We start from the raw sequence: 125,822 nt of genomic DNA, 5'->3' as shown, positions 1-125,822 counted from the left end.
GCAGCAAAATAAAAAATGATAATATTGAATTATAACCCACTGAATAAAATAAATATCCATGAGTCTGTACTGATAAAAGCAAATGATTGAGTAAATAAGTAAATACAGCAGGAAAGACTGCTTTTCCTTACAGTAAAATTCCAGTGAGTAAATGTAGAAGGAATGGCGGAAATATAAAACCAGTGTTTGGCAAATGCCACAGTAATAATTGTCTTAGGAAAAGACTCAATGGATGCTAAAATCAGTGGGCAAAATATAATTAGAAACAAGACACCTGCATAATCTCAGACTCTCTCTCGACAATATACTAATTACAAAGAGAAAGTAGTATCTTCACAATGGAGAATCTTGGCAGACACTAACTTAAGGGGCCAAAGTTACATTACCAGTAATGTGTTATGCTGACATCATGGATTTCCTGATAGGATGCACTCACTGAGAAGGGCACATCATTTCTTGGTCTTCTTCCACAAATACATAACTTTCATTTAATTATGAGAAAACATCAGACAAACCCCAAATGAAGAATTTTCACCCAAATTGAAGACCAGTCTACAAAATGCTCTGTACTGAACAGTACTCTTCAAAAGTGTCAAGGTCATGAAAGACAAATTAAAAGTAAGACTGAGGAACCATCTCAGATTGGAGGAGACGGAGAGACATGAGGAATAAATGCAATGTGGGATCCTGGATTAGATCCTATCTTGAGGACAGGGACATTCTCTGGAGAGCCAGGCAGAACTTTCTGCTACTACAATAGGTGATTACTTGAGTAATTAAAGAGATGGGGTCAAATGAATAATTGAGCAGGTGGTGCTCATCATAGAAATTGAATACTCTTGTAGCACCCTGTAATTCTTCAGGGCAGCATTTAACAAATGTCTGTTCTCTCCTACTAGAATGTAAGCTCTGTGAATACAAATAAATGCCACATTTATCTCATTCACCACTCTGCCCCAGTGCTTAACACATTGCCTTATACATAGTTAGTGCTCAATAAATGTACTGCAAAACACAACCTTCATCTTCTTTTGCCAGTCAAGTCCATGCAAGCACATTTATTTCTTTCACTTTACTCTGAGCAGCTGCACTGGTTGGAATGCTCTGTCCACTGGTGACTGAGGGCTTCATTCCTTTGTTTAATGCCTCCTCTTCCTTCAGGCTCAATGTAAGTCCCAGCTCTTAGTGAAAAGCATCTTGAGCTTTAGAGACTGGATATAAGGACTCAGGTCCCAATTTTCTCACCCTCCAGCCTGCAGCCCACCTCAGTCTTTCCTCCTCTTCAGGCGCTGTTTCTTCAAGAGTAAAGAAAAGCCTTTGGAGTGTGTGTGTGTGTGTGTGTGTGTGTGTGTGTGTGTGTGTGTGTGTGTGTGATAAAATACACATCACATAAAATTGACCATTGTAATCATTTTCTTAATTTTAGCTTTTTATTATAAAAAAGTTCAAACATACATATAAGAATGACAAGATAATGAATCCTTTCATAGTTGTTCACATTTTGCCATGTTTAATTTATCAATCTTCTTTGCTGCTGAAATAGTCTGAAGTAAATTCCAAATGTTGTAATCTTACCCTCAAATACTTCAATATGCATCTCTATACAAATAAGACATTTTCTTATATAATCAATCATTAAGACTTTAATAGGCCTTTGGATTTTTAAGCAATGATTTTCAAACTGTTTTTAAAATTTGTTTTGTTGCTGTTGTGATTATTGGTGAGGGGACTGTTTACTTGTTTATTTTCAAAGGCCCCTTTTCTTTAAAGGAAATCTGTATACAGTACCCAGAGGTGTACAGGTAAAAACAGAATTGCTCCATTGGGAAACGTGAGGCGAGAGGAGTGTGTATGTAGGAGAGTGATGGAGAGCCTGCCAAATAACCATCCCTTCCCCAGCTGCCACCCAACTCTGGGAGCCTTTGAGGTACCAGTGACACTTCTAGTCCATAGTTTGAAAACTCTAGCAGATTGTTGCAATTTCTCTAACAACTTCAGAAGCACTGGTTTGTCTCCTGTGAACTATGGTGTTTATCGTTGCTCCCTCTGTTTTCATTAACCATGCTACTACCTGGACTAGGAGGAATGGGCCGTATCTTTTTAGATCCAAGACCTGGTACAAAACCTTCACCGAATAGTTATTTCTTGATGATGATCACTGGGGGCTGGGATCTCCAGAAACTTCCTGGAGGAAGTGGCCCCTGAGTGGAGCCTGGAGAAAGAGAGAGGATTTGAATTAGCGGGGCAGGAGGTCATTATCCCTTATCAGTGGGGGCTGTGAAGGATGACAGGCAGAGAGGGGCAAGCGATGGGAAGCTATGAGGAGTTTCGAAGGACAGAGAGAGACAGTAGGTGCAGGGTGGGCTGAGGTGGGAGACCCGAGACGTCACAGCATGCGAGTATAACAGCCCAGCTGTGACCTGAGAGTGTCTAAAATCAGAAACAGAAATTATCATGCCACATTTTAAATTAATTCCCTAGTGTTCACTCTTCAGCAAGATAGTCCAGGAAGATAATTGGAACTGGCTGGTTTCCAGGTATCTTAAAGATCAAGTCCCAAACAAAATGTGGGCAGTCTCTAAAGCAAAACTTTTCCTGACATTTCCCAGGCGAAGTCCCACAGCCACTATTCTCAGCTCAAGCCTACATCCTTTTTCAAATCCATGTGAGAAAATGATGATTGCTCTAATGTCAGGACACTCTACCAAGTTGTTGCCCTGGTTTGGCTGGTAGCACCAGGCAGCTGGCTGTTGGTGGGAGCATTCTGCCCTCTGCTGGATTTGGCAGGAAAAACAAATTTGCATTGCCTGCTAAAGAATTAATGAAGGTTGAAAGTTTTTGGTTTTATCTGAAAATAGGTATTTGCCTGAATGTAGATGAGGTCTAATTAATCAAGGTATGCATCCCCTAAATGACATGTATCTTCTTAGAGGTTTTCCATGTATCCAGGAAAAAAATATTGTGTATTGTGTGTATACTTCTTGCTCAGTAAACAGGGGTGCAAAATATGCAATGTTGGTATTTTTAAAGAAATGTAAAAAAAAAAACAACAAAGCTGCATCTATAATAATTTTTAAAGCATTCATATGGTACAAGACAGAAGGAATCTCCAGAGTACCATCAGATAGTCTAGGTTTATATATTAATTTTGCAAGTTACTAACTCTATCTGAAACTCAGCCTCTTCATCTGTAAGGTGCATACTCACCTTAAAAATTTGCTGTGAGGATGAGCTAACAATGAATGAGAAAGCATGATACTGTGCCCACTGAAAGTATGAGGTCTTAAATATATGTGCTATGCACAGGTTCACACAAGAATATACACATACACAAAGTATAGGCATACCTCAGTGATATTGCAGTCTTGGTTCTAGACCACTGCAAGAAAGTAAATACTGAAATAAATCAAGTCACACAAACTTTTTGTTTTCCCAGTGCATGTATAAGTCACGTTTACACTATACTGTAGTCTATTAAGTGTGCAATAGCATTATGTCTAAAAAACCCAATGTACATGCTTTAATTTAAGAACATTATATTGAAAAAAAAAAAAAGCTAACCATCGTCTGAGCCTTCAGAGATTTGCAATATTTTCGCTGGTGGAGCGTCAGTGTTGGTGGCTGCTGATTGATCAAAATGGTGGCTGCTGAAGGTTGGGGTGACCGTGGCAATTTCTTAAAATAGGACAACAATGAACTTTGCTTCATCGATTGACTCTTCCTGTCATGAACAATTTCTCTGTAGCCTATGATGATGTTTAATAGCATTTTACTCATAGTAGAACTTCTTTGAAAATTAGAGTCAATCCTCTCAAACCCTTTTGCTGCTTTATCAACTAAGTTTATGTAAAATGGTACACACAAGAGTTCACACAATCAGACAAAGCAATGTTGTTCAATTATTGACTTCTTGAAATTTATGTAGGTAAAACTAAAAACTAGATTGTTAATATTTCAAATCTAGTGGATGAAAGGAAGGCAGGACACATTTCAAACAACTTTTGTAAGAGGCTCTAGAGACAGAACAATTTTTTTACTAAGTAGAATTTATCTTCAACTGCCTATCATTGTGTTCTGTCCAACCTATAAGAACATCTATTTTTCTCTTTCATAAAGAGAAAATGGCCAAAATGAATTTGAAGGATAATCTTTTACAGCAATCCAATCCCTCCCTTTTCTCCTCTCCTCTTTGTTCTGGGTCCTTCCTTATTACCATCTTCTAGTCTCCTGTTTGACTTGAAACCAGAGATAAGTAGTTTCAGCTAGCATTGTCATTGCTGTCAATGGTTAGCTACTTCTCGTCCCCTGTAGCAATTCCACCAATATACCGTTTTCTTTTCAGTGTTATTGTTGTAACTGGAGTAGAATATGACCCTGGCTCATTGAAGGGTAACAAGCTGAATGACAATGGTGTCGATATTACTAATATTACTATAATAGCTGTTTAATTGGAAAATAATAGATTTTTAACTTAATAATGTATTCAATTGATTTTATTCTCCTTATCAGCAGCTCTGCTTAATAAAGGGTTTTTAAACATCCCATTGGTGCTTTCACCTGAAGAGTAAACCCAAGTATAACGGATCACTTTCTCAGCTCCAGTAAGTACTATATTGATGTTTTGTAGGAAATTCAACTTCAACAAAGATTTAGTGCCCCAGCTGGGCAAACAAGAGAGCCTGGACTACTTGCGAAGGATACAAAGGAGTATCTCTATACATGAGACAAGCAGGCTTTAGTTACGTACCTATATAAATAAATATGGGATGAGCTAGTGGTGTGGGAACTGGGGAAGAAACAACTAGAAGATGTCGTCTGATCTTAAGATGTGAACAATTTCCCAGGTGGGCAGAGTGCCGGTGTGCATGCATCGGAGTGGGTGAGGAGCTCTTTCAAAACAGAAGGTTTCAGATAAGCATGATGTAGTGAAGATCAGGAAAATCTGTGCTGGAGATGGAATAATAGGGAAGAGAGGCTGAAGCGAGACAGGTAGTTTGCGGCCCGATGCGAAAATTCTTTAATAAAATGGAGCTTGAATTTCACTAGTTGCGTGTGTTAACTAATACCCTGGAGTGACAAATCAACATTATACGTCTGTTATACTCTGTTTAGTCAGGGAGGTGTTACTAGGGAGGGAAGTTGAGTTTTAAGTGGTGTCATAGTTTCCTCTGACTTTCAAAATATGTGTACATTGCTGAGTGAGAACTGCAACAGCCTCTATGTTCTGTCCAACCCGGGTTGGGTTAGTGACTCCCAGAACAGACTAGAATCCTTTCTTGCATCTTTAAAACATAACAACTTAAATCTCTTTTGATTCATCAGAAAGACACATTTTTAAAAAGCAGCCTCTTTTTCCAGGTAGTCTTAGATCACCACGTCCCCTAAAATACCTGGAGTCCATTGCCTAAGAAGAAGCATTTAGAAATGCCATAAGTCACTTTCTATATCTGACCTGCCATTTTTGTCACATAAAATAAAAAAGAGGTCAGAAAAGAAGCTCTCTGCTTCACCAAATATGCTTACACATCTGAATAATCATTTTCAAAAAGCCAGATTATTTACACAAAGTGGTTGGAATGATATCTTAACCCTCCTTGTCTGTCTATAGTAAGTAATTCCACAAACATTGCAAGAAACAGGATGGCTCACAATGAAGCTTTGTTTATGGCATCTTAAAAGAAAGCACTTAGAACTGATATTCCCCTATTCCTATCATCGTAATGAGATTTCTGCGTAAGTTAAGAAATTTTTCTTTTGCGTGTTTGCTCAGCACTTAGCACATTATAGGCATTCTAAAGGATGGAGCACATTCCATTAAACAATTTGGGCAAAAATAAATTGTAAACAAGTGTAATAAGTAGTGTAGTCAGGTGCTTAGTGCCCCAGTTGGGCAAACAAGAGGGCCTGGACTAGTACAAGAGCCTGGACGGGCTGTCTTGGTTTTCTGCCACCAGTGCCCAGCACATAGCAGGTGCCCAGTAAATATCTGGGGTATAATGAAACAATAAATAGACTCTTTTTCCTCATGATTTTGCTTGCAGTGGTTATCTTAAGGGCATAATAAAGTAATAATTGTTCCATGACTTCTTGGGTTCATGAGTTAATATTTGCAAAGAGCTTTGAACTTCTTGGGGAAAAGGAATGGTGTTTTTCTTGGCAACATATCATGTTTGCAGTGGCACACAAATTACTCCTCCTCTTCCTCCAGCTGCCCACACTGTGCCCTCCCCTAGCTCTTTGCGGGGCCTGGATTTCCCAGAAGGCAGCCACTCTGCTCTCACTGCCTTCCTCCAGCCACCTCCAGTTCGACAGGAAAGGTAGGGACGGGGCAAACGCCGAAAAGATTTCTTTACGAATATATGTATGCATATGCATGACTGGGACATTGTGCTGTGCACCAGAGATTGACGTATTGTAACTGATGGTATTTCAATTAAAGAAAAACAAAAGAAAAGATTTCTTTAAGACCTGTCAAGAGACTCTGAAGAAATGGAATATGGATTGATCCTAATAACGCCTAGAGGAATTGGTGTGTAGAGGGATGCAGGTTCTTGGTCAGCCATGGAAGAAGCTACTGGGACAGGCAGGTTGATCCATGAGGACATATCAGACTAGACCCTGAAGGGGAGATAGAGGGTGTCATATAGGCAATTGGGAGCATGTGCCAAGGCAGCTGGATTCTAAAGTGTCTATGGTTTTATTCACACAATACAAAACCTTGACTAGTAACCGGCAGAAAATACTATAGTTTTGTTAGAAGGAACTCATAAGACAAGATGGGTTTCTTTTATATGGGTAAAAATTTCAACTGTTAGGATTTCTTTCCCTACAATTTTTAAAAATATTTAATGATAGATAAAAAGACATTCTATCTCACAATAGATAATCATAGGCTGCAATGTTTTCCAATTTTTTTGCTGTAAAAATTGCCTTGACTTTTAGAAACTCAATAATTAAACAGTTCAAATGTGTTTTGGGGAACAAAAGCTATTTTCTATTAAGAATGGCTGTCCTTTATGAACAAATTCAAGAAAAAAGAATTTTTTTCTTTTTGAGGTTACAATATATTAACTTTCAACTGGTGATCAGAATACACATAATAAATATCTCAAGGTAATTCAGGAAAGCCAGTTACAGGTACAGAATAACTAGAATGACTATCAGTGGCAGTTCTTGCCTTAAAGGTAGGAACAAGTCCTATTTTCCACAATTTACAAATGATTTTTCCAAACACAATAGTGACGTTTTCTCTGTGTGTGGAATATTTTCCGTGATATATATTTATATGCTAGTTGCTGAATGTGTGGCAAATTTTCTCTCTCTAGAAATTGTTTCTAGGGACTGGAAATAAATGTTATGTGAATAAAAATTAACATGGTTTTTTATTGAAAAGATAGACCTATGTAATGTCTGCTTTGCTTTAAAGGGAAAGTTCAGGTAAGCCTGGCTTTAGTTGAACGGCATGAAGTTAACCAAAAGTCTTAGCTTTTGTTTAGAAAAAATTATGGAAGTTCTTTCCAATTAAATTGCATTCATTATTAATCTGAAAACAAAAGCAAGGAGTAAAATTTGTAGATAGATTAAAATAAGTAGCATTTGAAACCCTGAAAGCTCAGCGCCCCCATAAAAGCCACATGTAAAACATTTAGATGGGAGTGACTCCAGATAAGAAATAGTTTCTTTCTCTACCTAATTCATTTTAGAATGAAGAACCCAGATTTTCCATTCGTACAGGGCTTGAGAATTACACAGGCATTACTGAAATTTTGCTGTTTCTCTCTCTTTGTGAGGTATTTGATACTAGACAGTCTGTCTTGTCCTGAAATAGATGGGAACCCCCTTCAGGAAAGACGAGGAGGGCAGCATGAGTTCAGCTGAGATTGAATTTCCTTTTCAGAATCTCAGTGTCCTGTTGCATTGCAGTGGGCTGTAAATTCATTCAGAGCCGACTAGACGATACCTCAGTCCTCTGGCGTGGAGGCCAGGAGGGATCTGTGACTAAGATTTGCCAACTAAACTTCTATGGTAAGTTTGAGTTTGAAATATGGGGTTGATTCTCATTATGTTACTTTCTTTGATGTGGGGGAGGGGAGGAAGTGAGCTAGTTTTAATGAAGTGTTATATAATAAGATAAAATACTGAGGGAATTATTGCTAGGAATTCTATTTTTAATTTCATTTTTTTACTGAAGTGTAGTTGACTTGGGAATTCTTTATTCGTGTATTTAATGAGTAAGCTGATTGGCTTTTTAGGGTTTCTTTCCTAAATATTTTGGACTTCTACTTGTCACTAGCTCCCTCTTTTTTTGTTGTTGTTTTTGTTACTGTGTCTCTTCTACTTTTTCTGCCATCATAGGGTCAGTAGATTTGAGGGTAAGGATGTCTTCTATCAAGGCAAATGCTGAGTTTGTAACATCCAGACAATTTTTGGTAATAGAAAGTTCCAATAAACACAGGAGTGGGACATGGTTGCAACAAGGGAAAAATAGAAGAGGCTGATCTAGAAAGTGGAAGATTCTGACTAAGAGAAAAGAAAAGAGAGAGCTGGTGAGAAGCCAAGTTTAAACTGACTGAGCAGTGGAGCTCAAACGTGATATTCTAATGATGAAGACTGGGTAAGTCAGCTAATGGAAATTTACCACGTGTGGGTGTGTGTGCGTGAGAGAGAGAAAGAGAGAATAGCTTATTTTCTTACCTATATCCACACTAGCATTTCTGAGGACAGGGACCCTGTTCTTAGCTCTGTATCATTTACAAAGAGCAGATAATTGATAAACATTTATTTGTCAAAAAAAATTTCTTTTTGTAGCTGCTACAAAAAAAAAAAAAGTCAACAAGCTAGTTCTTTTTCTGTGTTTTCTGTGAGATAGGCCTGAATAAGGTAATCAGAACTCAGGCAGAGGCAGCTGGAGCTTAATCAAATAAGTTGCAGCCAAAAGGTGAGCTGGGAGCTGGTCACAGAGCATTCCCTCAAATCCCCATCATGCCAGTCACACTTTTGGGTTAGAGCACCGGGATCAGGACATTGTCTCCAGGAAAAGCTCTGTTAAAGGACACTTTTGGTTTCAAAGGATAAAGACACAGGACAGTGGATCTTGAACTTTAAAGGATAAAAAGCATTCAAGGACTGGTTTCTGGGTGTCACTTGTGGTGACTCTGACTCAGGAAGTCAGCCGTTGGGGTGTGACGGATCTCCCTGGGAATCTTTACTTTGTAAAAGATGCAGATTTTGGAGGACCTCACTTCTGAGAAAAATGTGTAGGTTTCCTAGCTGTTGACCTCATTAGAGGGCTGTTGGTTCATAATCCACCAGACGCCTGGCTCTGAGAGGGACTGAGCAGCTTAGAAGAAAAGACAGTGCCTGTGCCACACAGACCTGGGTTTAAATCCCCTGTGGCTTTGCCCAAAGTGCTTTTCTTCTCTGAAATTTAGGTTCCTCCTTTTAAAGGGGAGAACTCTATTGTCTATGTCATGGGATTTAAAAAAAAAAAAACGCACACAAGGCACTTTGCAGAATGACTGGCACATAATAAAGCAATTGGTAGCGTCTTGTGGTGGGGAGAGAAGGAAATGTCAGTGATAAGCCCTCAGAGGCTAGGAAAACGGTTTGCAGCAGACAGAGCAAGGCAGGACCAACTGGGAGGCTAGTTCTAGGATCCTGCGAGTCCAGGGGCAGCATCTGAAGATTGATCCTAGATGAATAAACATGACCTTAGGAAACATACTTTCTCACCATTATAAATACTTCCCAAAAGTGGTAATGAGCAACCCAGATGGCACAGTTTGTTGGAATTATAATTGATTCCTGATTAGTATTTAAGCCAATAGTTTAGTTGATTTTCCTCAGGAAAACCATTATAAGAATGTCTAAAAGGGAACAAAATGAAATGCATCACATTCAGTGATTTGTTCATATCTGTCACCCACCCTACATGGAAGGAGTAATGAATGAAGAGAAAAATGGTGAAAGGGAGGGAGAGAACTAGGACTACAACTTAAATAGACTGTCATTAAATGGAATCCTTTTCTGGTAAATCTGTGGGGCAGTAGGCTGTACTGAACCAGCTGGCCAGTTTGCATGTGGCTGCTGCCAGCTACTCTCCCAGGAAGAAGCATGAAGAATAGAGGAAATGGGGCTGATACCTTGGTTAGGTGACTTTCTTAAAAGACAAAGATGAAATTTATTGGCACTTGAATGTATGCTATGGCTGAACCAGCCAAGTTAATAGATGAGAGATATGAAGGTTGGGTGGGGGTGAAGTGGGATCAGACTGTCCATGGGCAAATAATTTAGCCTCTTTGGGCTTTACTTTCCTCTCTAAATGTCCTTCTAGTCCTGATACATTGTGATAAGGCATAGATGGTGGGCCAAATCCCAACGCTTTATTTTATATTTTTCTCACCTAGAAAGCAGTCCCTAACCAAGGTCCCTAAGTTATTGCCAAATGCTAGCTATTTTGAGGAATTTTGGTTACGCTCAACTATGAACTTTTTAGATTTTTTTCCCATAAGTCCAAATTTCAACTTAAATATGTTTTTAGCAACGATGTTAATTTTCTGGATAAATAACTATGGTAATAGACGGTAATGAAAAATAGTGAAGAATAAAATACTGATAAGAGTAGCAACTGTTTTTTGAGTAATTGTCATCTGCTAGGTATTATACTTGTCACATTGCATCTTTCTTCCTTACACTAACCCTGTTAGGAGGCGTTACTGTGGCCATTTTCTATGAGGATTCTGAGAGGTCGAAGAGACAGCAAATAGCAGGGTCAGGATTTGAAGCAGGTCTTTCTAATTCCCAAACCCATATTTCCACTCCTTTAATATACCGTCAATTTGCCATACTGAGTGCATTCATGATAATCCTGTATAGTTTGTTCTTCGATTCAGTCTTCTAATTTTTATCCAGAAACACAATGCAAAGTGCTTTGGTGTCCTACTCCTTCACCTTCCACTTGTGATCACTTAAGTGGAGCACCTCTGTTCCTAACAGCAGTATCATAGTATTTGTTTACTTTCAGTAAAGAATTTACTGACTAGTCTGAACTTGCCTGGGGTGTATACATGAAAGTAACAATTTTTTCTTCTCCTATTACTGAAGTGTTGTCAAATTTCCCTTTTGTTTGAGCAGATACCATGTTCCTCTGGTCAGTTTTTTCTATAAAATAAAAACAAAAACACAACCAGTTCTGTGTTATAGAAACTCAATCTCAATCCAATTAAAAACTGTCCCTTCAACATCATAGGCTAGATGTAAGGTTTTGAGATCAGAAGGATAGGGCTGTGATATGTCTCTGGAATACCATTTCTCTCTCCTACTTCTAGGCTACCCCAGTTTTGGGAGATTTGGGGCCGGGAGGAAGGTGAAGAAAAGAGGATAAGTCTGTTACATTTCTGTACTCTTGGGGGCAAAAATTAATTTATACAAAATTTAAAGTTTCTTATCTGTGGAGGACACTGTAGAATGAAAAGGCAAGCCACAGAATGGGAGAAAATACTCATAAAAGACTTACCCAAAATATGCAAAGAACACTTAAAATTCAACAATAAAACAAACAACCTGATTAATAAGTGTGCTAAAGATCCAAAACAGATACCTCTTCAAAGAAGATATAAGGATTATAAGTAAGTATTTGTAAAGATGCCCAACATCATGTCATTAGGGAACAAATTAAACAATAGTGAGATTCCACTGTACACCTATTAGAATGATGATAATACAAAACACTGACAACACCAAATGTTGGACAGGATGTGGAGCAACAGGAACTCTTATTCATTGCTAAGGGGAATGCAATATGGTACAACCACTCTGGAAGATAGTTTCTTTTAAAATTAAACATACTCTTACCATATAATCCAGTAATCACACTCTTTGGTATTTACCAAAATTGGCTGAAAAATTATATCCACTTTATAACCTGCACATGGATGTTTAAGCAGCTTTATTTATAATTGTCAAAACATGAAAGCAACCAAGATGTCCTTCAGTCATTGAATAGATAAATAAACCGTGATATGTCCAGACAATGGAATATTATTCAATATTAAAAAATGAGCTAGCTATCAAGCCATGAAAAGACATGGAAGAATCTTAAATACACATTACTAAGTGAAAGAAGGCAATCTGAAAAGGCTGCATACTGTATGATTCCAAATTCCAACTATATGACATTCTGGAAAAGGAAAAACTATGGGGACAGTAAAAAGATCAGTGATTTCCAGAGGCTGCAGGGAGTGAGAGATGAACCAGTGGAGAACAAAGGATTTTAGGGCAATAAAAGTTGTCTGTATGATACCACAATGGTGAATACATGTCATTATATACTTACCAAACCCCACAGAATGTACAACATACAAAGTAAACCTAACGTGAACTCTGGACTTTGGGTGATAATGATGTTAGCGTAGGTTCATCAACGGTAACAAATCCCCTGGTGTGGAATGTTGGTGGTGGTGGAGGCTGTGCATGTATGAGGACAAGGAGCATATGAAGACTCTCTGTACTTTCTGTTCCATTTTGCTGTGAACCTAAAACTACTCTAAAAGATAAAGTCTACTTTAAAAATTAATCTGTATTGAAATATTATAAAGAGTCATAGGGAGCCAAAACAGAGAAGTTTGCTTTCTAAATGGATAGCAGATTTTCCATTTTTGTATGTTTTGTAATAAGACTCCTCCCCTTGGACAGTGAACATCTAGCAAATGATAGAGGCATTCAGTCTTCTACCGCCTCTGTATTTTACCCTCGTTAATGCTGATCCTGAGATGACTAGGCAGCAGCTCAGGTGGGTAAATAGGGACACCTCTTCTTGGAAGCCTTCTCCTTGATAGTGCAGCTACCTCCAAACCCACAGAAAACTGCGCCACAGTTACTGTTCTGAATGATGTAACCCTACAGTGACTCACTGTTACCTAAAAAAAACAGCAGTCCCGAAAAGTTGGGATTCTGTTTTCTTAGAACATTCTTTCCTTTATTCAATACTTTAGTTGGTCTTTGAGCCAGGTTAAAAGAAACAGGGAAAGACAAAACTGAAGCTGGCAAATTATACATGAAATAGCTCTGAGAAATTTAGTCCCTTGGCCGATTGTCCTTTGCCTATTATGTTACTCTTTCACATTTAGCTACGGACACCCACTCTGTGCCTTGGTCTCTCAGACTATTTCCTATCAAAAGAAGAGGTTTTGCACAACTAATGAAAAGTTAATATTTGGAGATTTCCTAACTAGATGTTAAGAACATGTATCTCTGGGTGATATAATGATAGGTGATTTTAAATTATATTTATGCATTTTCTGAAAAACATTCTTATAATGGACATACATTTTTTACTATCAGAAAAATTAAAGATATCTGTTTTAATTTGAAAATAAAGCTTACCTGAAAGAATAACAGATAAAGTAGGTATGAAAATTTTGAAAGATGAGAGTTGCAAGAAGGACTTGCCCTGCTAGCATAGAATAATGACAATAATAATAGCCAATACTCCCGTGGCACTTTGTGCCAAGCACTGTTCTAAGTTCTTTATTTTATTAATCAATTTAATCTTCATGACAATCTCATGATGGAAGTAAAATTGGTATACCCTTTTTACAGATGAGGAAAATTGAGTCACAGAGAGGCCATAAACTAGTTTACTGAAAGCTAGCTAGTAAGGAGTAGAGTTGAAATATAAGAACAAGCACCAGTACTAGCTAAAGATCAGAGCTATTAATATAATAAAAATAAATAGGCTAGAATATAGAAAATCTTTATGGGATAAATGAAGCACCATAAATCAGTGAGACAGGGGATTGGTAATTTAAAATGCTAGTTGGGGAAATTGATTATTTAGATTAAAAAATTCAGTTTAGTCCATCCCCTATAAAAATTATTACCCATTTTATTCCAAATAGATTAAAGAGGTAAGTCTAAATATTTAAACCAAAATAACTTGGAAGATATATAGATGGATATTTATCTGATCTCTAGATGAAAAAGGATTTTCTAAACTTAAAAGCAGTGAAGGAAATCACAGAGGAAATAAAAAATTTCTGTATACCGTAAACAAAATGAAAAGATGAACAACTAACACATTTAAGAAATTGTGATTTTTCATACATATTTGTAAGAAAATCACAAAAGAGGTTAACAAAATATGAAAAATACTCACCCTCTTTTGTAATTTAAGAAAGGCAAATTAACAAATTCAAATTAAAACAAAAATTAGGTAGCAGTTTTCACAGAGCACATTTTAACAAAGATTTTTAACCGATAATCAAAGTTGTCAGGAATTCTGCAGGATGGACGGATAATTTCATGTGCAAGCTTTCTGCCAATAATTTAGCAATATCCATTGAGAACCTTAAAAACAGCCATATTTTTAAAACCAATATTTTTTCATATAAGGATTTATCCTAAGAAAATGGTTATGTGGACAAAGATTTATGTTCACATTTTAAAAACATCACTTCTAATAGTGAACTATTAGAAATAATAGTGAAAATATTAATAAAATTGGATTAGTTGGTGGTAACTGGAAAATACGGTACAGCGATAGGACGGATCGTCACATTACTATTAAAATCATGTTATGAGTAGTTCTTAGTGAAAAAGGAAAATGGTTATTAGTGTTCTAAGTGTAACAGGAGAAGATACACAATTATTTATGGATAATTGTCTCATCTAGTTAAAACTAATAACAATAAAAAAGGATTAGAAAAGTCATGACAAATGTTTGTAATGATTATTGGTGGCGGAATGGATTTCTATATTTTATCAATTGCCTAAAACAGAGACAATCATGAGGAAAATTGTTTTAAACAAGAAAAAAGAAAGACAGGGTGTAGTACAAAGACAAAGGAAAAAGGGAAGATGATTGAAAATGGTGAGAGGCACATGGATATAATTGAAAATCTGAGATCATGATAGAGCTGGAATGGAGCAAAGAGCAAATACAAAAGCTGTAACAATGAATGCTTTTGGCTCAAACTGGAGTCAACAGAACAAGTGCAAGGACAGACCTGTGCTTTTCACTCAGCCCCTGGGGACAGCAGCCAATCCATCCCCAGGGACATGCTGATAAAGGCAATGTTTCCCTAAAATAAACCAGTTCTTTGCCCAAACTCATATTTTTACAGACGTCATGTAGATTTTCAACATTACCTCTAGAATGTCTGGTTAAGGTATTTTCAAATAAATGAGTCTTGGAATATAGTCACTAGCATTTTCCATATTTTGTTTAAGACCATAAACATGCTTTCCAATGCATGCCATATTATAAATTTAGGGGCTGCGGGAAGCAGGAGCAAAAGTAGATGTAATTTGTTAACTGTTGTTTTTATTTCTTTATAGTCTAAATATACAGAAGTTTCCAGCATCTCCTACCCTCATGTCAGTCGGAATCCTCTGTCTTAGAGGAGTTTGAAAGTCTAATTATTTTCTTTAAAGGCTTTCTTCCCCTAAAGTTAGATATATTTGTCTCTTGCTTGTAGTCTCTGTTCCATGGCCGGGAGAATTTATTTCCCTGCATTTTTAGTTCTCAACTGGCCCTCTTGGTTCTAATCAAACCCTTTCAGAGTCAGGCTCTTACATGCTTGCTCTTAGCGTAGTGTATCCCTGATTCACACACTCAAGTTTATATGTTCAGCTTCTGTCTCCTGAGATTACTCTGGCATCTCTTCCTGTCCTCCCTTGCACTATCCTGCCTACCACCTCCTAATCCCATTTTCCAAGAGTGAGTGACCACCTAGGTAGACATGATAGAAAAGATTGCTGTTTTTCTTAATTCCTTTTTAGGAAGTATTGATGTTTTTTGGTTAAAACATGAATTGAATTATTTATGTCTAATAAACTTGAATAGAAACAAAGTATATTTAAAGCTGTATTTTCCACTGAGTCATCCTTGAACGACAATATACAGAGAGTAGCATTTTCTTTCCCTTCAGTCTCAGTAAGATTCCATGGAGTTCTCCATCAGCCCGGGATGTGACATTCTGGTTGTTGGATCTCCAAATAGTGATGTCACCGAATCCCAAGGCATTAATCATCATGGCATATGTATTATTTTGCTGCTTTGCTCTGCTGAGCCAAGGAGATAATGCTTATGAATTCATATTCCTCCACTCTCACTTTCTTTCATTTCCCATTCCACTTTCTCTCTGAAGGCAGTTTTGGCTGCCACCAAATACTGTACCCCAGTGCCAAACTTTTAAATGCAAATGGTGTTGTGCCTTTTTACAGGAAAATGTCATCACTTGAGCCAGTTCATCTTTCAGTGGGCACATACCTACTGGTAGGACAGCTATGATTTGGGCTGCTGCTTTGTAAATGTAAAAGTTGCAGCCAGAATTGTAAAATGCTAATTTAACATTGGAATGTCTATAGGTAGGCTTCAAAACCTCTGAGTCACTAAGTCTCTTTAGAAGTGTGGAGTTATATCAACCTGTGATATAACTGTGTATTATATAAGCCCTCTGTTCCCTCTTGGAATTCCTGTTGCTACTAACCGCTGCTATAAACCCTTCTACCATTGCTTCTGCTTCTAGCATTCAGTCACTCATTTAGCAAATATAGAGCAAGCACCAGCCACTGCCCAGCACTCTGCTAGGTGCTCAAGGTACAAGTGAAGAAGAAGAAAGAGGTCCTGCCCTGAAGGAGCTCACAATCTCTTGGAAATTATAGAAAAGAGAGAGTCAATTACAACATGATGTGGTAAGAAAATTCCAACATGCTGTGGCAGAACATAGTACACAAGAAGGACACTCAGACTGGCGTTTGGAGAGAGCAATCAGGGAAAGTTTCCTGGAGAAGCAATCTAGAACCTGAAGGGGAGAAGCTGAAAGCTGTGGGGTTTGATGCTTCCAGGTCCCTCCTTTATGAGAGACACGTGCATGAAGCATGTGACACAAGCATACTCTGAGACTCCAGAAGCACCAGGATGACAGAGAATAAATCATCCAGACCGAGCTTGGCTGGGATCTGGAAAGCAATGGGGAAGTGAAAAATCATGGTTTTGGTGGTGTTTTGGTTTGTTAAAATTCTGGGATGCTTTCTCAGTGTTACTTAATACATGTTAAAAAGGAAAAAAAAAAATCCTGAATGTGCCCTGCTGGATCCAGGAGTTCATCTGGTGTCTAACTGCAGATCCTGGAGGTTGGTTTGAGGCCCATCAAGTGACCTCTTAGAATGGACTCATTTTGTGAACAGCTTCATCAGAGAGGATCTGTGTGGCCAAAGCTGAAGTGATGCTGCCATTTCTCCAGGATGCCTTTTGTAGATTCTTCCTTGCTTGGCTCAGAAGTGGACTTCACTGACTCAAATTTCTTGAACCTTACTGTCCTAAAGCTTGGCATGCTGGCCCATTAACACGATCAGCCTGTACTGTCCCAGGTCTCAACTTATGTCTCCCTTCTCATCATCTTCTAATAGCATTCCAGATGTCTTCATTAATGTTACCATGACTACCACCACCACAACTACTTCTGCTCCTACTCTTACTTCTGTTAGTACTGCCACCACCACCGGTACCACTACTACCGTTACTTGTACTGGTACTGCTGCTGCTCCTGCTGTGACTAATAATACTACCTCTACAGCTGCTGCTGCTTCTGCTCCCTCTAGGACTATTACTACTTCTACTACTACTACTACTATTACTGCTATTACTTTTGCTGCTACTACTACTGGTACTATTTACCACTATTACGACAACTACTGTGACTATTTCTACTATGACCACTTCTTCTCTTTCTCCTCCTACTCCTCTTATCACTAAGGCTTTTTTGGAGTGACTATATTCTAGGCACTGTCCTAGGCATTTTTTCATATCTTCCGAACAACCCTGCAAAAACAAATATATTATCTTCATCCTGTAGGTGAGGTTACTGAGGTTGAGAAAGTTTAAGAAACTTTGGTTTACTGAATATTATTCTCAGCTTGTAGAACACATTAAAATTTTAATATGCACAATCTTTAACACCAAATCGCGCTTGAGCTCTATTTACAATTCCCTTGATTCCGAATGCCAGGCGTGTCCCAGCAGTGCTGACTGGTATGGGGCTCGCTGGCAGTAACATGACTGGAACGGCCTGGTGGGCCTTGTGGGGTTCACAGTTATCATAGGCTTCAAGTGTCTTAGTCTCAGGCTGCTATAAAACATACCACAGACTGGGCAGTGTAAACAACAAATATTTATTTCTGAAGACTGGGAAGTCTAAGATCATGGGCCTTGCATGGTCAGATTCTGCTGAGAGTCAGTTTTGTTCTTGCTGTGTCCTTACATGGTGGAGAGAACAGAGAGAGGCAAGCTCCCTTGTCTTTTTCTTGTAAAGGCACTAAGCCTATCATTAGAGCGCGGCCCTTATGACCTAATTGTCTCCCAAAGGGCTCATCTCCAAATACGGTCACACTGGGTTTTAGGGTATCAGTATATAAATTGGGGAGGGGAAACATGCAGTCTACTACACAAGGCAAGCAAAGGGTCTTCTCGAGGGCAGGCGGGCTCCACCGGAGGAGAAACACCGTCAGACTCCAGAGTCAGCAAGCGGTAGGGAGGCGTGGGGGCAGAAGTGTCATTAGGTTTTAGTTTTCTCTTTTGTTTTGTTTTGTTTTTTGTTTTTGTTTGTACTATCTGCTGAGTGTTGGTTGCTACTGGCTTAGAGCTGTTAATTCTTGGCCAGAAAAAAAAATGAATTATAGTTGAAACCACTCCCCTTGAAGACAGGGAGAGAAGTGCTTGGATTATCAGATCAACACTGATAACAGCAGCAATTCTGATGTAACCCTGCAAATATACTGCGGTTTTGGCATGCTATAAAAGTTTTATTAGTGAAAAAAAAAAACCCCACTTTTTTATGAAAATAAACTTTTTTTACTTTTAAAAAGAATACATAAAATAAGAAAGAACAATAACAAATTAAAATTTTTACTCTCTATGCTAGGTAAAGGGCTGTGTGCAAGTGTGTGCTTTGGCAGATGGATTAAAAAAAAAGTGTAGAAATTTCTTACATCGAAGGGCTGAAGTTAGAGGAGGTGTCAAATTGGCTCTAATCAGATCATTGAAGAGGCACTTTCAATGACGGAGTAAGAGGTAGCCCTGGGAGGCTAAGAATAGAAGATATGTTTAGCTGCAGGCCATGCATCAGTGGAGCTCTGTTTTTCGCTTTGAAGTAATGTCAACCTCAATAGACTTCTTTTTCTCCCCCTCCAGCTTTATTGAGGAATAATTGACAAAACTGTATGATATTTAAAGTGTACAACATGATGATTTGATATATGTATACATCCTGAAAGGATTCTTCACATTGAGTTAATTAACATATCCATCACCTCACAGGTTTACCCTTTTTTTCTTTTTTCTTCTTGTTTTTTTTTTTTTTTTTTTTGGTGAGAACATTTCAGTTCTATTCTCTCGGCAAATTTCATTCATACAATACAGTGCTATCAGTTATAGTCTCATTATACTTTAGATCCTCAGACCTTATTCATCTTATACTGAGTAGTCTTCTTGTGAAGCAACCCTATTGCTAAAGGCCTGTGATAAAAGGGTGCTTAGAAGATATCAAAGGGAATCCCTGGCTCATTGTTATCTGAAGATGGCCTTCCAGTTCCTTTTTTCAGAATGTTGCCATAGGCAGAGACATGAAGTGGAGGGGGAAATGGTCTGGAAAACAGCTGGGGCTGACTGTTGGTTGTGTCACATAAATCCTGTGTCCTTTTTTTTTTTTTTTTGCTAGTGGCTTGGACCAACTTTCAGAAGTCCTAGCTAAGGGTTGTCACAAAATCTTTGTAGGTAAATTGCTCCCCTTCAGGAACTTCACATAGAGCTAATTGAGGGGGAGCTTCATGCCCCTATACAATTACACCAGTATATCAGCAAGAATTTTGAGTATACAATTTGTTCCGTCCATTCTCCACATTCATCACAATTCACATCCACATTTGTTCATACTTGCTACACAGTGACGGAATCAGCCAGATTTTGTTTGTTATTTAGTCAGTCTCTTGGTTTATTTAGTCTCACCCCTGTTTATACTAAAAGGGATTTAAAGTGGCTAAATTTTAGTTAAATGCAACCAGTTGGCTCTTGACAACATTTAGCATGGTTTCTCTTTTCTTTGGAAAGCTTGCTTGCTTGCTTGCTTGCTTTCTCTCTCTCTCTCTCTTCCTTTCTTTCTTTCTTCCTTCCTTTCTTTCTTTCTTTCTCTCTCTTTCTTTCTTTTTTCTTTCTTTCTTTCTTTTCTTTTCTTTTCTTTTCTTTTCTTTTCTTTCTTTCTTTCTTTCTTTCTTTCTTTCTTTCTTTCTTTCTTTCTTTCTTTCTTTCTTTCATTTAATTCATTGTGAGTACAGAGAAGTTTCTTACAGTTGAGAAGCTGGAATCATCTCTAAGTTAAAGAAGGGAAAATGGAGATATAAAAATTCTCCTAAAATGCCAGAAATTTGAATGAGGTAAAACACCTGGTTCATAAGAAAAAACATTAAGTCTTGCCACCTTTAAGGAGCTGAAGTAATATTTTATCTGTTTCTATGATACTTGGGTAAGTTAAACCAAACAGGAAATGACAGAAATTCCTGAGTCAGAGAGGAACTACTCATTAGTCATTTGAATTTGCAAGCAGAGTGATGATGCCATTACCCTGAAATATACAAAACTTAAGGTCACTCTTTGTCAGTTATGAAATACTATGGTTATAGTCTCATGTCATCTCACAGACAACTGCACCTTCTCCACTTCCAACCTTTTAGAACTAGATCGTGTTTTCACAAACATTTTAGAATATGAGACACTTTGGAGAAGAAGAAAGTAACACCCTCCATCTTTTGGGTATCCCACCCCATCCTATATAACTTGAGTGAGAAAACTACACAGAAGCACAAATGGAAAGGTAGTGAGCTATTCCTTTGACATAGTTGAGATAGTGCCTGGTTTCTTAAAATACAGGGAGAAGCTAAATGTTAGATGAAAAGTTATTGTAAACCTCTAAACACTTTGGCCTCCGATGGATGGCAGTCATCTGTAATACACAGACAACTCGTCACACCCAATGAAAACCGTGAAGGGGAAGCAGAATGGGGAAGTGCAATGGAAAGTTTTAATTTAGTGGTCTTTTAACATTCTGGAAAATGCAAGTCAATGTGGCATTTGCAGAAGTTCTCACATTGCTATCAAAGCCGTCATATACTCTCTCTTGTAATTACACCTAAGAATGCAAGTTCCTTTTTCTCCTTTAATCTAAGCAGGAGAGAGAATGTCTTTCTTCCTAAAGCAATGGTCTGAGTCTACCATTTGTGACCCTGTGTCCACATATCATGCCAGTGCTCAGCCACTCAGAATTTCTTAGATATTTTTATTAATATTTACTGAGTACTTAGTATTGTGTCAGGTATTTCCACAGCACTTTAATTTTCACAAAAACTATATGTGGTTGGTACTATTTGTATATAGATGTACCTGAAGTACAGTCTTCATGTGAGATCAGCAGCACTTGTTTAGCTCTTTTCTTCTTCATTTTATCATTATTTTAGAAATTTAAACTGTTTTTAAAGCTACAGAAGTAGGTGAATGCATAAGGCAAGGACTAAAACATACAAAGATAGGCAAACAAAAAGACATCTTCCTTCCCTTGCACCCAAGGACTAGTCCACAGAGGTAACTAATATTAATTTTTAATGTGTTTTGAAATTGTCTATGCATAAATCAGGATATACACACATATGTGTGCATATCTTTTTAGTTTATGGATCTCTTAAGTTACTTGTGTCATACCTTCACATAGAGTTATTAGTGAACATGCTTCCCTGAACTGACTGTAAGCTCTCTGAGGTCATGCTATGTGTGCCTTCCTGGTTACCTTTTGTTATGTAACAAATAATCTCAAGACTTAGTGGCTTAAACTAAAGACAACATTTATTTTGCTCACAGATCTGCAATTGGGGTAGGGCTCAGTTGGGAAATCTCATCTTTGCTGCACTTAGCATCAGCTGGGGTGACTCAGAGGCTGGGGGCTGGAATCATCTGGAGTCTCAGTGGTTCACATGTGTGGCGTTTGATGCTTACTCTCAGCTAGGAACACCATCCAATTTGGTGGCTGGGACACCTACATGTAGCAGCTTGGCTTCCTCAGAGTGTGGTGACTGAGTTCCAAGCATCCCAAGAGAATCAAGAGAATAGTGCAGAGGCTGTAATTTTCTTTCATAACTTACCTTTGGATGTCACATAACATCATTTCTGTAGTAACCACAGTCCCACACAGACATTGTGTGGGATGAGCTATATGGATGAAGCCATCTTTGGAAAATACAACTTGAAACAAAGTATCTTTTATCTTAGGCATATCCCTCTATTGTCCAGACCTTTATTTCCTGAATTTGTTTATAGTAGGTGTTTAATTAACATCCAGGAAAGTGAATTGTTGATTCCAGGTTGGGAGGAGGCAGCTCTTGGCCTGAGATGGGCAACAGAGGGAGGGGAGATGGTGGCTCATGCTTGTGAAGATCCTGCCCATTATCTCAAAAGTAGCCTCCAGGGTACGAAATCTCACCAGGGACAATTGCTAGGGGTTACTAGAAAAAGTTCTTATGAAATGATTCCCCTGGGGTAACTAGCTGAAGCTTTGAGCTGTCTTCTTTGCCTGGGAGGTTTCTGAGAAGTGCCATTTTGATTGTGAAGGGGAAACGGGCCATGCCAGGCTGAGTTTCATGTGAGCAGGTGCACTGAAACTTTGCATCCTCTAGGAACCACAGTCAGTGTGTAAAGCCCTGCCCCTTTCTAGTGAAGCTCACCTGAATTGCTCAAAATCTTCGCACATTTGGCAGTGGTTAAATTAGTATGAAGGTGAAACTCTGGGTAGAAAAAGATGAGGACTAAGTGTGAAGGTTGTATCTTGTTTATTCTTAGATTTTAGAGGAATGAATATTATAGGTGTCTATCAGAGCAGGGCCTGAACCATTGACAGTATCTATGTTGGCCTTCTGGTCTTGAGACTAGTCTGTAATACCTACTGAGGTCTGGTTTTGAAGAACACATCTCTTGACTAAGCCAGGCAAAGTAAGCTGTGCAAAAGAGAGACGTGGAGACAGGATGGAAGGCCCTACTCACAGAATTTGTTTCAGAACCCATTCCTGTTCTGTCTTATTTTGGGTTTTTTGTTTGTTTGTTTCTCTGTCTTCTCCTCTGTGCTGTCCTTCATCATCTCACATGTGTTTTCCTCAGCCAGTTCTCCACACTCTGCTCACTGAAAATTGACATATTTGTTCTCTCTTGGTGTCATGTCATTTGAACTAATAACTCTGAATCAGACCCACCTGGTCCTTAGGAATAATCTCTGACCCCCCACCACATACATATGTACAACTTCAATTCACATACCTGTGGTCTTCCCTCAGAGGGGTCTTAATTGGGGCATTCAAGTTCCAAGTGCTCTGTTCTTCCTCTCATTTTGGCCTTGACAGAGTTAGTGCAAGCAGTCATTAAAGTTGAATGATAGCACATTTGCAAGGGCCTAGAACCAGAGATACAATGTAAAAAGAGCTTGTACTCATATTTAAGTGTGTTTGGAAAATTTCTATCAGAGAAACAATGTCAATGTCTTTGGATAAATATTTCTAGCTACCTGTATAAACTTTCTGTCATGTTGCCTACTGACTTCTCCACCCAAGTGGGTGTCCTTAATATTGCTTTACTCCATTCTCCCTTTAATTTAGTGCTAGCAAGAGAGGTGAAATGGTAGTTTATGCTTTATTATTATTTTTACCATTTAAATTACTTTAAACCATTATTTTTGAGTAGATCACTAAATGCCAGTCTCCTGCTGCCTGCTTGTCACTGTCCATGTTTTTCTCCTACTGACAAGATTCACTGGTAGTATATGACTTCATGGTAACCATTGCCTGATGTAGGAAGAGAAAGCAACTGAAATGTGAATTTCATGACAGCCTTTTGATACTCAGATCAGATTCTCTGATTGAACATTGATCTAAAGGGAGGGTCAGGCACTTCGTTATCTAGTTGAGATCAAGCTGTACATTTCGTGTGGATTTCAAAATTGTTGTTTTTGGAAAGCTAGAGAATCTTGACACTTGTTGCCCTACCATTGGAAATGGCTTCTGTAGTGTGGAATAGAGAATTAGATTTCCCAATGTGATTTTAATTTTTGGACCTCAGAGGGTGAGCACTGTTTGCTAGATCTTGACTGCAGTGGTGGCAATGAAATTAGGATCAAAAAATGGAGCATACTCATTAGGCAACTTGTCATCGCTGCCCATGATATCATCACCTTCCTGTTCCCCAGGATGGTTCAGAGACATCACCTCCTTCTCCCATTGCTACCTGCATCTAAGAGTCACAAAGTCCTGTTGCTTATTCTTTTCCTGTGCTTCTGCCTTTTGCATGTGAAATGTTGATTCTTCCCTGGCCACCATATCTAACTGTTGAAATTACACTGATTCTCTGAATTTGTCTGCCTCCTTCAAAGACAACTCCCATCCCATCTCAAAAAGAAATGAATTTCTCTTTTCTGTCTTCTTGAAGAGCTTTGTGCCATTTTTCTGTTTTGTACACTAAGGAAATGAGCATGTTGATTTCTTACCCGACTGTAGGCTCATGCAGGCAGAGATGAGGTTTTAATAATTCCAGCATTGCTTTCCTTTAGCTTAGAGCCAGATTTTTAGTAGACCTTTCCTAAAGATTGTTGTTTTGAATTGATTTTTCACAGATTCTCTCTGGAGAAAAGTTAAGTCTAATCCAGATTATTAACTCCAGTTTTTATGTATGTAAAGAGTGTAAAGCAAGTCGTGAAAATGTATGATTGGGTTTGGTGTCTAATTACTCAGATTATATTTTCTAAGCCAAAAATTTTAAATACGATTTATTAAAGGACCGAAGAGGTATAATTGTCAAAGGACAATAGGATTGTTTCCTCAAAAATTCAATGTACAGTGATTGTTCTTATGTGTCAAAGCTTATCAACTCTAACCAAAAACTCTTGTAGACACTAACTCCAAATAAAAGTAATGCCAATGATTGTTTACTCCATATGTTGACATGTGAATTCTTTAAATATTTTGGTATGTATACATCATGCTTTTTTTTCTTCAACTCTTTTTAGAGTGAACTTTATCCTGTGGGATGCTTGTAAGAAGTGAGAATCTCCAATGTGTCTTTTCATCTTCAACTATACTAACAAGTTCCAACTGATGTGTAAGCTAGTATGAGAATTAAGGTCACAGAAAACTGCATATTTAAGTCATAAAACTGCTATTTTTAAAGAAAAGCTCTTTCTCTTGATTTGTTGTTTCAAATCTTTCTTCTTTGATATTAAAGATTACAGTGTTCAGAATTGATTATCTTTGCACCTCTTAACAGTATTTACTTATCCTGTTTCCAGTTTTGAAGTGTGTCATTTTTCCATCACTGCCTTCAGGTAATACATACACATACATATTTTGGTGATGTTATTCATAATCGATCTGATTTTCAGTCCCTACCACACATTCAACTATTTCTTTCGGGTACAGAGCTTCCTTTGGGGCCAGCCAGAGCTTTGTTCATAAATGAAATGTGTAGCAGGAAGGAGGATGCTTCCCACCTTCCTCTCTCTCTGACTCTTTCATGTGTAACAATGTTTTCCATTCCTCAGCAGATAAGAATCTTTTTGTGACTTTTCTATATTTAACACCAACACTGAGAGCTGTTAAGCAACATCAGCCATTCTCACCACATCCACCCAGATTAAAAGTGAGTCAAAGACAATCAGGTTACCCTGGCAGGAACTGTGACCCCACAAACTGATCATTGTTGATAGTATCTTCCAGTCCTTGTAGATGCAAGCAATATGTTCTCTTCTGCAAATGCTAAGAGACAGATTAAGGCAATTTCCATTTTACTTCTTCTTTTTTTTTTTTTTTTTTTAAGATAATAGGATATATTATCTTGTTTCCACATTTTTGGTCTTTTGGGCTAGATGGATGCTTCATGATACTCAGTTCTTACATGTAGTCACTGGATTTCATCTAGCCTTCTTCCCTAGGTATCCTGCCTAATTTTGTAAAACTTCAGAAGCAGACACTCCACAAATTCTCTTGACAATACATGCTAATTCGAATGGTCTTCCTTTCTGGAAAGTGCCACTACAAGTAATCACTTGAAGAGTAATAACCAGGTTGTTCTTTTCTGGACATCTGAGGACGTCAGTCATGTCCTCTTTTAGGAAATCAAGACTGGTATCAGGTCACTTATCATGCTTTATCCAAACCCTGTCATTAGAGTCTTAGCTTCTTTCTGATTTCTTCTCCAAATCACTTTCTAGATACGCACAATCTATGGAAGCTAAAATTGGGGCTTTGTTGAAATTTATTTTCCATATTTAAGTTTCTTCTACATGAATAAACTCAGTGAAGGAAGGTTGCTTTTCACCAACCACTTCAGCTCCAACTCTTCTAGTTAAGAACCTCAAGGACCAGGAAGATAAACTCCTGTGACAACTTTTAATAAAATATCATTCTTAGTCTTTCAATTTGAGTGTCCTTATATGCATTGAATTGAACTCTTGAGGACAGACAATATATCCTTTCTAACTATTCAGTTATTAATTACTGGAAAACTGATCTAAAGGACCAACATACCACCCCCTGCCCAAAGTTATTTTGTTTTGGAATTAATTTATTTCTTCTAACTTATTTAAAATAATTTTCTATGCCTGCTTGGGAAAATTGAATACCTTGTTTCTACCTAAATTTCTTTGTCTGTGAAATGAAGCAGAGGAAGGGGAATTATCCCAAGGATGTGTTTTACTCCAATCATATCTTTTGTTTTTGAGATTCTAGATGGACTTCAGTGTCAATAGAAAGGTGATGTGAAGGGACAGTTGGGCAGAAAGACATGAATTATAAAGTTAAAAAAAAGTTTGAGAGTTAAATTGGATCATCTTTCTCCTGCTGAGAGAGTCTTCATATAACTCAGGGAGAGTCTTTAAACTTCTCCTCCTCCTGAGGAAATTATTCTTCACCTCTTTTCCCCTCATTTTCCTCCTCTTTCTGTTATGCTCCTCTTTCTTTTTCTCTTTCCATTTTATTCTTTTTTTTTTTTTTTTACTTTAAGATACAATTTAAGGCAAGGAAATCAAGGGTCAGAATTGCAAAATAAGTTACCCAAGCCCACAGAAAGTAAAGGTGAAAAAACAGAACACAGGTCTTCTCATTTTCAGGCAGTTGCTCTATCCAAAACTTTTCTGGATCAGTCCTCAATAAGCATTTGTTCAAAACGATTATAAATACGGTCCAGATAATCTCCTTCCCAGCCACAATACACATCAGGGCTCACGGAGGCTCTTGTCTCAAGCCCTCTCACCCCATTTCATTTTCCTAGAACACACTGCCTCTAGAGAGCCACACGACTCACTGCTTCTCCTCCTTTAGGTTTTGCTTAAATGTCACTTCTCACCGAGGCATACCTTCCACCGACCACCCATTACACTGCTATCTTCCCATCGCTAGCCCTCCCAATCCCTTTATTCTCCTTTACTTCTTTTTTTTTTAAATTTTTTATTGATTTATAATCATTTTACAATGTTGTGTCAAATTCCAGTGTTCAGCACAATTTTTCAGTTATTCATGGACATACACACACTCATTGTCACATTTTTTTCTCTGTGAGTTATCATAACATTTTGTGTATATTTCCCTGTGCTATACAGTGTAGTCTATTCTACAATTTTGAAATCCCAGTCTATCCCTTCCCACCCTCCACCCCCCTGGTAACCACAAGTCTGTATTCTCTGTCTGTGAGTCTATTTCTGTCCTTTATTTATGGTTTGTTTTTGTTTGTTTGTTTTTCTTTCTGTTTTTTAGATTCCACATATGAGCGATCTCATATGGTATTTTTCTTTCTCTTTCTGGCTTACTTCACTTAGAATGGCATTCTCCAGGAGCATCCATGTTGCTGCAAATGGCATTATGTTGTCGGTTTTTATGGCTGAGTAGTATTCCATTGTATAAATATACCACCTCTTCTTTATCCAGTCACCTGTTGATGGACATTTAGGCTGTTTCCATGTTTTGGCTATTGTAAATAGTGCTGCTATGAACATTGGGGTGCAGGTGTCATCCTGAAGTAGATTTCCTTCTGGATACAAGCCCAGGAGTGGGATTCCTGGGTCATATGGTAAGTCTATTCCTAGTCTTTCGAGGAATCTCCACACAGTTTGCCATAGTGGCTGCACCAAACTGCATTCCCACCAGCAGTGTAGGAGGGTTCCCCTTTCTCAACAGCCTCTCCAGCATTTGTCATTTGTGGATTTTTGAATGACGGCCATTCTGACTGGTGTGAGGTGATACCTCATTGTAGTTTTGATTTGCATTTCTCTGATAATTAGTGATATTGAGCATTTTTTCATGTGCTTTTTGATCATTTGTATGTCTTCCTTGGAGAATTGCTTGTTTAGGTCTTCTGCCCATTTTTGGATTGGGTTGTTTATTTTTTTCTTATTGAGTCGTATGAGCTGCTTATATATACTGGAGATCAAGCCTTTGTCAGTTTCACTTGCGAAAATTTTCTCCCATTCCGTAGGTTTTCTTCTTGTTTTACTTCTGGTTTCCTTTGCTGTGCAGAAGCTTGTAAGTTTCATTAGGTCCCATTTGTTTATTCTTGCTTTTATTTCTTCTAGGAGAAAATTTTTTAAATGTATGTCAGATAATGTTTTGCCTATGTTTTCCTCTAGGAGGTTTATTGTATCTTGTCTTATGTTTAAGTCTTTAATCCATTTTGAGTTGATTTTTGTATATGGTGTAAGGGAGTGTTCTAGCTTCATTGTTTTACATGCTGCTGTCCAGTTTTCCCAACACCATTTGCTGAAGAGACTGTCTTTATTCCATTGTATTTTCTTGCCTCCTTTGTCAAAGATGAGTTGACCAAAAGTTTGTAGGTTCATTTCTGGGCTCTCTGTTCTGTTCCATTGGTCTATATGTCTGTTTTGGTACCAATACCATGCTGTCTTGATGACTGTAGCTCTATAGTATTGTCTGAAGTCTGGGAGAGTTATTCCTCCAGCCTCTTTCTTTCTCTGCAGTAATGCTTTGGCAATTCTAGGTCTTTGATGGTTCCATATGAATTTTATTATGATTTTTTCTAGTTCTGTGAAATATGTCCTGGGTAATTGGATAGGGATTGCATTAAATCTGTAGATTGCCTTGGGCAGTGTGACCATTTTAACAGTATTGATTCTTCCAATCCAAGAGCATGGAATATCTTTCCATTTTTTAAAGTCTTCTTTAATTTCCTTCATCAATGGTTTATAGTTTTCTGTGTATAATTCTTTCACCTCCTTGGTTAGATTTATTCCCAGATATTTTATTACTTTGGGTGCTATTTTAAAGGGGATTGTTTCTTTACTTTCTTTTTCTGTTGATTTATCGTTAGTGTAAAGAAATGCAACTGATTTTTGAACGTTAATTTTGTAACCTGCTACCTTGCTGAATTCTTCAATCAGCTCTAGTAGCTTTTGTGTGGACCTTTTAGGGTTTTCTATATATAGTAACATGTCATCAGCATATAATGACACTTTTACCTCTTCTTTTCCAATTTGGATCCCTTTTATTTCTTTCTCTTGCCTGACTGCTGTGGCTAGGACTTCCAGGACTATGTTGAATAGGAGTGGTGATAGTGGGCATCCTTGTCTTGTCCCAGATTTTAGTGGGAAGCTTTTGAGTTTTTCACCGTTGAGTACTATGCTGGCTGTAGGTTTGTCATATATAGCTTTTGTTATGTTAAGATATGTTCCGTCTATACCCACTTTGGCGAGAGTTTTTATCATAAATGGGTGTTGAATTTTATCAAATGCTTTTTCTGCATCGATTGAGATGATCATGTGGTTTTTGTCCTTTCTCTTGTTGATGTGATGTATTTCACTGATTGATTTGCGTATGTTGAACCAGCCTTGTGTCCCTGGGATGAACCCCACTTGGTCATGATGTATAATCTTTTTTATGTGTTGTTGGATTCTATTTGCTAAAATTTTGGTGAGGATTTTGGCGTCTATGTTCATCAGTGATATTGGCCTATAATTCTCTTTTTTTTTTGTAGTGTCTTTGCCTGGTTTTGGTATTAGGGTGATGGTGGCTTCATAGAATGAGTTTGGGAGTAATCCCTCCTTTTCAATCGTCTGGAAGAGTTTGAGAAGGACTGGTATGAGTTCTTCTTTGTATGTTTGGTAGAATTCCCCGGTGAAGCTGTCCGGTCCTGGACTTTTATTTGTAGGGAGGTTTTTAATTGCTATTTCTATTTCCTTTCTAGTGATCGGATTGTTCAAGTGTTCAGATTCTTCTTGATTCAGTTTTGGTGGACAGTATGTTTCCAGAAACTTGTCCATCTCCTCTAGGTTATCCAGTTTGGTTCCATATAGTTTTTCATAATATTCTCGTATGATATTCTGTATTTCTATTTTGTTTGTTGTAATTTCTCCATTTTCCTTTCTTATTTTGCTAATTTGTGCTCTTTTTTCTTCTTTGTGAGTTTGGCAAGAGGTTTGTCGATTTTATTTACTTTTTCAAAAAACCAGCTTTTGGTTTGGTTGATTTTTTTCTATGGTCTTGTTAATCTCTATGGTATTTAATTCCTCTCTGATCTTTATTATTTCCTTCCTTCTGCTGCTTTTTGGGGCTTTTTGTTCTTCTTTTTCTAATTCATTCAGGTGGTGGGTTAAATTGTTTCTTTGAGATTGTTCTTCTTTTTTGAGGAAGGCCTGTATCGCTATAAACTTCCCTCTTAGCACTGCCTTTGCTGTGTCCCATAGGTTTTGAGTGGTTGTGCTTTCATTATCATTTGTCTCAAGGTATTTTTTAATTTCAGCTTTGATTTCCTCATTGATCCATTGTTTTTTCAATAACATATTGTTTAATCTCCATGCTTTCCTTTTTTTCTCCTTTGTTTCTCTGTTGTTGATTTCCAGTTTCATGGCATTGTGGTCAGTAAAGATGCTTGAGATAATTTCTATCTTCTTAAAATTGTTGAGGTTTCTTTTGTGCCCAAGTACATGATCGATCCTGGAAAATGTTCCATGTGCACCTGAAAAGAATGTATATCCTATTTTTTGGGGGTGTAATGCTCTGAAAATATCCACCAAATCTAGTTTTTCTATTGTAGTATTTAATTTCTCTGTTGCCTTGTTTATTTTCTGTCTGGAAGATCTGTCTAGTGATGTTAATGCAGTGTTAAAATCTCCAACTATGATTGTATTCCCATCAATATCCCCCTTTATCTCTGTTAGTAATTCTTGTATGTACTTAGGTGCTCCTATATTGGGTGCATATATATTAACGAGTGTAATATCCTCATCTTGTATCACTCCTTTAATCATTATAAAATGTCCTTCTTTATCTTTCTTTATGGCCTTTGTTTTAAAGTCTATTTTGTCTGAAATCAGTACTGCAACACGTGCTTTTTTGGCTTTTCCGTTTGCATGGAATATCCTTTTCCATCCTTTCACTCTCAATCTATATGTGTCCTTCTCCCTAAAGTGGGTCTCTTGTATGCAGCATATTGAAGGTTCTTGCTTTATTATCCAGTCTGCCACTCTGTGTCTTTTGACTGGAGCATTTAGTCCATTAACATTTACAGTAATTAATGATAGATGTGTGTTTATTGCCATTTTGAACTTATCTTTGCAGTTGAATTGGTATATCCTCTTTGTTCCTTTCTTCTTCCTTTTGTGGTTTGGTAATTTTCCTTTGTATTATCATGGATTTTATTTAATTTTTGTGACTCCTTTGTAAATTTTTAGCTTGTGGTTACCCTTTTTTGTAAATCTGTCAACCCATTACTATAACTGTTTTTATTAAACTGATAGTAACATGATCTCAAACCCATCCTACTGTTAAAAAAATTTAAAAAAGGAAGAAAAAAATATTCTATATTTCCCTGCCTCCCTCTCCCACTCTCAGTGATTTGTATGTCTTCTTTTATAATTTCATGTTTACTTTATTTGTAATTCATGAGTTATCACCTTTCCAGTTGTGTGTTTCTCATTTCTGTAGCATCCTGCTGCTTTTCTATTTAGACTAGCCCTTTCAATATTTCTTTTAGCATGGGTTTAGTGTTGCTAAACTCCTGCAGCTTTTTTTTGTCTGTGAAATTCTTTTATTTCTCCTTCTATCCTCAAGGATAGCCTTGCTGGATAAAGGATCCTAGGCTGCATCTTTTTTTATTCAGGGCTTTGAATATATCTTGCCACTCCCTTCTGGCCTGTAGTGTTTGTGTAGAGAAATCAGCTGAGAGCCTTATGGGGGTTCCCTTGTAACTTACTCTTTGCTTTTCTCTTGCTCCCTTTAGAATCATTTCTTTATCCTTGACTCTGGCCATCTTGATTATGATACGTCTTGGTGTGGGTCTATTTGGGTTCTTCCTGTTTGGGACCCTCTGAGCTTCCTGTACTTGGATATCTGATTCCTTCTTTAAGTTTGGGAAGTTTTCAGTCATGATTTCTTCAAAAACCTTTTCAATCCCCTTTGATCTTTCTTCTCCTTCTGGGACCCCTATTATGCGAAGATTGGGACGCTTTATATTATCCCATAGGTCCCTTATGCTATTTTCATTATTTTTTATTTGCTTCTCTTGTAGTTCTTCTGAATGGGTGCTTTCTATTGCCCTTCTAGATCACTGATTCGTTCCTCTGCATTATCTAGTCGGCTTTGCACAGCTATTAGATCATTCCTCATCTCTGTCAATGAGTTTACCCATTCTACTGGGCTCTTCTTTATAGCTTCAATTTCATTTTTGACATATTTTATATCTCTAAACACTATCTCTTTTAATTCCTTCAGCAATTCGATCACTCCTTTTTTGAAATCTTGATCTAGTAGGCTATCGATGTCTATTTCGTTGATCTTTCTTTCAGGGGATTTCTCTTGTTCTTTTAATTGGGAAAGGTTTTTCTGCTTCTTCATCTTGCTCATACCTCTTTGGCACTGTGGTTTATGGAGTATCAGTTGTTTATTTTGGTCCTTAAGGATTTTATCTATCTGATGCCTATTTAGGAATAGAACTTAGGAAAAAAAGAAAAAAAAATAAGAGAGAAAGAATTTTAAAAGAAGGGAGAAAGAGGGTTTGAAAACAGTGTATAATGAATAATAGAAGAGTGAGTTGAAGCAGAGTATTAATCGGGTTGAGACGTCCTTTTGAAACCTTTACAAAAAAGGGGGGGGGAGATGAATAGATGTATTTGAAACCTGTGTCTAATCAATAGCAGGACATCAAAACCCAAGAGAAATAGAAATGAATTAAGAAGTAAAGATTAAGAGAGTAATAGAAAATAGAACAGGTAAAAACAGATTTTAAAAAAAAAGGGGGGGTTGTCGGTGTTCTGGAGTCTGTGTGCTTTTAATGTGAAGTCTTTCTGTCTTCATCCTGTTTTGGAAGCTCAGCTTGCTGTTTTCAGAGGCCCTCTGTTGGCGCCCTCTTCTGTGCTGCTCCCAGCACCTGTCCGCAAGCAGATCGCGCCTCCTCCTAACACTGGGTCAGGTGCAGCTCTCTGCTGTGGGCGGGCGGGTCGCTGCCCCTCCGGATGCCGCAGTCAGATGTTGCAGACTGGCCAGATAGGAGGGTGGGTCGCGCCCCCTCCCAGCACCTAGGTCAGGGGCTGTGTTCCTGCCCGAAAGGCGGAGGGGCCGCTCTCCCTCTACCTGCGCCGCGGGTAGTTCCGCTCTCTGTGCGGCTGCGCGCTCCGCCCTGGTCGGCGCTCCTCAGGTGGGCTCGGGGAAGACTGAGGGACAGCCTTGTCCCTGCTCCAAGCCAGAACCCAGCTCCTTGTTTGTCTTTGTGGAGCAAGTTCTCTGAGGGACCTGGATGGAAGGATCCTATCTGCCCCGGGCTGCAGGCCAGTCTCAGTCTGGCCTTTGAGGCTGCTAAGCCCTTCAGTGCGGATGCAGGTTTTGCCCCCGCCCCCGCCTGAGTGCTAAGCGCGGAGGATATGGCGGCTGTGCCTGAGCCCCGCCTCTCTTCCCCCGAAAACTTTCCGCGGGTTTTCAGAGATGGGGGTGTGCACCCTTCCCCCGAGAGCACATCAACCTTGCTGTTTTATGGAGGGCCCAGGTTGTTCTGCCCTGTGCACCCACAGCCACGGCGCGCAGCCCCTTGCGTTCCCCCTGGGCTGCCTCCCTGCAGCCACTTCCGTCCTCCGACCGGCTTGTGCAGCCTGGCCCTGCCCGCGGCTGCCGGCCCGCGCCTCAGGCTGGGTGTCTGGGGGACGCTCTGTGCCCGTTTAACTTAGTTCTGTTAGTCAAGGGCTGCTCTGTACAGATCCGAGCCTCGGAGGCTCCCCCTCCGTCCCGCTGGCCTCTCAATTGGAGAGGGGAGACCCAGCGAGCGAGCGCCAGTCCTCCTTTGCCACTCCCTCCCGCAGGACCCAGTCCCGCGCTGCTTTGCCTTTTGTTCTTTCTTTATTCCTTTTCTCCTACCAGATTTTTGGCGTCTTTATCTTTTGAAGAGGGCGATGTTCTGTCGGAGTTCCACAGGTGCTCTGGTTGGCTGAGTGGGTCTGTAGATGTGAGTCTTGGTGTATTTGTGGGAGAGGGTGACCTGCGAGCGTCCTTCTACTCTGCCATCTTCTCCCGGAAGCCTCCATTTTATTCTTACAGAAGAAAAAAGACATACTTTTTCTAGGCAGCACACTTAGAATGTATTGTAATTACTAACCCAAATTCCCATTCTTATGTAGACTGATGGTGAACAGAAAGACTGTGGCAATGTCCATGTGTGTTTTTAAAATTTTACTATGTGCATATTAAACTAACTTTGCCTTTTCCACCTGAGACAATCAAAGGTTTGGTGGATAGAATCATTTATTAGAGTGTGAGATCCCTTATGTCCACAACATTTTTACTTTTCATGTAGAAAGGTCATGCTAATTCAGTGTGTATATTTTAGTACAATGGATTTTTTTATTGCTTTAATATATTAATTTTATTTTCTAATGAAATTCTAGTTACCATGATTGAACCTATATTCTATCTCCTTTCCTTTCTGCCTCAAATAATCAAGCATAAAAACTGTGGTAGATTTATTTAATTTAAAAGAACAAATAAAATAGAAAGAAAAGCAGTTTCATTTAGAGTTGTTTTATCTCGGACTTTTTCCAGGGTTTTTTTTTTTTTTTTTTTTTTTTTGCTTTCCTATAATTATGTTTTAGTATTGCAGGTTATTTTTTGTCAGAGTATATTTCTAGCAATTTGGTATAATGTTGTAAATCAGTCAGAGTCTTTAAAAAATTTGTCCTGCCAAGACTGTGAAATGCATTCCTACATATTCATTTTTGAATTGATGGACGGATGACAGGCAGTAGGCAGCAGAATTGAGCACTAAACGATTCTTGTGTCAGGCTTCAGAAATCTTAGCAATCTGATCTGTAGCACATGAAAAGGAGTAGGAAAGTAGCAAAAACAGAAATATGTATGAGAATTTGGTCTAAAGTCAGGAAATAGCAGCAAAGAATTATTTTTATTAGGAGGAAAAGAAAGATAGTAAGGTTAGAAAGCTGGAACTTTTGATACCATTATGAAAAAGGAACTGATTATCTTATATTTTCTTGAAAAGTTACTTGTTATCTTATGCCATGTTGAAATTTTAGGATTAGTTGAAAGACCATAAAAATGATTAAAAGTTTAGAAGGTTGCGTTTATGAAGAAAGATGAGAAAAAGGCAAAGTGGGTTCTAATGATGATCTTCCAGTAAAAGGTAGTGTGGTTTGGCAGGAAGAGCATTGGTCTGGAAAGGAGAAGACCGTTGCCTCCTTCTACAGCTGCTCGCAATGATCCATGTCTCCAGGCAAGTTGCTTTACCTCTTTGTGTCAGATTGTCTGTATCAGTAAAGTGAGGACTTTGTATTGGGTAATTTAAAAAGTCTCCCAGGTCAAACTTTATAGTGGCTTCTCATCTACCAGAAATATGGAACGAGAAGAAATGTGCAGAGTGTATGGAGTTAACCTTGATAAGAAAAGAAAAATATATAGCATTTTTAAAACTAAGGATGAAACACTCCTAGAACTGGGGGAAATGTTTTTGAACCTATGATGTTGGCAGTTGGGTTCAATGCTTATCTTCTTTCCTTTCCTTTGCGGAGCCCATTGTGCTTTGCTTATTCTTAGCAGTATTCAAATACCAGCTGTGAAAAAAGAGGGAAAAAATGTAAATAGAAAAATTAATGCCAAGTACAATTTCTTCTGGGGAGTCCACTGGTTTCCTCTCTGCCTGCCCTACTTTTTTTCAAACCTGGTTTGCATGCCAATTTTGTTTGTTTCTTTGCAAACTGTGTTAGAATTTCTGCAAAAAAAAAAAAAGATTAAAAAAAGGAAAGGAAAAGAAAGACAATTACAAACTAAATAAAACTAACAGATTTCCAGTACTTAAAAGCTAGATAACAGAACTGCATTCCTCTCTGCACCTAAATCCTTCAGGAACCCGTGGAATTGCATGAATAATTAACTACTACTCCCTTGGAGAATGACAAAGAGGGCTTCAGGGTTTGTTGAGCAAGAGCTAGTTGATCTTCAAAGACCCATGCAGTCCAGAGTTTCTAGGACATGATTCCTGACCTTGAAAATCACACTGCAAAAGTGGAGGAAAAGAGAATTTACACCAAGGCAAGGTGGTTCACTTGAAAATGACAAAGGCTGTTTTACTTCCTAGTTTGTCCCCAGCACTGCAGACAAGTACATTGTTTTTTCTGGAGAGTTCAGTAATTTAGGGGATTCTGTTTTTTTGTTGCTTGGTTGAGTGAACCATGTTCCAAAACCAAACCATTAAGCAAAGGGAAGCGAGCAAACAGTAAGCAAGGGATCCAGTGGGGAGTGACAAATGGATAATGGCAGGCACTTGTGAACTCCTTACTATTTGAGGGAATTTTTACCCTTTGAAAAAATAAAATCATTGGTTAGTAGTAATTAGAAAACAAACCAGTTAATTGTAGTGAGCACCATTGTTTATGTTATCCCTGCATTTTAGGAAGAATATTTCAAAAGCCTCTGCTCTCAAAGCCAGGGAAAAGTGGGAGTCTGTAGCGTGAAAAAAAAACACCTTGTAACCCTTGGTCCTGGCAGTAAAATCTTGGGTCTGTTTTCTGGAGTGAGGAGGAAAGGTAAATATTCCCTATTTGGTTTTCTATCGGCATGTAAAATGTATAGAATTTTTTGCCGTGTGTTAGGGAGACAAAATATGTAACACAAACACACTTGGCCCTTATGATAGCTATTATTTAGGGTGATGAAATACAGCAGCATAAGAAAGACTAGGGAATATTAACAATCTGCTTACCAGGGAGGGAAAGTGTCATCTTACACACCGATGATGGAGTTGAATATCATACCATAGAAAGGAGTGACAGATCGATACAATCTGGCATTTCCTTCATTCATTTTTTTAGCTTGTGGCTGGAAGCCAGGGATATATTTTCCTGTCTTTGTTCCTCCCTCCACACGTGCTCTGCAAAACAGTTGTTATACTTTCCTTCCATTTCTCAGCCATGTTCAGCGTGCTTCTTTGAGGTCCTAGAGAGAATTTTAATCAGCCCTGGCCAGTAATTACTGTCTCTTTCCAGATGCATCTCTTACACAGACTTCATTTTTATTCTTCTCCAGTCTTATGGAGAAGGGTGGTGCTGAAATTCTCTGTGTTACAAGAGTTTATCAGCTGAAGTCATACCACTAGCAGGAAAGACATAAAAATGCTTCTTTTTCTCTTCCTGCAAAATGGCATATTTTCCCTTCCTTCTCTCTTACCTGCAAAATGGTGATGACATTTTTTCCTGACACTGCTAACCTAAAGTACAGGTATTTTTGGATTACATACACCCTAGTTTTTCCCTTCCCTGAGTCTGAGAATATGTAACATTTTATCATTTGCACTTGTTCTATTTGGTCTAAAAAACCAAGTTGGCCAGAGACAATGGCTATTTTACCTTCTGGTGTGTTCTAAACATGCCCACTGTTCCTCTACCATGCTTCTGAGTGTCCCACTAAATAAGCATGTCAAATACATGGAAAATTATAAATTTCAGTAATTTTTATTTGCTCTGACTCCATCCATGTCACCTCAGAACCCTCCATGTGACGTCTAAACAGCTAAATTATCTGCTTCAAAAATCTTATTTATTTTATATATGTACAACCAAGTTTTACTAAGCCAAGATGCTGTTTAAGCCTATAAGGATCACACATATAGGTAAAGGGGTTTCTGTCCTAATAGGAGAACAGCCAAGCAAATAAATAACTGGGTTATATGGTGATGTGTCAAGGGCTGTGTGAATGGGGCAGATACTAAATTTTAGAGGAATTCAGTAGTGGTATGAGACATTCTGGCTGCTGTCAATGGTGAATGCTTCACAGAGGAGGTGGCATTTGAGCTCAGCTCTTAATAGCAGAGGGAATTTCAATAAATAGAAATGGGGAGAGGGTTTTAGGAAGAGATAATAGTTTAAATAAGGATGCAGAGGTATGACATTGTTAGGTATAGTCTCAGGAGGAAGGATATTATATCTTGGAGGCTCTAAATCAATTTATTTAGATTAAAAGTTAAGACTGGAAAATTGGTGAGAATTTATATTGTGGGTGCCTTTTTTTTTTTTTTTGGTTAAACTATTTTATTACACACAGATGTTTTGTTACCAATTTGGAAGTATTTCTTTTTTTTTTTTTTTTCTATATACGTATTTTCATTGAAGTATAGTCAGTTTACAATGTTGTGTCAATTTCTGGTATACAGCATAATGCTTCAGTCATACATGAACATATATATTCATTTTCATATTTTTTTCACTGTAAGTTACTACAAGATATTAAATATAGTTACCTGTGCAGTATGAACTTATTGTTTATCTATTTTATATATATTAGTTAATATCTGCAAATCTCAAACTTCCAATTTGTCCCTTCCCATCCCCTTCCCCCCTGGTAACTATAAGTTTGTTTTTTATGTCTGTAAGTCTGTTTCTGTTTTGTAAATAAATTCATTTGTCTTTTTTTTTAGATTCCATATGTAAGTGATATCATATAGTATTTTTCTTTCTCTTTCTGGTTTACTTCCCTTAGAATGATGACCTCCAGGTCCATCTATGTTGCTGCAAATGGCGTATTTTATTATTTTTTATGGCTGAGTAGTATTCAATTGTATAAATATTCCATAACTTCTTTACCCAGTCATCTGTCGATGGAGATTGTGGGTGACTTTTAATGCAAGGCTAAGAAGTCTAAACTTAATTCAGTAGGCATGGGGTATGACATGATTTGATAATAATAGATAGGTTGGGGAGACTGTATATTGGGAGACCAGTTGTCTGCTATTATGTTGCATTGAGGACTGAACCCAGGGCTTGAGCTTGGAGGAAGCAGGTGGTCATGGAAAGGGGGAGACAGATGTTAGAGATTTTAGAGGCAGAAGTCACAAAATGTGAGGTCCAATCAAATAGAAGAAAAGTCTGAGACAAATGAGGTGGGAGGCTGCATTCTGCCCTGCAGGACTGGCTGGGCAAGTCTAGTTAATGTGCGTACATCCTGGGGCATGGAGGGGGCGAGGCTGGGAGAAAAGAGCCCTAACTGCACTTCTTTAATCCTGACGCACAGCTTCTTCCCACTGTACATTTCTGAAAATAGGATGTTTCTTACCATCTTTGGGTACATTTAATGTGGAAGTTTTTCTTGAAATGTAGTTAGAAAATCAATGGTGAATATTACAATTGATGGCCCCTTATCATCATAGAAATAAAGTATAAGATGTATATTATTACTGTACTGGGTTTTCCTTTCAAACTACCAAATTATTTCAGACTCATTATCATTAAGCTGAACAACTCAGTAAACATAAATTACATTTAAGTATTAAACATACAGTAAATATTATTCATCAAATACCTACATTGCTCAAAGGAAAGAATCACTGGGAGAATAAATCAGCTGCCAGAGCTTTGGGCAGATTATGGATGTATTCGTCAAATGTGTACTGAGCGGCTTTTATGAGAAAGTCACTCTTCCAAGTGCTGGAGGGATACAAAGATGAATGAGAAAGGAACTTTGTCTTGGGGTGGGGCTGGAGGAGGTGAGCTCACAAGTTATTATGGAAGAAAAGACAGGTACACATAATTTTAACAAGGCAAAGTGTGATTTATCATAACAGAGACCCTTTAAACTTGCTTTGGATGCCCCGGGGAGGTGCTGCTCTGCTACAGGATATCAGGCAAGGCTTCATGAAGGATTTAGCATTTAAGGTGGGCCTGGGAGAATGGGTAGGATTTCTACGGAGAGAGGTGGAATAGGTAAATCCAAGTGAACAATATGTTGTGAACAAAGGTTAAGTTGGAAAGAACTATGTATTTTCAGGGAACACAGTAGCCTAGGTTAGCTGGAGGGCAAACTATGAGTAATAATAATAATGATTACAGGAAACATTTATTGAGCAATTACTATGTTCTGGGTACTGTTATGTTTTACTTGGTGATATGTATAATGCTCAGTTCCATTTTATAGCTAAGGACAGTGAAGCTCAGATGAGTTAATTAACTTGCCCAGGGGCTTAAGACTCAAGCTGAGTCAGTTGGCCTTTTTCCTGTCATAAGTAGTGTGTACCTAAGGGCGCACACACACAGGAACATACAGTTGTGAAGGATGCTGGACACAAGTTAGGGAAGGTGCCGCGAACTATGTGAAGGAGTCTGAAGTTTGCTCTGTAGCTGATGTGCTGGCATTCTTTGGATTTGGAACACTGTGCCCCCACCCTCAGGGTGTGTGTTAATAGATTTGGGCCAAAATGATCTTTAGAAATATGGTACTAGAGGAATGTAAGTTATGTGTCAAATTCTAGCAGCCTCCAGGAAACTTTAAACCCCTTAAATTTTTATTAGACTTTACATTCTCAAAGATATTTTCCATTTCCTGTGTCACTTATTTTGATCTACAGAATGATGTGGCATTTCTTCCTGCATTGGGTATATAGGGAAATGCACCCTACACTAGCACTAACTTTGGAAATCCTAAGTAGAAGACAATACCTTTGCCCAACAAGAGAGACAGATCACGTTCTGGCCGAGACTGGCAGGACCACGTGGTCAGGTGCTTGTGCAGAAGGCAGTAGCTTCTGTATTTTTCCACTGGTGAGGAGGGAAAAATAGCTGCTAGCTGCTGCCTTTGGAAACAGTGTCTGAACTACGTGGCGATTTTCCCAGACTTCTGTTTTGGGAACCAGGCCAGCTGTCCAACTATCTTAGGTTAAATCATTTGTTTCACAACCTTTTTGACCCCTACTCCCCAGCTTATTAGTGAAACAGAATGCTCACAGTGCTTGGCTAAAGACAGAGTGTCACTGTTTCTGAATTCATCTGAATTCTGCATTCAGATAATTCTTTGTCATATGTTTGGGCATGAAATTTCAACACTTGTTATTTCAAAGAATTTCGACTGTAATTTTGAATCAATATGCTGGCCAAGGAGGTGCTGAACAATCACCTGTTCTTGAGATTGAGAGCACATTCCACTTTTAATAGACATAATATCTCTAAATGTGAGGAAGAATGGATAGCATGTGAGTTTCCTAGGGTGCGGTGGCAAATTATCACAAATTTAGTGGCTTAAACCAGCAGAATTCTTTTCCATCGCAGTTTCAGAAGCTAGAAATTTGAAATTAAAATGTCACCAGGGCCTTGCTCCATCTGAGACTCTAGGCAGAATCCCTCCTTGCCCCTTCCCAGCTTCTGGTCGTGGCTGTTGATACTTGGTGTTCCTTAGCTTACAACTGCAAAGCTTGCAATCAAAAATCTGCCTCTGTCATCACATTGTGTTCTTCCTGTGTCTCCCTTCAACATGGCGTTTCCCTCTTCTTATGTGGACACCAGTCATATCAGATGAGGGCCATCCTAAGACCTCACCTTAACTTGTTTACATCTGCAAAGACCCTATTTCTAAAATGGGTCACAAGTACCAAGGGTTAGGACTTGAACATATCTTTTGGGGTGATACAGTTTAATCCATAAGATAGTTACCAATAATTGGCACTTTTCCTTTTATTATGATTAATTGTATATGGATGATACCATTTTATTTAGATTGTAAACTTCTTAGGGCTATGCGTTGAAGTAAAGGAAATACTTTATTTTGTCCTTCTTTGGTAAATCCATAGTTGTTGTTAGAATCACTAATTTTACTTACTATCATACTGAGACATTTTTTCTCTGTCTTTTCTTCTGGATTCTGATCTCCGTGAGGCAGGGGTCATATGTGGTTCATCTTTATAGCCAAAGAATGTTAGCACAGTTTGGGGGTGGGGGGCAGTATGGCACAATGGTTAACCCTGTTATCTTTGGAAATGAGTACTCTGGATTCTAATCCTGGCTGTCATAGGTATTAGCTGTGTAACATTAGGCAAGTGTGTTGGCCTCCATATCCTCAACTGGGAAATAATGTTAAATATAGTACTATACTCATTGTTTTATGAGGCTAAACGATTTAGCACATTGCTTAGCTGTTACTATGACTGTATTCTCAGTAAGTACTTACGGAATTGAATTGAAGGAGACCAAGCAGTCTAGTCATAGTTCTGCCATTAAATTACTCTGTCTCTTTGGCAAGACTTAAATTTTCTAGGCCTCATTTTTTTTTATCTGAAAATTAAGGGACTTAGATTAGTTGGTTCTGAGGTTCCTTCCAGTCTAACATTCTGTAAATTTGGTTAGCATCTTTTCAAGGAGATACATATATCTGTGTGTGTATATATATATATATATACTCTCTAACAAATACTATGGATTTATCAAAGAGGGATGTATTATTGTTGGTTTCTCTCCTGTGCTTACTACCTTCTGCTATATCTGTTTGGCTTTATTATTTTAATTCAATAAATTTAAGAAATATTTACTGATGTCCATTGTTAGGCTCTGTACTAGGTTAGGAACACACAGAAATGACTAATATACTATTCTTCCCTGAGTTACATTTGAATCTCAAATAAATTGAGATTTTTATATCTTTTTTTGAAATTTTAAGTAGAAAGGGATTGAAAGAAAACAGAAGATTCTGATATTCTAAGAAGTTACCTTTTTGCTCTTCTGTACTTCTTTCTTGCACGTGCACACACACACGCACAAACACACCTACCTTTCTAGACCCTGAAACAAAAATGGAGAAGGTGAGAAGCAATACATTAAGTTGCTTCCTGCTGGCCCTACTCTGCTGATTCTCTTGCTATTGTCAAAGGCAAGTCCTCTACAGGTGGCAGGGCCAGTCCAGGCAGCTCTGGGTGGTGAGCAGATTGGAGGGGTGCCTAACTAGGGAACCCCAAAGTGAAAGCTCTCCTTAGAGCTCTTCCATTTGGATGCAACTTGTTTAACACCTTTATCCATTCAATTGGGAATATTTGGGACCTCTCTAGTAGATAATATTTGAGCTGAGATTTGAAGAGAGAGAGAAACAGACAGACAGAGAGAACAAGACAAATGAAGATTGATGGCGGGGTTGGGGAGCAGTGTTTCAAGCAGAGGGAACAGTGAGTGCAAAGGCCCTGAGGAGAAACTGTTTTCTTTTGGAGGGTTAGGAAGAAGGCCAGTGTGACCAGAATGTGGTATGATATGACATCATAAGTTCTACTAGAATATAAGGAACTCAAACGACAGGCTAAAAAGTTTGGATTTTATTTAAAGGCCAGGGGAAATTACCTAGATCTCAAACATGTATTTTGTTGCTCCAAGCATTACACAAAATTCCGGTCCCACAACAGTTTTCTTGCTTTCTAAGAAGTTACTTTCTAAAGCCCTAAAGCCCTTCCCAATTCTGTGGGGTAACACTGTCCACGCCCATTGAGCAAGTTAAGTAAAAGCTGAGCCCTGATGGTGACACAGCATATTAATTAAGGGAAGAGGAAGGAACACTGTCACTTGTTTACCCTGAATTTTGATAAAAGATTTGGATTTTGAAATGGAGCTGTGTAAATGTGGTTGGGAGGGTGGAGGTAATAAATGACGAATGAGAACTGAATTAGGCAGTTGAGAACTGCCATTTGAGAAATGTGGGTTTCAGCAGGACAAACCAATGCCCTTTGCTTCCATGAAAACTAGTGGCCTGTGATTGTGTTACTCTCCTTTAGTATTTTGTGGAAACTCCAGTAGTCTTATTTGAAGAGAAAATTTACTTGGTTGAAAAAAATGATAAAGAAACATGGAAGAATTACCTAACAGGATGAAAAAAACCTCATTAAGCAAAATAAAGTTTTAACCTATAAACAAATGTCAAGTGTGCAGTGGATAGACTAATAATTCCTCATCAGTAAGCATAAACAGTATGAAGACCTAGAAAATCATGAAATATTATCAACAAAATGTGATAGGTTTTTTAAAATTTTCTGTGAATTATTGATATTTTTAAAGTTGACCAACTAATATATGAATGCATACTTACTATAAAAGCTTCAAACCACATACAGAATAAATTTTGAAAGTCTTCCTTTACAACCCTCCCCACTTTCTCCCTTAATTTCTTCTCCAGAGGTAACAGATTAGTATATACAAACCTTCTTCAACTTGTGATGGGTTACACCCCAATAGACCCACTGTAAATTAAAAATATTGTAAGTTGAAATGCATCTACCTTACTTAACATCATAGCTAAGCCCAGCCTACCTTAAATATGCTCAGAACATTTACATTAGCCTACAGTTGGGCAAAATCATCCAACACAAAGCCTATTTCATTTATAGAATCAAATACCTCATGTAATTTATTGAATAATGTACTAAAAGTGAGTGAGCACAGAATGATGAAGTGTACCGGTGGTTTTCCCTTGTGATTGTGTGGATGACTGGGAGCTGTGTCTCCCGCTGCCCTGCCCAGCATCACAAGAGAGTACACTCCTAGCCTGAAAAAAGGCTGAAAGTCACAATTCGAAGTTTACTGAATTGTTGAATGCTGCTGCTTTCATCATAAAGTCAAAAAATCCTGTCAGACCATCATAAGTAGGGCACTATCCTTATCTGTTGTAATCTTTTTTATGTCTATATATGTTAGTGTATGTATAGATTTGTGATCTTTAAGAAAAAGGAATAAATAGGATAATATGCACATTGTTTTTCTATCTTTTCTCCTACTTTGTCTTAAAGATCTTTGTGCATATAGATGTTTATTTTATACTTTCTAATGGGTGCAAAGTTTTCCATTGGAGTAAATTATCATAAAGTATTTAGCTACTTCTAAACTGACATACATTTAAAACTCCCACTTTTCACAATTACAAATAATGTCACAAGAAATAGTCTTGTTTTCTGCACTTGTAAGAATACTTCTGTAGGGTACATTCTTAAAAGTAGAATTCCTGGTGTGCATGTTTCATATTTCATACTGTCAAACTATCCTACTAATATAGTTTTATTGATTTATAGTTCTACAAAGTGCCAAGAGCCCATTTATTTGTAACTTCACCAATACTGGATATCACTAATTTTTGCTTTTCTATTCATTTTTTGGTGCGCAAAAATTAGTATCTAACTATTGTTTCAAGTTTTACTTTCTTGACTACTAAAAAGTTTGAACATCCTTTAATAAGTGTATTAATGATTTGTGCTGCTTCTGTACATTATCCGTTAATGGCCTTTGCTCATTAAAGAATACTTCTCTTCAAAGCACAATTTGAAGTTTTTTTTTTATGTACTATGGCCTTTAATAAAATGTGTATCACAGATAATTTCTTGCTGTCACTTAGCTTTAACCCACGTACATTATAGCTTTCACTGAACAGAAGTTTTTAATATTTATATTACTAATGCTCTCTAGACTTTTCTTTATTGTTAGGAAAACCATTCATAATCTAATCTTACTAAAATAGTCTGTTTTCTGCTACTATTTTAATTTTAAAGTTAATTTTACATTTAACTCCCTAAGTCATCTGGAATTTATTATTATAATTAATAAAAAACTATGACTTAATTGTTTCCACATGAGTATCCTCATTTATTGAAGGGATTATTCTTCTCTTAATGAATTAAAATGACTTCATGGTATAATACATTTCTGAATATGCATGGATTTGTTTTGGGATTCTCTATTCATTTGATAATATTTAATTTGTCAATATTCTTTTCATTGATTTATTCTATTTGACTCTATAGTTCTAGCTCTTGTAATTTTTCCTGATACCCAAGTAGGATAATTTTCCCAAGGACCATCCTTACCCCTATCCCCAACCATTATTATTTTCAACTTCTTCATAATTAGTCTTTGCACTTTCTCTTTCAGACGAATGTAAGAATGTGTGTCAAATTTTATAAACAAGCAAGCAAACAAAATCCTGCGTGGATTTTGACTTGCAGTACGTTGACTATTTTAGAAAATTGGGGGATAATAGAAATTTCACAAGAAGGATTCTTCTCATATGGAGACACGGTATTTTTCCCTTACTTTATAATGTTCTTCATAAAATCTTAGAAATGCTTACTAAAGTCCATTCTTTTTTTATGACTTTTTGGCTATTTTGAGAATGTTTCTCTCTTCCAGTATTACAAGTTCATGTCATCTACTGCTACTGTTTGAGAAATCTGTTTCTATTTTGTATGTTATCCCTCGAGTCCTACCTTTAGGAAAACTGTCCTACTAAGTCTGTTCTTCAGTAGATTGTCTTGGATATTCTAGTTATGCAACCATATCATCAAGAAACCTTAAAGTTTTGTCTCTTTCTTTACAAATTCTGTTCCTCCTATCTGAGATATGAAGTACAACAGTGATGAGTGGACTGCTGTCCTCAAATAACAGTATTGATTTAAGTCATGTGCCTTATAGCCTGGAGATGTTTTCAGAATCTCTCTCTCTCTCTCTATCACACATACATATTACATATACGTCTTTATAATTGACCCTATTCTTCAATTGCCAAAGTCTCTATCACTCCCTTTTGTTTTACGCATTTATATTATATTATTTTACCTGACTGAACCCCAAAGGCATATGTTTGTAATCCCTGATTTAGATCTTTACAGGTTTTTGGAGACATCATTTTGTTCATGTCACAATCCAGTTCCAGTGGTAATGAATCATAATTATAGTTTAAAAAATTTCTGAGGTGGCTGCATCTCTGGAGGCACTGTGAACTCAGAAGATTTTACTATTTACATTTGGCAGGTTCTGCATGAGCTTAATTCACCTTGACTTCCATTTTAGTTTAAAGACTTTCTGACTCTATGAAATTCTACTATTGACCTTCCAAAAGATTTCAAAAATGACAAGTTGACATTTTATACTATGCAAAACTTCTCATTTTGATTTTTGTTGTGAATCTTCCTTCTACTTCCATCCCCTGCTCCTCCTCTGAAACCAATTCTCTTAAAACCACATGTCCCAACCCCCGCCGATAAAAGCATCTGTGATCTTGGGTACTTCACAGTGGTGCCCTTGGCCCCCATGCACAGGCAGGGATCAGCTGCAGGCACATTCTTGTGCCACCTTGGTTTGTCTATTACTTTTATGGCCTCTCCATTCCTCTCCTGGGACGACTTGCTGATGCTGCAACAAAGTCCAGTCTAAGATACAGCCAAATTTGTGCTCTAAATGTGCTGGTCTTCCCCTCCCATTTTTCTTTGTAAAGATGATGGATAATTTTAGTGAGGACAAAGTAGTAGAAGGGCAAGCCAGGAATGCTGAATGGTCACAGCCCAAGTGGCAGATAAAATGTCTTTTTGATGAACATTAGTGAGCTAGGGTATACTCTGAGGAAAGTACATTACAAGGACTTCGTGAGAAAACATTATGACTGGACCCTGTAAGTCATGCTTATATTCACAAGGATTCAGTGGCCACATACCCTGACCTTTACATTGCACTGCCCATATTAAGTAGGAGAGTACCTGGCACACGAATGGCAGAACTTGAAGTTTTTTCTTTTTTCCTTTAAAAAAAAAAAGGCAGATGATATTTTGAACACAACTTGCTATAGAACATGAAAGTGTAAGAGTTCTGGCTGTTTGAAGGAGAAAAGAAAAATAAGTCAATTTATTTTAATGATAAAATTAGCTTTAGGTTCTCTCAGGGGCTTAAAGAAAAAAAAGCATTGAAAAATGGGAGTGAACTGCAAGATAGGGTTTGTGTAAGGAGGACCTCAAACCACAGAAGTCACATGGGCTCTTTCTGCTTTGCTGCTCTTGACTCCTTGTCAGAGGGTTATACTTTGAGCTTCCCCCATCCTGCAAGGCCACTCAACCATGTGCTAGCTGGAGTAATCTTTGTTCACAATGTCTCTACAAAGGCTCGTGCAGCAGAGCAGCAATGGCAGTTTTGTGGAGTACTGCGCTGGTCCGGCGTATGCCTCTTACTCCACGCTCACAGGCAGCTTTCCCATGGATGATAACAGAAGGCTGCAAATGCTGGCAGACACTGTGGCTACTCTGCCTCGGGGAAGAAAGCAGGTATGATTGCTACTTTGTACCTTTCAGAGTGTTCATGTTCTCTTGAGAGCAGAGTGATATGCTTGTCTGACTTCATATTAAAAATGCTATTTTAGAGGCTTTGGAATTAGTGGCTCAGCGTATAGAATAGGAAGGAGGCGAGGAGCCCAGAGAGCTCATGGACTAGACCTTATATCTTAATTTTAAGGTTTAAGACCATGAAAAAACAGTTTTTAAGGCAGAACTTGAAAGAAGATTGTTTTCCTCAGTTGAAGAGGTGTTCGGGTAAAATGATACTCATTAAGCACGTCAAACTTGAAGGTGGTGTATGTAGATACAACGGGTTTGAGAACTGTTGATCTGTTTTCCTGCATGTCTCCCATTGATTCCTTCTCTCCCAGCCTCTCTCCCAGCCCTTGATAGTCATTTCAGTTCATAATCCACTGAGAACACTTCTTTTTAGGACAAATTTTGTTGCTTAAATTATCTTCAGTTCCGGGGCACTGGCACATACCTCACGGTATTGGGAATTAAGACTTTTATTGAATAAATGAGCGCAAGATTGGCCACTTACTAGCTGTGGAATCTTGAGTAAGTCACCTGCTTCTCTAAGATTCAGTTTTCTTTTTTTTTCTAAAATGAAGATAATAATAGAACTACCCTATGGGGCTCTTCTGCGGCTTAAGGGAGGAAATGTACAGTGACTGACATGTAGTATGTGCTCAATAATTATGCTGTTATTTTAATTTTTATTGCAAAGTATTTCCATAGAGAGGAAAACTCTTTTGGAAAACTCCATGTCCAGCGGGATTTATTGTTAATTTTTTAATTTTTCAATTTCTAATTAGTAAAAGAAAAAAAATTAAACCAAAACACCTCTGCAGATTTTGGTTAAATAATTTGCTATAATGCCCCAAATACATATCTGAATTTAGATATAGCACTCCCACAGAAAATATTTAGGATTGCTTAAAAGCATGATTTTTTTTTTTTGCCTTTAAATCTTGCATGTACATCATGTGTTCCTCTTAAGCCTTCTAATTTCAGTATTAGAGAGTTATAGCTTAGTGGGAGAGTCAGGATCTTTTTTCAGTGAGGTACATAGCTGATTCCATGGTATTTTTCACAATGAAGATAAGGGCATAATTTACTGTGGTTTGAATGATTGATCTTTTTCAGTCCAAAAGTGCTTTTATGACATTAAGTTTAATATAATGATGAACATTCCTATCCATTTATACTGTCTGAAAATAAAGCAACTGTGAGGAATACCAAAATCTTTATTCATTTTTCAGATATAGAGCGGTGTATGGTGTACAAAGATGAGAAGGACTCATTTCCTGGCCTTAGAGGGTTTACAATTCAGTAGGCAGAACAAACATAAAGTAACATACGTGCCCTAATCCAAGTACATGTCTTTGACCCTTGAAGGATAGATATTCCAGACATTGAAGGGTACTCCAGAACAAGGGACTGGTTAAAATGCTGAGGCACAAATCTTGGGGCCTTAGGGCAGTTTAAGTAACAGCACACTAGTGTGTTAGGTAGACCTGATGAGTGTCTGTGTGGAGGGGAAGGGAGACCTCAGAGCTGGGCTGCTTTACACAACACCTGAACACTTCCCCTGCGGGAGCAGTAATTGACCAGCACAGGGAACCAACTGAGCATGTTTGACTGGAAGGTTTTAGGAACCTTACTCTAGAAACATGCCTGTCAGTAAGTGGGTTAAGTCTGTAAGTCACTAGTGGTGAGGGAGCAAATTTTGCAGTAGTTGGAGAAAGAGGAACCCAGGGAATGGGGAAGAGACACGAAGACTTGACTATGAAAGGCAATGAAGAAGGAGTCACATCACCTTCTAAGCCTGAGTGAAGACAGTGTGAACCAAAAAGAGGCAAACAGTAGGAGATTACTGGAGGAAGATAATCATCGGGATTTAGGCAAATGAGATGCACATGTGTGTGTATGTATAATATGTATAATATATGTACACATACAACATTCCCACGCCAGTTATTTTATTCATATGTTCTCATCTTTCTCAGGTTTTCTCTTCTCCCTTTTCTCACGTTCTTCCCCATGGTAACACTTTCCTATTCAAACAGCTTTTTCTTACTGCTGTGAGAATTACTTTAAGAAAAAAAAAAGGCAAAACAAAACCTGTTGTATGTGATACATATGATTCTGTACAGTTATCATCAATGAGATGATGCAAGTTTACCCCAACGGTTCAGAATTCGCCAAATGGATGTTCATTTCCTTTAACTGGTTTTTAGAGAGTAATCATCCATTTGCCACTGACTGAATTGCAGGCAACGAGATCCCTGTGAGCAATCCCACAAGCAGGTGTTTCTCTGCCCACTGTTATTTTCAACCCTTTCAGGGCTGACGTCAACAATTCATACTTCTTGTTATCGTTGGCTTTGGTTTCTGCAAAGCTGGTTAGCCTGTAGTTTCAGATTAATCTTCAGAATCATTTGGGTGTTTACACTTAAAATTGTTTAAAAATAGATTTTGGTATCTGAGGACCTGAATTTGTAGGAGGTGACACACCCACCAGTACCACTCCTACTTCTGAACATAGTTTTAGAAAAAAAAAAAAATCCCTACAATGGGAAAACGCTGTATGAAGGAGACAGGAGGAAGTAAGGGTTTCTTGATAAATGTTGTGATGCTAAGGAGTAGCCACTGGACTTTATTCCCATTCTCCCAAGGTAGTAGGTTGCCTTTGGGAAGTAGTTTTCTCTGAAAGCTATAGTGAGAACCTGACAAACAGACATTTGCATGTGCATTAGTGAGACCGCAAACGGAATCTCTTAGCCTGGGGGTGTTTGTTTATTTGTTTTCAAATTATTACTAAATAGACAACTTCTGGAAGGGTGGTTTCATTAATAAGTTCAGATACAAAATATTGTACAAAGCTCTGTAATGCATGTATTTCTGGCATGGGTTTTGCCCTTCAGGAGCTTTCACATTATTTCTGGCCACACATCCATCTGTTACCAAAACTCCCAAGTGTTCCTAATGGCAACAAGATATTTTGATTATTGAATGAATACGTTCAATAGAAAACTGCTAATTTCACTATAAAAAGAATTTGAAAAGTGTTCTCTAATGCATAATGTGGAATATTTGGAATCAATATTTAACAATTTTTCTTGAAAAAGAAGTTTGTGAGTCCACAAGGAGACTTTTCTGGGAAGGTGCAACATTCTATTTGGGATACTTAAGGGCACCTATAAATTAGGAAATTGAGAAATAATTTTGTGGAGCCCTGGTATGCTAAAACTCCTGGCTTAAAAGGGGGGTGGAAAGGCTGTATTCATCAGAGAGCCGGAGAGGATGAGGTAGGGGACTAGAAACGGAGCAGAGCACATAATTTGGGGACTTTTGAAACAAACAACAAAAACAAAGTATCTCACCTGCCAACTCCCCTCCCCCCACCCTCAACACTTTCAGGAAATGAGTAGACAGTGGGGACCAGGAAGTAACAGGCTGTTACTTAGCAGCAGAAGTGGCTACAGTATTGAGCTTTGAGCTCCTCTGAGGGGCAAGATGTCTAGCTCGGCTGTAGATTTTTCCTATGTTTTGCAAACTGACAGCTGAAGTATTTTGGTTTCCCACTAAGGGGGGACATTGTGAATCACTGCATAGCAACAAAAATTCCTTTTTTAATATTAACGTGTGAACTTTTAAGCCTTCTGACTAAAAACAAGAGGCAAGATTCTAAGCCCAACCCCAGGCATTTTTCTGTTAGAGCTAGCAAGGGGTTAAGGAGCTTTGTCTACTCAGCAGTCATAATTGAATGTGTAGTTTGCAGTCCTGCCAAATTGCTAAACCTAGATTTCTCATATTAGATAATGTGTAATAAAAGACAGCTGTTGCCAGCATATGCTGTTCGTTGCACACCAGCTCCTCATTCATGAGTTTTAGTACCATCCCTGCAGCCCTGAGATCTGGCTGGAAGGGCAGTCTAGGGAGCAGAGACTCCACTGGGCAGGTCCTAGAAGAATGCTGCTTACTCTAGGGGAAGGGCTGCAGGGAAAACTTTTTCTAAAGTCTAAGACCTTTGTTAAGACCTCAGATGTTCTTTTCAGTTAGGCAGATAGTTTGGTGTGCAAGCAAGGTCAAACCCTGAGAATGTTCCTTTCCACATCGCCTGAGTCTGACAGCCCAGATCAAAAACAAGTAGGCATTATGTCAAGATGTGGCACGTGTCAGAGAATTTGATGGCACCTAATTTATTTAAATTGTTTTTTATTTAAATGTTAGGTGCCTATGACAGGCTCATTGCTAATCCAGAGTGGAATCTAATTTATAATTTGACTTAGTCTGATTTGTGTGTATGTGTCACTGATGACCCGGATCAGTCAGGCCACAGGAATTGAGTATCTGCTCTGCATCTCACATGGTGCTAGGCAGGTATTTCCATTTTCATCTAGTTAATTAGCTAGATAGGAATGTTAGCAAGAGAGAGGTGGGGAAATTTCCTTCTCTATAGAGTTCTTGGATTTGTCTTGTGGACTTAAACGATTTTATATTTGATCTTTCTAGAAAGATTTTTGATTTGGAAGGCAGGTTAATGGTGGACAAGATGAAATCTTGAGGTTCCCATCAATGCTACAATTATTTACTAAGCAAAAGGGTATTTAAAATGGCCAAGGAAAGCCTCAAAATTTTGATGATTCAATAATTCTTGCTACCATTCATTCATTTAGCAGTTGTGTATTAAGGCATGACTAACTTACTTTGTTTTCTGTTAGTCCTTTTTTTAGGATTGAGTTTTAGGATTGAGTTTCTTGCTGTTTTAGGATTGAATTTTTTGTTGTTGTTTGTTTTCTTTCATTTTTAATTTTATTTTATATATTTAAATGGCTACCCTTGAGGGTTTTTTAATGAATATGTAATGACAGGCAGAGTTGAGGACTCTTTTACTTTGGATCTCCCACTACCACTTACTTGCTTGAACTGTTGTCTAGCAGTTTTCTTCTTTTTGCCTATTTAGTTGTTCTCAAGTTTCCGCTGTATTCCAGACCCTGTGCTGGGCACTGGGGTAGAAAATAAAAGATACATTCCCCAAGAGGCCCAAAATACAGATAATTGTGAACAGAAGTGAGGTATTTAATCCTATGTCCTTCATATAAATACATATATATGCCTCCATGTATATGAATATGTGCATAATCTGATGACTATTGATAGCAAGAGTAGATTTTAAAATATAAACCCAAATTATGACTTACAGATAGACCTACCTAAATACTTTATAATCTGCAATAAGGGTAAAAGTCAAGCAAATGCAAATATAGATTTAAAACTAGATTAAGAAAATGTGAGTACAATATAAGGAAGAGACTGAGAATGCTTGGGCAGATCAAGTTCACTGACCTCTTTCACAAGAAGGCAGTCCACTGCAGAGCTGAGTGGTCCCCGCCCTTGTTAACGGTTCTTAGTGGGACAAAATCAGGCTGAAACAACCCATGAAAACTGTTACAAGCCGTCTACAGTAAGTCCTTACAAACTGAGCATAGATACTTTTTAGTAAATATAGAGAAGGAGTTTTTTGGTTCTGAGCCTTCCTATGGCAGACTTCAAGATGATATAAATGATTTGAACTCCAGGACTGACAAGAGAGGGAAATGTAATCAATTTACATCAAATCATTAGGAAGAGATCAGCTCTTCATTACATTAGCATTACTGACCACTGGCCAAATTATCAACACTGAGCCATTCCAGAAACCGTGTGAGAATGCTGGCCTTTAGTATGCAGTACTTCACACTTCCCACTCGATGATGTAGTCTTCTCCCCTAATAAATGCCTTAACGAAGATCTCATTTGTGCATTAATTTCCTCTATGTGTTTTTCTCCTTGGGGCTCTCATCCCATATTTTATTTTTATTTGTTTGTACTGACTTTGCATTGATGTCCTGACATTTTCTGTCTTCACTGATATATGACAAGCATAATGAGTTGCCAGTTAAACACCATGGGTTAGCTAGTAGCATGAGCTTTGGAGCCCTGGACCAACACTTGAGAAAGAGCTAATTAACATTTGTTAATTCCTAAGCAAATAAACTAAACAAAACCCACACAAAAACTCACTTCAATTACCTTTAAAACAAGATGCCACCTTTGTTAACTTTTCCTTTGTTTATAATGGTAGAATGTGTCCAGGAAGCTTATGTTTATATGAGCTTTTCCCCAAAACATGGCAGAGGACTGAAGGTGATGTTATACAATTTACACCATTCTGAGGTTCCTTTCCTGTTTTGGCTGGAATCTCACTGCACTTTTTAAAAATTATTGCAAAAATAAATCATAAATAAATTGGGATTTTGAGTCCCTGGTTTCACCCGAATTGTGTTTCTGGATATTTGTTGGTTCTTCAGAGGTGATTTTATCCTGCTGAAAACAGTAACGTATTCAAGTATGACAATAAACACAGTCATTTCATTAGCATCTCCAAAAACTATCAAGTATTTGGGTTTTATATGCCATTCTATGGGTGTTATTTTTCTTTGGATTACATTGTGATTATAAATTGCTGTGGTTAACCTTTCAGAGGCTATTTTAAATACAGATTAGATATGAAGTTCTTTTGGAAGCTTTGGAGTTTTGCCACATTACATTAACTCTTTTGCCATAGGGTGTTATTATTGGACCCTCTTGTAATCTTTCAAATGGAATGCCTGAATGGTCCTTTCCTCAGCTCGCCTTTGCTATCGCTAACAAATAGAAATTACTGCCTTTTCGTAACAATTTCCCAGGAGCTGGCCAAAGAAGGTGATAAAGAACAAAGTCCTTTGTGATTCAGAACATTTTACAGATGTGTCTCAAGGACCTCTGGATAACTGTGTGCTTGTGTTTTTCAGCTTGCTCTGACGAGATCAAGTTCTTTAGGTGACTTTTCCTGGTCTCAAAGGTAAAGAGATTCATTTATTTTTAGGTCTCTCACCAAGATATTTAGGAATACAGCTTTCTAGGCTGTTTGTTGATAACACACACACACACACACATACACACACACACACACACACACACACAGTCATACATACAACAATTTACATAAATGTCAGCTATTTTTAATTGACAGTTATTTTTAATAATAGGTATGTGCCAAATGTGATACTTTGATTTTCATGCGTAGTTTTTTGTTTTTTGTTTTGTTTTTTGATTACAGAAAGCTTGTTACTGTGGAAAAGCAGGATAATGGAACATTTGGATTTGAAATTCAGGTGAGCAGTTTTCAAATTTTCAAACTTCTAATGAAGAAAGTGGCACTGGTAATGTCATGATATTTGCAGAGAAAGAATGAAGTCAGGATTAGAGAATGATGAAGGCCGTGACTTGTTTTCAATGTGTGGCTGTTTTTGGTGGTTTTTCAGTGTGTTGGGTACCATCAAGGAAAGAAAACATGCAAGCGGATAAAATCAACCCCTTAGACATAATCAGCTCCTTGCTCTCAATTACTTTAGCCTTCCTGTAGGTCTGAGACTGATCAGAAATGCTTGCTATCAGCCAGCTCATAAATAAGAGAGTGAAATACTCTTTATAATGTGCATTTTATATATTTGCATTACTGATGTGTTTTGCATAATCATTTTTATACTGTATATCAGATTCTAAACCTATACCTCTGTATTCAGAAATACTTGAAAACATATATACTTGTGTATGTGGACTGCATGTATTCATGTATAGTTCCTGATACATTTTGAAAATACTAAAGTTCTCATACTGGGTATAATGAGAAATTTGTACTTTTTTCCTTAATGACATTTTATAATTGTTATTTGAAACACTTAAGAACATTTGACTCTACTTGCTTATTGCCTCATGCTCTAGGAAAATTTTAACAGTCTTTATGGGTTTCTATTTAATAGCCTAAGAATTTCATTTCTTATTTGCTGTCTGGTTTTTTCATGGCCATATTTGTAAAGATGGTGAGTTAGGTCAAATGAAGTCTAGTCCAGTCAAGTGCAACAGAAGTAGCTTAAGTATTGCTGTGTTCTTTTTCCATTACACTTCTGCATTTCTTTTAGATGTGTTTTGCATAATCAGATTCTTATATTGCACATCAGGTTTTAATATCTTAACTTTGGTGCTGCCTTCAGAAAACTTCGGTAACTAGACAGCCCTGCAACTGGAAAGTCTGTGTTTTAAGATTAGGAACAGGAAGTTGCTTTGTAAAATGTGCTTTATGAATAAAGAAACAAAATGGAACTCTAGCTGCAATGAACAGGAAGAAGGCTCTAGGAGAAAAGAAGATACCTTCTACTTTACAAACCCTTCTACTTCTGAATTTGGTGAAAGCTATAATTCTTCCGTCAGGTTTTAGAAGCATAGTATGCTCTCTTATTCCTCATTCACATGAAACACTCCCTATTCTGTTGTAGAGACATTGTGCTTTTTGTGACCACTTCTTTTCAAATAAGAGTTATCCATAAGGATATGCAGCGGTTGCTACTGAAAACAGGAGTGGAGGCTACCCATTTATCCTTACTTAACGTGGTACATGAGGATTTTTTCCCTCACTTTTCTGTGATACATAGCACTGCTTCTGCATGTTTCTCCCTCATACCATAAACATTTACTCTACATGGAGCAAGAGTCAAAATTATCATTAGTAGACAGCAGGCTTCAGTGCCTTGAACCTTTGCGGATCCATGTGAACTAATGGCTTCACCTCTGAACTGCAGCATGTCTGTGTTATCTTACTAATGCAGGGGTCCTCTCTGCAAATTCCCTCTTGGTGTGTGCTTTCCATTACCAGCTCTATGCTATAGAATAGAATAATCTATTCCATAACCTATTCTTTAGTACTCATAAGATTTGCAGTAGTCATCAAATAGGATACATGCTCTAAGAACTTTTTGAAGATCAAATAGAACCTCATGTACCCTTATTGTGCCTCCATTGTTAACAAGTATTTGGGTCCTGGTCTACCAGGTGCAGGGCATGCTGGGAGAGGACAAGTCTGCCTCCTCTGGTCTCCATGGGTGCTATTTCCTGCTGCTATAGATAGTAATGCCGCATGACATGAATGCAGACCTTAGATTCACGTACACCCGAGTTCACGTTGTTTCAGTGCTACCTTATGGGGATCTTAGGCGCTCCAAGTGAAATAACACATATAAAGTACTTAGTAATGTGTCTGGTTCCAGTAGATCAGCAAATGACAAGTGCTAGAATGAAGGTCATTGGGCATGAGAAAGGCAATGTGACTTTTGTGTCTCTAGGAAATAACTGAGCTAGAAGACTGGGTAAAAGAAAGGGAGAAATATCTGACTATTTCTTTCCATACTTCTGGAAACTCTGCCTTTCCTTTTCTATGTCTAACCCACAAGTTGTACACCCGTTGCAAACATACATGCAGATGCTGTCTGCATCAGTTAACATGTTTTCCCTTAACTGCACTCACCTTGCTCCCTGGACACAGAGGGTAGGCTCTCACTGCTAAGAAGAATCGTCGTAATAGTAGTTTCCCAAAGGAATGTCTCTTATAGCTTTGGTTCTCACACTGCATAAACCAGACCACTCTTCCATGTCTGGAAGGGCCCCGGCAGTGGCAAGAAGACTCCCTGGCAGAAAAGCTATGAAAGGGATCTCTAACACAGATGGAAAGCAGACCACATGATCTCTGAAAATCCCCTCTACCTTTAAGATACAGGGAGTCCTCCCAGCGTGAATAGAAATTGCTTAGAGATTAACAAAGTCCAGTTTCTAGAAGTTGCTTGCACGTGACTGACTTCTGGCTCTGCTGGTTCTGGAGCCTGTAAGTCTGTAAAATAAGCAGGAATGAACATGGACATTAATTTCTCCACAAGTAAGCAGTGTTGAACATGGTTTACTTTTAGGAACCAGATGTTTAGAAGACTTACTCAACTCAGCATACTGATTTTTACTCTAAATGGAACTAGACTTCATAAAGAAAAATACAGGTCATTGGGCCACTATATCCAGCAAATATTTGTACAGTGTTCTTGATGCAAGTTAAAAAAAAAAAAAGAAGAAACAAAACAAAAACAAAGACAAGCTGCTTTTGCCAAATTGAGGCAACAGGCAAAGCATAACTTTTTCTAATTTAGTCAGGTGGCTAATGAACTAGTGAATATTCAGGGCAAATGTAGCAGCGAGAGCTCAGAAATGAAGGTAATTGACTCAATTATAGTACTTTTGAATTAATGCAGGACAGATTGTCATTATTTGCAGAACTCTGATTTAAAATAATTATTGTTGGCATAGCTGCCTTGCTGGATGTGTACTGTTTCATACGCTCCTGTAATGAATCCTTTAGCTTGGGAAAACCACATAGAGATTTTTCTCTCTGCTCTTGGCCATTATTATTTCATCCCATCGGGAAAAGAGAAACTGAATTTTTCTTGATAAATATGCAATAATGATAGCATCAAGTGGCCTCTAAGGCTTGAAAGTATAAAATCTTAAGCCAATGTTATCCTATTTTCTTTCTCAAGCCAGATGTGTTTTTATGAATGGGGTCAGCTACCAACTGTGTGGGAGAAGTGCAAGATTGCAACTTTGATTCAGTTTCTATTCAGGAAAGCCTTTCCTAATTATTCTTTGCACTTACCTATTATACCACTTAAGGTAATTGATACCATTTAATTTTCTGACAAACAGATTTTGAGTTTTTTGAATGATAATTATGTATCCCTTTAATTTTTACAGACTTACAGGCTCCAGAACCAGAACACCTGCTCCTCAGAGATGTGCACTCTGATCTGCAAAATCCAGGAGGATAGCCCAGCGCACTGTGCTGGCCTGCAAACTGGTAACTTACAGTTTTGTTCATGTTAAGAATTAAATAGCAAGGAAAAAAACTTTTCTGATAGTGAAGGTTGAGGGTGATTGTTGCTTTGAATTTCCTTAGCTCCCTTATGTGGCCAAGGTTTGGGGCTTGCTGGCTTTGTTTCATTTGCAGATCAGGAAAGATGATTTAGCCAACTGTTTTAACATCCATTTTTCTTGGCATCTCCCAGGTGATGTCCTTGCAAACATCAATGGTGTGAGCACAGAAGGCTTTACTCACAAACAAGTTGTTGACCTGATCAGATCGTCAGGAAACCTGTTAACGTAACTATCTGGCTGCTTCCTATGGGGCTTCAAAAATGTTATGGTCTCTCATGATGCTTGTTGAGTGAATGAATAGGCTTTTTGTTCAGGATCACAAGGGAGGCAGTGCACCGTAGCTTGGGGATTGGGTACAGACGTTTTTATCAGTTCCTTTTGTTTCTCAAGGTTTCCTCAAACTTGAACATATTGTCAACATCTGAAGTCAGAGGACATCAGTAGCCCAAACATCTGAGTGGGAGGGATAGCATTTAAAAAATTTATTTTTAAGTCAAGTTCAATTAAACTGGCACATATTCTGTTTGGACAGAGAGGAACGGGTCCAATTTCCATAGCTGATATAATCCTGTGGTTAGAACAAACAGAAGGTCAGAAGGGTTGAGTTTTTCCTCTTATACCACCAGCCAATTGTTTTTCTCTCCTAGCGTTCTGGTTGGAAGGTTAAAAAAAGTCTGTTCAACCTTCCTGCCCTGCAACACACACACTCACATCTTCTAATACTCCCAGACTACTAATGGAACATTTGTCTCCCCAAGTAGAGATTCAACTGCCATTTCCACCACGCCACCGTTAGAATCTAAGAAGGCCTTAGTAATTAGTTAAAAGATGGAATTCACCCATTCATTCAAGTGATACTTACTGAGCAAATACTATGTTTCCAGTTCTGTGGCAGGCTCAGGGGAGATAAATACAAAGATTCTTCTAGTGCTTTATTAATTGTGGAAGGAGATGGGTGAGAAAAGACTGCAAAAATAAGTAATTTGGTATTTCAATTGATAACTGCTATGAAGAAAGTAGAATATGGGATGGAATAGAACACTGAGTAAGAGGGCTGCAACCTTAGCTTAGGTTTTTAAAGTGTCCTCTTTGAGGAGGTGAACTTTGAGCTGTGAGTAGAATGAAGAGAGGGGATGGTTAGATTAACCCCTGGTGAGAACATTTCAGGGAAAGGGAGAGGTCTCTGAGTTCTCAAAATGGGCTTGGCATATTCAAGGGACAGAAAGAAAGCCAGTGTAATGGGTGGCTGGTGAATTAGGAAAAGTATAATAAAAAAAAAAAAAATGAAGACAGTTTTTCAGGAAGCAGAGTAGGGCTCTCATCAGCTAGGCTTAATAGTTTATTTACACTTTTTTCTGCTTCTCTCATTTATTCTTCACAGCTGCCTTATGAGGCTAGTTTTATTCCTGTTTATAGACGAAGTGACTCAGGCTGAAATGAGGGTTTTTTTTTTTTTTTTCTTTTAGTTAAGACCAACCAACTAGTAAGTGCCAGGGCTGGGATTTGACCATCTATTCTGGATGCCAGGATCTATTCTCCAGCTACACCACAGCTGCTCCTTGCAAGCTGCCAATAAAAAAATTTGCTGGACATTCTTCAGTGATTCTAGTCTAAAACTTCAAAGGACATTTTTTGGGGTGTGTGAGAGTAGTTTTGAGAGATGACTGGTAGTGGTGGAGGACTGAGTCCAACTCCGTCCTGGGAGTTCAGGGTAATGGGTGAGGGGTCCTCTAGCTCCAGAGAAACTTGAATGTATAAGGTAGGAACCATGTAGAGTCCGCGAGAACATGCTGGTGGTTAGAAGCAGAAACCTATGCTCCAAATAGGTGAAGTGGGCAGAACTCAAGTGGATAATTAAGGAGTATTGGGTGGAGACAATGTGAAATTTAAAGATCAGGAAAATGAGAGACACTGAAGAGAGCAGTCAGCCTGTGCCAGCAGTTCTGCCCGCAGACATCTACTGCTTGGGCAGGGCAGGTCAACACTAAAGTCCCAAACAGATTCATAGGGATCCTAACTGTGGCCCAGAGTCAAGACGCCCTACTGAGAAAGCAGACAACTTGCTATCATCCCATTATCTTGGGTATAATGCTATTGGAAATAGAGGGAAATTGGGCTCTGCAATTAATACTATTATTTTACCATGTGTTAAAAAATTTCTTGCATCTTTATAAACAGAGTTACAGCTTATTTATCAGAATGAATTTGAACCGATACTTTAAAAATACTTAGTTGTGTAACTCATACATGAAATTTATCTTATTCAGAATGACTGCTTAGTAGTCCAAATAAAGGCCTCTAAACTGAGCCCACAAAACAAATCAAAGCACTCAGGATAGAACAAGTCTTTTTATTTTTAGAAAGGCATTTGGTATAGAGAGAAAGAGCACCACTAAATTGATAATTCTAGGATTAAAGTTTGAATACTTAAAAAGTTTTGAGATCAGAGTCATGTGAAAGTTATTATCTCATAGCAGTTCTGGTTCTATTTGTTCTAGTTCCAAAATTAAGCAAACGTACAGAGGTAAAGTTTCCTAGAATCCTAGGGAAGAAAGAATTTTTCCCTGTTTCAAGAAATAGCGGTTGATTTCATTATTTAAAAGTCCCAAGTGCCTGTTGTTTTCACTGCTGTACCCCTCATGCTTAGCACAGTGTCTAGAGTCTGGCACGTAGTAGATGTCCAATGAATATTCACCAAATGAATGAAGTGATTCAGCTGAACCCCACAGGAACAGGTTCTAGCAGAGAACAACCGTCGTTGCCATATAGTGGCTTCTATAAAATGAGCTACAGTTTACAAATTAACCAGAGTATTTTCTTTAGTCACCCTTTCAAAGGGAGTATTTTTTCCATATTCTTTCTTTGAATGTTGTCAGAAGGTTTGGCTTAGGTCCAGATTCTTGAAGAGCCATGAGAATTGTAACATTAACGTTGCTTTTTGAGGATACTCTGTGCTCCAAGTGTGGTACTCCATGGGGTGATACTTACTTGAAAGAATCACTCATGTCATTTCCCTCCCCCCTCCTTTTTGTCTTAAAACAGGATAGAGACTCTTAATGGAACAATGATTCTCAAAAGAACAGAGCTTGAGGCAAAGCTGCAAGTTTTAAAGGTAATTTAATTTAATACAGTGAGGCACATTTTTCATCCTTGAATGTGTGAGTGGTAGAATAAAAACGTAGTTGAAAAATTGAGATAGCCCTTGAAGATGAAATGTCATGATGAGTCTAAACTGCTGAATTATCAAGAGCTGTACAATTACCTTTGCAGGAATATTAAATTCCACAAACCAGTGCAAATCACTTTCTTCCTTCCTCCTTCTGCGTGTCTATGAGGCTCAGAAAAGGAACAGGAAGGCACATCACCTGAAGAACTATTCATTAATGCACCTGCGATCTCTTCTGATTTACATTTTGTTTGGAAAAACAAAGGAGGAGGAGCTGGTCTTTTTGCCATTTTCCCAAGAGCTGCATATATGTGTGTACAGAAGGGCCTGGGAATTTTGCTTTTCTATTGTCCTCCTCTGTGTCCCTCCCTTCTGCTTCATTCTTAATACAAAAATCATCTCCCTCTACGCCTGTGTCAGTCCTTGAATCTACTTTCATCGGCAAATACACTACCAAGTTTGAAGAGGAAATTAAAGTTTCCAGGAGATAGTGCACAGTGCAGGATGTTCCATGAAAATTCTCTGGGCTCTTCGAGAGTCTTAAAAATCTCAGTTTGCTAGACTGGTGAGCTTCTGGCAGGCCATGAAGTCTAGGCCCTCACGCGCATCTGAACCATAGCCCTGGAGACCCCTCCTCAGTCCCACTTGACCTCTCTGCATCAGTGCTGCTCACTGTAGGACAATGGGGCGGCCAGTCCAGCAGCGATTGTACGGCTGACTACAGGCAGGTTGCTCAATTGGACTTAGTTTAGCAATAGCTGCCATTTATCAGTTTTCTTTCTGGAGTATGCACGTCTTAATTATTGAGCCTAAGAGCGTAGAGTTACTATGTTTCTATTTTAAGTTTTATGTTGTATTCTTCCCTTGCCCCACAACTAATTCGTCAACAAGCCCTGTTTTCTTCTCTGTCAACATTGGCTTTATATTCTTATCATTTTGCTTATCCTCGTGATTTTTTGAATCAATTTATAAAATTCCTTGACAAAAATCCTCTATTCAGATTGTGATAGGAACTGAATTGTATTTATAGAAAACATGAGATCAGTCCACATCTTTATGGTTTTTCACTTTCCTTACTTCAAACACAGGATTTTTGTCTTTCCATTTCAGGTCTTCTATGTACTTGAAAACCATTTTATAATTTTTTCATACATTTTTAGATAGCTTTTATTATATTTATTCCTATGTATCTTCTAATTTTTCTTTCTATAATACATGTAGTCTTTTAATTTTGCAAATGTTTATTGCTGTTGACTTTTACATAAATTTTTAAATACAGGAGTCTTGCTGATCTCCTTTTATTCTAGTAATATGTTTGTAGAGTCCCTTAGATTTTTTAATATAAACCTAATATCATCTTCAGATACTGAGAGTTTTGCCCCTTTACCCCCAATTATTCAACTAGTTTTTTTTTTTTTCTCTTATAACATTGGCTAGGACATTCAGGATATTGTAAATCGTCTTAGTCTTCACACTAAAAGGAATACCTCTAACATTTTATCATTAAACTTTTTTAAAGGGTAAACAGTCCCTCGTATTATATTTAGGTTTTTAAAACTGTTGAAAGTTAATTTGTTTTGCAAAAGAGAGAGAGAGCCTTAGTGAACATCTTTTTCAAAAAAGAAAAACTGGCTTTTTCAGCCTTTCTGTAAAAAAAGGAAAGAAATATAGAACATAAACTAGTGATGCTATTTAAAACTTAAGTGAAAAAAAAAAAGGTTTATGTTTCATGGAGTAAAGGACTCTTGCACAACACGTTTTCATACTTCGAAGCATCTTCTGTTCTTTGAATATTTTCTCTTCAAGTTTTAATACATACTTTATTGTTTCTTCTAACTTTGACATTTTTTCAACATCTCCAACTTCTGCCACATCATGAGGAGCTTAATGTGTTTAAATGTCCATTTAAGACTCTATCTTCTTTATGATTACTTACTTTAGAGAATTTTATCAATTTTTTATGAAAAAGATGCAGGCTGTTGTTTTAAATAGCTGGTGGTGAACAAGTCTACCCACCTGTGAACTGATGTACTTGCCCTTGTTTCTTGTATTCTGTGCCTTTCCACTGGGTTTACTTTCCTTCTTGCCACAGTACTTCTTTCAGTGAGGATAAGTGGGTCTTTATTGAAAAATATCTTTATTTCACTGCTATTATCAAAAGAGAGTTTTATAGGTAATTGAATTATTCTAAGGTGATGTTTTGTCTCCTTAGCATTTTGAATGTATTGTCCCTTTGGTATTTTTGTTTATGAGGGGGATCCTAATTGTTTATTCTTTGTAGGTAATCTGTATTTTCTATAATTCTTCTGAAAGTTTTAAAGATTTTTCTTTTTTACAGTTAAGTCTTTAATTCATTCAGAATTAATTTTTGTGTATAGTATGAGATAGGATTTTATTTTCTTCTGTATGAATACTCAGTTTTCCCAGTGCTATTTATTTTATACAGTCCTCCTTTTTCTTCAGTGGACCTCAATGAAACCTGTATTTTTAAGCAAATTCCACATCTGAGTGGATTGTCCTGCAGGCTTCCAATTCTGATCCATTGATCAATTTATCTCAAACTCAGCTATTACGCCTTTGTAATAAATATTGATATCTGATTGGGCAAGTATTCCAGGTTATTCTTGTCCCTGTAATTGCCTGTAAACATTTTAGAATAGACTGTCAAATTCTATCAATAAATGTTGGAGTTTCGATTAATAACACATTTTATATAAATAGATCAATTTGAGGAGACTTCACATTGTCTGGTATTGAGTTTTACTGAGACTATCTCACTAAATAACTTTAAATTATTTTCTTTGTCTTTCAATAAAGTTTTATAATTTTATGCAAATAGATCCTATGCATCTTTTATTAGATTTATTCCTTTGTAACATGATTTTTTTCTTATTATAGCTTCTTTTTAAAAATAGCTTTAATTGATGTTAATGTGTAGACATCTGAAGTAAATTTTTCTGTGCTTTTTCTATTCAAACATCTTGCTAAACTATATAATTTCTAATAAATTATCTATAGGTTATTTCGTTTCCCATGAAGGTAATAACTATCTGTTAAGAGTGTTACACAGTTAAAAAAAAAAAAAAAAGGGTAATATTCAGTTCTTTTTCTTACTTTGCTATACTGATTAGGGCCTACAATACAATGATGAATAGAAACTATAATAGTAGGCATCCTTGCTTTTTCTTGACCTTAAAGGGAATTCTTTTGACTCTTTTCTATCTCTGTGAATATGCTTTTAAGGTTAAGGTGGCTTCTATACTAAGTGTGCTGGTATTTTTTAGTGTATTAAATTCTATCAGATACTTTCTTCTGTAGTTGTTAAGATGATCTTCTCATTTATTTATTTTTTAAAAGTTGTCAATATGGTGAATAACATTTAAAGATTTTCTAATGTAAAATCACCCTCGCATTTCTAGAACAAACCCAACCTGGTCATAATTTATCATCATTTTTCTGTACTTGTAGATTTTATTTGCTAACATTTTCTTTAGGGTTTTCGAGAGTGGCTCCATCTTACAGGCAGAATGGCCTGTAATTTTCTTTTCTCAGACTATCTCTCTTTAGATTTGGTATCAAATTTACTGGACTCTTAGCATGAGCTGGGGAGTCTCTTCCCTTTTTTGTCCTCTGGTAGAATTCTTGTAATGCTATCTGAATCATCTGGGCTTGAGGTTCTTTTTGGTGGCGACACTTCTAAACTCTGTTTCAGTTTCTTTATTAGTTATAAGACTGCTCAGTCTTTCTGTTTGTTTTTTGTTTTTTTTTTTTTTTTGAGCCAGCTTTATTGAATGATGTTTTTGTTAATAAAGTTTTAAAGTTTTCAGATTTATTGCATGATGTTGATAATAAACATTCTTTTTCTTTACTATCACAACTGTGATTATGTCCCCGTTTCATTTGTACTACTTTTTATGCTTTCTTTTCTTTTTCTTGGTAATTTTCTCTAGAGGATTTTGGGGTCTTTTAAAAACCAACATTTCAGTTTTGGGCAATCTTTCATCTTTCGCTGGGTTCTTTTGTCTGCACTGATCTGCAGTTTCACCACTATATGATTAGGTCTGGATTCATTTCTGAATTTATTCTACTTAGAACTTGCAGTGTCCTTTAGTCTAAAGACTTGTGACTTTCTTCAGTTTTGGATAATTAGCAGCTCGACCTCTTTGAATATGCCTTCCTCACCATTCCCTGGATTATCTTCTGGAATTCCTTTTAGACATATTTCAGAGCCTTTTGACTTATCTTCCATGCTTCCTAACCACTCTTTCAGATTTTGTAGCACTTTGTCTTTTTTCATATGTTATTTTTGAATTCCTTAGTAATATCTTCAGTAATGTTGTCTGTGTTCTATATAGAATGTGCTCTTTCTATCGAGTTTGTTTGTTTGGGTTTTTTGTGGGGGAGAGAGGTAATTAGGTTCATTTTTTTTTTTAATGGAGGTACTGGGGATTGAACCCAGGACCTTATGCAAGCTAAACATGCACTTTACCACTAAGCTATACCCTCCACCCTTGAGTTTTAAAAATTAAATAATTTTTTAATATTCAAATAATTCTTTTTTGTGTCTATCTGTCCTTGTTTTATTTCTTTGTTTCAAATTTCTTGTTCTTACAAACATCACATTTCTCTCTCAGAGTATTGTAAATATTCTTATTTTAAAGTCTTTGAACATTTTTCTATTTAAACTTCCACAGAATTCTGGAGTTTGGACTGCCCACTTTCCCTGGCCTCTCTTTCCCACTCAATGTGAGAGGTGGGCAGTTGTCTCCAGTCTACACCTAAGACTTCTGGTCCAAAAAAAAAAAAAAGATTTTTGGTCCAGAGCCAGGTCTGGCATCTTGGAAGCTTTCCCTGGAGGGCCAGTGTGCTGCATGGCTCAGGCCATGAGGCTGCATATATGTACCCCCGGCTCTCTGGGTACATGCTCTCCATGAACTGTAGGCACCCTCAGCAGCTTTGCTCAGCCTGCTTTTCATGGAGGTGGAGCTTCAGCCAAGTTTCTTTTCTCAAGCAGGAATCTTGTCTTTGTCTCTGCCACACGGAAGTGCATTCAAACTATCTATCACGATAGGGCCCAATTTCCTTGTTACCTCCTTTTTCTCCACACCGAGCAGACCTTTGGGTTTAGTTCTGCTCACCTTCTTGCATTTCTGTTCCTTTTCTAATCTTGAAATTATGAGATTTCCAGCTCATCTCTTGAGTCAGAAATGTCTGGGTCAGACCTATAACCAGAGTTAGGTTGGCTTCCCCTTTACACGATGACATTTAGTTTGTGTGTCCTATGTAAATATGCATTGTGTCCCCCAAAGACTCTCTGTGGAGCCACAATCTCTTCTTTAGAAACAATGGTCCCTTCTGAGCTATGTTTCCAGGGATTTCCTTTCTCATGACCTATGATTCAAATAGTTAACATGAAAACAGCACATCCAGTGGGTTAGTTGAGGGAGCTACTGATATTTACTGTGTTTGTAGCCCTTGGGAAACATTTTGCTATATTTATTATATAACCTCTATTATATATTATATAACCTTTATTTTCTAATCTGGAACTGTTTAGGACTAAACAGCATGTTATCCATGAAATCACTACAAAAGTAGTAAAGTGTCATGGAAATGTTTAGCTATACGTCTCACATAGATGAAAACTTGGAAATATGTTCAACCAAGATATCCAGTCTGTGAAAGCTGAGCATTGTTTTAGGGAGCCATCCTTTCATACATTCGTTCAGCCAGTATTTGCTGAGCAGCTGCTATGTTCCAGGCACTGAGGTAGGCACAGTGAGGTGTGGTGGCCCAGTATGGTTGGATCTCACACATGCTTTAATTTTCTTCTAATAGTGAGAGGTTAGATTTGTTCGAATACACAACTGTAATGTCAATAACAGGCAGAAATAGACTCTGAAGAAAATAAGAAACCTTCAATACAGACTAAAACCTCTTAGTCGCTTTGCCACATCTGCTCTTTACCCTAGTATTTTCCTGGTTTAAGTGACGGCGTATTTAGATGACTGGGCTGAATCAACAGATTAGATATTTTAAAACCTTTATTTTCACAGAAATTACTTGGCAAGCCCTGACTTTGTATTTCTGGATAGTGAGTGCAGAAATACAACTTCCTCTTCTCTCTATATTTAGTTTTGACTGTCAGTCTATCCTTATCCTCCTCAACTGGACTCTATTCTCTTGAAGGAGGTAAACCTCTTTAAGAAAGAAAAAAAGGGTTTGGTATATATGCCAGATCCTTGCTAGTTCTGTACTTCCTAGTTTTCTAACTCTGACCTTCACTTGACCGCAGGTTTACCTGGATAACAAGAGCTGTGATCCAGTTAGCCCATCAGTCCTATAGCCAGATAGACAGTATTACAGTAGAGAAGGAACAAGAAATTAACCAAGCCAAGTGTTCTATGGCTTTGATTTATTGATTGCATATCATATTGACAACCATAAGGATTGCTGCTAAATATTACTGTCATCAAGGCTTGGAAAATCCTCTCCAGTGATTGTTCAACCCCTGAACTGAGGAACCAGCCATTTTTCTGTTAAGCATTTAATGACATTCTTGTAATATTTCCTTTTCCTTCAGTCTTCCCATTCCAAATGTACTTTTTTTCCTCTTCCTTTTTGGCCTTCATCTGCCCTTTCCAGATTGCTTTGTACAAAGGACCGCTTGTTTCCAGCTAGGCTGCCTTTCCTTAAGGATAAATGTCCACAGGCAAATCTGAGCTGTACCAGCGTATTGGGCTTGCTGTGTGGCCAAGGAAGGGGTGGGGTAGAGAACAAAGGGCGGGAGGGAGTAGGAACCTTTGTGCCTTGTCAGATGCCTGCCTGGTTTGCTTTTGATTCCCATCACCTAGGCTGGTCTGTGGGCTAGGCCAGGCTTCACGTGCAGTCATGATCATTACAGCAGCTGCTTCATCCCAACCTGGGCCACTGCTTTCAGGCATGGGGAGGCTGAGGAAGGAAGCAGTTAAGAAGTCAGGGTGCTTAGAGTGTTCTAAGTTGAGCCTTCCAAGGGAGCTTTTAGAAATTGTCGGCTTCCCCTTTTGGGTGTAGAAAATAAATAGAAATCCAGTAGAAAAGACTGTTTTAGTGCCCCAGGCTTATAGAATGATGATGGTATTTTTTAAATTGAGGTATTTACAATGTTATATTAGTTTCTGGTGTACAGCAAAGTGACTCAGGAATATATATATATATATATGTTCTTTTTCATATTCTTTTCCATTATAGGTTATTATAAGATATTAGATGTAGTTCCCTGTGCTATACAGTAGGTCATTGTTGTTTATCTATCTTATATATAGTAGTGTGTATCTGCTAATTCCAAACTCCTAATTTATCCTTTCCCCTTTGGCAACTGTAAGTTTATTTTCTATGTCTATGAATCTGTTTCTGTTTTGTAAATAAGTTCATTTGTATCATTTTTTACATTCCACATATAAATGATATCATATGATATTTGTTTTTCTCTGTCTGACTTACTTCATTTAGTATGACAATCTCTAGGTCCATCCATGTTGCTGCAAATGGCATGATTTCATTCCTTTTTATGGCTGAGTAGTATTCCATTGTATTCCATATATACTACATCTTCTTTATTCATTAAAAATTATGGTGGCATTTTTTTTAACATTTACTAAGCTCTCGTCACTGTTCTAAACATGTTACATCTACAATGTAATGCAGTGAATCTTCATGACAATCCTGGAGTTCAGGTTCTGTTATTGCCCTCATCTTGCAGATAGAAGAAGCCTAGAATGTAAAGTGTTTCCGAAACAGCTAGTAAATGGACACAGACCCAAGCAGTCTGGTTCTGTAATACTTTAAAATAAAAAAAAAAAGTGTCATTATTTATATTCTCTATTGCTTCTGTTGAAATGATGTTATTGTTTCAACTTGTTGGTGCTACTAGATTATTTCTTGAGAAATTAGTGTCCCCAATATCCCTGCTTATTTAGAAAAAAAAAACACCTTCAAATGAATGGGAGGGATTGTTAGTGCTAGAATGAAATGAAAAAAAAATTTACTGACAAATCTCAACACCTGGAAGTAAATTGTTATCTTCACTGGGGTTTCCTAATTATTATCACTTGTTTCTTCTTTCTCAGCAAACCTTGAAGCAAAAATGGGTGGAGTTCAGATCTCTGCATTTACAGGAACAGCGCCTGCTTCATGGTAAATGTGATTTCCTGTTCAGAAACCACACTTACATCTCATCATTTCAGTATTTCTGCTTCTAAATTGTTTTAAGATTATCATCATTACAAGAAAAAACTGTCTAGCATGGATCAAGAATAGTAGTCTGTGTTTCTTTTGCGTGGCCTCTGGAGTGACCAGTGCATTTGGAGGAGGGATAGGTCAACTCACACCCCCTCCTCCACACACATAGCAACTATGCACATGAAAACATGCATACAAGCGCATGCATGCACACGCTCGCAAGAGGCACCTGGAAGTTTCAGAAGAGCAATAAGAATGATTGCCTGTTTTCCCTACTGCTTCAGCAGATGAGTTAAATTCCTGAGAACGTCCATGTCTCAGGCTGCATAGTTCTTAGAAACTCTTGAAGCTGGAATGGTAGCCTGCTTCTTGGATAGAACTCCTATTATTTGTTTAAATTGTGTAAATTATATTAAGGCAGAGAAATCCCTCTTTATGGCCTCCAAATCCAAGACAGAAATGTGAAGGATCATTGTAACAGTAAATGAATAGCTCTTGCCCTTGTGTGTATTCTGAAGAGAAGGGTTGAGTTTAAAATTTGTTGACTTGGCATTTGCTATGTGACAGGTGTAACCTGAGGAATGAACTTACATATACAAATAATTCACTGAAACCACTAGCTATGTGGGTGTGAAATATAGGCTATGTCTTCTTCAGATAATACTGAGCTGATGTCTCTATTTATAACCTAGAATATCTATTTGTTAAAACTGATCATCTGTTTCTGGACAAAAAGATACACTTAATTCTTAATTAGGCACTAATTTATGGCTTAGAGGTTTGTGTTGAAGATCTGGTTTGTTTGTTTTTTTTCAGAAAATGAAACACATGAGTTACTTCTCTTTTTGTGTTTCTAAATGTTCTTAAATTTTAATAATCTTAAAATTTATAACAGATTTGGGGGGGGGCTGAAATTTGCTAGCAAGACAGAAGCACAAAAATTTGGCCACTTCCTGGATTTCTGTAGACTTGAGAGTATTTGGGATCTCCTTCCTTCTGGAGCATCCTGGAGTGGACCTGGGGTTTGGTCTAAGTATAGGCAGTTCTGCTGTTTTATAGGAGTGACCTTGTATAGACAAGTTCCATAGTTTAGGATCAAGGAGCTTGACTTCTCATACAGCCATTGTTATACACATTTTTTGAGAGATGAAAGGAGTTCTTTAGTTTACTTTTTCTAGACCTATAATAAATATACAGGGCATGAGATTCTAGAAGCCTGTTGCTCTCCAGTCAAAAGCAATTCATCAGTTTGTTGCAAGATGAAATAAAGTAGGTTGTGTTAACAAAAAGGAAAACATTATGACTAGTCACCGCAGGGCTGGCCCTACTCAACCTTGCAGATCAAATGGAAAAATAAACAGTCTGTTTTTACATTGTCAACCAAGGGCAAAGGAGAGCAGCAGTAGAGATTATCAGCCCAAAATAAAACCATTTCTGAGTGTGTAATGTTCTATTACTTTTCCTGAAGCAAGGTCACCTTCTAATGATGCTTTCCTCAGGCTAGTATTACAAATAATCTCCTTTCTTTGAGCAGCATACCAGCTAACTCAGGTAGTACAGAAGTAAGTGGGATATGAACAGGCTGTTGGTGTGAGATTAAAATCTGAGTTTGGGGAGCCCAGATGTAGGTTATAAAAGGCTGATGAAGAAATTCAGCTAAGCAGATAAAATTCAATTTCTTCAAATTAATTATTACTTATTTTAGGACAGGGATGTTTTCTGGGTACCTTATCACTTCAAAGCATTTAAATATTAAAGTATTCTAAGAATAAACTTGGAATATTGAGGCTGGAAGGTTTCTTTATGCTTTGAACACTTTTGAATTTTCTAATAATCATCCTGTAGATGCAGGTTTTATAACTATGTTTCCCATATACTTCTAACAATGTTATAATAATTTTATATTTATTAAAAATACAAGATAGTAACAAAAATCAGAAGAACTAAAATAGAGAAAATCCATAAAATGCCATTTCCCCAAGTATATGCTTTGGAACCCATTTCTCTGAGAATTTTAAGGAAAGGTGGGGGTCACTTCAATTTAAGAAATGATCCTTTTGGAAATTCACAAGTCACACTGGCATGCTGTTAGATGAGTTGAACTGCTCTCATAGGAAGACTCTTGTTTAAATTGATTTAATCTAGTATCACCATTTTTGTGACTGTAGACCCTTTTACATGGAAACTAGTCCATGAACAAGCAGTTTGAAAAATCCTACTATAAGATTTATCAAATGGTCTCATAAACAGTCACTTAATTGTACAAGTCAGAGCTTAGTGAAAAGTATTATTCACCCTCTTTCCTGTGCCCTTCAAAGGGAAATCTTGGTATATTTACTTGTAGGGAGTGATGTTCAGATCCATTTCACAATAGACTTTGTTTTCTGCATTCCAGGTGATGCAGCCAACTGCCCAAGTTTGGAAAACATGGACATAGATGAATCAACTTTGTTTGGAACCCTGCCTGGTCCAGCCCTCCTGGACCGAAATCGATTATCCAGCGAGAGCAGCTGTAAGAGCTGGCTGAGTTCCATGACGATAGACAGTGAGGACGGCTACCAGACATGTGTGTCTGAAGACTCGAGCAGAGAAGCATTCAGCCGGCAGACAAGCACAGATGATGAGTGTTTTGTCCCCAAGGATGGGGACGATTTTATGAAGAGGTCTTCTTCAAGGAGGAACCGGAGCATTAGTTCTGTCAGCAGTGGGTCTATGTCTCCCTTGTGGGAAGGCAACTTCTCAAGCATGTTTGGGACCCTGCCCAGGAAAAGCAGAAGGGGAAGTGTCCGGAAACAACTCTTGAAATTCATCCCTGGCCTTCACCGAGCTGTGGAAGAGGAAGAGAGTCGCTTTTAATATGTTGTCGTGCCCTTTCCTATTAGCTTATTTCGTAAATATCGTTTAAATCCGCTCCACCCAGCTTGGTGGGAAAGTGCAGATGGATTGCAAAACTGACATCCCATTTCATGGCAACAGTGACTTTTATTTAAATTTTTGTATCATTATTTTTGCTTCTTAAATCATTTTTTTAACCAGAACAGCTCAAGTTCTAAGTAGGAAGTAGGGAAATTAAGTAATAAGTCAGAAAATATAATAAATTAATATAAGTGCTTGCTCATTTCAGTGCTGCCTGTGAAGGCAAGAGTAGTATTTATTTTCTATATTTTTCATGTGAAAAGTTGAGAACTTTTTGGAGTCGAGTGTGAATAAGAAAGTGACAAAATATAATTATTTGGAATACCTTCTGTAGGTTAATTGGTAGGTTATAAAACTTTGCTTAAGCTCAGTTGCCTTTGGGAAGGCTTAATAATAGGTAATTTTGAATGTTTCTGTTCAACTCTATGAAAGATTATAAACAAAGGTGATCATCAGCCATTTTTACATTCACAGTGACAATAAAGCAGGAAATAGAAGATTTCATATGGAGGTTTAAATTTTATGAGATCCATGGAAAGATGTTATCTAAGATGGGTGCTGAGGAAGATTATAATGTCTTTTTCATAGGCAGCCTAAACAAAATGAGTGGGAGTGTCATTCTTACCTGATTCAGCTTTTCTTCTGCCTAAATGCTAATGACAAATCTGGAACTCTCAAGATCCTACAGCTTTGTAATTTTTCTTTCAAACAAATGTCTAAAATTTGAAAAATTAGAGTCAGGAAATGGATTTTTCCCCGGCAGATTTTTTTCACATTACTCCTCACTTCATATTATATATTCCAAATAGTTATTGCCCCATCATGCTTTTGTCTATTAGTTATGTTAGTGTCACATTACTTTTCTTTTAATCACGTTTTTACTCAGTACCTATTAAAGTCCACGATTTCTCTGTTCTGGTGATACAGCTGCTCATTGCCTATATTCTAGAGTAGATAACATGGACAATGCAATTAATAGTCCTCACTGATTTTAAACTCTGTGTGTGCGTGTGCGTGTGCCTGTGTCAAATAGAGACATCTGATAGTTGACTTTCAGTACAGCTGCTACACCTAAACTAAGCAAAGAGTGAGTCATTTTGAGGGGGAAAAAAAAAGGTGAGGGTAAGAAAGCTTGTAGGGTAAGTAATAAGTAATAAAATTAAATACAAAGAGATTTCTAATTGGGACTTGCTTTCTATTCATTCTTTGAACTCAAAAGCATCCAGTGGGCTCTGCTTGAGAACCATTCATGTAAAAGGCAGGGTTTTCACAGGAGCAATAGCAATCTTGTTTGTTATTTACTGAATGCATAGTAGGTTAAAAATGCTTTCCATGTGATCCCAGAAGTAACCCTGTAGATAGATGTTAGGCATACAGATAAGGAAGCAGGAATTCAGAGAAGCCCCTGTGATCAGAGGCAGGGACGTTGGAAGTCAGTTCTTCCCACCCTGGCCTATCTTCTTAGTTTCTCTAGATATTTGATACCCTTTTGCTGGTTCTGTGTAGTTATCACCACAGGACTACCCCCGTCCCAATCCCAGGAATATTTTAAATGTGCGACTGTAGATACTACATGGATAAGGATATTGTAAATAGGATAAAAAGTTCCTACTTGGTAAATAGGAAAACAAACACACATTGAGGCTGACTTTTTCTCCTGGCCTCCACACCAAGTTTTTAGATGTAAGCACATTAATAACTGCATGGTTAGCGATACATTTATTTTCAACAAGAGTTTGCAAATCAATTGTAAATCAATAACAATTGCTATTGCTCATTTCTCATCATAGCCTAGAATTATGTTAAAGATCTGCTTACATGAATGCAGCATTTTCTGTTAACCCTATTTTTGCCAAGTTCAGGGGAAAGAAATAACATATTTATGTGAGGAAAGATGACTTTAAAGCCTTCTACGGTGTGAACAATGTTTCAAGAACTACCACAGTTCACCTGGAAAACCAGACAGTATATCATTTGCTTTTCTGTGACTTTAAGTGTTAAATATAGTGTAATACTTCTTTTTTACAGTAAACATCCAACCCAAAATGGTACTGGGAAGAAGCACAGGAAGTTTCACTGTAGTCTGTGATAAGAAGAATTAAGAATCAAGAGTTCAGTATGTTCTGAAAAAAACTAGAAAAGCACTTTTTAACCCAAGTACAGGAAGGAAGGGTATGTCCTGTTCTGTGTGTTCACAAGTTGTAAGAAAACTGTTGTTTAGTGGAAATGTGGGTAAATTTCTCACAGCACAGTTTTTCAGACTGAGTCTGACCTCAGTGGGGCTTTAGAAGATTTCATTTTGCTAATCTTCTGGTGCACAATGACCACAATGACTCACTTTGATGTAATTTACTGGGAAAAGAAAAGTGAAGAGTTTTTGTTTTTTTTTTTTAACCTTAAAGTTGTCAAATAAGTAATATTAGTGACTTTAATTAATTGGCAATTTGTTTTGAAAATGCTTTTTTCTAGTATGGGATTGATTGATAAGCCAAATTTCAATCAAGCATATTGGGAGTTACTCTGTCATGTGACTAAAGGAACACCACCATGTCAAATAGATTGGAGCTATATTTTTTCAAATGAATTTTTCTTTATCACTTTCTACTTTGCAGTTCCTTTATATCTTAGTTGCATGATACAAGCAGTATTAAAAATCCTAGTTTGAACTGAAGAAATCAAACTGGGACACAATTTTGTGTGTACTTACCATAAAGTATACAATATAAGCACAGTAGATAAATATCACAACTGTATCAAACCCTTCAGATCACAAAATTACTGGTGCTTTATATCTATTTCCTTATAGAACTATAGGCAATAAAATGAAAATTTGATACTTTTCTGAAATAAAGAACGTTATTTTTCAGTTCAGAACTTTCTCCTCTCTCTCTCTTTACCTACTTTGAATGAAATAGTTGTTTTTAAAAAGCAGATTTTAAAAATGTGGGGCGACCTCTTGACACCTAACTCTGAGGTTCTTAAAAAGCAATGCCTACTTAATTGAGATTTGCACTTGTATTAGCTTTCTGTTATTGTTTGACAAATTACTACAAACATGGAGACTTAAAACAGATTTATTATTTCAAAGATTTTGTGGGTCAAGAGTATGGACAAAGCTTAGCTGGGTCTGCTCAGAGTTTCACAGAGCTGCAGTCATGTTGTCACCCACCCCACTGCGTACTCACCTGCCAGCTTAACTGGGGAAGGATTTCTTACCAAGCTCCTTTAGTTGTTGTCGGAAGCATTCCTTGTGGCCATAGGTTTCATGGCAGCTTGCTTATTAAAACTCAGCAACAGAGAGGAAGAGATACTGCAAGCAAGACGGAGTCTTAATGCATTGTAATCACTGACTGACATCCCAGCTCCTTTGCATATAATGTAACAATCATGGGAGTGGCATCCCAGCACCTCTGCCATATTGCAAAATACAGTTACAGGAGTGACATCCTAGCAACTGGACCATATGTGCATTAGACACAAGTCATGGGACCCACCCACACTCAAGAAGGAGAGATTGCACAAAAGCATGAATGTCAGAAAGTGGAGCCCAGGGGCTACCTTAGAGTCTATTCACACCACTATTCAACAAGTTCACAAACGATAATATAAAGATACTGAGTTTTCTCTAAACTCCTTTGAGCAAAACAATTGTGAATGTTACCATTTTTAATTTTTATATAAGGAAATGGTAAGATGAAAGACTTTTGAAATTAAAGAACCTGGCCAAGATTGTATAACTAGCCAAAAATCTGAGTAGAAAATCGCATCCAAGTCTATTATTGACCTCCCAACTTAGTCTGCAAGTACTTGAAATGATAGAAGATTTTTAAAAAACATACAGTAGTGAACCAGTTACTTGATTTCACAGTCTGCTCAGGGAATCTGAATGTGGTTAAGTGATTTCAGTGATTGACATGCTGGACTCTATCACTTCTATGTGGGTGCATATTTGTGAGCAGAAGACAGGGATTCCACAGAAAAACAAAACAAAACTTCCACAATCAAAATTACAAAGCACAAAAGGAAATGATCGACCATGAGCAAAAGTCAGGAGATTCCACAAATAGCAGAATTATCAGAACTTGAGAAAATAATACAGTTTGAAAAAAATATAAAACATGTATATCTTAGGAACAGAGAATAAGTCGCACAACTTGATGAAGAACAACTACAAAAAGCCTACAGCCAATGTGAGAAACTGGATGCTTTTCCCCTCAGATCAGGTACAAAGCAAGCATGTCCTCACACCACTCCATTTACCACTGTACTGAAAGTCCTAGTAAGTGCACTAAGACAAGGAAAGGAAATAGAAGATATGCAAACGGGGAAGGAAGACATTAAAACTGCCTTTGCTTTCGGATGATATAATTGTCTATGTGGAAAATCCCTGCAAATCAATAATAGCAAAAAGTCTGAAACTAATAAGTGAGTATAGCAAGGTCACAGGATACAAATTACTATGCAAAAGTCAACTGATTCCCTATATACCAGAAATGAACAACTGGGATTTAAAAATCAACAAACAGTACCACTTACAATAGTACCAAAAAATGAAATACTTGAGTATAAACCTGACAAAATATGTATCTTTTGATCAGAATCTGTATGTGGAAAACTCTAAAACTCTAATGAAAGAAATCCAAGAAAATCTAAATAGCTATTCTATGTTCATAGATTGGAAGACTGAACAGTGTCAAGATATTATTAGTTCTTCCTAACTTAATCTATAGATTCAGTGAAATCCCAATCAATATTCCAGGCAGCTATTTTGTAGTCAGTGACAAACTGATTCTGAAGTTTATATGAAGAAGCAAAAGACCTAGAATAACCAATGTGATACTGAAGAGGAAGAAGAAATAAAAGAAGAAGGAGGACGAGGAGGAAAAGAAGAAACTTGAAGGAATCACAATACCCAGTTTCTAGATTTTCTATAAATCTACAATAATTAAGACAGCTTGGTATTGGCAAAAGAATAAACATACAGATTAATAAAACAGATTAGAGTGCCCAGAAATAGACCCACACAAATATAGTCACTGATCTTTGACAAAAAAGTAAATGCAGTTAAATGGAGAAAGGACAGTATTTTCAAAAATGGTTCTTGAACAATTGGACATCCATATGCAAGACTTTACACATCTCACAAAATTAACTCAAAATGAGTCATAGACCTACATGAAACATAAAACTATAAAACTTCTAGACAATAACATAGGCGAACATCTAGATGTCTTTGGATTTAATGATAAATTTTTTAGATACACCAAAAGGATGATTCATGAAAGGAAAAGTTGATTAAAATTAAAAAACTTCTGCTTTGGGAAAGATACTGTTAAGAGAATTTTTAAAAAAGTTATAGACTGGGAGAAAATATTAGCAAAACATGTATTTTTTAAATGTTATTTTTTAATTGAAGTATAGCTGATTTACAGTGTTAGTTTCAGGTGTACAGCAAAATAACTTAGTTATACATATACATATATGTATATACATAATATACATAAGATAATACATAATCTTTTCAGATTCTTTTCCATTATAGCTTATTCTAAGAAATTGAATATAGTTCTCTGTATTATACAGTAGGTCCTTGATGCAAAATATGTATTTGAAAAAGGACTTGCATCCAAAATATAAAAAGAACTTTTAAAAGTCAAAAATAAGAATGCAAACAACCCAATTAAAGAATGTTCAAAAGATCTGAACACACACATCTCCAAAGATGATAGATAGATAACAAATAAGTGCATTAAAAGAGCTCAGTATCATTTGTCATTTCAGATTTGCAAATTAAAATAGCAATAAGATACTACTACATGGCTATTAGGATGACTAAAATCCAAATAACTGACAGTACCAGTTGCTGGCAAGGATATGGAGCAATAGGAATGCTCCTTCATTGCTGATGGGAATGCAGGCTAGTACAGCACCTTCGGAAAACAGTTCGGCAGTTTTTCACAAAACTGAACATAGTCTTACCATATGATCCAACAACTGCACTTTTAGGTAAAGGCATACCTTGTTTCACTGCACCTCATTTTATTATGCTTCACAGATATTGCATTTTTTACAAATTGAAGGTTCATTCTTTTACAAATGGAAGGCAACCTCACATTGAGCAAGTCTATCAGCACAGTTTTTCTAACTGCATTTGCTCACTTCATGTCTCTGTGTCACATTTTGATAATTCTTGCAATATTTAAAATTTTTTCATTATTATTGTATTAGTTATGGTGATTTGTGATCCGTGATCTTTGATGTTACTATTGTAATTGTTTTGAGGTGCCACAAACTGTGCCCACATAAGAAGGTGATCTTAATTGATAAATTCTATGTGTGTTCTGATTGCTCCGCCAACTGACTGTTCCCTCATCTCCTCTCTTTTCTTCAGGACTCCCTATTCTCTGAGACACAACAATATTGAAATTAGGCCAGTTAATTACCCTATAATGACCTCTAAATTTTCAAGTGAAAGGAAGAGTTGCACATCTTTCACTTTAAATCAAAAGCTAGAAATGATAAAGCTTAATGAGGAAGGCATGTCGAAAGTTGAAAAAGGTCAGATTTAGGTCTCTTGTGCCAAGTGGTTAGCCAAATTGTGAATGCAAAGGAAAAGTTGTTGAAGAAAATTAAAAATGCTACTCCAGTGAGCAGAAAGCAAGACAGCCTTGTTGCTGATACGGAGAAAGTTTGAGTGGTCTGGAGAGAAGATCAAACCAGCCACAACATTCCCTTAAGCCAAAGACTAATGCAGAGCTAGGCCCTAGCTTTCTTCAATTCTATTAAGGCTGAAAGAGGTGAGGAAGCCACAGAAGAAAAGTTTGAAACTAGCAAATGTTGGTTCATGAGGTTTAAGGAAAGAAACCATCTCCTTAACTTAAAAGTACAAGGTGAGGCAGCCAGTGCCGATGTAGAAGCTGCAGCAAGTTATTCAGAAGATCTAGCTAAGATAATGAAGGTGCCTACACTAAACACAACAGACTTTCAATGTAGACAAACAGACTTTTATTGGAACAAGATGCCATCTAGGACTTTTTGTATCATAAAGAAGAGAAGTCAATACCTGGCTTCAAAGCTTCAAAGGACAGGCTGACTTTCTCATTAGAGGCTAATGTAGCTACTGGCTTTAAGTTGAAGCCAATGCTCATTTGCATTTGCCATTCTGAAAATCCTAGGGCCCCTCAGAATTATGCCAAATATACTCTCCCTGTGCTCTATCACTGTATCAACAAAGCTTGCATGACAGCACATTTGTTTACAACACAGTTTACTGAATATTTTAAGCCCACTGTTAAGACCTACAGCTCAGACAAAAAAAAAAAAAATTTCTTTTCAAAATAGTACTGCTCACTGATAATATACTAGATAACCCAACAGATTTGACGGAGGTATGCAAGAGATTCATGCTGTTTTCATGCCCCTGCTGACACAGCCATTCTACAGCTCACAGATCAAGGAGTAATTTTGACTTCTAAGTCGTATCATCTAAGAGATACATTTTATAAGGCTGAAGCTGCCATAGATGGTTATTCCACTGATGGATCTGGGCAAAATAAATAGAAAATCCTTCTGGAAAAGATTCATCATTTTAGATGCCATTAAGAACATTTGTAATTCACAGGAAGAGGCCAAAATATGAACTTTAACAGGAATTTGGAAGAAGTTAACTCCAACCCTTGTGGATGACTTTGAGGGGTTCAAAACTTCAGTGGAGAAAATCACTGCAAAATTGGTTTCTAGCAAGGAAACTAGAGTTAGAAGTGAAGCCTGACGATGTGGCTAAATTATTGCAGTCTCATGAGAAGACTTTAACTGATGAGGAGTTGTTTCTAATGGATGAACCAAGAAAGCGGTTTCTTGAAATGGAAAACACTCCTGGTGATGATGCTGTGACGGTGGTTGTAATGACTCAAAGGATTTAGAATATTACATAAACTTAGTTCATAAAGCAGCAGTATGATTTGAGAGGACTGACTCCAAGTTTGAAAGGAGTTCTACCGTGGGTAGAACATTATTAAACAGCATTGCATGCTGTAGAGAAATCCTTCACGAAAAGAAGAGTCAACCAATGCGGCAAATTTTATTGTTGTCTTATTTTTAAAAATTGCCACAGCCACCCCAACCTTCAGCAATCCCCACCTTGATCAGTCAGCAGCAATCAACATTCAGGCAAACCCTCCACCAGCAAAAACATTACAACTCGCTGAAGGCTCAGATGATGGTTAACATCTTTTAGCAATAAAGTATTTTAAAATTAAGTTATGTACGTTTGTGCTTTTTTAGACATAATGCTATTGCACACTTAATAGGCTACAGCATAGTGTAAACACAACTTTTACATTCCCTGAGAAACCAAAAAAATCAAGTGACTGTATTCATTGCAATATTTGCTTTATTGTAGTAGTCTGGAACTGACTGAAATATTTCCCAAGTATGCCTATATTTACTGGATTGATTTGAAAACATATGTCCACACACACAAAAACACACACATTGTAGCAGTTTATTCACAATCACCAAAAAATGGAAGCAGGTAAAATGTACTTTAATAGGTTAATGGATAAACAAACAATGGAATATTATTCAACTATTGAAAAAATGAGCTACATCCAGCCAGGAAAAGACTTGTTGAATCTTAAATGCATTTTGGTAAGTGAAAGACGCCAGTCTGAAAGGGCTACATACTGCATAGTTCATTTACATGGCATTCTGAAAGAGGAAATACTACAGCAGTAGTAAAGAGGTCAGTGGTTTGCAGGGTTTTTGGGGTGGCGTAGGGTGGTGTGTTTGTGTAGAGAAGGTCGAATAGTTGGAGTACTGATGAATTTTACAGTGTTCTCTTAGTCTACTTGGGCTACTGAAACAAAAGACCACAGACAGGGTGGCTTAAACAACAGAAATTTATTTTCTCACAGTTCTGGGGGCTGACTGCCTAGCAGAGCCTTGGGGGTAGGGAAGCTATCTGAGGACAAAGAAGCCATCTGCAAGTTAAGAAGAGTGCTCTAACCAAAAACTGAACCCTGGCAGAAACTTTATTTTGGACTGGATCTGGAACCTGCATCCAGAACTATGAGAAAACAAATTTCTGTTGCTTAAGCTACCCAGTGTGTGTGGAATTTTATTATGGCAGCCTGAGCAGACTAAGACAAGAGTGGTAAACTACTCTGTATATTATTATAATTGTGGATACATGACACTATGTGTTTGTCAATACCCATAGAACTTTCTGCACAGAGAATGACTCAATGTGCGCAAATTAATAAAAGCTCACTTAGCAGGTTGGGGGATCCCAGAAGTGAATGCAGAATGTGACAAGACAATCTAACTACATTACTAAGTATGAAACAACCTATGTAAGAAAGCAGAAGGAAAAGAAGCTGACCTAAGTAATTTTGGAAATGATTGAATTCCGTAAAATTAAAGGCAAAAGAAATGATACATAAATATTGTACTCTAGTTGAAAAAGTTGTTTTCCATGGGGGTACCAGTTAAACATTCTGATGTTGTTTCACATGTCTAGTGGAATTAAACTATTATAAATAAATGGCTAATAATGGGAACCAGGTTTTTCACTGTTGGAGTGGGAGTTTACAGATAAGCAAGGAAAAGGTTAGAATGATCCATATGGAAAAGGATTAGAGTTGGAGACATCAGAATGTACTATTATATTAATATAGACAGAGATGGTTCTACAGAGAAGTATTTATACGTATGCCATGCATATACATATATTAGCTTGCTCTGTCAGCTGATAGGGCCTAGAAGCAATGACACTCTGGTAGCAATGAGCATACGTAGAACTAAGAGCTTGGTTTCTAATACTGTTCTCCAATAAGATAAACCAGCATTTCTTGAAAAAATGACTGAGTCTGGGACTGAGGCAAAAAATGTACAAAAACAGCCTGGAGTGTTTTATAGTGCCAGAATGTAAGGAAGTATTTAAAAACTAAAACAAGACAAAACCTTACAATGATGGGGATGTATCAAAGGGACACAGAAGGCAATTGAATAAGCTTCCAATGGTCAAATATGGAACAGTTTGAGCAACAAAGTAAATAATAGAGTATTAGATTATAGCCCAAAATATAAAATAAATATCTATGAATGAGTCCATTCATACTGATACAAATAGATAACTGAATAATAAACAGGCGAATGGACAAATCTGTGCAGAAGGATTCCAAGTAATTTGTGTAGCTACTCCACCTTCAAGGCGGTGGAGTGTATGTCCCAGTTCTTTAAGTATGGTGATTTCCTTCCAAGGAGTACAACATAAGAGAGGAGGAAAAAGTAACTCTACAGTGAAGATACTCGATAAACACTACTTCAGCCAGGTGTTCAAGATCAACATCAGTAGTGACAGGTCATGTTGATATGAGAGAGTGAGAATGGCACTTTATCTCTAGGCTCTTCCTCCCCTAAATGTATACCCTGAGTCTAACAATGAGGAAAACACAAAAAAAAATCACAGTTCAGAGATATTCTACAAAATACCAACCAGTACTTCTCAAAACAGTCAAGGTCATCAAAACAAGTAAAGTCTGAGAAACCGTCATAGCCAGGAGAAGCCTAGGTAGATATGATGACTAAGTATAATATGATATCTAGATGGCATCCTGGATCAGAAAAGGAAATTGAGTAAAAAGACATTCTGAATAAAGTGTGGGCTTTAGTAATAATGTATCAAAATTGGTTCATTGATTATGACACATGTACCATACTAATAAAAGATGCCAATAACAGGGGAAACTAGGTGCAAGGTATATGGGAACGCTACACAATCTTCACAATTTTTCTGTAATCTAAAATTGTTCTAAAAATTAAAGTTTATTACGTTAAAGGACATTGAAGTTGATTAAAGAGAATACAAAGGATAGAAATCATAGTGGAATAAAAATATTAACATTAATTGGGAAGATTTAAGTAAATATAAACACATTTCTAAAAACATTGTCACTGAAATTAAATCTTCACAATGGGTGGAACAGCATATCACACATAGATACAGAGAGAATTTGTGAACTGAAAGATGGAGGAAATTACCTTAATGTAGAGAGAGTGATCAGAGAGTGAAAGTATTAAAAACAGGCTAAAAGTGGGGGAGGCAATAGCTCAATGGTAAAGCGCATGCTTAACATGCATGAGGTCCTAGGTTCAATCCCCAGTACCTCCAATAAAACAAACAAACAAACAAACAAAAAACCAGACTAAACACAAGGTGAAGAGAGTGAAAAGTCCCCATGTACAACTTCTGGACATTCTGGAAGGATGAAAATAGAGAAAATAAGAGGGAGGTGATATTTGAAGATCTGATGATTGAGAAATTAGCAGAATTGATAACAACCTAAGAATGTATAAGTGAATTTTTAAACTATTTTTTAAATTAAAAAATAACCGTAGAAGATGATAATGGGTACAAGTCTGATCCTCACTAGCTGCACCTGAAGGCACAGTTGTCATTTCCTCACCACAGTGTGTGACACTTTTATTTTAGTTTTAAAACTGTAGACACAGCCACTGATTAAAAACAGGATGTGGGTGAGTAGTCATGCACAGGACTCACCAGGCTAGACATGAGCTAAGACAGTGGTTCTGAAACAACAGTCATCAGACCAGTGCTGATTTGCTGTGTAAGAATCACCTGAGAAACTTCTTAAGATGCAGATTCCCAGGCATCAGATCCCAGAGAGTCTGTCAAATAGATCTGGGCAGGGTCCAGGAATCTTCCTTTTAAACAAGCCCCACGAGAGAGTCTCACATGGATAGCCAAGGAACCACACTTTGAGAAACACTGCTCTAGAAGCTTACTGTTTCTCTGCCAGCTCTGGTCGTGGTGAAGGGTTGGATTCTAAATGATAAGGAAAGTACAAGGAATATTATGAGAAATGTCAAAAATATTAAGTGTCTTTAGAAAAAAGCTGCTTCCTAGGAATTCCCTGTTTGATTTCCCATCATGGCTGTGGGAAGGCTTTACTCTTTCCAGTATCTATGACCCTCTCACTTTCAGCCAGTGACCTGGACTCTTAATCCACTGAGGTGGAGGCCGTCTGGGAAGTTTCCTTAATTCTTTTAGCCCCAGTGATTTCTGTCTCTCCTTCCCTTTGCCCCCATTTCTGAGATAAGATACTGACTGAAGCCATTCCATGTTTTTCTCACCTCTCACATCTTTTCTACTTACAGTTTTCTTCCATCAGGCCTATAAATGTTTTTGGTTTTCCCTTATTCTGAATTTAACCAGCTAGAACTGCTTTACCAGCATAAAGTAAAAAGAAGATCGTATCTCTTCAAAGATCGTATCTCATCTCTTATGAGACCATAATCTGCTCAACTTCTCAGGAGAAGATTAACACTCATAGATCCCATTCCATCTTTCTTCCTAAATTCCCTGAAAATCATGGGTGCTTGCTTGGCTGTGCTTCCAAACTTCTTGAAAAGAGAAATGGAAAATTTGAAAATCCAACAGTGGGCCCACATTCAGTTCCTGCTGCATCTGTTGCGGTCACAAAATGGCATTACCAAAATCCTGCTCCAGAGAGTTCAAGGCACTGACACCATTCCTGGTCCTGAGTCTTCAAGATTTTGATACTTTTTTGAAGAGAAGCCAGTCTAAGTCATTTGGTATTTAATTCAGCCAAAAGAATGTGAGCTCCCAAGATGGCAATTCTTTTAATTTTCTTTCATGTGCTTGGTCTTTTGTCTTCAAGACCCCTCTCATGAGAGGATGGCTGAGTTGGAAAGAGCTGTGGTCTAATTTTCACACTGGAACAACCTCTTTTTGCATGCCTTGCAAGCTTCTGGTATTGAGTAAAGCCCACTGGTTGAGACTGCTCCTTCCCTTGTGGTGAAATCTTTTTGTGAACTTTTCCTGTTAGTGGACCTCATTAAGTACAATCTCAATTCATCAGAGGTCTTAAATAACTAATTACAGAGTTTAAAGAGAGAGATCAATGTTTTCTTTCCTGACTTCTTGATTCTCCTCCAATGTGTCCAACTTCAGATACCAAGGGCAGCCATCGTTAACTGAGGAAAGGTCGTTTTATCTTTACATCTGGGATGTAGATTGCAACTTGGGTTACAATTAGCTAATTAAAGAACCACTCTAGTGATTCTTCCCTTAGTAACAAAATCATACTCCAACATAACGTGCTATCTCCTCTTCTAGACTTAGAGAAACTTGTCATAATTTCATGTGCCTTAAATATATGTGTATATATACAGATACATGTCTCATGAAATTAATTTTATATATATATATATATACACACACATGCATATGCATACATCTGTATATATGCATCTTCTTCTGACTGATTTCTTCTTGCATCTGTTGCTGAATTTTTTTCCTTCTGTTAACAACCAATCTTGGAAAGTTTCATTGACAACCTTCTAAAGAGCAGTGCTATGTCTTTTTCATTAAACCTCATCTTCCTCAACCTCTTTGTAACATGTGATATCTGCTTTCAGACTCTTCATGAAGTATTCTACTCTTGCCTTCCTGATTGTTCTTTTTCTAATTCAGCCACCTACATGGAGCCATTCCTTAGGTTCTCTCCTCTCGCCTCTCCTTTCCTGGGGTTTCTCATCTTCTGTCACAACTTCAAATATCACTTCTGTATATCTCAGCTATTTTCCCAGACCAGAATTGCTTGCTCTCAGTCTAACTCTCTGACCATATCTTTCCCTGTCTCTCTTATATATCCTGTATTTTAATTGTATTGAATGAACAAACACTTCTGTCTATGACTAGAAAGATTAGGGAAGATACATAAATGAGGGGTGTGGGCCAGGTAAAGACAAATCACTTTGTGATAGACACTCAGCCTCAGTGTGAGGACAACAAGGAAAGAGGACATTCAAGAGGTCATGGCCAGGAGGCCAGCTGCTACTCAGCTCTAGTGAACTGCTTTTTAGGTTTTGTCTCCTTTCTTTTTTCCTTCCTTCCTTCCTCCTTCTTTCCTTCTCCCCTTCTCTCTCTGTCTCTCTCTGATCCCCTTCTCCCCCCCACCTCTTTCTCCCTTTCTCTCTTTCTTTCTTCATAGTCTCCTGGTTTCTAAATATTAACAGCTAAATTTTAAATTTTAGAAAACACAGTACAAGCCAAAGAAAATACATTTGCCAGCCATATGTAGCCTGATGAAAATCATTTTGCAACTTCTGACCTAAACATAGATTATTGAAGAAACTCCCTGCACAATCCACACTCCTACTCTAGACTCTGCCTGCTCCATTCCTCCTACACAATTGCTAGGTTAATCTTTCTAAAGGTGAAGTGAAATGCAGATCAAGTCATGTCCCAAGTGAAATATTCCTTTGTTGATCAAATTAAGCATAGAACCTCAGAAAAACCCTAAAATGTTTTCAACGTGGTCATCATTTTCCTCTCTAGCCTTACGTTCCCTGCTCCCTTGCACGTGTCTCCTGCCTCTGGGCAGCGGTAAGGGCTCTCTCAACAGATCGCTCATTAATGGCCTCACCAGAGGGACTGAAGCTCTGGGTTCCTTCCCTCACTCACATTTGGTGTGCCCGTGCACTTCTGCTCCTGCTAATTGAGATGTGCCATTCAAGGTTTTGTTGTTTTTGTTCCCAATTGTACTTGTTATTTAAAAATTGTTGCTGAAACTGGGTAGGCAGCGTTAAAAGATTGGAAGAAAATAGCAAAAATCCAAAATTCTGCACCTAGATTGCTTCATAAAGGTTTTAATTCTCCTTTTGCTTTTAAGAAACTGGGATTAGATATTCCAAATAATGTTTTATACAAGAATGATGGCATTGTAATTCCAATTAGCGGACCCATACTCAAAGAAGAATATGTGGCCTTCGGTCAAAATGGCGGTGAGTGAATCTATACCTGTATATTTTAGGTTAAAAAAAAGTCTTCAGGTGCATATTATTTTATGATTACCTGCTTTAACAGATTTTGTAGATTGACCAATTATGTGTCAACATTAACTTGAATTGTATTTGGTATTTTGCACCCTCACTCCACCCCAAGATTTCCTGATATTTTTGTTTTGTTTATGCTGTTCTTTCAGCCCATATGTCCGTCCTCTTCATTTCTAATTTTCTGAAATTCAATCCATTATTTGTAAATTGGCTCAAATATCACCCTCATCACTCCACATGTGTACAAACATGAACATGCATGCACAGCTATACCATGCCCACAATTTTCCCCTTGATTTCTCCACTTAGATACAAGCACTTCACCCTTTATCCATCCTTGGTCTTTTTACTTCTCTTCCTTGACGGCACTGATTCTACTCTTCTTTTTTGTACTGGATAGTTATTTGTGGTTTTATATTATGCCTTATTCCTTGAAGGCAGATTTATTTACATATTCAATCTGTTTCTCACAGTACCTAGCATGGTACATACACATGGGACATATCTAGACTAGTTGGTTTCTTATACCCCCAAACTCTTTCCTCTCCTTTCACTTAGGATCAAATAATGCTGACTGGCAGGCTCATCTGGGCCTCGAATGGGTGTTCCAACTTGTTGGTAATAAAAGAGTTTTGAGTGATTGTATTTAAATATTCAAGAGACTGTACCTCAGAATTTGCAGGCTGGTCAAACATTAAGTGAATGCTTCTCTTTCTCTGTTGGCAGAGTTGGCACATGAACCAACTCTTGGTAAAAAGATACACTGAACTTAGAAGTGGTATATTGCCAGGCCAGTGCTGAGTTGATGTTCATTGCTTTTAGAAAAATCTTTGGATTTTAATGTGTGATCATGTTAGCAGTATCTACGCTGATTTTACAATTTGAGACATTATTTTAAAAATCCACATGATTTACCTTTGTGTAATTGGAGGTTTTTGATTGTTGCCATTTTAGGGGGAAGAACTTCACACTCAAAATGGTCCAAAAGATATTTATTGACATTTTTGTCTTAAAAACAAAAAAAAATTTTTAAATGTTGTGTATGCATCACTAAGCATGGGACAGACAAAAATTTGGCAGTCATTCTCAAAAAGCAATAGAAATATCTGTGCCCTTCAGGCTTATTTTGGTAACAAAAATGAATTTGAAAATGTCAGGTTTACAAAAGCAGAATCCCCTTGTGAGGTGCCAGAACAAGGAACACGTGTAACAGGAATCAAGCACGGATTATTGACAGGCCTCAGATGAGAACGTTCATGAGCATAGTTGCCTGACAGTGACAAAACAATTTTTTATATTTTATTAAACAAGTTTAAAATGTTCACAGTTAACTCCTTTCCACTTCCTCAGAGGTATTTTTGTTAATACCTTGATGAGTTTTCTTATAGGCCTTTATCTGGGCATTGATATATTCAATTGTGCTTTAAAAATATTTATTACATATATATTAAATTATAGCCTTTAATATCTAAAAATCCAAAACTTCATATTTTTATTTATACTGAATCACACCATACATAATGTTCAGCAACTTGATATTTTAAATTTCATTAGAGGTATGTTTCTGAAGACTTTGATATATGAAAATATCTCTGCTTTCTCAGGTGAATGTTATGCAGGTAAGTTAGTATATCCTTAGGATCACAGCCCTTTGTCAAGATGGTAATAAATATTGTTTGCTCTTTGGCTTTTAGTTTTGCAGGAAAACAATCCAAAGCCAGTTTGTTTCTCTTGTAAAGTTTTTTTTTTTTTTTAAATCCTTATCCTTGGAATTAAATTTTTTGCCTATAAATCATACAAGGAGCGTGAGAGGTATGAGTTTTTATTAAATTTGTCTTTTGATCTTTTAACCCCCCAAATTAATCTTCTTTTTCATCTCTGTGTTAGTTTCCTTCTTTTTTTTTTTTTTCTGTGCTTATTGGCTCTGCACCGTCTCTCTTTTCTTTTTCTTGTATGTCCATTTTTCATCGGTTCAAAATTTTAATATTCTATTCCCAAGTCTTTGATCTTTTTTTCCCGATTTCCAGCTTTTTCTTTTTTCTTTTTTGTTTATAAGCCTGCTCTTCACAAATCAAGGACTATTTTTCTATTCAGTATGTACACTTATTTCTGTAAAATTTAGAATCAAGTGTTTAATGTCTAAAGCTTTCTTAAATTTAATTAAGTCCCTTTGAAATTTCTTATTACAGGTAAAAATTTTTTTCTTCTAATTAACATTTTAACCACATCTTTTTCAGTTTTGTCTTGGGGGAGGGGGAGGGAAGGCAGGGGGAGGGGCAAGGAAACGGTGGGGGAGGGGCGGGAGCGGGGGAGGGGCGGGAGCAGGGGAGGGGCGGAGGGAACCACCTGAGGTTCTGAGATGAGTAGCGGCGAGCGTCGCCTTTCTGAGGTAAGGGCGGGGACCGTGTAGGGAGCGAAGGAGGGGGACGGGAATGTCAAAAGAGAGAGAGAAGAGAGAGGTATTGGGGAGTCCGAGGGCGCTGAGTCTGAAGGACGAACTGTGGTACTTTCCTTCCTATCTCTGAAGGGGAGTTGAGGCGACGGGGCTGAACTCCGGGCGGGGAACATGGCGGCAGCTCGTCTACGGGAAGGGGCGCGACCCGGGGCTGGAACCTGAGAGGAGTCAGGAAGGGCCCCACGCGGGGCTCACGATGACAGGTCTCAGAGAGAGGATGGGGGAAGTTAGGGTAAGGTGGGAGGGAGGGGGCTTGAGGTGAAATATCTCCAACATAATGCCGGGTTTGAGGAGACCCATCAGGAGGTGGAATGTGGAGATACTTGAAGTAGGCGCTTTAAAGGGGAATGGATTGTTGGGAGGGAACCTCCTTCTCCTCAGAGAATCTACGAGTTGGGGTGACCCTTCAGGTTGGGGTGAGGGCGTGGATTTGATGAGTGTCAGAACGAAGGGGGAAGACACGTGAGGTGGTGCCAGCGGGAGTGGAGTGGTATCTGTTCGAGGGGATGTGGAGGAAATCTGGCGTGCAGTGTGACCGGGGATCCAGGGGTTGAGAAGAATCATCTTGCCAACTATGAGAAATAGTGGGTTAACTATCTTAATCAGCCTCCTGTTCATTGTGACTGCCCTTGCTTGTGCTAATGATTTCCTGATTTTCTTAGTCCTTGCCTGTGCTAGTTACAGATATCCAGTCACCCCACTCCCACCCCATCCTCCCTATCCTATTTGAGGTTTAAGATTATCCAAAACTTTTTAGTCCTGATGATGGTCCTGACTCTTAACTGAATCATTGTCCTCATTGTAGCCCTGTGGACTATCAAGGTAATACTAACCCTTAGGTTTCAACTGAGGAATGTCTTCTATTTCTTTATTATCCTGGAGAATTTTTGAAAGATTGGCATGGTCTGGTACCTGAAGGCTTGGTAGAACTTAACTGTAAAATCATCTAGATTTACTATTTTCTTTGCAGAAAAAACTGTAAAATTTGATTTGATTTTCTCTACTAATTTTTGGATTATTCAAGAATTCTGTTGTTTCTTGAGACTTTTTTTTTTAACAGTTTATGTATTTCTAGAACCCTTCATTTTGTGTAACTTTCCAAAGCCTTTAGCATACTATTTTTCATAGTATTTTATTTTCTTTTTAATCTCTGCTAAATTTTTAGTTATGTTACCTGTTAAAAATCCTAATATTGTTTGCCTCTTTCCAATTTCCTCCTTCAATTTTGGCAGAAGTTTGTCTGTTTTATTAGTCTTTAAAAAACAAATTTTTATATTTGTTGAATTTATTGTATTTTTGTCTTTGATTTTATTAATTTCTGCCCTTTAAAAATTTTTTCCTTCCTATTACTTTCTTCAATAGTCTACTGTTATATTTCAAATTTCTTATAATAGATTTGTGTTTTCTAAAGTAATAATTTAAGGCCATAGATCTCTTTCTAATTACTAGTTTAGATGTATCTGACAGGTTTTGACAAATATTTGATATTTGTATTTTTATTTTTGTTTAGTTCTAAATATTTTAAGTTTGCACTAATGTTACTTATTTTACAAATGAGCTGTATAGAATTGTGTTTTATATTTCCAAGTGTATAGGATACTTTAACATTTTTGTTATTTATTTCTTAATTCATTACAATGCAAAGAATATGGTTCACATCATACATATTGTTTAACATGAGCTGAGATTTTTCTTTAACTTGATACATGGTCAACTTTTTTTTATTCCATGTGTATTAGAGCAGATGTCTGTTCTCTAATTTCTGGCTACAGAATTATATATAATTCACTTTTTTATGTATAGTCAATGAGACAGGTGAGTGGAAGTCTTCCACTTTGGGTTAGATTAATCAATTTCTTGTGTTTAAGTGAAATTTTGCTTTATATATTCTAAAGCTATTTTATTAGATGTATAAAAGTTTAGAATTATTGTATCTTTCTGATGGCTGGCAACTTTCACACCATGTAGAGATGTGTTTGTCCCTATAATACTTTTTGTATTAAAGTCCATATTTTAAATATTAATACAGGTATTACAGGATTTTTAAATTGTTGTTATTTGCTTGACATATTTTCCATACTTTCAGTGTTTTGGGATCTTTAGTTTTTAGATGTGTCTCTTGTAAACAGAATAGAGCTAAATGTTAAAAATCTTATCCTTAAAAATGTTAAAATCCTTACTCTTTTTTAAAATTTGGAATATTTAGTTTCATCTTATTTATTTTGATTACTTATGTTAATAAATTAATTTTTTTGTCCTAGCATTTTTATATTGTGCTACTAATTTGCTTTTTCTGTGCTTTTAAATATGCTCCTTTTTAAATTAGCTGATTTTGTTTTTGTTTTTCACTCTATTATGTTGGGTTTGAGATTTTATTTCCTATTTCTATTCTTTCAACGGCACTTTTGAATTTGTAGTATGCACTTACTAACCTAGCAAGGTTTGAAGTTAATAAAAACAACCTCCTCTTTTGAGGAAAGCAAGAATATTATCCATTAACTCTAATCACTCTTCTCTTCATTTGTGTGCTGTTGTTTTCCAGTATTTCACTTGTCTTCTAACTCTACAAATTAAATATAATAACAATTATTATTTTGTAAAGACAATATTTATTTACCCTCATCTTTGTTGATTCTTACTATTTCTGTTTGTATCTCAGACAGTCCTGAGATCATTTTCTTTCTTCCAAATATTGATCCTTTAGAAGATCCTTTAGTTAAATTCTAATGGTGAATCCTCTTTTTTTAATACAAAAGATTTTATTTCACATTTTTTTAAATAAAGATTTTATGGATTCATAATTATAGGTATGTGGCTTTTTCTTTCAATGCATTGAAAATTTTACTTTATGACTTCATTCAATTTTTTGCTCTTGAGAAGAGTGCTATCATTTTATTATCCTTTATAGGTTTTTTTCTAAGTGAATAATTTTAGTATCTTTTTTGTCTATGATAATCTGCCTTTTCACTATAATACGTCTAAGTGTTGATTTCTTTTATTTATCTTGATTGGCATATATTTTGCTTTCCATATCTAAGACTTCTTATCTTTTATCAGTTCTGGAAATTTTTGAGCCATATCTCTTAAATATCACCTTGCCTTCATTCTGTTTTTCTCCTGCATATTTAATTAGGTGTATGTTAGATAATTCTATTCTATGCTTCTGTGTTTTAACCTCTCTTTTGCATTTACCATCTCCTAGTTCCACTGTTAAGTTCCATTTTGATTTCTTCACATTTAATTAATTTTGGATAATTTCTTCAGATTATTCTTTCTGCTCTGTCTAATCTATTTGATTCATCCACTGAATGTTTAATTTTGATGCTTATATTCTGTGAATGTTCTACTTGGTTCTTTTTCAAATTTTTATCATTGCTTAGTACTCTTTTGTTCCTTGCTCTTTTAAAGAAAATCAGTCTTTCATTTTTAAAAATACCTAGTACATAGCTATTTTATGGTCTATATCTGATAGTTCTATTCTGAAGATCTTGATAATACAATCTGTTGTTTCTGGTGACTCTTACTCAGAATGACTTGTTTCCTTGGTGTGTTCTTGATAACTGTGGCTCTTCATATCTGAGTCTCTTTTCAGAGTTCATAATCCTTTGAATTTTATAAGAGCATAGGGTAGTAGAACTTAATTTTCTTCTTTTTGATTCTTTGCTTGTTCTTGTTCTTTTATTTATTTAAAAAAATTTTGTAGCTTCTAGTTGAGTCTTATGTTGGAATCTTCGTTTATTACTCTTCTTGAATGAAGAAATTAATGCATACCTGCACTTTGATTAAGAGCAGTGTAAACTGACTATACTTCAATTAAAAAAAAAAAAAAAAAAAAGAGCAGTGTGAACCAGCACCCCTGGCCTGAGCTGGGGGCATGGATAGCTTCAGATCAGGAATGTTGCCTCACAAGTCTTCATCAATTCGTTGTAGTTTCCTGACCTTGCAGCACATTTCCTTTCAGGGTGAGCAGGTGAACTAGTCAGAGGTCATACTGGGTTTCAGTAGAGCATTTTGGCTTACCATGGTCTTGAACATGAGCATTCTGGATTTATTTCTGCTCAGTTGCATTCATCTTTAATTGCAAATCTGGCCTTTGTTCCCCTTTTATTCTCCTTCTCCTCGTGTTACTTCCAGATGGTGATTTGAGATCAAATATCCTGGCCTAGGTGGCAGTTTCTCCTGTGCTATTTGCACAATACTGGCTTTGACTTTCTTTGGGCTCTACCACAATTCTTCTGTGGAAGCCATGCCTTTAATCCTCCCTATATTATATAAAATGCCATTGGAAAAGTCTTTGAGCAATCTTCTGGCTTACTTTGAGATGTTTAAGTTTATAGCTTTCTCCCTTATTTTGGCCCATATTTTACTGAACTCGGTAGATTTTGTATGAGTGTCCCTCTTGATTTTTTGTTTTTATGTTTGGTTGTTTTATAGCTCTTTTCTGAACTTGTGACTGTAATGTTCTTTTCCACTTAAAACTTTTTTTTGGTACTTTTGGTAGATTCCAAGGAAAAGTATAGAATAAATATGCATTTAATCTGACATATTTTCCTATAATTTCAAGCCAAACAATTTTAGAAAGATATAGTTGAATGCAAAACCTGATTCTTTTTCAGCGTAAGCCTGCAGGATGTGATTTGATATGAGATACCAGTTACGGTGGCCAACCCAAGCAGCAAAGCAAAAGAAAAGGTTTATACACTATGAACTTCTCCCCAGAAAAACATTTTTAGGAGACTCTCTTTCCCTCATTTTACTTTGATCATAAAGAGTGATACCTTGCATTCCTGTTTCTATCCACCAGAGTCTTATAGGTATTTTGGGTCACAAATATACTGTGGGAGCCTTTACTTACAGCATCCTCTCTCCATAGAACTTGGACACTAGTTCACATGGAGAGTGGGGTTGACAAGTCCAAGCAAGATTAACCATCACCAACTGTAGTGTTTCAACAGTATGTGATCAGGTTGAAGTCTTTCCAGGAAGCTTCTCTGTCCTGCCATTATTGCAACTTGGTGCTTCACAGGACTCAAGATACACCTGAACACGTTTGTGTAGGGTTTGTCATTTTTATTTGAAGAACACTGTTGGATAGAATTAAAATTTTAGTTAGCATTTATTTAATGCTTGCTATGTATGCTCTATAGCACTCTTCAAACTCTTACCCACACATTACCTCATATTTACTCATCTTAATCTGAGGGCCAGTTATATTATTATTATTATTTTTCATATGGGGAGATTGTGGCTCATTGACATATATTTTGCCCAGGGTACACATAGTTAATAAAAAGTGACATTAATCCAGTTTTACAATGACTAAGTGTTTGGGTTTGCAGTCACATAGCTCTGGAATCAAATCCTGTCCCTACTTTTTGCTAGCTTTGTAATCTTGAGCAAAATGCTTAGCTTTTCTGAGCCTCAAGTTTTCTCAGACATAACATGGAAATAATAGTAGCATCTCCCTATAGAGACATGTAAGGATTAAACGGGATAAATTATGAATAGAGTTTAGCACCATTCCTGGCCCATAAACACTCAATAAATGTTAGCTATAAAAAGTAATTCATATCTTCATTGAAAGCAAGAGGTTACATCAGAGGAAGGAATTCCTATAAATCAATCTGATAATCAGAGTTTACTGAAATTCATACCTAGTGATACTTGTAAGAGGAAAAGAAAATGGAATAGTTTTGTTTATAAATTCAGTTAAAAAAAAAAGAAAGAAACTCATTATGGAGACTTTCACAGGCTCTTCAAGAAAATGACAATAAATTGTCAGACTGTGTCCCAAGTTACAATGCTCATTTTGAAAACTTTGATCTCATAAGTTATGGTTAATTACACCAGGAAGCTGTTGCTGGGAAGTGGAAATATTTGAGCAGAAGCTTGTGAGATTTACCAGTGTTTTTAAAGAGTACAGTGAAAGGGTTGAGAGTTTGGACTTTGGAATCAGATGCTTGTGTTTCTGTCTAATAATTGTATGATCTTGGTGCATTTTTTAATCTTTAAAATGGAGGTCAAAATATTACATTCTTCACAAAGTTGCTAGGTGATTAAATGAGATCATGAAAGTGAGCTCTCAGTACAGGGCCTGGTCCACAAGTAAATGTTAATTGTGTTTAAAAACTGCAACACTTTGACATTTAGCTCCCCAACTCTCTTAAAAGGGTGAACGTTGGGAAATTCTTTCATTGGTTCTAGAATTTCTCTTTACGTATAGATAATCCTGCTTGAGTTCCTATAACTTAGATCATTACTTTCCAACTAACAAAATTCACCTTAAATAAATCCATTCTTGGTGCCCTTCTCTAGACTCTCAGATCTCGTCTCTAAAAATGCCTTTCAGAGAGAAGAAATTGCCTGTCTTGTAAGCCTCTTACTTTCATTTATTCCCTTTATCCTTAAGCCTGTAAAAAAGGCAAGTTTCTCATTATCCTTTGTCCTGAGCTTCTAAGCTAACAAGAGTAAGTGTACTTGTGTAAAGAGGTGGTTAATTCATTGCCAATAATAAAATGCCTCAGTGTAATTACAGAGGATGATGCAGTATTTTAAGGGAAAATAAAAATATGCAATTCATTTAATTTTCTTACTTCTTGAATGGATGTTATTTTCTTTAAATACAAAATGATATAGTTTTGCTACCTATACTAGTGGAGAAACTGTGAATTAGATGTGAATGTGCTCTAGGTATTATACACCATGGGTCAGATGCTTCTGAAGTCATGTGTCATTTATGTCTTTGAGCAACTCACTGAGATTAACTTTTAAATTAACTTAATTTTACAGTTAAGGACATTGAGGTGCAAAAAAGGTGAAGTAACTGGCCTGAGATGACGTGGCTGGTAAGTGATGGAGCGTGGATGCAAGCATGTCTTTCTTACTAGATACTCTGTGCTCTTTTTGCAATAGCATATGACTTTCCAATAAAGTAGCCTAAACATATGAATCAAACTCTAATGCATAATCTAGCTTTTGACATATTTCCCCAGGTTTACCTTAATTATCCATATATACTAGTTATTTTTCCTCCATTGATGAGAAATATTGTCTAGAGGGGCACACTAGTACTTGCTGATTATCAATAAAAAGGAAAACTTGTTCTCTAGTTTCATATCATTACTTTTATATTTTATGTAGAGATAATGTGTCCCTCTCTCCAGCCTCATTATCCAATCTACCTTAAACATTTTACCATGAAAAGTTGTGTATAAATACTCCAATTTTAACTCAAGTACCCTTTATTTTGTTTATTTGTGTTGACAAAATATCTTCTGTATCTGTTTTTAAAAGTGAGCTAAAAAAGCTTTGAACCTTTAAATGTCTTCTACTTTTTATGTGTGGCTAAAAGAAGCTATTTCCCAGAGGTAATGAGCTAGCAAAACTGGATGCTTACAATTGCCTTGAGACTTACAGAGTTAAAGCTTTATAAAGTTTTCTACTACTCAAGTCTACCTTCATGAGATTCTTATAGAAATTTCGTTGCATCATGTATAAGGCTATGAAACTAGGTTTACCAGAATACCAAGGGCCATGCAGTTCAAGGCAGATCTTTCCACCGGAAGCCTCGTGCAACTATGCTTGTACTTCAAGGACGTAGCCTGAAAGCCTATGCTATTCTTCCTCTAAGTACAAAGGGTTCTGGGCATTATCTCTGTAATACAAATACAGATTGCAGACTTGTTTTCTTGTTTTTTTCTGTTCACCTCCACAAATACAAAGCTTTGACAGACATAATGTGATTTTTTCAAATGCCTGTCACAGCATTCAGACCTTTGCTTTGCCTGGAAGCTTGATGCATGGTTACTAGATTAGCCAACAAAGGGGATGAAAAAAATAGAGGGGAAAGGCCTGAAATGCAGTGGTTTGGAGCCGCAATTCTCTGAAGAGTTTTTCTTTCAGCATTTCATAAAATTTGTTTCACTAGACTTCTCTTTCACTAAGGGAACTAACTTACTGAACCAAAAGGCTAGATTCAGATTTTTGTTCACTGAGAAGCTCATTAGAGGACTTCTAAATATGCCTCCCTCGAGTAGACTCATTTAAAATTTTCCTATTAACAAGGACACGTTATCAGTCTTGGCCACCTTTTGAACTCACGCAGTTCCAAATTTCCTCAGTTCAAAAGTACACAGAAGCTGATGATTAGAAATGAATTTGCTTTGTATTTTCCAGGCATGTTTGAAGCTTTTCCTCTCTATTTCTTTCATTCTTTTTGCCTTTACATTTTTTTTTCACTTTCATACTGTTTTTTCTTTGCCGACATCTATGCTAACCAAATTTTATTAAAGTTGTGTAATAGAATGGTGGTGCTTAATGAAACTTTGTGAAAAATTTATAGTCTTGTGTAAAATGTAAAGACAAAAGTACAATAACCTGTTATAATAGAGGAAGGACATGAAAAATCCTACAAATCCAGATTCCCTGGTCTTCTTACAGTGATCACAGAATTAGAGACAGTATTTGCTTACTTTTGTTACTACAGGGGTCTCACAATGCATTGTTCTGTAATTCTCTAGTATCTGGTAGACCCTTCCTCATTCTTAAGCTTTGTTACTTGCATATTCTTTATTTTTATTATTAACTTTGAACTTTTACCATGCAATGCAAAGAATGGTATAAAACAGACAAAAATGAAGTACAGAAATTGCTGCCTCAATTCCTCATTTTTATTTCATGTGTCATATCAATCAAAAAAGCCCATTGGCTTTACATCCAAAATATATCTTGAATCTGACCACCTCTCACAGTCACCATTTCTTCTCCCTGCCCACCTTCAGCAGTAGTCCAAGCCATCAACTTTTTTTGTCTGTATTACTGCATGTTTTGAAATCCTAAATGATTTTCCTACTTCCATTCCTATCTGCCCTGCCAAACAACCAGAGAAAGCTCTTTAAAATGTAAATTAGACACCTATCTGTTTATTGCTAAAAACTCTCCAATGGCTTCCCGTTAAATTTAGGTTAAATACAAACTCCTCATCAAGGCACCCATGTCCTTGCAGAATCTGGCTCTTGTTTATCACACTGACTACATCACCAGCCACATTCTGATGCCTGCGTTTCTCTCGTATGCCTCTCATCCCTAAACATGTCACACTTACCACTGTGGTTCCCTCTGCTTTATCCATCCTTCCTCCCAGTGTTCAAGTGGCAGGCTTCTCATCACTCAGTTCTTCACTTCTCAGAGCCTGCCGTGATCATCCAATGGAAATAAACTCTTCCTTGTCCCCATCTCCCCATCTCCTTGTTGCTTTTCCTTATTCTGTTACCCAGTTTCTTTTCTTTATTAACAATTATCTCCGTCTGAAATTATCTATTGATTTGTTTGGTTCTTTAATGTCTGCCTTCCTAAAACAGAATTGTGAGTTTATGAGAGCAGGGTACTCATCTGTCTTGTTGACTGCAGTATCTTTAGCCTTGGGAAGAGTGCCTGGCACATTGTAGAGGCTCAATAAATGTTGAACAAATGAGTGATTATCTAAAGAGAGTCATGCATTAAGAAAAAAAAAGATGCATAGTACCTCCTTCTTAGATCTGGATTCTTTCTGAGTTAGCCACAACAGGAAGATTGGTCTCAAACAAGACTATTGTTATGAATATAAAGATATTTAAATAATCCATCCACTTGTCATTTTAGTAACTAAGAATTTACTGCAGTTTCCTAGATACTCAGTGAAATGATTCCCAGAGGCTAAATATGTAGCACATTAAAATAGCATGAAAAAAAGCTTAGATGTGTGTATGACAAAAAACACACAGGAAATCTATTTTTAGTGATATGTCATGATTCTTAATTACTATCTCTGCTTATTCCAGAGAACAAGAAATGTGTCATGACAGTCTCTTGGGTATTTCCCCTAGGATTTATTGTCTAAGTTGTAATTCAATATGGCTTGCAAAGACTAATAAGAAATACAGAATAATTGGTGGTTCTATACATGTGAATCATTATGGGAAATCAAATCGGGCAAATATGGAGATGGGAAAGGTGAGAATCAAGGCAGAACGATTGTCTGGTTGTAAGTCTGTCATCAGAAAGGTACCTAAAATTCCAAATGCCCAATTTTCTTCTGAACACCAAACAGCTACTCTATAATTGCTTGAAAGACATACTTTGATAACTGGCGATACTGAAGGAAATAAATCCTGTGATGGGAATCATTTCTGGATTATTGGTTAATGGTATTACAGAAATTTTTGCCAGTTCTAAAGAATCACACTTCCAAGATTTGATTCCTACATCCTGAAAGCTGGGTGATAGTCTCTACATTTTTGAAATGAGGAAATGGAATCTCAGAGAGATGAAGAGATTCCAATAAATTCAGGAAGTAGGAGGCATAGTAGAACTTGTAAACTATATGCTTGTGTCTGAATACTTATATCTCATTCTCATTTCTCTCTTTTGTCTCACTTGTTAACAAATGGTCTGGGATTAGAGGCTTCTGTTGAAAGAAGTTAATGTTATGTTCAGTTAATGTTTTGTAGTAAATATGATGCTAGCAAGTCTGTTATTTCCATAAGACCTACAATTTAGTTTGTCAATATGAAGAAAAATAATGGTTTAGAGTTATGCTCTAATGTAATAGAATATTAGTGTTGGAAGAGACTATAGAGGAGATCTTATTTAACCCTGCATTCAAAACAGAAGCACCTTCTGAAGCATCTTATAAGATGGTGGTATTGGATATGTCATTGAAACTGTTTGCTGTTTATGTCCTTGCTTAAGAACTTTCTTCTAAGGGCTGTAATGTTTGCTATCATGTGACCACAGCATCCTGGTCATAGCTGAGTGGAATATACTGGATAACTAGCTCTCCCAAAGGCAGCAGCTATCTGGAGAAAGTGGTATTAAGACAGCCGGGTGAGAGAACTCTAATTTTGATGCATTATACTGGAGGCTGACAGGCCAATACAATAAAATGGTGTCCTAGGAAGTTTTAAAGTAAGTCATAGGGAAAATCCTCAGATAACAGAGATGGCAGAAACCAAACAACAGAGAAACTAGTAATGACAAACTACGGAGCAGGTTCTCCTGGTCTGGAGTGTAAGAAGCCATGAATAGGAGAAGCCATGAGAAAGAAGGAACTTAAGTCAGTTGTGGGGCAGGTCAAAGCAGTTGGAGCAGCAAAGAGGAGAGGCATGGTCACAAGCATAGTCAGTGCCTGGAGCTGTGGTCTGTTGGGTCAATGAAACAGTTCTTTGATGACTAAAGATGTTATTGAATTCTGGACATCTGTAAATAAAAATCTATTTCTTCTTTAATCACAGCTGTGAGATTTCTGAGACTTCCTTTTCCACTAATGAATTTTCAAAGTGAACCTCATTAAATGAAGTCTGGAAAAATACCTGTTCCTCGGCTACTTCTAAGAGACTAACAAGTCTAGTTCTACATCAGCCCGTTTTCTTCTCAAATATCTTACTGAATCATTTTATTATGTTACACCTAGACTTATTCCCTTATAACTATAATTCGTTAGTCCTAGTTCAGCACTCTAGAAAAAACCAACTAAGTGTACACCATTATCTTACAACAATCTGTTAACTACGGAAAGATAATCTTAGCAACCCCAAGCCTCCAGCCAAATATTTACATCAGTTAAAATATTCTCAAATTCCCCAGTAATGTCACATGACATAGTACCCAGAACTTTCAACTTTATTGTCAATGTTTGATCCTTCTTTAATTTGTCAACATTCTATTTCAAGGTTTCATCCAGGACCAGACATAACACCCTAATCTCCCTTGATAAAGGCAGTATACTTCTATTAATGTAGTCTAAGATTTCATTAACTTTTAGCTTTATCATCATCTTTTGACTCATGGTGGCCCTTCCTCTGGGCATCTTATTTATTTATTTATGAATTTATTTTAATTGAAGTATAGTCAGTTACAATATATCAATTTCTGGCATACAACATAATGTTTCAGTCATACATATACATACATATATTCATTTTCATATTCTTTTTCATTATAGGTTACTACAAGATATTGAATATAGTTCCCTGTGCTATACAGAAGTTCGTTTTTTATCTATTTTAAATATAGTAGTTCATATTTGCAAATCTCGAAATCCCAATTTATCCTTTCTCATCCCCTTTCCTGCAGTAACCATAAGTTTGTTTACTATGTCTGTGAGTCTGTTTTTGTTTTGTAAATAAGTTAACTAGTGTCTTCTTTTTTCTTTTTTTCTTTTTAGATTCCACATATGAGTGATATCATACGGTATTTTTCTTTCTCTTTCTGGCTTACTTCACTTAAAATGATGATCTCCTGGTCCATCCATGTTGCTGCAAATGGCATTATTTTATTCTTTTTATGGCTGAGTAGTATTCCATTGTATAAATATAACACAGCTGCTTTATCCAGTCATCTGAATATGGATATATTTAGGTTGTTTCCATGTCTTGTCTATTGTATATAGTGCTGCTATGAGCATTGGGGTGCATGTATCTTTTCAAATTAGAGTTTCCTCCAGATATATGCCCAGGAGTGTTATTGCTGGATCATAAAGTAAGTCTGTTTTTGTTTTTTTGAGAAATCTCCATTCTGCTTTCCACAATGGCTGAACCAAACTACATTCCCATCTACAGTGTAGGAAGGATCCCTTGTCTCCACACTTTCTTCAGCACTTACTGTTTGTGGACTTTTTAATGATGGCCATTCTGTCTGGTGTCAGGTGATACCTCATTGTAGTTTGATTTGCATTTCTCTGATAATTAACAATATTGAGCATTTTTTTCATGTGCTTATTGGCCATTTGTATGTCTTCAGTGGAGAATTGCTTGTTTGGGTCTTCTGCCTTTTTTTGGATTGAGTTGTTTGTTTTTTTGTTATTAATTTGTACTAGCTGTTTATATATTCTGGAAATTAAGCCTTTGTCAGTCACATCATTTGCAAATATTTTCTCCCATTCCATAGGTTGTCATTTTGTTTTGCTTATGGTTTCCTTTGCTGTGCAAAAGCTTATGAGTTTAATTAGGTCCCATTTGTTAATTTTTGCTTTTATTTCTATTGCCTGGAGAGACTGCCCTAGGAGAACATTGCTAAGAGTTATGTCAGAGAATGTTTTACCTGTGTTTACTTCTAGGAGGTTTATAGTGTCTTGTCTTATATTTAAGTCTTTAAGCCATTTTGAGTTTATTTTTGTGTACGATGTGTTCTAACTTCATTGATTTACATGCGGTTGTCCAGTTTTCCCAGCACCACTTGCTGGAGAGACTGTCTTTTCTCCATTGTGGAGAAAAGGCATATTTTTGCCTCCTTTGTCAAAGATTAATTGACCGTGAGTGTGTGGGTTTATTTCTGGGCTCTCTAAATTCTGTTTCATTGATCCATTTATATGTCTGTTTTTGTGCCCCTGGGCATTTTAAATGGCATTGTTGACCTGATTTTGTTCTTGCATAATCAGACTTTAAAAATGTCCAATGCCAGGTTTAAATTGCTCTTTATTAAATTTAGTTTTATTGGTTTAGCTCTGTTGTAGCCTTTGGGTATCTTTTCCAAAATGCTTCCTGTAGGACATTCATGTGCTCACAAAGGTAGTAAGAACACACACACACACACACATTTCCCATCATGTTACAAGTTTGGGAAGTTCTGGGTTAAGAAGAGGTTAAATAGATTAATCTCTGCATAACCTCTCAGCCTAAACTCTAGAAGAGAGGAACAGCATGAGCTGATTTTCAAAAATTATTTACTATGAAATTCTTTTTTGTAGAATACCTACCAACATTTGCAGGAACAGAAGTATCTTTGTGACCTCAGGCACATTATGAATCTTTCAGAGCCATGGCCTCCTAATCCATAAAGTAGAAATAATAATATTTGACTTATAAGATTATTATGAATGTTAAAAGAGGTGATAATTTGACCCACAGAAATAGCCCAATGTTTCTTCTTTTTTATTCTAAGACTTTTAGTTCACTATTTATCATTTCTTGATATATTGTTGCAATTATTCTTCTTAGTCTGCAAAAATGTTTGTCTTCAATTTTTCAATGGACTTAACAGACTCCTCTATGATTCTTTCTCTAGTCTTCTATTCTAGAATTATTTTAGTCTTCTATCCAAACATCATATTGAAATTCTACTTTGTTAGTTTTGATTAAGTTTAATTCAGTGCTGTTTCTTGAGAATTCTCACCAAGCACATTGGCCCTGGCCTTCTTAGCCATGCATCATGAGTCCTCATTCTTCCTCTCCATCCCTTTTCCCACTTCTGAAGTGAAATCACATCGAATCTAGGGCTTTTCAGACTCTCTTTCACTGTCTCAGTCCAACCTCTTAATCAGACAAACAGCTCTTGCCTACTGAGATGAATAGCTGTTTGCAATGAAGTAATTATTTTAATTGGGAACTCAATCTCAAAGTGATCTTGGCTGATATTTGCAAGGCTTTTCAGGTTTTTTGGTTTACTTTTAATTTTAGTTGTGGTAGAAATTGGTAGAAAAATTAAAGAAACACACAAATGAGACAGGGACTAGAACCACACTTGAAACTACTCCGTTTTGGTGGATCTTCCCTTCATATAGAAGTAACAGAACCTCCCCTGTATCTCTCCACCCAGGTGTCTGGGGCTGTCCCAGAGAATGCCCCAGCTTCCTCTGTCAGCTGTAATGTACAGTGACCCAGTGAAGGGCAAGGTAGTGAAGGGAAGGGAGCCAGCACGAAGAGATGTGGCTGAGCTAGCACATATGCTTTAAAATAACAACTGCTAATCATCTAGAATGTTAGAATCCATTTTACTTTATTTTCTCCGTTCCTCCTCCTGATTATAATTAGTCCACAGGAAATTCTATGTTAGGAACTTATGTGAATTAACAGAACTCTCGGAATTACTCTGAGTCCGCCCTTTTCTTTCCTTTGGGAATCTGTAGTCCCCATCCTGGATGGCACTGCTCTGGAGAACTTTATCAGCCCTTCACCTGCCAGGGAGTGGATGCAGGTGTTCTGGGTCCTTCTCAGGCAAGATGGGAAATCAGCATCCCCACCTTTTCATGCCTCACAGTTTCCTATACCACTTCAAAGCAGACTTGTTCCCTCAATTCTAAAGAAGGAAGCTGTGTTAGACCCATAATTTTATTCCCATAAATAGACATGGTGTTGATAGATAACTGGTTTGTGTGTGTGTGTGTGTGTGTGTGTGTGTGTGTGAATTATGCGGGCAAAATTTGGAAGAGACAGCGTTAATCTTTGACACCCCCTTCCACTCAGTTTCCTCCGTAAAAGGCAGGATCATTCAGATTCATCCTCCCTTTCTTAGCAAGACTGGAACCTGTTCCCCGCTTGTATCTAGTCCCTAGATTCTTCCTTCCTGTGTAGTGATGTGGAAGTTAATGGGTTAATCAAATTAAAAATTTTTTTTTGTATGTGACTCAAAAGATTTGTGTTCATGTTATCACTATGCTGAATTCTATCTGGGTGATTCTGGCAAGTCTCTTAATAATTCTGGACCTCAGTTTTCTCATCTGTAAAATGAGGGCAGTGGGCTAGAATGACTTCTAAGGTGCCATCCAGTACTAAGTTATACTTTAGTTAGCCATGGGTAGTATATGTATCCAAGGTGATGGAAATTTCCTTACCTTCACAAGTGTGCCATTTATTTCTTTGTAGAAATAGCATGGGGCTCAGAGCAAGATAGCCTAGGTTCTCAACATTTCTTATTAAATTATGTCATTATATCAGTCAAAAGTTAAATCATGAAAATAGAAACCACTGTGGGGGACATAGTGGGCTCCCTGTGACTTAGAACTCACCGCTTACTCTTCAGAGAGATGTGGAAGTCAGCTCTCTAAACGACTGAAGAGTGATTGTGATAAGTTGTCCCACTAAATGATAATAGTAGTGGGCTTCCTTTCTCCTTATGATTTTGATTGTATTTCAGAAAACTGTGGTCCAAAGGCTTCTAGAACTTCATAAAAGCATTTGTGATGTAGGAATCCTTTTGGGGCCTTTTCTGACAATAGATTTATTGGAATAATTCAGGGAAGGGTGATATTTTTGAAAGAATAGGGAGAGTTTTGACCTAATGATATGGTGAAGGAAAAAAACACTATTTAGGAACATGAAGAAATATATATGGATATAAAGTTCATATACCCCAGGCTGCCTGTAGATGAAATAAACAGATGCTAACATGCATTACTGGTCAAAAAATTTGGGAATCACAGACTCCCATATGGAAACTTTCAGTAGGCAGCCAATTGTTCCAAGCTTTGTTTTTCTCTAAGTGAAAACTTGTCTTCTTTGAAAAGCTGAAAGGGTCATAGACTATTTCCCTAAGGTTTGGCTATACGTACAAGGGAGGAGTATTATTTGCAGATTGCTCATGCTTATTACATTTCCAAGTGCTGCTGGTCTGTAGGAAATGCTGTTGATGACATCCAGAAGGCATGACTTTCTTGAACTTGATAAAACAGCAACAGCAATAATTATTAGTAGTGAGAAAAGACTTAAAAAAACATGAAGGTAAATAGAAAAACAGAATTTAAACAGAAGCTTAGAAGTCTAAACAGTGCACAAATTATAAGCATTAGCAAGATGTGGAAGTCCATTTATTTTCTGTATTTTCTACAGAAAGGACAAGGGTATAGAAGCCAGCTTTAATTATAACCATGTATATATGAAGTAACTATAGCAACATTTAAACAGAGGAGCTCTTTCATCATTACACATTGCTAGAGAGGATATTAAATATCTGTAGAGTGCTGATTTTCTTTTTTTTTCTTTTCATATTTTTTTTCATTATAGGCCAGTAAATAATATTGAATGTAATTCCCTGTGCTATACAGAAGAAACTTGTTGCTTGTCTATTTTACAAACAGTAGTTAACATCTGCAAATCCTAAACTCCCAATCTATCCCTCCCCACCCCCTTTCTCCTCTGGTAACTGTAAGTTTGTTTTCTATGCCTGAGAGTCTATCTCTGTTCTGTAAATAAGTTCATTTATGTCCTTTATTTAGATTCCACATATAAGTGATAATCGTATTGTATTTTTCTTTCTCTTTCTGGCTTATTTCACTTAATATGATGATCTCCAGGTCCCTCCATATTGCTGCAAATGACATTATTTTATTCTTTTTATGGCTGAGTAGTATTCCATTGTATATATATACCACAACTTCTTTATCTAGTCATCTGGATATGGATATATTTAGGTTGCTTCCATGCCTTGGCTATTGTATATAGTGCTGTATGAACATTGGGGTGCATGTATCTTTTTGATGCAGGAAAACAGTTGTGGGGCATGAGAAGGGCTGTGTCCCAGGTCTCATTTGAGCCTCTGGGATGTGCCCCGCCAAGTGTGGGTCCTTGGCTTCATGCAGGAAAGAATTCAAGAGTGAGCCACAGTTGAGTGATGGTAGATTTATTCAGAGAGATACATCAAAAGAAAAGAGAAAGGCCACAAGGTGTGGGGATTGGGTCCTCAGATTATAAGTAGGTACACATTCCATGGACAGAATTTGGGCTGTCTCCGAAGAGGGAGAGAGAGGGGCCGCAAGGCACCATGTTGCTGGTTTTTATGAGCTTGGTGGCTTCATATGCTAATAAGTAGAAAGACCAGTTAAGGGGAAGGGGCTGGGACTCCCAGGAAGTTGGCCATTTCCCACTCTTCGACCTTTTGTGGCTAGCCTTGGGACTGCTGTGATGCCTGTGGGTGTGTTATTCACCATGTTAATATATTACAGTGGGCGTATAATGAAGCTCAAGATCTACTAGAAGTTAAATTTCTCATCATCCTGAGCCTCAAGGCCTACTGGGGGTTGAATCTTTCACCATTTTGATGTTAATTGCTGTGGCATTCCTTGAATGGCTGTGCCCTGCCCCCTTCCATCCTTTCTCATTTTCAAATTAGTTTCCTCAAGATATATGCCCAGGAGTGGGATTACTGGTCATAGGGTAGTCTATTTTCAGATTGAACAGATGAGGAAGAATAGTTGCTTCATAAGGCAAGTGATAAATTAATATTGGATGTAAGTCAATTGAAATATTTCATTTAATATTCTAAAACATTCTTAAGATTAACTTTATGAATAGCACTCTTTTGGAGCTGGCTGGTGTAATAGATAGAGAATGGCTTTTGTGGTCAGATATACCTGGGTTTTAATCTTGCTCTGCTCTTCACAAGTTCCATAACCATAAGTAATTTATTACCTTTCTAAGCTCAGGTTTCCTTTTCCCTATAATACAGGTAGCAAGATTTTCTCATTAAATTGTTGGGAAGACGACAAGAGGGAAATTACATAAAGGGCAAAATGGAGCTTGGTCTTTCACAAAGTAGTTACACCAGGTTCCTTCTTGAGGGCGGATGGAAAACTGGGGAAAGGCTTGTTATCAGCTAGCAGTCAGCTTGCCCATGTTCAGAAGGTTCAGAAATCTAGGCTCCACTGAACAACCTAGCATGCCAGATGAATATCAGAGTTTGGGGTTCTAGCCAATTGTGTTATTTTGGCAGTCAGCCATGCTGCTTTTTTATTAAGAGCCTTAAGAACAAGAGTCAGAAATAAAGGAAAAGCATAGTACTAGTTGAGAGGATTACACAGGCTTAAAGAAGAAGCCAATCAAATGGAATTGGTGTGAGCTTTACTAACCCAGCTTCTAGGACAGAGAATTTTAAATCAACCTTTGGCTGCCTTCCTCTGTAGGCTTTGGTTTTCCTTTTAGATATTTTAATGGTAAATAATGCTTCTCATGAATATTGAAATGAAGTTCCTGGAAATATTCTTCATTCCTTTTTCACTTGGGACTTTGAGCAACCTTCTTTGTGATTAGAATGTAAAGGCTCTATTTTCTTTTTCTGATTGGTTATAAAGGATTTAGGCATTTCAGACATTAAAATGTCAGAAGCTCACAAGCAGAGAATAGAGATGCAGATGAGATCCCTGAAGAGGAAAGTCAAAAGGTCTCACCTTATGACTGTTGATAAAAGGTCTCTTTATAAAATATGTGTTGTCATGGTGAAGGGGAGCAGGGACTGAATTGGGAAGGTATTAGAGAAGACACATATAATTACACTTAATGATATATAATTATAATTATAGCATATATGAACTATAGAGAAATGTACACTTCTTTGATCTAGCCTTGGACATCACACAGCCTGCTTACCGGGTACTGTCAGGCATTATGCAAAAGAACTCAAGATTCCGTGAGCCAGACTGGTTTCTTTTGTCTCTACATTATTTGAGTGATAACTTCAAAGTTGAGTGTGGGAGTTAGGTGTGGAAATTGTCCTGCTAGTTAACATAAGGGGATACTTTGAGAAAAGTTTGGGAAGCACTGATAAACAAACTTTCTTGACATACCTAAATGTCAATCTAATACATCTGAATATTTGCTTAGCAACACTTGTACACTCAGCATTCTGACAGTCACTGTAGGACATACAAAGGAAGTGGGATATTATCCCTAACTTAAAGGAGATAAAAGTCAGATATCAAAGGCAAGTTGCATTTTTATTATTTATGGATGAATTCTTTTAAAATTCTGTGTAAGAAGCTTTGGGAATCAGGCATAAGAACATGTACTAAGCACCAATTTTTCAAAGAATTATTTGTTCTTAGTAATAAATAATAAGACTATAACTTCATTGATAATACCGGTGTAATACATTAAAGTGTGTGCATTGCATTACAGGATATTTCCTCAGTCCTTTTTATACTCTGTCAAACCTTAAACAATCTATTCTGGTCTGTACTTATTTAAAATAAATCAATTTTCTTTTTTATTTAAATTAGTTTATTTGAAAAAGAAATGGAAATGAAAACAAATATGGCTTACATAGAAGGTAATTATAAAAATAAGTACAATTGAAACAAAATAATGTAATTAAATTCTAGATAAATGCTGTCACCTTCTGGAGGCCTGTGACCTCCTTTGTTTAAAGAGTTTAACAAATGCTAGAAAAGTGTGAAACCATACTAGCACCAGAGATTTTCTTCTTTACATACGTAAAAAAATTAAAATCATTTTCTTACTATGTGATTTAATGTTGTTTAGTACATGTCCAACAGCCATAAAAAAAATCATCATGTTCCACACTTTGAATTCACTGCCTTAAGGCTTTCAAGGTCAAGATCATATACTTTATTTCATTTACCCTTACAAAAACCTTAAATGAGGTTGGCATTAACATATTGTTCATTTATTAGACAATTTTAGAGATATGAAAACAAAGGCATAAAGAGATTAGAAGACCCTGCTGTGTTTAGTGAGTGTTAGATAGAGACAGGAACCCAGATTTTTGAGAAACAAAGCTCTTTTCCATTGTACAATTTTTTATATTATTTTATCACATTATTATTTTATTGTATTTTTTTATTATGTTACACCCTAGTATTATGTTACACCCTAGTATTATGTTACACATTATACAACTATTATTTCAAGCTCTTTTTATTCCTTTTTTTCTCCCCAGCTTTATTGAGATATAATATTGTATAAGTTTAAGGTATATAATGTGTTGATTTGCTACACTTTCATATTACAAAATGATTACTACCATAGAGTTAGCAAACACCTGCCTCACTTCACATAATTACCATTTCTATTTTGTAATAAAAGCATGTAAGATCTATTCTCTTAGCAACTTTCAAGTACATAATACAGTATTATTAACTATAATCACCATGCTGTGTATTAGATCCCCAGAACTTATTCATCTTACAACTAGAAGTTAATATGCTCTGACCATTGTCTCTCCTATTCCTCCATGCTCCCAGCCCCTGGTAACCACTGTTCTAGTCTCTGTTTCTGAATTTAGGTTTTTAAAATTCAACATATAAGCGAGATCATATAGTATTGTCTTTCTCTGCCTGACTTATTTTACTAAGCTCTTTTTAAATTAAATATCTCAAATAAATAATAATAAAAATTATCAAAAATAATTCTTATCAAAATACAGGAAACTAATTTTCCTTATTTCAGTACCCTGAAATTATAGGCATTTTATCTACTGGCATTTAGTCTCTGCTTGTGATTTATTTCAAGAGATATCTAGGTTGGTAAGTAAATTTCATTCATCTGCATTCATATATAGTCCAATGGATGTATGGAGAAGGAAGCAATTTGGCCTGGGTGGCAGTATAGCAAATGGATTAGACTCTCCAATGACCTCAGATTTAGAGCGATGAAAATAAGGTCTAATGACACTGAAAAATGTGAGGTGACAGCGGAAGGGGAAGCAAAGATCTGAAGATCAGCTTTAGAAAGGCTAAGGTCCAAAGTGGTTTACAACTTATGAGAATGTCAAGGACGACCAAACAGTCTTAGCTACACTTAGGATAAGGATAAGATCATCAAAAGAATAGGCTCAGGAACAGGGGTATTTCACAATTAGGGTATAAAGTTGTTGGCTGACATGCAGGAGTAGAGCTCTTTAATTTTCTAATTGTCTTTTCTGTGAGATAGATTTCTACATTAAATTGTACAGAATAAACATTGGTAAGGCAGAATAGAGATTAAAATGGGATAAAATAGTCTAAGAGATAATCCTTCCACTAAAAATGAGTTCAAGTTTCCTGCTGTGGCACATCAGGAGTACAGTATCCTAGGATGCAAATGAGGAGAGTGATATGGGAAGAAATTTGAAAGATAAAGGAAAAGTTGAAGATAGGAAAATGCAAATGTAGACTCACATTTTAAAAAGAGGAACAAAGAAGAGTACATTTTTCCGTTCCAGATTAGTGAGCTTTAAATTAACATTGGGCGAGATTCCAGACGGAATTATTAAAGAGATAATTCAGAAAAACGTAGAAGATCCAACAAGAGTTCACTATGCCAGAATAACATCATTTTATCTTTTAGCAAGAAATATTGACTGTTATATGAGTGTATCTGATCTTCCACAGGCATATTGGAAATACTTTCATAAAACTTCTGGGGAAAGGATGCAGCAGGTTTGATTTAATGCAGTGATAAATATCCTATTGGAAAATGGTTCACGTGTGTCTGAACAAGTGTTGCTTAAAGAGATGGTGTCATCCAAAGAATTGTTTCCTAGGATTCTTCCACATTTAACATTTCTTACAGGATAGGTCTGCTGGTGATGAATTCCCTCAGTTTTTGTTTGTCTGTAAGAGAAAAGTATTTCTCTCTCTTTTTTTTTTTTTTTTGAATGATAATTTCACAGGATATAGAAATCTAGGTGAGTGGATTTTTTTTTTTCTTTCAACACTAAATATTTCACTCTATTCTCCTCTTGCTTGCATGGTTTCTGATAAGAAGTCTGTGGTGATTCTTATTCTTGTTCCTCTATAGGCAAAGTGTTTTCCCTTCTCTTGCGTCTTTCATGACTTTCTTTTTTTTCTGTTTGGTTTTCTGCAGTTTGAATATAATATGATTAGGCTTTTCTTTTGTTTTTCTTTTTTATTCTGCTTGGTATTCTCTCATCTTCCTGGATCTGTGCTTTGGTGTCTGTCATTAATTTTGGAAAGTTCTTGGCCATTTTACTTCAAATATTTTTTTCTCCTTCATTCTCTCTTTTTAATCCTAGGATTCCAATTAATGTATGTTATACTCTTTGAAATAGCCCCATGGTTCTTAGAAGTTCTGTTATTTTTTTCTCATTATTTTTTCTCTTTGCATTTCAAGTCTTGGCAATCACTATTGACCTGTTTTAAGCTCACTGATTCTTCCCTCAGCTGTGTTGAATCCATCGATGAGCCCATCGAAGTTATTCTTCATTTCTATTAGAGTGTTTTTTAATTTTGAACATTTTCTTTTGATTCTTTTTATTGAAGTATAGTCGATTTACAATGTTGTGTTAGTTTCTGGTATATAGCACAGTGATTCAATTATACATATAAGTATTCATTTTCCTATCCTTTTTCATTATAGGCTATTACATGGTACTGAACATAGTTCCCTGCCCCATACAATGGGACCTTGTTGTTTATCTGTTTTATACATAATAGTTAGTATCTACAAATCCTCTATTCCCAGTTTGTCTCTCCCCACTCCCTTTTCCCCGGTAACCGTTAGTTTGTTTTCCATGTCTGCAAGTCTGTTTCTGCTTTGCAAATAAATTTGTGTCATTTTTTAAAATTCCACATGTAAGTTATATCATATGGTGTTTTTCCTTCTCTTTCTGGCTTACTTCACTTAGTATGACATCTTTTGATTCTTTTTTAGAGTTCTCATCACTCGGCTTGCATCACTTATCCATTCTGGCATATTGCCTACTTTCTTTATTAAAGCCCTTATATATTAATCATAGTTATTACACTATAAATTATCAGTCCAATCTTTCACATCTGAGTCTGGTTCTGATGATTGCTTTGTTTCTTCAGAGTGTGTTTTTCTGTTTTTTGTTTTTTCTGTTGTCATGCCTAGTAATTTTTTGTTGACACTTAGACAGGTAAATAGGTAATAATAGGCTTTTAGTGTGAGAATTTATGTTAATCTGGCTAGCAGTTGGGCTGTGTTTAGTGTTCACTATAGCTTTAGGTGCCAGAGGTTTCATATTCTTCCTTAATTTTGTCTCCCCTCTTGACTGTGGGCTTCCCTGTGTACTTTTCCTCAGAAAGAGTCTGTGTCTTGAAGCTCCTTCATTAGTAATCCACTTTTATACTGGAGCCCCCTTGCTGTGGTGGGAAGATGTGGGGAGCAGAAACATTCAATAATTTTATGATTAAATCTCAGTCCTTTTTTGGGCAGTGTCTCTGGGCTGCCACCTTCACAAGTGTTTCTCCAGCAGCATAGCTTTTTAATTTCTCCCTTAGGTGAAACAGGGAAGCTACAGGGGGCTGGAGAGGGAGGAATGCCCCCCTCCAGGTGAAATAAGGCTCAGGGAAAATCTTTCCCCATGGAGAGTAGGCTTTTGTTATACAGAAGACTCTGGGGCACATTTCATAATGATTATTCTTCCCTTTTTTCCTGCAAGGGCCGGTGGAAGATCCTTCTCAGATCTTCACCATGAGAACCTGGCTGGTTTCTTGAAGGTAAAGCCAACAAATGTGTGGGGGCACCCCTCAAACTGTGGCCCCAAGGAATTCCTACTCTTGCACTAGTCCTCACTTACCTTCTAGCAATTTGTCAAAGTTATTGTGTAAGTGTTCCTAACGGTTTTGGCTCCAGTACTTTCTGCTCTAAGTAAGCAGATATCAGTTGTGTCTCTCTGGGTAACCTGTATCTCCAGATTTGGGTGTGTTTTGCCCTCAAACCTCAGTTCTCTGACAGGGCCAAGAAAAGTCAGTGATTCTTAGTTTATTCAGATTTTTAATCATAAGGATGGAGATAATGACTTGCAATGTCATTACCTACTGGGGCTGAAACTGAAAGTCCTCAATTCTTCTATGTTTGACATTTATAATTCCCAGTCTAGGTGAAGATGTAGAGCGTATAGTCAGTCAGTGTGGGGATGAATTAAAACAAGAAGAACAGTGACTACACAGGATGGCAGATTTGTAATATTGACAAGCTGGAACAAGGCATGAATTTAACCAAAGTTCATATAAAAGAGATAAACTTAAGTTTCTGGGTGCAAACATGTTTTTCAAGGATAGAAGAGGAGAGCTGATCTTTAATGATGATGTCCGTGAAAAAGATCTGGGGCTTTAGTCGTCATTTAGATTGCTGTGAATTAACAATGAGGATCAGATTCAAAAAAAAAAAAAAAAAAATTAACCATTGGTTCACCTAGGTGCTTATGGGTGTTAAATAGGAGTCAAACCTCAAATACATTGGATTAAACTACTTTCTTTATTGAAGAACTTCTTAGAATCTTTAATGTGCACAAGTTCATCATGATTTTCCATGAGGATAAAGAACCTGTAGCATTTGCCAAATTTATTTGACCATCGATCTGTTTTTGAATTCTGGCTCTGGCAGTTAATAGTTGTAAAACGCTGGGCAAGATATGTGACCTCCACAGATCTTAGTGTTCTCATTTCTAGAATAGGAATAATGATGACTCTGTCACAGTCATGCTATGACAGTTAAACGAGAATGTTTGAAAACACTTGCTGTATTGCTGGGCATATAAGAAGTGCTGAATAAATGTTGGAAATTTTAAGTTTTTTTTAAAATTTCTGGGCATTACTTTGAAAAACATACTTAGCAATGGGTCATATTTAGACGTCTAGAGCTGGTATGATTTAGTCATTTATTAATCAACACATTGATCTAGGAACAACCCTTAGTTATTGGTCATGAAGATGTCAGAAGGATCCGAGGTGATGAGCAAAGACAATGGTGGACACTGAGGAAGAGACTTAGAACCGTGGCTTTTTATCAATTGTAGTGAAATGGTTTTAATATTTTAATACACAATGTGTCTATACTAGTTTATATCTGACCCCTGTCAGCCCTGTACACAAGCATATGACAGTATGTTCAGGGGAGAATGTTTGACAGTTTAAAGGTACTCAATACAGTGTTATATGATGAACAGCTAAAGGAACCAGAGAAGTTTATTCCAGAAAAGGGAAGACTTGGGGGATGGGGGCGGGCATGAAAGCTGCCTTCAAATATCTGAAGGGTTGTCAGGTGGAAGACAGACTAGACTTGTTCTGGATGGTTCCAAAGGGTTCAGTCAAGCACAATTGATATGTGAAAGCTTTAGGGCATGATAGTTCACCTCCACACGGGGATAAGTTTTCAGAACTCAGAGCAGTTCAAGCACAGCTGCCTTCATGAAGTGATGAATTCTCTATTATTTAAAGATTTTTTTTTTTAAAAAAAAAGAGAATAGTAAAATGCCTGGAGTGGGTCTTGTAGGGGAGATTCAACTACTGAACGGTCGGTGTCACAGATTCAACTCAAAGATCTCTTCATCCCTGAGCCTCTTTGAGTCTATGACCAAGAGACAGGAGTCTCAGTGGTAATTCTGCCACTTCTATGAACTTCTTACATACAATATGTCAAGTTGATTCCCTTCTTCAGCCCCTAAAATGAAAGAGAGCGGAGAACGACATGAGGTAACTAGCAAGATGTGCTGCTAGTAAGTTAGACTATGAGTGGAGAACCTCTTTACTCTTGAGGGCTACTAACCCAAAGAGAGACAGAGAAAAGCAGAGTGTATATATCATAGAGACAGCAACTCAAACCTAACTTAGGTCAGTTTTTTTTTTAGAGAAGCCTGTTTAAATGTTTCAATTTTTCTTAATTCAGTATGTTACTTAATTTAGTTACATATTAATGGCAATTAATTTAGTGAACAAGGAATCAAGAGAGGATAAGAAAGATTCAGAGACATGCAGAGAGAAGAGAGAGAGCGGAGGAAAAGGAGGGTAGCTGGCAGAAGGATATTCTCTTATATTCACCTGGCTCTTTTATTCTCTTCGTGCCTCAACTTCTGCTTCATGAAACTTTCCACTTTCATGAGATTTGAGTTTTTCATCTATAAATGGAAGGGGGTTGGGTAAGAAACTTTGTTTATTCACTTAACTGACATTTATGAAGTTCATCCTTGGTGGCAGGTACTGCACTAGTTCTCTGTGATGCACACACAGGTCCTGGCTCACCCTCAGGTGGCTGAGCCCACATTGAGTCAGTGACAGGATGGCTGTGATCCTGCCCTGCCAGCACTGCCTTTGGAAAGCTCCTCACTGGACTCAGCCTGAAATGATTTCCTTCAGTCATTTCAAATGAATGATTGTTGGAGACTGTGAACACTGAATGCTCCATCTATACACATATTCTTATTATCCAAAAGCCTGTGCACAAAGTGTGAGGGATTAGAAATGAGAAAGGAAACGAATCACTGTTGAATTGCCACCAATTTGCCCTTAAGGATGACTGTGAGTTCTGAGTCCTGTCATTCTCTTACTCATTTTTTCCTTTTCCCTCAGGATTTTGGTTGGAAGAAGTGGCAAGTCCCTCCTTTAAAATTGGTTGCAAAAGCCAGCCTTAGGCATGAATTTTATTCTCAGTTGTAGAATCTCCTGAGAACATAGCCTGGGAGATGTTACCCATTAAATTATGTCTCTTACTGCAGATAGTAAAAACTAAGAGCCTTTCGGCTTTAGGTACATATTAGCTCTTTCCCTCAAAATCAGCCTTTCATAGACGTTGCTAGGACTTCTCCATCCCTGTAGTTTCCCTGAGCCTTGGCTTTTAGTGAGGATGCACTAGTTTTATCAGGCAGCTCATTTTTTTGATTAAAAATGCAAACAAGTGTAAAATTGTTGCAAGTTTATGCATGAACACCAGACTAAAGAATGTTAACCATGGAAATTCAATCACTGAGATATTGTTAAATAAAAGAAGTGAAGCCCAACCTATTAGAACAAATTTTTTAAAAAATCAAACACAGGATGGTGGAATGCATTAAAGGTGGCCTGTGACTATAATATTAGTTATTTGTTCTCTTGGGGCTTCTATTACATGGAAAAGCTCTTTAAGAAATTTGGTCCCTTATTAGAAGAATAACTGTTTGGTCCGTGTGGTTTGGTTCAGTAGGGAATATTGCTATAAGTTTATAAACGGTGGATTATGTTTAAGATCTTGGGCTCTGGAGCCAGACTTTCTTAGTTTAAATTCTGGTTTCTGGCTCTGTCCCTTACTAGATGGGTGACTTTGGCAGGTTACTTAAATTTTCTTTGCCTCAGTTTCCTCTTCTGTAAAATGATGACAACAAGAATACTTGTCTTAAAGGTTGTTGTGAAGATTAAAGGGCTATTGTATTAAAAGTTCATTGACCAATCTTGCTGCATAATAAGTACTTAGAATGTGTTGATTATTATTATTACTGTTATTTTTATATTATTACTGTTACCTCCAGAACTTTATTTGTCCCACGTCTTTAAGTTTTTAAGTAATATGAGTAATGAAAACAAATATGTCTCCAAGATTTTTTTTTTTCCTTGCTTAGGTGTGCCTTTTATTTTGCCTTATTTAGGTGTGTTTGAAAGTTAGAAAGCATAGTATTGTTTATTAGAATATATGCCAAAATCACCCAGGTGCTTGTTTATGGTGTATATTCTGGGCCTCAACCAAGTCAGAGTATCTGGGAGTATAGTCAAGAAACCTGGATTTTATTTTATTTTATTTTTTTAACATTTTTTATTGATTTATAATCATTTTACAATGTTGTGTCAAATTCCAGTGTTCAGCACAATTTTTCAGTTATTCATGGACATATACACACTCATTGTCACATTTTTTTCTCTGTGAGTTATCATAACATTTTGTGTATATGTCCCTGTACTATACAGTGTAATCTTGTTTATTCTACAATTTTGAAATCCCAGTCTATCCCTTCCCACCCTCCACCCCCCTGGTAACCACAAGTCTGTATTCTCTGTCTGTGAGTCTATTTCTGTCCTGTATTTACGCTTTGTTTTCGTTTGTTTGTTTTTGTTTTTTAGATTCCACATATGAGCGATCTCATATGGTATTTTTCTTTCTCTTTCTGGCTTACTTCACTTAGAATGACATTCTCTAGGAGCATCCACGTTGCTGCAAATGGCATTATGTTGTCGGTTTTTATGGCTGAGTAGTATTCCATTGTATAAATATACCACCTCTTCTTTATCCAGTCACCTGTTGATGGACATTTAGGCTGTTTCCATGTTTTGGCTATTGTAAATAGTGCTGCTATGAACACTGGGGTGCAGGTGTCATCCTGAAGTAGATTTCCTTCTGGATACAAACCCAGGAGTGGGACTCCTGGGTCATATGGTAAGTCTATTCCTAGTCTTTTGAGGAATCTCCACACAGTTTGCCATAGTGGCTGCACCAAACTGCATTCCCACCAGCAGTGTAGGAGGGTTCCCCTTTCTCCACAGCCTCTCCAGCATTTGTCATTTGTGGATTTTTTGAATGACAACCATTCTGACTGGTGTGAGGTGATACCTCATTGTAGTTTTGATTTGCATTTCTCTGATAATTAGTGATATTGAGCATTTTTTCATGTGCTTTTTGATCATTTGTATGTCTTCCTTGGAGAATTGCTTGTTTAGGTCTTCTGCCCATTTTTGGATTGGGTTGTTTATTTTTTTCTTATTGAGTCGTATGAGCTGCTTATATATTCTGGAGATCAAGCCTTTGTCGGTTTCACCTGCAAAAATTTTCTCCCATTCCGTAGGTTTTCTTCTTGTTTTACTTCTGGTTTCCTTTGCTGTGCAGAAGCTTGTAAGTTTCATTAGGTCCCATTTGTTTATTCTTGCTTTTATTTCTTCTAGGAGAAAATTTTTTAAATGTATGTCAGATAATGTTTTGCCTATGTTTTCCTCTAGGAGGTTTATTGTATCTTGTCTTATGTTTAAGTCTTTAATCCATTTTGAGTTGATTTTTGTATATGGTGTAAGGGAGTGTTCTAGCTTCATTGTTTTACATGCTGCTGTCCAGTTTTCCCAACACCATTTGCTGAAGAGACTGTCTTTATTCCAATGTATATTCTTGCCTCCTTGGTCGAAGATGAGTTGACCAAAAGTTTGTAGGTTCATTTCTGGGCTCTCTGTTCTGTTCCATTGGTCTATATGTCTGTTTTGGTACCAATACCATGCTGTCTTGATGACTGTAGCTCTATAGTATTGTCTGAAGTCTGGGAGAGTTATTCCTCCAGCCTCTTTCTTTCTCTTCAGTAATGCTTTGGTAATTCTAGGTCTTTGATGGTTCCATATAAATTTTATTATGATTTGTTCTAGTTCTGTGAAATATGTCCTGGGTAATTGGATAGGGATTGCATTAAATCTGTAGATTGCCTTGGGCAGTGTGACCATTTTAACAATATTGATTCTTCCAATCCAAGAGCATGGAATATCTTTCCATTTTTTAAAGTCTTCTTTAATTTCCTTCATCAATGGTTTATAGTTTTCTGTGTATAATTCTTTCACCTCCTTGGTTAGATTTATTCCCAGATATTTTATTACTTTGGGTGCTATTTTAAAGGGGATTGTTTCTTTACTTTCTTTTTCTGTTGATTTATCGTTAGTGTAAAGAAATGCAACTGATTTTTGAACGTTAATTTTGTAACCTGCTACCTTGCTGAATTCTTCAATCAGCTCTAGTAGCTTTTGTGTGGACCTTTTAGGGTTTTCTATATATAGTAACATGTCATCAGCATATAATGACACTTTTACCTCTTCTTTTCCAATTTGGATCCCTTTTATTTCTTTCTCTTGCCTGACTGCTGTGGCTAGGACTTCCAGGACTATGTTGAATAGGAGTGGTGATAGTGGGCATCCTTGTCTTGTCCCAGATTTTAGTGGGAAGCTTTTGAGTTTTTCACCGTTGAGTACTATGCTGGCTGTAGGTTTGTCATATATAGCTTTTGTTATGTTGAGATATGTTCCCTCTATACCCACTTTGGCGAGAGTTTTTATCATAAATGGTGTTGAATTTTATCAAATGCTTTTTCTGCATCGATTGAGATGATCATGTGGTTTTTGTCCTTCTCTTGTTGATGTGATGTATTTCACTGATTGATTTGCATATGTTGAACCAGCCTTGTGTCCCTGGGATGAACCCCACTTGGTCATGATGTATAATCTTTTTTATGTGTTGTTGGATTCTATTTGCTAAAATTTTGGTGAGGATTTTGGCGTCTATGTTCATCAGTGATATTGGCCTATAATTCTCTTTTTTTTTTGTAGTGTCTTTGCCTGGTTTTGGTATTAGGGTGATGGTGGCTTCGTAGAATGAGTTTGGGAGTAATCCCTCCTTTTCAATCGTCTGGAAGAGTTTGAGAAGGACTGGTATGAGTTCTTCTTTGTATGTTTGGTAGAATTCCCCGGTGAAGCTGTCCGGTCCTGGACTTTTATTTGTAGGGAGGTTTTTAATTGCTATTTCTATTTCCTTTCTAGTGATCGGATTGTTCAAATGTTCAGATTCTTCTTGATTCGGTTTTGGTGGACAGTATGTTTCCAGAAACTTGTCCATCTCCTCTAGGTTATCCAGTTTGGTTCCATATAGTTTTTCATAATATTCTCGTATGATATTCTGTATTTCTATTTTGTTTGTTGTAATTTCTCCATTTTCCTTTCTTATTTTGCTAATTTGTGCTCTCTCTTTTTTCTTCTTTGTGAGTTTGGCCAGAGGTTTGTTGATTTTATTTACTTTTTCAAAAAACCAGCTTTTGGTTTGGTTGATTTTTTCTATGGTCTTGTTAATCTCTATTGTATTTAATTCCTCTCTGATCTTTATTATTTCCTTCCTTCTGCTGCTTTTTGGGGCTTTTTGTTCTTCTTTTTCTAATTCACTCAGGTGGTGGGTTAAATTGTTTATTTGAGATTGTTCTTTTTTGAGGAAGGCCTGTTATCGCTATAAACTTCCCTCTTAGCACTGCCTTTGCTGTGTCCCATAGGTTTTGAGTGGTTGTGCTAAGTAACCTGGATTTTAAATGGAGTGCTTATAATATTCTGAGGCAAACTGAATTTTGAAGATGACTGAGTGATGCAAGCATAGCATCTTTTGCTTAATCATAGCAACAGGTCGATTTTTACAGCATATGTTAGACAGCAGCCACTGAGATCTCTGGATAGGATATCATTAAAACCTCACAAGAAGCCTCTAACAGCAGGTTATCATGACCTTAGTTTTTCAGATCAGGAATTGTCATTTTCATGGGTTAAATGATTTTCCCAAGACCTACTGGAGAGGGGGAACATTGAGGGATGGGATGAGGGTTACCTGGTCAGAATTTAGGGTCCCTAAAAGTGTCAAACAAGTCACTATTTGTTTGAGCACACATTCCTCCTCTGTTGAGGCTTTCTGCTCTGGGAAATCTAACCCAGAATACTTACCTCCAAATGAGTCCAAGCTGACTTAGAAAACTTCCTACATGAAGACTGTATTAGCCAATATGTACTTTACTGAGAGGGTCTGTGCAGTGAGCAGTCAGGAGGGCAAAGACCAGAACACTCAGAACAGTCTTCGGTTGAGCCATAGAGCTGTGTTTATTTCATTTTCTAACGTAAACTCTGCCTATTTGCCAGTAGGTGGCGTCTTCTAAATCCACACCATAACCCTACACCATAGAAAATTCAACTCTTAGATCCTGAATCCCTGAAACTTAATTGGAAATAAATAAAAACAGATTCATAAATGAAGGACAAACAAGGGGTCAGAGACACATTCAAATAAATTTTACTGTCACATTTTAATGTCAGTAACTGCTATGGGCAATGCAAAGCATATGTATGGATCATGATCCAGGTGGTATGCTTGCCCCTACAGAAGTGCAAAAATGAATCACACACAGCCTGCAAGGATCTGACAATACATTCACAAATAGCATCGTTACTATTATTTGGCTCTCAGTGTGTGTCAGGTACTGTGCTAGGTGATCCACGTATATTTTGTGAAGTGATTTAATCTTCTCAAAAACTCTGAAAGGTAGGCATTCTCCAGATGTTCTGAAATTCTGAATATTAAGTAATTTGCCAAAAACCATATAGATTTTCAGTGGAAGAACTGAGGTTTAAATTGAAGTCTTTTAGTTACAAACGTAAGCTTTTCTGGTAGTGGGGTAAGACAGTCGCACAAATAATAATACAAGGCAAAATAATGAGGTGCAGTAAAACAACATAAGGCTGAATTGTTAAGGGGGCTCTAAGAAAAGTACAGGTAGAGCCTCTGGGCAAAAGTGTCAGAAAGTGCCTTGTAGAGGGTGCAGTGTTTGAGATGCGCCTTGAAATATGGCTGTGGCTTTTGTAGAGAGAGTGAGGAGGATGCTAGGGGATGTGAGGAGGCAGGCATTGCAGACACAGGGGAAAGAATAAGCCAAGACATGGAAATGGGAGTCTTGTTTGGTAACACCGAATACTTCTCTGTGGCAATGGTAGAAAAAAGAACTGGGCAGTTTTGGGTGATTAACCCAGAAAGTAGCTATGTTATGTTATAAAGAGCTGGTATTTAATATGACAAGCAAGGGACCAATAGGCAGAAACTGAGTTTGAGTGTGTGTGTGATCATGGAAAAGAAAGAATATTTTAACAATTTATTTTTTATTGAATATCTACTATGAACCAGATAATGTACTTGGGATTTAGAATAATATCATTTGGAGGTGGGAGACTATTACAGCGGACCATGTGAACACTTCAGAGAGCCTGAATTTACTTTGTTGTGTAGACCCCACTGAGTAAGTGTGCTGTTCTTCTCCTACGTTCCTCTGAGTCGAATGGTTCTCGAAGTACATTTCCTGTTTGGCTTCAAGTTGCTTTGGGGTAAATAAGCTAATCAATAAATGGAGCTTTCAAATCACTGCTCTCCCCACCTAAAGGTCAAGAGAATCTGCGCAGCTGTCCAATGTTCCTCATTTGGATTCAAAACAAAGGCTTTACAAGAAATTCTAATCTATTTGCAGATGTATTTCACTCATTGAGAGTGTGTAAATTTCTCCTGCTAACCTTGAGATAAAGTTTTCTGAGCTAAATTACCTGAGGCATTTTAGGAGAGATTATATTTGTTCATAGTCACATCACTACCACCTTCTTACAAAAGCAGAAACAACTTGGTTTTTTTTCCTTTTTTTTTTCCTTAAGGAAAAGTGTATTTAATTATTTTGTTGCCTTCCTCCTCTGAAAAACAACATGTTGCCTTAAACTCCTAGTGACATTCAAAATAGTTCAGGAGAGATGCTGCTGACAGTGATATGGCATTCATGCAGCTCTGCTTCCCTAGGGGAGTTATAAAATGCTTTCCCACTACCAAAGAGAATGTATGCACATGCAGTTAGAAATTCTCTTTCTGTGGTTTTTAAACACTTGCACAAATTCCACTTCTAACTAATGTGTATAGAGAGTCTGTGAATAAATAATCCATTCTTTCCATTAAAGTGCATCAAGAAAAATCTCACTGTAAGTAAGACAGGAGTATAATTGCCTGGCTAAAAGCTCTTGAGAGCCCAGTCCACTGGGGACACTCCTTCATGCATCTAGGATAGTATACTCTTAAAATTATGGCCAACAGAGTGAAATAATTTTATTTCATGTGGCTTCCCCTTCCTTACCTGTGCGATTGCTCTGCAGCAGTCTCAAACATAATTCATTTTCTTCTGCAAGGATTGATGTGTGAGAGAGTTCTAGGGGTCAAGGTCTTCATAATCTCCCTGATATTTCATACATTTGTAGGATCAGTTTCCACCAAGTCAATGCATTGGTTGTTTGTAGAAGCCATAGGCTGGTGCTCACACACTAATCCCAATTCAAGGTAGGAAGGATGAAGCCATGGTACTCACCCACATGTGTTATTGGATGAAACAGATGCCACCATTGTTTGCAAGGATACTCTACAACAAGCCATTCTAAAGAGTGGCGATGACTGAAGTTTTCCCAGGGACTACAGGAAGGGACAGGACCAAAGCCACATTAGATCTAACCTCCATGTGTGTGTGTCAGTCTCGGGAGCAGCCCCTACATTGTCTCCTACTGTGAAAAAAGAGCCTTTCAGTGATGTAACTCTACCTACTCAGAAGTCAGATTTCAGAGTTTGGCTTGTAAAAAATCCATGCATATGTAGATGAGATAAGTGTGGTCCTGTTCCTTCTTTCTCAGATAACAGTAAAAATAACATCTACTCTTCATGGGTCTCTCTCATGAATGAGCCCTATGCTAGGTACCTTCTACACATTAACTTGCTTCTTCTTGTCATGCATCAAGGGATGTGTCATTATAACTATTAATATGAAGGAAAGGGCTCAGGTAGGTTAAATGACTTTTCCAAAGCTACATGGTTAGTAGAAATAGTAATAGTAATTACTTAGTTAACTAAATAACAATAAAAAACAAATATGAATGAATACCTATTATGCCACACTGTGCTAAACAATATCCTTGGAGTAACTCATTTAGTTTTTACAGTAATTCTAGGAGGAGTATCATATTAGAATCTACCATTTACTGATGGGGCATCTGAATCTCTTCAAAGGGTAGGCATCTGCTACTGTCTGTTTCTGTTTGTTTGTCCTATGGCTCTTCTCATTGTCTGTGCCCATTTTTCTGTTCAGGAGTGGACACTTGTCCCAGACCAGGCCAATTAGAGGATTCTGTCCCTCTAGTCACA

At 37.2% G+C, this 125,822-nt stretch overlaps 1 protein-coding gene across 6 annotated transcripts; it reads left to right on the top strand.

Annotated features, from left to right (window-relative positions):
- The first annotated feature begins 6,101 nt into the window (after window positions 1-6,101).
- On the top strand, window positions 6,102-74,719 carry CYTIP (cytohesin 1 interacting protein). 6 transcript variants are annotated; one of them, XM_031451435.2, is made up of 11 exons: window positions 6,102-6,317; window positions 7,924-8,025; window positions 8,456-8,614; window positions 48,223-48,382; window positions 55,234-55,283; window positions 55,542-55,596; window positions 59,051-59,153; window positions 59,362-59,455; window positions 62,273-62,342; window positions 70,505-70,571; window positions 73,012-74,719. In XM_031451435.2, the coding sequence occupies exons 3-11, from the start codon at window positions 8,601-8,603 to the stop codon at window positions 73,470-73,472; spliced, it is 1,074 nt and encodes a 357-aa protein (XP_031307295.1). In that variant the 5' UTR covers window positions 6,102-6,317; window positions 7,924-8,025; window positions 8,456-8,600; the 3' UTR covers window positions 73,473-74,719. The 6 variants fall into 6 exon arrangements, with proteins under 6 accessions (XP_031307295.1, XP_010983909.1, XP_031307301.1 ...); XM_010985607.3 differs by having other exon boundaries at window positions 8,437-8,614; XM_031451438.2 differs by lacking the exon at window positions 8,456-8,614 and having other exon boundaries at window positions 6,104-6,317.
- The last annotated feature ends 51,103 nt before the right edge of the window (window positions 74,720-125,822 follow it).

Source organism: Camelus dromedarius, chromosome 4 (assembly GCF_036321535.1).
Source record: "Camelus dromedarius isolate mCamDro1 chromosome 4, mCamDro1.pat, whole genome shotgun sequence".
NCBI classification, from domain to species: Eukaryota; Metazoa; Chordata; class Mammalia; order Artiodactyla; family Camelidae; genus Camelus; species Camelus dromedarius.
The sequence above is the reverse complement of the archived record's forward strand: the minus strand, read 5'-3'. Positions and strand labels throughout refer to the sequence as shown.

Coding starts and splice junctions, on each gene's coding strand:
- CYTIP (XM_031451435.2), top strand. Junction 62,343..70,504: donor CAAAGCTGCAAGTTTTAAAG/GTAATTTAATTT, acceptor CTTCTTTCTCAG/CAAACCTTGAAGCAAAAATG. Junction 70,572..73,011: donor GGAACAGCGCCTGCTTCATG/GTAAATGTGATT, acceptor TCTGCATTCCAG/GTGATGCAGCCAACTGCCCA.